At 43.8% G+C, this 144,179-nt stretch overlaps 1 protein-coding gene across 3 annotated transcripts; it reads left to right on the top strand.

Moving 5' to 3' along the window:
- The first annotated feature begins 29,591 nt into the window (after positions 1–29,591).
- Positions 29,592–142,143, top strand: foxn3 (forkhead box N3). Of its 3 annotated transcripts, none has more exons than XM_064927570.1 (6): positions 29,592–29,817; positions 65,679–66,325; positions 86,540–86,676; positions 113,814–113,881; positions 135,719–135,827; positions 137,426–142,143. In XM_064927570.1, the coding sequence occupies exons 2-6, from the start codon at positions 65,699–65,701 to the stop codon at positions 137,964–137,966; spliced, it is 1,482 nt and encodes a 493-aa protein (XP_064783642.1). In that variant the 5' UTR covers positions 29,592–29,817; positions 65,679–65,698; the 3' UTR covers positions 137,967–142,143. The 3 variants fall into 3 exon arrangements, with proteins under 3 accessions (XP_064783642.1, XP_064783644.1, XP_064783643.1); XM_064927572.1 differs by lacking the exon at positions 29,592–29,817 and adding an exon at positions 55,592–57,003; XM_064927571.1 differs by lacking the exon at positions 29,592–29,817 and adding an exon at positions 63,181–63,314.
- Positions 142,144–144,179: the final 2,036 nt, after the last annotated feature.

The following is a 144,179-nucleotide window of genomic DNA, read 5'->3' as shown; positions in this document are numbered from 1 at the left end:
TTTTCTTTATTTTACCTTTATTGTACTAGGCAAGTCAGTTAAGAACAAATTCTTATTTTCAATGACGGCCTAGCAACAGTGGGTTAACTGCCTGTTCAGGGGCAGAACGACAGATTTTGTACCTTGTCAGCTCGGGGATTTGAACTTGGAACCTTCCGGTTACTAGTCCAATGCTCTAACCACTAGGCTACACTGCCGCCCCTCAATGGGGATAGCTGAGCTGACTACACTGACTGTGCTCATGGCAGACTCCACTAAGCTGGCAGGCTGGCTAACGGCCTGCTGCCTGGCCTGCACCCTGTTTCATTGTGGAGCTAGGGGAGTTAGAGCCCTGTCTATGTTCGTAGATACGATGAGAGCACCCCTCCAGCTAGGATGGAGTCCATCACTTCTTAACAGGCCAGGCTTGGTCCTGTTTGTGGGTGAGTCCCAGAAAGAGGGCCAATTATCTACAAATTCTATCTTTTGGGAGGGACAGAAAACAGTTTGCAACCAACGATTGAGTTGTGAGACTTTGCTGTAGAGCTCATCACTCCCCCTAACTGGGAGGAGGCCAGAGACAATTACTCGATGCCGACACATCTTTCTAGCTGATTTTCACGCTGAAGCTATGTTGCGCTTGGTGACCTCTGACTGTTTCATCCTAACATCGTTGGTGCCGACGTGGATAACAATATCTCTATACTCTCTACACTCGCCAGTTTTAGCTTTAGCCAGCACCATCTTCAGATTAGCCTTAACGTCGAGAGCATGGGTGCACCTCAGCCACGCTCAAGGTCCTAAACGATATCATAACCGCCATCGATAAAAGACAGTACTTTGCAGCCATCTTCATCGACCTGGCCAAGGCTTTCAACTCTGTCAATCACCCCATTCTTATCGGCAGACTCATTAGCCTTGGTTTCTCAAATGACTCCCTCGCCTGGTTCACCAACTACTTCTCAGAGGTCAGTGTGTCAAATCGGAAGGCCTGTTGTCCGGACCTCAGGCAGTCTCTTTAGGGGTGCCACACTTTTTTCTTTGTATATATCAATGATGTCAATCTTGCTGCTGGTGATTCTCTGATCCACCTCTATGCAGACAACACCATTCTGTATACATCTGGCCCTTCCTCGGACACTGTGTTAACAAACAAGCCTCAATGCCTCTAAACAAGCCTCAATGCCATACAACACTCCTTACGTGGCCTCTAACTGCTCTTAAATGCTAGTAAAACTAAGTGCATGCTCTTCAACCGATTGCTGCCTGCACCTACCTGCCCGCCTAGCATCACTACTCTGGACGGTTTTGACTTAGAATGTGTGGACAACTACAAATACCTAGGTGTCTGGTTAGACTGTAAACTCTCCTTCCAGACTCACATTAAGCATCTCAAATCCAAAATTAAATATAGAATCAGCTTCCTATTTTGCAACAAAGCCTCATTCACTCATGCTGCCCTCGTAAAACTGACAATCCTACCGATCCTTCGGTAGATGTCATTTACAAAATAGCCTCCAACACTCTACGCAGCGAATTGGATGTAGTCTATCAGTGCTATCTATCAGTGCTATCCATTTTGTCACCAAAGCCCCATATACTACCCAGCACTGTGACCTGTATGCTCTAGTTGGCTGGCCTTCGCTACATATTCGTCGCCAAACACACTGGCTCCAGGTCATCTATAAGTCTTTGCTCAGTAAAGCCCCACCTTATCTCAGCTCACTGGTCACCATAACATCACCCACCAGTAGCACGCGCTCCAGCAGGTACATTTCACTGGTCCTCCCCAAAGCCAACACCGCTTTTGGCTGCCTTTCCTTCCAGTTCTCTGCTGCCAATGACTGGAATGAATTGCAACAATCACTGAAGCTGGAGACTTATATCTCCCTCACTAACTTTAAGCATCAGCTGTCAGAGCAGCTTACCGATCACTGTACCTGTACACAGCCCATCTGTAAATAGCACACCCAACTACCTCTTCCTCATATTGTTATTTATTTATTTTTGCTCTTTTGCACCCCAGTATCTCTACTTGCACATCATCATCTGCACACCTATCACCTCTGTGTTAATGCGAAATTGTAATTATTTTGCCACTATGGCCTATTTATTGCCTTACCTCCCCGACCTTACTACATTTGCACACACTGTGCATATAATTTTCAATTGTGTTTTAGACTGTAGATTTGTTTATCCCATGTGTAACTCTGTGTTGTTGTTTTTATCGCACTGCTTTGCTTTATCTTGGCCAGTTCGCAGTTGTAAATGAGAACTTGTTCTCAACTGGCCTACCTGGTTAAATAAAGATGAAATAAAAAATGTTTTCTTTATTTTTTACTATTTTCTACAATGTAGAATAATAGTGAAGACATCAAAACTATGAACTAACACATATGGAATCATGTAGTAAACCAAAAATTGTTAAACAAAAAATATATCTTACATTTGAGAATCTTCAAATACAGTGCCTTGCGAAAGTATTCGGCCCCCTTGAACTTTGCGACCTTTTGCCACATTTCAGGCTTCAAACATAAAGATATAAAACTGTATTTTTTTGTGAAGAATCAACAACAAGTGGGACACAATCATGAAGTGGAACGACATTTATTGGATATTTCAAACTTTTTTAACAAATCAAAAACTGAAAAATTGGGCGTGCAAAATTATTCAGCCCCTTTACTTTCAGTGCAGCAAACTCTCTCCAGAAGTTCAGTGAGGATCTCTGAATGATCCAATGTTGACCTAAATGACTAATGATGATAAATACAATCCACCTGTGTGTAATCAAGTCTCCGTATAAATGCACCTGCACTGTGATAGTCTCAGAGGTCTGCTAAAAGCGCAGAGAGCATCATGAAGAACAAGGAACACACCAGGCAGGTCCGAGATACTGTTGTGAAGAAGTTTAAAGCCGGATTTGGATACAAAAAGATTTCCCAAGCTTTAAACATCCCAAGGAGCACTGTGCAAGCGATAATATTGAAATGGAAGGAGTATCAGACCACTGCAAATATACCAAGACCTGGCTGTCCCTCTAAACTTTCAGCTCATACAAGGAAAACACTGATCAGAGATGCAGCCAAGAGGCCCATGATCACTCTGGATGAACTGCAGAGATCTACAGCTGAGGTGGGAGACTCTGTCCATAGGACAACAATCAGTCGTATATTGCACAAATCTGGCCTTTATGGAAGTGGCAAGAAGAAAGCCATTTCTTAAAGATATATATATGTCATTTAAAGTTTGCCACAAGCCACCTGGGAGACACCAAACATGTGGAAGAAGGTGCTCTGGTCAGATGAAACCAAAATTGAACTTTTTGGCAACAATGCAAAACGTTATGTTTGGCGTAAAAGCAACACAGCTCATAACCCTGAACACACCATCCCCACTGTCAAACATGGTGGTGGCAGCATCATGGTTTGGGCCTGCTTTTCTTCAGCAGGGACAGGGAAGATGGTTAAAATTGATGGGAAGATGGATGGAGCCAAATACAGGACCATTCTGGAAGAAAACATGATGGAGTCTGCAAAAGACCTGAGACTGGGACAGAGATTTGTCTTCCAACAAGACAATGATCCAAAACATAAAGCAAAATCTACAATGGAATGGTTCAAAAATAAACATATCCAGGTGTTAGAATGGCCAAGTCAAAGTCCAGACCTGAATCCAATCGAGAATCTGTGGAAAGAACTGAAAACTGCTGTTCACAAATGCTCTCCATCCAACCTCACTGAGCATGAGCTGTTTTGCAAGGAGGAATGGGAAAAAATGTCAGTCTCTCGATGTGCAAAACTGATAGAGACATACCCCAAGCGACTTACAGCTGTAATCGCAGCAAAAGGTGGCGCTACAAAGTATTAACTTAAGGGGGCTGAATAATTTTGCACGCCCAATTTTTCAGTTTTTGATTTGTTAAAAAAGTTTGAAATATCCAATAAATGTCGTTCCACTTCATGATTGTGTCCCACTTGTTGTTGATTCTTCACAAAAAATACAGTTTTATATCTTTATGTTTGAAGCCTGAAATGTGGCAAAAGGTCGCAAAGTTCAAGGGGGCCGAATACTTTCGCAAGGCACTGTAGCCACCCTTTGCCTTGATGACAGCTTTGCACACTTGTCATTCTCTCAACCAGCTTCATGAGGTAGTCACCTGGAATGCATTTCAATCAACAGGTGTGCTCTGTTAAAAGTTTATGGAATTTATTTCCTTCTTGATGTGTTTGAGCCAATCAGTTGTGTTGGTACAAGGTGTGTGTGTGTGTGGCGGGGGGGGGGTGTATACAGAAGATAGCCATTATTTGGTTAAAGACCAAGTCCATAATATGGAAAGAACAGCTCAAATAAACAAACAGGAACGAAAGTCCATCATTACTTTTAGACATGAAGGTCAGTCAATTCAGAAAATTCCTCTGAACTTTGAAAGTTTCTTCAAGTGCAGTCGCAAAAACCATAAAACGCTATGATGAAACTGGCTCTCATGAGGACCGCCACCGGAAAGGAAGACCCAGCTGCTGCAGAGGATAAGTTCATAAGAGTTACGAGCCCCCGAATCTGAGTTCAAGTAACAGACACATCTCAACATCAACTGTTCAGAGGAGACTGCGTGAATCAGGCCTTCATGGTCAAATAGCTGCAAAGAAACCACAACAAAAGGACACCAAAAAGAATAACAGATTTCTGGGTGGCGCAGTGGTTAAGGGCGCTGTACTGCAGCGCCAGCTGTGCCACAAGAGACTCTGTGTTCGCGCCCAGGCTCTGTCGTGACCGGGAGGTCCGTGGGGCAACGCACAATTGGCCTAGCGTCGTCCGGGTTAGGGAGTGTTTGGCCAGTAGGGATATCCTTTTCTCATCGCGCACCAGCAACTCCTGTGGCGGGCCGGGCGCAGTGCACGCTAACCAAGGTTGCCATGTGTACGGTGTTTCCTCCGACACATTGGTGCGGCTGGCTTCCGGGTTGGATGCGCGCTGTGTTAAGAAGCAGTGCGGCTTGGTTGGGTTGTGTATCGGAGGACACATGACTTTCAACCTTCGTCTTTCCCGAGCCCGTACGGGAGTTGTAGCGATGAGACAAGATAGCAGCTACTAACAATTGGATACCATGAAATTGGGTAAAAAAAAGCTAGTAGCTTTATTTCTAGGTTGCTTACCAGGTAAGCTGACTTTTCTCAAAACGAACCTCATTGTGGCTAGCTATTTCTTGTCCCTCATGCTAGCCTGCACACAGATAAATATCACTCCAAAAACGTCAAAAAAAGATGGTCCTGTCCTCCTCAATAGCCTCCTTTTGGCGAGGAAGCACAAGTGCATCCTAAAGTGGAAGCGTTTTGATATCTGCCACCTTTGAATTAGATGTTGTATTGCCAGAGTAGTAAAGCTACACATTTAAAAACGATATGCCTTGCACAATTAACTGAATTTGTTTTTATCACATTTATTTGGGGATCCACAACTGTAAACACAATTTGCCTGATGACGCACGAGTGGAGAAGGAGCTTCTCTTTTCATACAAGCACATTTTCGTCGCCGTTCACTCTCCTTGCAGCCTCTCCTCGATTACCTTTTGGTCTTTTTCAAAAGGAGGCGAGAGAGGACGGAGGAGAGAGGAAGTGGGAGTTGAGCAAATCTAATTGAGAAAAGGCCTCTATCATGTTTCAGAGGGGAGGATTTTTCGTGTGCACATGAGTTCCCGCTCGCATTTTAAGCCCTGCCTTCCCACACTTGTGATTTGACGGGAGAGTTGTCTGTTGTCTGTCAATTTTTTTCCCTTGTTGAAATTGCCAAAATAATCTGTCATTGAAACCGGACCTTAATCACTGTTGCCTAGGGTCTGGTTTTCGAGACTATTCATAATGTCCATGTGTTGTTCCGTGCAGTAATTGATATGGAGTAATGGATGATGAAATGTGTTGTTTAATGAATATCTTGCCGGTTGGCGCTTGTAATGATATATTTGATAGGTTGATAATGATATATTGTTGGTAGATATGTGTTACAAAGCGTGAGTACAGAGTCCACAATAAGTGAGAAAAACAAGGTGCAGTGCAGAGCTATCACTGGTTAATCAGGCAGAAAGATATTGTAATAGAGGCAAAGGGAGACACGCACACACACCCAGTGAACTGTCTAATTTTATAACTTAGGCCTAAGGCACTGCATCGCAATGCTTGAGGCGTCACTACAGACCCGAGTTTTATCTCCAGGCTGTGTCACAACCGGCCGTGACCGGGAGTCCCATAGGGCGGTGCACAATTGTCCTAGTGTCTTCGGGTTTGGAGGGGAGGCTTTACTTGGCTCATTGCGCTCTAGCGACTCCTTGTGGCGGGCCAAGCGCCTTCGGTTGTCAGTTGCACAGTGTTTCCTCCATTGGTGCTCCTGGCTTCCGGGTTAAGCGGGCCGCTGTTAAGAAGCGAGGTTTGGCAGGTCATGTTTCGAAGGATGCATGACTTGAACTTCGCCTCTCCAGAGCCTGTTGGGGAGTTGCAGCGATGAGACAAGATCATAATTGGATCACAATTGGATATCACAAAGTTGGGGAGAAAAAGAGGGTAAAATAATGAAAAAATAATAATAAATTAAATAATAATAAATAATAAAATAATGAAAAATTATAATAATAATTACTTTTTTAACGTCTAAACAGAGAGTGACCTGTTGAGCTTTAAATGGCTGTAATTGTTGTGTAGGTGTGTGAGTCTGCTCTGTCTGCTCTGCCTCTCTCTATCTCCAGCTCGGTAATGTATTCCCAAATCCATTCCCATTTCCCTTGGCAGAAAACACACACACATACACAGTCTGTGCTTTCTGGCGGGACACCAGTCAAATGGGTTTGGCTCCCACTATGATTAAGTGATTTATTTTGTACCTATCCTGCAGGATGGAGATGGTTCGGCTGTTGGCAGGATCATGTTTAAATAATGACAGCAACGTTATATTCCTGAGATGAGGATCATTGACACATTGGCAGCCTGGATTTACCTGCTCCATTGCTGTCTAGTTGGTTCATGGCTTTAAGATTAGGGTTGGGATAATAACGGGACTTTATATAATGATAACTCAGTGATGACAATAATATTATGAGGATTGACCTTATCACGATAAATGATGCTGACTTTATTTGATTTTATCAGTAAAAGTGAATATGAGAGGACAATAAATGAGTTGTTTAACTGACTGAGCCTGAATCTAAAGTAATTTCGTCACAGATTTAGAAAACATGCCATTGTACTGCAAGTTGTCTATCCCCTCTAATCATTACATGACCAATCATCCTTCTATATTTAATCCCCAAATATTGAATCTGGAAATCCCTTAGATTGTGTGTGTGTGTGTGTGTGTGTGTGTGTGTGTGTGTGTGTGTGTGAGAGAGAGAGAGTTTGCGTGTGTGTGTGCATGCACACATGGCGTGTGTGTGTGTGGTATTAGTAGGATGTTGAAAAAGCGTGAAAGATGTCATCTTCGTTCTAAGCTGTTAGTGGGTCTCGTGAGAGCGTGTAAGGGGGCCATTGCCAGTCAATCATTTGTCACCAGTGAAAGGTAAGGAGAGATGTAGAGTGAATGGGGGAGGGACTAGAGGCAGGGTGAAACCAGTGATTAATCAAATGGTCAAATCATTCAACTACATCAATCAATGATACATCAATCAATCACATTTTACAAGGGTGTTTTCTGAAAATGCTGACAAAATAAAGGGTGGAGTGTGCACTCCTCTCCTCCTCTGCATGTGTGAGTGTGTGTCCCTTATTTGGCCCACTTCTAAAGGCAGGCTGTCTGTGGCTCGAGGAAGCACTGAATCACAAATATGGAGAAATAAAGAACTGGAGGTTGCTATTGTCATGCCAACGGCTGACTGAGAGAGATGTCTGTTACTCACAGATAGTGCCATAGTAGATGTATATTATTCAAGAAAAACATACCCTGTGTAAATGGTTCATACATAAACTAGACTGCAGCTTATCTTTTCTTCAGCCAGTTCTGGCAGATTTGAGGAAGGTCCGACAATGATCGCTTTTTATTATACAAGCAGAATTGGAGGCTAGCCTGTGTTAACTCTGATCCTCATGCCGGTTGGCTCCAAATGGAAACCATAAAACCAGCGAGAGTGCCAGGGGGTAGAGTGTGGCTCTTTATTTTTTATACATTGTTAAAATAGAAGTAAAAAGGTCTCTTTCTCTTTCTGTTTCTCTCTCTCTCTCTTTGTAAAAGCGTAACAGCATTCAGGAGATGTAGCAGCATGATACACGCAACGAGAGACGGACTCAACGAAAACATCGTCAGTTATGGGGAGATTTTAAAACTGAATAAGACCCTGATACAGAAACAGACACTAAGACATGGGCCGGCGCGCGTGCAGTTTGGTTGCCATAGAGACAGATTCTTCTGGCATCTGCGTTTTTTTTTTTTTTTTTTACACTGTGAAAGAGATCCCAAGGGAGGATCTTTGGAACTCTCACAAAAACACCTCCATCTAATTATAACACACATGGTTACGCTGCCGGCCAAGAGAGAGGCCGAGATTAAATGGGGAATGGAGTGTGTTGGTTTTGTATTGCTTTTCTAGCTTCTCTATGTGTATGTTTTTGGGACCTTTATGGCATACCTGAAACCACGGGGTCAGTGGTTCATGTCCTGTTACAGATGGGCTATTCCACAATCAATCACAACACATATTTTGTGTGTGTGTGTGGGGGGGGGGATTGCATGGTTCTCCTGACTTCCCCTGGTATCTTGACCATGGATGACCTTGTCTTGAACAGTTTTCTGTAAACAGTATGGCTAATCCACTGCGTCCTGTGCAAGTAACCCAGACACCTCCCTACGCTTTCACAACCCCAGAAAATCCACAAACCTTTACAGTGAGCAATCCACATCGTCAGACAGTGTACGGGCGGGCCTACCTCGTTGACCAGAACATACTGGCAGCATGGGCGTTATTATCCGCTTCGTTAGCATCCGTAATATTAATTAAAGAGGAACTCCTCCAGATGTATCGTTCCAGGTTCACTGCTCCTCTCAGCATCATTCAGTGTGTGTGTGTGTGTGTTCAGTGATGAGAGAGCTGAGTTTTAATACGGTGATGTGTTGAATAAGCACAACTACTGGATGAATTGTGTCCAGTACATTTGTGTTGTGTGATCTATGATAAATGTACACAAAGGCATTTTAGTTCAGCATAAATGTATGCATTTTCGACTCCGGAACATCACTACACATGCATGCATTGCTCCAGTTTGCAACTCTGTCTATGTTGTGTTTTCATTTCAGGAGTCTTCCACTTTTCTTGTTTGATTTGATTGGTCCTGCCCACAAGACATTTGGAACTCAATTATTGATTGGCAGATATTGTGCTAATAATTAGTCTATGCCAATGAGGAGTTTGTAATGAACACGCTGCTCACTAATTACCTCAAATATGAACATGGAGCTTTTGAAACTTCTTCAAATCTAATCAGACATTTTTCCACATCGGTAGTCATGTCCACGAGGGACTCAGCTTGTTAGACGTTGAAAGTTTGAGTTGAAAAAGACATGATGCATCTAACTTACCTTTTTTGCTCTACCTTCTTTCTCAGTGGTATGAAGTACAATACAGACAGGACATGTATTTGTAATTATATACTGTGTCGGACTCCACAATATAGACTGTAACAAAGCTTTCCCTTTTTTTGATATTTTCATTTATATAAGCAAATTCATACTTTCTCAACTTTTGGTTGCTAGAGACACCACCCAGTCATTCGTTCGATTAGCTAGATGTTTATGGACGCGACCCAGTCGTTTGTTCCTTATATTCCGTTGCCATGCTCACTGCAACGTTCCTATCCCTTGCTTGCTAGATAACCAGCTAGCTTCGGCTAACACAGCCATGACCTCTGCAGCCAGAATAACAGCAAAGTAGCTGTTTTCTATTGACATTCATTTGGATACACCCATAACAATGAGCTAATGATGTCCAATCTTTCTCGTCAGGACACTCGCCAACACTGACTGTTAATTACCAGGAGATCGCATTGCATATCAAACACTAGGCTAGTGTCACGCCCAATTCTGTTTCACATTCTGTCCTTGTGCTTGTCTTCACCCCCTCCAGGTGTCGCCCATTTTCCCCACTTATCCTCTGGGTATTTATACCTGTGTTTTCTGTCTGCCTGTGCCAGTTCGTGTTGTTTGGCAAGCTTACCAGCGTTTGTCCTGTCAGCTCCTGTCTTTTCCCAGCCTCTCTTTTTTTCTTCCTTCTTGTTTTTGACCCTTGCCTGTCCTGCCCCTGTACCCTCCCGCCTGACCACTCTTCCTCTCCCTGAGCCTGCCTGCCGTCCTGTACCCTTGCTCCTACTCTGGATTATTGACCCCTGCCTGCCTTGACCTGTCGTTTGCCTGTTCCGGGTTGTTACAATAAACATTGTTGCTTCACACAGTCTGCACTTGGGTCTTACCTTGATACCTGATAGGCTAGAAGCTAGCTAAATAGTTTGTTGCTCGCAAACCTGCCAATATGACAACCAAAAAAAAAAACATTGCTGCAAACAGCTGGTAAAACTATAAACATGTGGGATGATTTGACAGTGTCATGACTGCAACACTGGGGACCAGAGAAATCCATGTTCATCACTCACCATGGTAGGTCATGAGATGCTTAAAAAAATATGTCTCTGCAAAAATGAATCATCTAGCAAGCTACGTTTTCCCTCATCGCACCTGAGTTTACAACGTATCCAATTTCAGATTGTGTGGTTATTGGTTTAGTTTTCTGTAACTTTCTGGTAAGTACGGTCTGCATGTGTAGGCACTTATTACGTCATGATTGCAACGTGTCCCGATATGGTTTCCAACTGTCCTGATATCTTTTCCAACTGTCCCATTACCTGGTTTTAATGTTGATTCTAGAATGCCCTTCAAACCAATCAGAAACGGGTATTCAACAATGCTGTGGTATCAGTATTAATATGTTCCTGCTACCAGTCACTTTTCAGCCCTATTTACAGTGCCTTGCGAAAGTATTCGGCCCCCTTGAACTTTGCGACCTTTTGCCACATTTCAGGCTTCAAACATAAAGATATAAAACTGTATTTTTTTGTGAAGAATCAACAACAAGTGGGACACAATCATGAAGTGGAACGACATTTATTGGATATTTCTAACTTTTTTAACAAATCAAAAACTGAAAAATTGGGCGTGCAAAATTATTCAGCCCCCTTAAGTTAATACTTTGTAGCGCCACCTTTTGCTGCGATGTAAGTCACTTGGGGTATGTCTCTATCAGTTTTGCACATCGAGAGACTGAAATTTTTTCCCATTCCTCCTTGCCAAACAGCTCCAGCTCAGTGAGGTTGGATGGAGAGCATTTGTGAACAGCAGTTTTCAGTTCTTTCCACAGATTCTCGATTGGATTCAGGTCTGGACTTTGACTTGGCCATTCTAACACCTGGATATGTTTATTTTTGAACCATTCCATTGTAGATTTTGCTTTATGTGTTGGATCATTGTCTTGTTGGAAGACAAATCTCCGTCCCAGTCTCAGGTCTTTTGCAGACTCCATCAGGTTTTCTTCCAGAATGGTCCTGTATTTGGCTCCATCCATCTTCCCATCAATTTTAACCATCTTCCCTGTCCCTGCTGAAGAAAAGCAGGCCCAAACCATGATGCTGCCACCACCATGTTTGACAGTGGGGATGGTGTGTTCAGGGTTATGAGCTGTGTTGCTTTTACGCCAAACATAACGTTTTGCATTGTTGCCAAAAAGTTAAATTTTGGTTTCATCTGACCAGAGCACCTTCTTCCACATGTTTGGTGTGTCTCCCAGGTGGCTTGTGGCAAACTTTAAACAACACTTTTTATGGATATCTTTAAGAAATGGCTTTCTTCTTGCCACTCTTCCATAAAGGCCAGATTTGTGCAATATACGACTGATTGTTGTCCTACACCTCAGCTGTAGATCTCTGCAGTTCATCCAGAGTGATCATGGGCCTCTTGGCTGCATCTCTGATCAGTCTTCTCCTTGTATGAGCTGAAGGTTTAGAGGGACGGCCAGGTCTTGGTAGATTTGCAGTGGTCTGATACTCCTTCCATTTCAATATTATCGCTTGCACAGTGCTCCTTGGGATGTTTAAAGCTTGGGAAATCTTTTTGTATCCAAATCCGGCTTTAAACTTCTTCACAACAGTATCTCGGACCTGCCAGGTGTGTTCCTTGTTCTTCATGATGCTCTCTGCGCTTTTAACGGACCTCTGAGACTATCACAGTGCAGGTTCATTTATACGGACACTTGATTAACACACAGGTGGATTGTATTTATCATCATTAGTCATTTAGGTCAACATTGGATCATTCAGAGATCCTCACTGAACTTCTGGAGAGAGTTTGCTGCACTGAAAGTAAAGGGGCTGAATAATTTTGCACGCCCCATTTTTCCGTTTTTGATTTGTTAAAAAAGTTTGAAATATCCAATAAATGTCGTTCCACTTCATGATTGTGTCCCACTTGTTGTTGATTCTTCACAAAAAAATACAGTTTTATATCTTTATGTTTGAAGCTTGAAATGTGGCAAAAGGTCACAAAGTTCAAGGGGGCCGAATACTTTCGCAAAGGCACTGTACATGTATATCTGCCTCTCACGCCTAAACTGACACTCACATTAACACCCACACACTTACACTTACAGTACATGCACACACTCACCACCACACACCCACCCACCCACCACTTTTGCTGCTGCCATACTGTTTACTATTGTTGTTATTATTTATCCTGCCACCAGACACTTTCTCTTAATCCCTTTCTACCTCAGATACTCCAGTATCCCTGCACACTGTAAATGTACATAGTTGTATATAGCTTCCTCTCTTATTTCGTATTTCTCGTTTTTTTTTTTTTACAAATGTTCTTATTAGTTATACTTTTATAATATTGAATACTTCATTGTTGGGTAGGGCTTGCAAGTATTTCACTGTACATGTGCAAAAACGTGAAGGCCTGTCTGCTATCTACTGTATATATGGTGTTTCTTCCTTCCCCTCCTGTCTCTTTCCTCTGTTTCTAGTCTACAACGTCTTGGTCACACCTCACAAAGCCTGATGCTTTCCATTCATTAAGTAGCCTAACGTCCTTGTGCTCAGTGTCGCTCACAGGGGGAAGTGACAGTACCGTGTAAAGGCCTGTCGCCTGGGACCATGTAGGACGGATGAAGAGAGAGAGACAGAGAGAAAGAGATTGTGTGTGGCCTGTGTGTGTGTGTGTGTGTGTCTGTGTGTGGCCTGTGTGTGTGTGTGTGTGTGTGTGTGTGTGTGTGTGTGTGTGTGTGTGTGTGTGTGTGTGTGTGTGTGTGTGTGTGTGTGTGTGTGTGTGTGTGTGTGTGTGTGTGTGTGTGGCCTGTGTGTGGCCTGTGTGTGTGTGTGGCCTATGTGCGTGTGTGTGTATGTGTAGAACTGATGAAGAGAGAGAGTAGGAGCATGCCGTATCCTCCTTAGACCTCCAGCATCCCATGATACCTCATTCTAAACGACCCTCCAGGGCCCAGGGCCATTAGTGATGAGAGGAAATGAATGAATGACTCCATCTGTGCCTGCACTTGACCCTGCCACTGCCAGTGTGTGTGTGTGTGAGTGTGTGTGTGTGTGTGTGTGTGTGTGTGTGTGTGTGTGTGTGTGTGTGTGTGTGTGTGTGTGTGTGTGTGTGTGTGTGTGTGTGCGTGCGTGCGTGCGTGCGTGCGTGCGTGTGTGTGTGCATAACTGCATGTGTGTGAATGTGCATGTGCCTGCGTGTGTGTGTATGTGCACATGCGCACCTGAGTGTGTATGTGTGTGTCAATGTGCACATGCCATGGGTGTGTGTGTGTGTCCCACAGCCTCCATGGTTTTGCCACAGCACAATGCTCCATAATAACATGGGTTTATAGTCACTCCAGCGATGTGTGTCATTATCGCAGAGAACGGCTCAATCTATCTGACTGGCTCTAACATACCAGGCTCTCCCTCACGGCTGCTGACCACCACCCTACAGAGAGAGAGAGCGGTAAGGAGGGAGGGAAAGAGAGACAAAGAGAGAAACATGTCAGTTCATGAGATGGTTGGCGAATGAGTAAAGAGAGAGAAAGAGAGGACAATAGAGGAAGAGCGAGAAACAGAAAAAGAGAAAATGATGGTCCATGAGATGGTTGGTGGATCTGATAGTGCTAGACAAAGTGAATGAGAGAGAGCGATATTTCTCACATGAGGGTTGGCATGACTTGCAATTCTCGAGAAAGATAGAGATGGAAAGAGTGTGAAAAGCAGAGAGAGAGAGAGACAGAAGGATACATTGAAATATGGTAATATTACTTCCCTCTACAAGCGGTATTTGTGGTGTGAAAAGTGCCTGCACGCTTTTTTTGAAAGAGAACCACGCTTGCCTTTATTGCCTATTGCATTAAGCCTGCATGAAATCAAATCTAATATTATTGGTCACCTACACATAATTTAGCAGATGTTATTGCGGGTGTAGCTAAATGCTTGTGCTCCAACAGTGCAGGAAGAGCAGGAATATCAAACAATTCACAACGATACACACAAATCTAAAGAAAAATAATGAAGTTGAGAAATATTTGAATATTAGGACGAGCAATGTCAGAGTGGCATTGACTAAAACACAGTCGAATAGAATACAGTATATTCATATGAAGTGACTAAAGCAGTATGTAAACATTAATTGACTGGTGTTCCATTATTGAAGTTATCAGTGATTCCATGTCTATGTCAAATGCGTGCCACTGTCAAATGCTTTTATTTTCAGCAAACTTAACATGTGTAAATATTTGTATGAACATAGCATAACAAAAGCTCTTCACGGGCCTCAGCAGAACTCTTGCAGGAAATCACGCACAGAACGATGGCTTGTGGCATTGTCATGCTGGAGGGTCATGTCAGGATGAGCCTGCAGGAAGGTGTCACGTTCTGACCTTTATTTCCTTTGTTTTGTATAGTGTTTCAGTGTTCAGTGTTTTCTTTATTAAAATTCATGATGAACACATACCACGCCGCATTTTGGTCCTCCGATCCTTCTCGCCTCTCCTCTTCAGATGAAGAGGAGGACGACCGTGACAGAATCACCCACCAACCAAGGACCAAGCGGCGTGGTAAAGGACAGCGACGACAGCAGCAGCGGCAGCAGCAACAACAGCGGTCAGCATCACAGGACTCCTGGACATGGGAGATATTGAACGGAGAGGGACCCTGGGCACAGGCTGGGGAATATCGCCGCCCCAAAGCTGGAGGCAGCCAAAGCTGAGCGGTGGCGATATGAGGAGGCAGCACGGCAGCGCGACAGGTACGAGAGGCAGACGAGGTGTGGGGCTAAGCCAGGTAGCAGACCTGAGCTCACTCCTCGTGCTTATTAGCGCGTTACTGGTCAGGCACTGTGTTATGCGGTTAAGCGCACGGTGTCGCCAGTATGTGTCCATAGCCCGGTGCGCTATAGGGCAGCCCCCCGAAAGTGTCATGCGAGTGTGGGCATCGAGCCAGGGCGTATGGTGCCTGCTCAGTGTGTCTGTGTGTATTGTGTCTCCGGGGCGCTGGGAGGGTGCAGTGCTTGTCCTATGCCTGCGCTCCGCTTGTGCTGGGCAAATGTGGGAGTGGAGCCTAAGGGAGAGGTGCACGTAGTAGGCACTAGATCTCCAGTGCTTACCCACAGCCCGGTTCAACCTGTGCCTGCACTCTGGAGGTTCCGGGCTAGAGTAGTGATCCAGCCTGGGGGAGTGGTGCCAAGGCTGCGCACCAGAGCTCCAGTGCTCCCCCACAGCCCAGTCCTTCAGGTGCCTCCTCCTAACACCAAGCCTCCTGGAGGTCTCCCCAGCCTGGTGGGTCCTGTGGCAGCCCCACGCACCAGGCTGTCTCTCTGTCTCCTCCCTACAAGTGCTCCCGCCTGTCCGGCGCTGCCGGAGTCTCTCACCTGTCCGGCGCTGCCGGAGTCTCCCGCACTGCCGGAGTCTCCCGCCTGTCCGGCGCGGTCGGATACTCCCGCCTGTCCGGCGCTGCTAGAGTCTCGCGCCTGTCTGGCGCTGCCGGAGCCCCTCTGTCCCGAGCTGCCCCTCTGTCCCGAGCTGCCCCTCTGTCCCGAGCGGCCCCTCTGTCCAGTAGGGTCATTTAGAAGGGTTGCCATGGTTAGGAAGCCACGGAGGCGGACAATGAGGCGGCCTAAGACGATGGTGAAGTGGGGTCCGCGTCCCGCGCCAGAGCCGCCACCGCGGACAGATGCCCTCCCAGACCCTCCCCTATAGGTTAAGGTTTTGCGGCCGGAGTCCGCACCTTTGGGGGGGTGGAGGGGTACTGTCACGTTCTGACCTTTATTTCCTTTGTTTTGTATAGTGTTTCAGTGTTCAGTGTTTTCTTTATTAAAATTCATGATGAACACATACCACGCCGCATTTTGGTCCTCCGATCCTTCTCGCCTCTCCTCTTCAGATGAAGAGGAGGACGACCGTGACAGAAGGGTACCACATGCGTTGAGATTGCCTGCAATGACAACAAGCTCAGTCCGATGATGCTGTGACACACCGCCCCAGACCATGACGGACCCTCCACCTCCAAATCAATCCCGCTCCAGAGTACAGGCCTCGGTGTAACGCTCATTCCTTCGATGATAAACGCAAATTCAACGATCACCCCTGGTGAGACAAAACTTTGTGCCCATCAGCGACGTTGTTGCCGGTGATGTCTGTTGAGGACCTGCCTTACAACAGGCCTACAAGTCCTCAGTCCAGCCTCTCTCAGCCTATTTCGGACAGTCTGAGCCCTGATGGAGGGATTGTGCGTTCCTGGTGTAACTCGGGCAGTTGTTGTTGCCGTCCTGTCTGTACCTGTCCTGCAGGGGTGGTGTTTGGATGTACCGATCCTGTGCAGGTGTTGTTACACATGGTCTGCCACTGCGAGGATGATCAGCTGTCCATCCTGTCTCCCTGCAGTGCTGTCTTAGGAGTCTCACAGTACGGACATTGCAATTTATTGCCCTGGCCACATCTGCAGTCCTCATACCTCCTTGCAGCATGCCTAAGGCACGTTCACGCAGATGAGTAGGGACCCTGGGCATCTTTCTTTTGGTCTTTTTCAGAGTCAGTAGATAGGCCTCTTTAGTGTCCTTAATTGCCGATCGTCTATAAGCTGTTAGTGTTTTAACGACCGTTCCACAGCTGCATGTTCATTAATTGTTTATGGTTCATTGAACAAGCATGGGAAACAGTGTTTAAACCCTTTGGAATGAAGATCTGTGAAGTTATTTGGATTTTTAAGTTTTGTCTTTGAAAGACAGGGTCCTGAAAAGGGACTTTTTTTGTTGTTGCTGAGTTTAGATGCCCTCAATCTCACACAAATTATCAAGGAACCTACCAGGTACAACCCTAAATCCGTAAACATGGGCACCCTCTTAGATATCATCCTGACCAACTTGTCCTCTAAATACACCTCTGCTCTCTTCAACCAAAATCTCAGCGATCACTGCTTCATTGCCTGCGTCCGTAATGGGCCTGCGGTGAAATGACCACCCCGCATCACTGCCAAACGCTCCCTTTACAATGAAAATTTGTGAAGTTATTTGGATTTTTACAAATTATCTTTGAAAGACAGGGTCCTGAAAAGGGAAGTTTCTTTTTCTGCTGAGTTTATATAGGGAAGCGGCCTCTAAGGTGCAGGGTTGAGTAACCGGGTGGTAGCCGGCTAGTGATGGCTATTTAACCATCTGTTGGCCTTGAGATAGAAGCTGTTTTCAGTCTCTCTGTCCCAGCTTTGATGCACCTGTACAGCCTCGCCTTCTGGATGGTAGCGGTGTGAACAGGCATTAGCTCGGGTGGTTGATTACCTTGATGATATTTTTGGCCTTCCTGTGACATCAGGTGCTGTAGGTGTCCTGGAGGGCAGGCAGTGTGCCCCTGGTGATGCGTTGGGCAGACCACACCACCTTCTGGAGAGCCCTGCGGTTGCGGGCAGTGCAGTTGCCGTACCAGGCAGTGATACAGCCTGACAGGATGCTCTCAATTGTGCATCTGTAAAAGTTTGTGAGAGTCTTATGGGCCAAGCCAAATTTCTTCAGCCTCCTGAGTATGAAGAGACTCTGTAGCGCCTTCTTCACCACACTGTCTGTGTGGATGGACCATTTCAGATTGTCAGTGATGTGTACGCCGAGGAACTTGAAGCTTTTTACCTTCTCCACTGCTGTCCCGTCGATGCGGATAGGGGCGAGCTCTTTCTGCGGTTTCCTGAAGTCCACAAACAGCTCCTTTGTTTTGTTGACATTGAGGGAGAGGTTATTTTTCTGGCACCTCCCCGCCAGCGCCCTCACCTCCTCCCTGTAGGCTGTCTCGTCATTGTTGGTAATCAGGCCTTCAACTGTTTTGTCATCTGCAAACTTGATGATTGAGTTGGAGACATGCATGGCCACGCAGTCATGGATGAACAGGAGGTACCGGAGGGGGCTGAGCATGCACCCTTGTGTGGCCCCTGGGTTGAGGATCTGCGAAGTGGAGGCGTTTTTTTCCTACCTTCACCACCTGGGGGGCGGCCTGTCAGGAAGTCCAGGATCCAGTTGCACAGGGCAGGGTTCAGACCCAAGGCCCGAGCTTAATGATGAGCTTGGAGGGTACTATGGTGTTGAATGCTGAGCTGTAGTCAATGAAGTGTTCTTACATAGGAATTCCTCTTGTCCAGATGGGATAGGGTAGTGTTCAGTGCGATGGCGATTGCATCGTCTGTGGATCTATTGGGGCGTTAAGCAAATTGAAGTGGGTCTAGGGTGTAGGTAGGGTAGAGGTGATGTGATCCTTAACCAACCTCTCAAGCACTTCATGATGACAGAAGTGAGTGCTACAGAAGTGAGATAGTCATTTAGTTCAGTTACCTTTGCTTTCTTAGGTAAAGGAACAATGGTGGACATCTTGAGGCAAGTGGGGACAGCAGACTGGGATAGAGGGGATTGAATATGTCCGTAAACACTCCAGCCAACTGGTTTGCGAATGCTCTGAGGACGCGGCTAGGGATGCCGTCTGGGCCGGCAGCCTTGCGAGGGTTAACACGTTTAAATGTCTTACTCACGTTGGTCACAGAGAAGGAGAGCCTACAGTCCTTGGGAGCGGGCCACGTCGGTGGCACAATGTTATCCTCAAAGCGGGCGAAGGTGTTCAAGCTTGTTCGGGAGCAAGGCGTCGGTATCTGCCACGTGGCTGGTTTTCCCTTTGTAATCCATGATTAGAACCTGCCACATATGTCTCATGTCTGAGCCCTTGAATTGTGACTCCACTTTGTCTCCGACTTCAACTGTACTCGGTATACTAGAAGTCCACTCCAAATAGCTCTTCTCCACCGGTGGCGTCTTGGAGCAGCCTCTGGGATAAGTTCAATTGCCCTGGTGGGTACGAACAAAGGATCAAATTCGGGAAAGTCGTATTCTTGGTCGTAATGCTGGTGAGTTACTGCCGCTCTGATATTCAAAAGTTATTTACGGTTGTATGTAATAATACGAAAAACTTTCCCGGCTAATAATGTAAGAAATAACACTCACAAAAAACAAATACTGCATAGTTGCTTAGGAGCTAGAAGCAGAGCTGCAATGCCTGTCTCCGCCATCTTGCCAAGCATTACATATTCTGTGTTTTGTGTTCCGGCATTTGGCGTTCCATCAGGGAAGTGGATACGGGAGCCCTGGTTGCTCATTAATATGATTGATTGTAGCCAGGGGGATGAACGACGATGTGAAATCCACCTCCTAGCCTCCGGTCTCTCCTTATTCACTCTCCCTCTTCTCTCTTCCCCCTATTCTTACCAGTCATTCGCCTTCTTCTCCGCTTTACCCACCTCTTCACTTTTGTTGGCTCTCATGTTTGTGAAGGGGATAAAAAGAAGAAAACAACAACAACAACACCATCAACAACAACCACAAAATCATCTCTGTCTCTGCAAACAAACCAGCCCTGTTTCTACCCCTCGCACTCTTCTCTCCAATCTACTTCTCTTCATGCCCCCCTCTCTGAGTCTCAACCCATTCTCTCTCTCCCTCTCCCCTCTCTGTCTCTCTCTTACTCCATCCCTCTCTTTCCCCCCTTTCTATGTAGAAGTGTGAAGCCCACAGGCACTAATAGATAGTAATGAATGTAAAAGGTCCATTTGGCCTCATCACAGGTGTGTATGATCATCACTTACTGTGGGTGTTTGTGTGTGATGATCTGTGGTCAGTCTTACCATGTTTAACCATGACTTGGCCAGAGGTGTGACACTTGTCAAGACAATCCTCAGGAGGACAATCATTGATTTTAAAATGTCCTCCAACTATAGCTTCTTTTCACCCTCTTTTTCTATCCCCCCTGTCTTTCTCTCCTCTCTCCCTTTCATCTCTCACTATCTCATCCTTTCTCTCTCTCTCTCTCTCTCTCTCTCTCTCTCTCTCTCTCTCTCTCCCTCTCTATCTGCCTGTTTGTCTGTTGAGTGTCTTTTAGTATGGTCTGTTGTTTGAGTAATATATAATGTACTACGGAGACAAGATACAGTTGAAGTTGGAAGTTTACATACACTCGTTTTTTAACCACTCCACAAATTTCTTATTAACAAACTATAGTTTTGGCAAGTCGGTTAGGACATCTACTTTCTGCATGACAAAATTAATTTTTCCAACAATTGTTTACAGACAGATTATTTCATTTATCATTCACTGTATCACAATCCCAGTGGGTGAGAAGTTTACATACACTAAGTTGACTGTGCCTTTAAACAGCTTGGAAAATTCCAGAAAATTATGTCATGGCTTTAGAAGCTTCTGATAGGCTAATTGACATTATTTGAGTCAATTGGAGGTGTAGCTGTGGATGTATTTCAATACCTACCTTCAAACTAAGTGCCTCTTTGCTTGACATCATTGGAAAATCAAAAGAAATCAGCCAAGACCTCAGAAAAACAATGTAGACCTCCACAAGTCTGGTTCATCCTTGGGAGCAATTTCCAAATGCCTGAAGGTGCCACATTCATCTGTACAAACAATAGTACGCAAGTATAAACACCAAGGAACCATGCAGCCATCATAGCGCAGAGGAAGGAGACATGTTCTGCCTCCCAGAGATGAACGTACTTTGGTGCGAATCAATCCCAGAACAACAGCAAAGGACCTTGTGAAGATGCTGGAGGAAACAGGTACAAAAGCATTTATATCCACAGTAAAACAAGTCCAATATCGACATAATCTGAAAGGCCGCTCAGCAAGGAGAAAGCCACTGCTCCAAAACCACCATAAAAAAAGCCAGACTACAGTTTGCAACTACACATGGGGACAAAGATTGTACTTTTTGGAGAAATTGCTTGCACATGCTTTTTATGTCCACACATTTTCTATAGGACTGAGATCAGGGCTTTGTGATGGCCACTCCAATACCTTGACATTGTTGTCCTTAAGCCATTTTTCCACAACTTTGGACCTATGCTTGGGGTCATTGTCCATTTGAAGACCCATTTGCGACCAAGCTTTAACTTCCTGACTGTCTTGAGATATTGCTTCGATATATCCATATAATATTGTTCCCTCGTGATGCCATCTATTTTGTGAAGTGCACCAGTCCCTCCTACAGCAAAGCACCCCCACAACATGACGCTGCCACCCCCGGGCTTCACGGTTGGGATGGTGTTCTTCGGCTGGCAAGCGTGCCCCTTTTTTCTCCAAACATAACGATGGTCATTATGGCCGAACAGTTATATTTTTGTTTCATCAGACCAGAGGACATTTCTCCAAAAAGAATGATCTTTGTCCCCATGTGTAGTTGCAAACCGTAGTCTGGCCTTTCAGGTTATGTCGATATTGGACTCGTTTTACTGTGGATATAGATACTTTTGTACCTGTTTCCTCCTGCATCTTTACAGCATCTTTGTTCTGGAATTGATTTGCACTTTTCGCACCAAAGTACGTTCATCTCTGGGAGGCAGAACATGTCTCCTTCCTGAGCGGTATAACGGCTGCGTGGTCCTATGGTGTTTATACTTGCGAACTATTGTTTGTACAAATGAATGTGGCACCTTCAGGCGTTTGGAAATTGTCTTGGCGGATTTCTTTTCATTTCCCCATTTTTTATTTATTTTTTATTTCACCTTTATTTAACCAGGTAGGCTAGTTGAGAACAAGTTCTCATTTACAACTGCGACCTGGCCAAGATAAAGTGTAGCAATTCGACACATACAGCAACACAGAGTTACACATGGAATAAACAAAACATACAGTCAGTAATACAGTAGAACAAAAGAAAACAAAAAGTCTATATACAGTGGGGCAAAAAAGTATGTAGTCAGCCACCAATTGTGCAAGTTCTCCCACTTAAAAAGACGAGAGGCCTGTAATTTTCATCATAGGTACACTTCAACTATGACAGAGAAAATCAGAAAAAAGAATCCAGAAAATCACATTGTAGCATTTTTTATGAATTTCTTTGCAAATTATGGTGGAAAATATGTATTTGGTCACCTACAAACAAGAAAGAATTCTGGCTCTCTTCTTTAAGAGGCTCTGCTGTCCCCCACTCGTTACCTGTATTAATGGCACCTGTTTGAACTTGTTATCAGTATAAAAGACACCTGTCCACAACCTCAAACAGTCACACTCCAAACTCCACTATGGCCAAGACCAAAGAGCTGTCAACTTTTGTTATTGACCAAATACTAACTTTCCACCATAATTTGCAAATCAATTCATTAAAAATCCTACAATGTGATTTTCTGGATTTCTTTTTCTCATTTTGTCTGTCATAGTTGAAGTGTACCTATGATGAAAATGACAGGACTCTCATCTTTTTAAGTGGGAGAAATTGCACAATTGGTGGCTGACTAAATACTTTTTTGCCCCACTGTATATTGACTTCGGATCTGGAATCCCTCAACTGAAGCTAGCCAGCTAACTACCAGCTATCAGTCAGCAAACCATTGCCAGCGGTCAACAGCTAACCTTCAGCTCGGAAAGCTCTCGTCAGCTCGAACAATGTCTGTTATTTTTATCAGTTCGAACAATGACTGTTATTTTTATCCCTGGATTCCTACCGCAAACTGAACATTTTCATCTTCACAACTAGCTAACCGCAATCCCGGATGACTACTCCTGGCTAGCGTTTCCATCCCAGAGCAAGCACCAATTAGCTTGAAGCTAGCCCGGCCAGGGCTCCTGTGCTACCACCGAAGTATACTCCTGGTCTACCACCGAAGTATACCCCTGGGCTACAATATCCGGACCCCTTCTACAGCCGTACGGGGCATGGAACCCCGCAGATCCCCTACGACTGGAATACCGACAATTTGCCCGAGGACTCCTAACAGGCCTCTCAGGCGCGACGCCCGCTGAAGGCCCATTATGCTAACCAGCTAGGCCTGCTAGCTACCTAGAGCTACTTGGAACCCTACTAATCTGGTCTATCGACGTCACTGCACGAAGAGGCAAAAACAGATTTACCCCCATCGCAACGTCCCCCAAAGGCTAACTTTCTAGCCCCTGCTATCTGCTTTGTTGTGCAAGTTCTCCCACTTAAAAAGACGAGAGGCCTGTAATTTTCAACATAGGTACACTTCAACTATGTCAGAGAAAATCAGAAAAAATCCAGAAAATCACATTGTAGGATTTTTAATGAATTTATTTGCAAATTATGGTGGAAAATAAGTATTTGGTCACCTACAAACAAGCAAGATTTCTGGCTCTCAAAGACCTGTAACTTCTTCTTCAAGAGGCTCCTCTGTCCTCCACTCGTTACCTGTATTAATGGCACCTGTTTGAACTTGTTATCAGTATAAAAGACACCTGTCCACAACCTCAAACAGTCAAACTCCAAACTCCACTATGGCCAAGACCAAAGAGCTGTCAAAGGACACCAGAAACAAAATTGTAGACCTGCACCAGGCTGGGAAGACTGAATCTGCAATAGGTAAGCAGCTTGGTTTGAAGAAATCAACTGTGGGAGCAATTATTAGGAAATGGAAGACATACAAGACCACTGATAATCTCCCTCGATCTGGGGCTCCATGCAAGATCTCACCCCGTGGGGTCAAAATTATCACAAGAACGGTGAGCAAAAATCCCAGAACCACATGAGGGGACCTAGTGAATGACCTGCAGAGAGCTGGGACCAAAGTAACAAAGCCTACCATCAGTAACACACTACGCTGCCAGGGACTCAAATCCTGCAGTGCCAGACGTGTCCCCTTGCTTAAGCCAGTACATGTCCAGGCCCGTCTGAAGTTTGCGAGAGAGCATTTGGATGATCCAGAAGAAGATTGGGAGAATGTCATATGGTCAGATGAAACCAAAATATAACTTTTTGGTAAAAACTCAACTTGTCGTGTTTGGAGGACAAAGAATGCTGAGTTGCATCCAAAGAACACCATACCTACTGTGCATGGGGGTGGAAACATCATGCTTTGGGGCTGTTTTTCTGCAAAGGGACCAGGACGACTGATCCGTGTAAAGGAAAGAATGAATGGGACCATGTACGTGAGATTTTTTGGACCCGTATAAATCAGCTGGGCTTGACAATCTGGACCCTCTATTTCTGAAACTATCCGCCGCCATTGTCGCAACCCCTATTACCAGCCTGTTCAACCTCTCTTTCATATCGTCTGAGATCCCCAAGGATTGGAAAGCTGCCGCAGTCATCCCCCTCTTCAAAGGGGGAGACACCCTGGACCCAAACTGTTACAGACCTATATCCATTCTGCCTTGCCTATCTAAGGTCTTTGAAAGCCAAGTCAACAAACAGGTCACTGACCATCTCGAATCCCACCGTACCTTCTCCGCTATGCAATCTGGTTTCCGAGCCGGTCACGGGTGCACCTCAGCCACACTCAAGGTACTAAACGACATCATAACCGCCATCGATAAAAGACAGTACTGTGCAGCCGTCTTCATCGACCTTGCCAAGGCTTTCGACTCTGTCAATCACCAAATTCTTATCGGCAGACTCAGTAGCCTCGGTTTTTCGGATGACTGCCTTGCCTGGTTCACCAATTACTTTGCAGACAGAGTTCAGTGTGTCAAATCGGAGGGCATGCTGTCCGGTCCTCTGGCAGTCTCTATGGGGGTGCCACAGGGTTCAATTCTCGGGCCGACTCTTTTCTCTGTATATATCAATGATGTTGCTCTTGCTGCGGGCGATTCCCTGATCCACCTCTACGCAGACGACACCATTCTATATACTTTCGGCCCGTCATTGGACACTGTGCTATCTAACCTCCAAACGAGCTTCAATGCCAACAACACTCCTTCCGTGGCCTCCAACTGCTCTTAAACGCTAGTAAAACCAAATGCATGCTTTTCAACCGATCGCTGCCTGCACCCGCTTGCCCGACTAGCATCACCACACTGGATGGTTCCGACCTTAAATATGTGGACACCTATAAGTACCTAGGTGTCTGGCTAGACTGCAAACTCTCCTTCCAGACCCATATCAAACATCTCCAATCGAAAATCAAATCAAGAGTCGGCTTTCTATTCCGTAACAAAGCCTCCTTCACTCACGCTGCCAAGCTTACCCTAGTAAAACTGACTATCCTACCGATCCTCGACTTCGGCGATGTCATCTACAAAATTGCTTCCAACACTCTTCTCAGCAAACTGGATGCAGTTTATCACAGTGCCATCCGTTTTGTCACTAAAGCACCTTATACTACCCACCACTGCGACTTGTATGCTCTAGTCGGCTGGCCCTCGCTACATATTCGTCGCAAGACCCACTGGCTCCAGGTCGTCTACAAGGCCATGCTAGGTAAAGCTCCGCCTTATCTCAGTTCACTGGTCACGATGGCAACACCCATCCGTAGCACGCGCTCCAGCAGGTGTATCTCACTGATCATCCCTAAAGCCAACACCTCATTCGGCCGCCTTTCGTTCCAGTACTCTGCTGCCTGTGACTGGAACAAATTGCAAAAATCGCTGAAGTTGGAGACCTTTATCTCCCTCACCAACTTCAAACATCAGCTATCTGAGCAGCTTACCGATCGCTGCAGCTGTACATAATCTATTGGTAAATAGCCCACCCATTTTCACCTACCTCATCCCCACAGTTTTTATTTATTTACTTTTCTGCTCTTTTGCATACCAATATCTCTACCTGTACATGATCATTTATCAATCCAGTGTTAATCTGCAATATTGTAATTATTCGCCTACCTCCTCATGCTTTTTGCACACATTGTATATAGACTCCCCTTTTTTTCTACTGTGTTATTGACTTGTTAATTGTTTACTCCATGTGTAACTCTGTGTTGTCTGTTCACACTGCTATGCTTTATCTTGGCCAGGTCGCAGTTGTAAATGAGAACTTGTTCTCAACTAGCCTACCTGGTAAAATAAAGGTGAAAAAAAAAAAGAAAAAAAAAATGTTTTTGAGTGAAAACCTCCTTCCATCAGCAAGGGCATTGAAGATGAAACGTGGCTGGGTCTTTCAGCATGACAATGATCCCAAACACACCGCCCGGGCAACGAAGGAGTAGCTTCGTAAGAAGCATTTCAAGGTCCTGGAGTGGCCTAGCCAGTCTCCAGATCTCAACCCCATAGAAAATCTTTGGAGGGAGTTGAAAGTCTGTGTTGCCCAGCAACAGCCCCAAAACATCACTGCTCTGGAGGAGATCCGCATGGAGGAATGGGCCAAAATACCAGCAACAGTGTGTGAAAACCTTGTGAAGACTTACAGAAAACGTAGGGTATAAAGGGGTATATAAGGGTATATAAGGTGCCATTAATACAGGTAACGAGTGGGGGACAGAGGAGCCTCTTAAAGAAGACAGCCAGAAATCTTTCTTGTTTGTAGGTGACCAAATACTTATTTTCCACCATAATTTGCAAATAAATTAATTAAAAATCCTACAATGTGATTTTCTGGATATTTTTTTCTGATTTTGTCTTTCATAGTTGAAGTGTACCTGTGATGAAAATTACAGGCCTCTCTCATCTTTTTAAGTGGGAGAACTTGCACAATTGGTGGCTGACTAAATATTTTTTTGCCCCACTGTAAATACTTTAGGAAAAAAAGCAGATCCACGCCACATTGGGTGAGGCGGGTTGCAGGAGAATATTTAGATGTTGAGGTTTAGCAAAATAGTTTAAAGGATATGCAAGAAAAATATGTAAAACGATATATACAAGGGACACGACAGTACAAAGACGTCTGACTGCTACGCCATCATGGATCATGTCAAGCAAAGAGGCACTGAGTTTGAAAGTAGGCCTTGAAATACATCCACAGGCAGTAGGGTAGCCTAGTGGTTAGAGCGTTGGACTAGTAACCGAGAGGTTGCAAGTTCGAATCCCTGAGCTGACAAGGTACAAATCTGTTGTTCTGCCCCTGAACAGGCAGTTAACCCACTGTTCCTAGGCCGTCATTGAAAATAAGAATTTGTTCTTAACTGACTTGCCTAGTAAAATTTAAAAATGGTACACAGGTACACCTCCAATTGACTCAAATAATGTCAATTAGCCTATCAGAAGCTTCTAAAGCCATGACATAATTTTCTGGATTTTTCCAAGCTGTTAAAAGGCACAGTCAACTTGTATGTAAACCTCTGACCCACTGGAATTGAAAAACAAGTTTTAATGACTCCAACCTAAGTGTATGTAAACTTCCAACTTCAACTGTATATACCAGGCGGTGTCAGAGGAAGGCCCAGAAAATTGCCAAGGACTCCAGCCACCATAGTCATAGACTCGCTGCTACCGCACAGCAAGCGGTATCGAAGCGGCAAGTCTAGGTCAAAAAGGCTTCTTAACAGCTTCTACCACCATGCTGTAAGACCCTTGAACAGTTAATCAAATAGCTATTTGCATTGTCCCCACCCCACCCCTAATTTTACGCTGCTGTTGCTCCGCTCTGTTTATTATCCATACATAGTCACTTTACCTCTACCTACATGTACATATTACCTCAATTACCTCGACTAACCGGTACCCCCGCACAGTGACTCTGTACCGGTACGCCCTGTATATAGCCTCGCTACTGTTATTTTGTTGTTGCTCCTTAATGATTTGGTTTATTTTTTTAAACTGCAGTGTTGCTTAAGGGCTTGTAAGTCAGCATTTCACTGTAAAGGCCTACATTTGTTGCATTCGGCTCATGTGACAAATACGTTTTGATTTGATTTAATAGCGAGGATATGGCCCTGTTTATCATTGATGATTAGGCTATTATTTTTTTAATTTAAACAGTAGACCACATAATAATATAGAAACTGTTTTAACTCTGTGGAGCATTCTATTGTGATGTAGAGCCTGGTAAACTGACTGTACATACTGTATGGAATCGACCTCTTACCCTTCCATGGGTATCTATGAGCACTCTACATACTGTATGTGCTGTGTGTGCTATATAGTTAATGAATGCTATGTAGTCAATGCCATTACCTCCCTAGTTCACCCTCCCCTCCCCCTACACACATACATGCCGGCAAACAGACACACACACATACATGCCGGCAAACAGACACACACACACACACACACACACCAAGTCTTCCCATCTATTCCCTGAAAGCTGTAAGGATGTTTTATTCCCTTTTGCGTGAGTGTTTGTCTCCTCTGTGTGTGTGTGTGTGTGTGTGTGTGTGTGTGTGTGTGTGTGTGTGTGTGTGTGTGTGTGTGTGTGTGTGTGTGTGTGTGTGTGTGTGTGTGTGACTCCAGGCGATGCACTGCCTGTGTGTTGTAGCTATAAAGCTTGCTCCACTTCATCACATTATATGGGTCATTGTTCTATTGGTTCTCTCTTTGTTACATCTCCTAACAGACAGTAATGTTGTCTTTTGGATGAAGTGACATTGATGTATCCCTCTCCTCTCTCTCTCTCTCTCTCTCTCTCTCTCTCTCTCTCTCCTCTCTCTCTCTCTCTCTCCTCTCTCCTCTCTCTCTCCCCTCTCTCTCTCTCTCCTCTCCTCTCCTCTCCTCTCTCGCTCTCTCCTCTCTCTCTCTCTCTCTCTCTCTCTCTCTCCTCTCTCTCCCCTCTTTCTGCTTGCACTCAGCCCACATTCAATGCTACAAATTCAGTTGTAACTGATAATCACCAGGTATTATTTGTTAAATCGAGATCAACAAGTTCTCCCCTGAAGTCAGTAAACCAAAAACCCATACCTGGAAATATGATCCATACTATATTGAAGGTAGTATCAGCAAGATGACATTGCCACGAGCAATACCACAGATATTGAGATGAGCATAATGCAAGACTTTGCTTTCAGACAGTCACATGGGCCTTGACAAACACATTTTGAGATTTTTTTCCTTGTTCTAAAATCCTGCACACGTTGAGTCATTATTCTTGTGCTCTTAAGGATTTTCCCTGTAAGGCGTGTCTCTTTCTCTGTCTGGAAACATTACATTTTAATTATGGCTGTCAGATCACTAACTGCTTTTCTAATTGGTGGAGAAAAAATGACCTAGAGACTTAAGCTCACTTTGTTCTGTGTGACGTTGACTAGTGTGTGTGTGTGTGTGTGTGTGTGTGTGTGTGTGTGTGTGTGTGTGTGTGCGCACGCGCGCTTGCGTGCGTGCGTGCAAGCCACCTCGCAAGGCGACAAGGAACAATGACATTCTTTCAGTCAACCCAGGAGACACTAGGACCCAGAGAGTTACTGGCTCCTGAGTCCGACTGCCTCCTCTGTTCCAGCACAGAGAGAGAGAGACCGAGAGAGGAAGAGAGAGAGAGAGAAGCTAGAGGAAGAGAAGTGAGTGTGGTCATCTCAATGGTCTCTGCTGTGGTCTCTGCTGTAACACTGAATCTGAACGGAATGGAGGGATTAAACGGAGGGATCTAAAGCTTTTGGAGGGAGAAGAAGAACGAGTGACAAAAGAAGGAGTATTTCAGGATCGGGAGAGCCGCAGGATTGAAAGGTTACTATACACTTTATCTAATCTGACTTGTTCTTGTCAGGAGTCGTGTGTGTGTGTGTGTGTGTGTGTTTGAACAGGTCACGCTCCTGCCCCTGTGAGGGGTATGTGTGGTAGCTAGCAGTTCACACACACACACTGTGCGACACTATGTGAAGTGTGTCTATGGGTCTTTTCTTCTGAATATTCCATTCTGTCACCCTCCTCTTTTCATTGCTGTCACCCACCTCTATTCTCTCTCCTTCACCCGTTCGAAATCTCTCATTCTCCTTTCTCTCTCCCTCTTTCTCGCCCTCTCTCTCTCCCCCTTTCTCCCCCTCTCTCTCTGTTGCTTTCCCTCGCTCACGTTCATTGTAGCTGGGGAGTGTTGTTAAAAGTGTGTTCAAGGTCAGTGTTTGACTCGCACTGTAGAACAATTTTCCTCGTAGTAAACTACTGGCTCAACTAAACTATACAGCCTGCCAGTGACAGACCAGACTAGAGACAAACTTACACTGAGAGAGGAGAGATGGGGAGAGAGAGAGTGAATGGAGGAGAGAGAGAGAGAGAGCGAGAAAGAGAGAGAGAATGAGTGAGAGTTGGGTGAAAGGAAAATACGCAGCGAGTTTGACTCTAACAATCTTTCAACTGAGACCAGGGGAAGAGTGATAAAAGAGAACGAGAGAAATGGAGAGAGTGACAACCAGGAAGGAGAGCAGCTAAAACGCGGCAGCCAGAGCCATGTGAATCCAGCATAGCAGCCAACAAGCCATTGATAGCCTCTCTGTCTTTATGAATGCAGCCCTCAGTGGTTAACACACATCTATACGGAGCATACTTTCCTAATATTGAGTTGCAACCCCCATTTGCTCTTAGAACAGCCTCAATTCTTTGGGGCATAGACTATACAAGGAGTTGAAAGCAATCCACAGCGATGCTGACCCTTCTTGACTCCAATGCTTCCCACAGTTGTATCAAGTTGGCTTGATGTCCTTTGGGTTGTGGACCATTCTTGATATACACGGAACTGTTGAGCGTGAAAAACCCAGCAGCATTGCAGTTCTTGACACAAACCCGTGCGATTGGCACCTACCACCATACCCCGTTCAAAGGCACTTAAATATTTTGTCTTACCCATTCACCCTCTGAATGGCACACATACACAATTCATGTCGGCAGGTAGCCTAGTGGTTAGAATGTTGGGCCAGTAACCGAAGGTTCGCTGGATTGAATCCCTGAGCTGACAAGGGAAAAATCTGTCATTCTTCCCCTGAACAAGGCAGTTAACCCACTGTTCCCCAGCAGGCAGCCATTGTAAATAAGAATTTGTTCTTAACCGACTTGCCTAGTTAAGTACAGGTAACATTTAAAACAATGTCTCAAGGCTTAAAAATCATTATTTAACCTGTCTCCTATCCTTCATCTACACTGATTGAAGTGTATTTAACAAGTGACATCAAAAAGAGATCATAGCTTTCACCTGGATTCACCTGTCAGTGTATGTCATGGAAAGAGCAGGTTTTCCTTATGTTTTGTATACTCAGTGTAAGCTCGGCTATCTTTGAACACATTGAGACAAGGCTAACTTTCTGTCTGTTAATTTGGGCTTGTTAGTACTGGTACACACCACTTACCATGCTCAACTATACAATAGAGAGATCTACAGAGCCTTCGGAAAGTATTCAGACCCCTTGACTTTTTCCACATTTTGTTACGTTACAGCCTTATTCTAAAATTGATTATAAAAAAAGAAATCCTCAGCAATCTCAACACACAATACCCAATAATGACAAATCGAAAACAGTTTTTTGGAAATGTATTAAAAACAAAAAGCAGAAATACCCTATTTACATAAGTATTCAGACCCTTTGCTATGAGACTCGGAATTGAGCTCAGGTGCATTTTGTTTCTGTTGATCATCCTGGAGTTGTTTCTAAAACTTGATTGGAGTCCATCTGTGGTAAATTCATTTGATTGAACATGATTGTCTATATAAGCTCCCACAGTTGACAGTGCATGTCAGAGCAAAAACCAAGCCATGAGGTTGACTGAATTGTCCATAGAGCTTAGAGTCAGGATTGTGGCGAGGCACAGATCTGGGGAAGGTTACCAAAACATTTCTGCAGCATTGAACGTCCCCAAGAACACAGTGGCCTCCATCATTCTTAAATGGAAGAAGTTTGAACCACCAAGACTCTTCCTAGAGCTGGCAGCCACGACAAACTGAGCAATTGGGGGAGAAGGGCCTTGGTCAGGGAGGTGACCAAGAATCCGACGGTCAGTCTGACAGAGCTCCAGAGTTCCTCTGTGGAGATGGGAGAACCTTCCAAAAGGACAACCATCTCTGCAGCACTCCACCAATTAGACCTTTACGGTAGAGTGGCCAGACAGAAGCCACAACAAACTACTGACTAAAGGGTCTGAATAGTTATATAAATGTGATATTTCAATTTTTTTATATACATTTGCAAAAAAAAAATTCAATTTTTTAAAACGTTTTTGCTTTGCCATTATGGGATATTGTGTTTAGACTGATTACGGAAAAAATACAATTTAATAAATTTTTAGAGTAAGGCTGTAACGTAACAAAATAGAAAAAGTCAAGGGGTCTGAATATTTTCCAAATGCGCTGTAGATGCAGTCGGTCAATGCAAATTAGATGTCCATGTGACTGGGATTCCCAACCCAGCCAGTTCATATAGTATTGGATCTATTCTGATATTTTATGTGGTGTAAGTGGAGGCATTCTTGATCTTAGCAGATTCTCTCCCTAGTAACTACAGAGACAGGAATAGCCTTGCACTGTTCACTGCTTCTGTGAGTGTGTGAGTGTGTGAGTATGTATGTATGTATGTATGTATGTATGTATGTATGTATGTATGTATGTAATGTAATGTTTTGTATGTATGTACGTACAGTGGGGCAAAAACGTATTTAGTCAGCCACCAATTGTGCAGGTTCTCCCACTTAAAAAGATGAGAGAGGCCTGTAGTTTTCATCATAGGTACACTTCAACTATGACAAACAAAACGAGAGAAAAAAAATCCAGAAAATCACATTGTAGGATTTTTTATGAATTTATTTGCAAATTATAGTGGAAAACAAGTATTTGGTCACCTACAAACAAGCAAGATTTCTGGCTCTCACAGACCTGTAACTTCTTCTTTAAGAGGCTGCTCTGTCCTCCACTCGTTACCTGTATTAATGGCACCTGTTTGAACTTGTTATCAGTATAAAAGACACCTGTCCACAACCTCAAACAGTCACACTCCAAACTCCACTATGGCCAAGACCAAAGAGCTGTCAAAGGACACCAGAAACAAAATTGTAGACCTGCACCAGGCTGGGAAGACTGCATCTGCAATAGGTAAGCAGCTTGGTTTGAAGAAATCAACTGTGGGAGCAATTATTAGGAAATGGAAGACATACAAGACCACTGATAATCTCCCTCGATCTGGGGCTCCACGCAAGATCTCACCCCGTGGGGTCAAAATGATCACAAGAACAGTGAGCAAAAATCTCAGGACCACACCGGGGGACCTAGTGAATGACCTGCAGAGAGCTGGGACCAAAGTAACAAAGCCTACCATCAGTAACACACTACGCCACCAGGGACGAAAAGTGTGAAAAGTGCAAATCAATACCAGAGCAACAGCAAAGGACCTTGTGAAGATGCTGGAGGAAACAGGTACAAAAGTATCTGTATCCACAGTAAAACGAGTCCTATATCAACATAACCTGAAAGGCCACTCAGCAAGGAAGAAGCCACCTCTCCAAAACAACCATAAAAAAGCCAAACTACGGTTTGCAACTGCACATGGGAACAAAGATAGTACTTTTTTGAGATATGTCCTCTGGTCTAATGAAACAAAAATAGATATGTTTGGCCATAATGACCATTGCTATGTTTGGAGGAAAAAGGGGGAGGCTTGCAAGCCAAAGAACACCATCCCAACCCTGAAGCACAGCCGTGGCAGAATCATGTTGTGGGGGTGCTTTGCTGTAGGAGGGACTGGTGCACTTCACAAAATAGATGACATCATAAGGAAGCAAAATTATGTGGATATATTGAATTAACATCTCAAGACATCAGTCAGGAAGTTAAAGCTTGGTCGCAAATGGGTCTTCCAAATGGACAATGACCCCAAGCATACTTCCAAAGTTGTGGCAAAATGGCTTAAGGACAACAATGTCAAGGTATTGGAGTGGCCAACACAAAGCCCTGATCTCAATCCTATAGAGAATTTGTGGGAAGAACTGAAAAAGAGTGTGCGAGCATGGAGGTCTACAAACCTGACTCAGTTACACCAGCTCTGTCAGGAGGAATGGGCCAAAACTTATTGTGGGAAGTTTGTGGAAGGCTACCCGAAACGTTTGACCCAAGTTCAACGATTTAAAGGCAATACTACCAAATGCTAATTGAGTGTATGTAAACTTCTGACCCACTGGGAATGTGATGAAAGAAATAAAAGTTTAAATAAATCATTCTCTCTGCTATTATTCTGACTTTTCACATTCTTAAAATAAAGTGGTGATCCTAACTGACCGAAGACAGGGAATTTTTCAAGGATTAAATGTCAGGAATTGTGAAAAATTCAGTTTAAATGTATTTGGCTAAGGTGTATGTAAACTTCCGACTTCAACTGTATGTGACCAGAGGCTCGGTTTGATTTACATTTAAAAAAAATATTGCTTTAGTCCCATTTTCACAAGCATGTGGTAAGCTTTCACAACTCTTAGTACAAAACTCAGAACTGGTCACACATGTAACGCAGCCAGTCTTTCTTTCAGAACCTGTCATTGTGCCATCATGTATGGGTGGCAGTATAGCCTAGTGGTTAGCGCGTTGGACTAGTAACTGAAAGGTTGTAAGTTTGAATCCCCGAGCTGACAAGGTACAAATTTGTCGTTCTACCCCTGAGCAAGGCAGTTAACCCACTGTCATTGAAAATAATAATTTGTTCTTAACTGACTTGCCTGGTAAAAAAAATACAGTTTGGATTGTAAACATCTCTCAAGTTATTTGTAAAATGTAATGAGAACATCGTTTTAATCACAATTAGATCTTGTCAATTTTGTTGTTTAACAACCAGTTAATCCAATAGCAAACAATGCAAGATACACGTTTCAAATCACCCTTAGAAGTGCTGGAAGTAATATGCTACAGTACTACATTACACAGTTCACATTAGGCAATATACTTACTTACATTAACCCAACAAAATTGACAAAATCTATAATTTCTATAATATCTATCAAATGTGTAATCAAAGGTGTGATTAATGAAGACATCCTCTACAATCATTCATGCAACAAACAAAATGTGTACTGTCTAATCAAATGTAAGAAATTAAATTAAACAAATTAAATGAACTCATTCATTTGCGTCAAGCCTGTCTTGAGGATTTGGCCATAAATTCTCATCCATATCACTGTGAATGTCCTCATTGTTCATGCGCCGCAGGAAAAACCTTTAGGCATGGCGAATCCAAGCTTGACCTTGATGTCGTCACATGCCTCATCCATGGCCAGAAGGAGGGTGGCACGTCACAGGATCGCGAACATACACCTTCCACCTCCATGCTGAAAAAGGAGTGTATAAGAGCAGGTATAGGGTCACGAATCAGGGATGGCCCCAAAACCATGCCTGAACCACCTCTGCATGGTTGAACTTGACATTGTCCCACACAATGACATAGGTGACCCCTTCACCTTGACAGGCCTGCTCAATTTCATTGAGAACCACAATGAGGTGTTCAGAGTTGTAGGATCCAAGTAATGGCTTACGTCCTACCACACCATCTTCAGAGATAGCTGCGCACATGGAGATATTTGCCCCACGTTGTCCAGGCACTTGGACGGTCGATGAGTTTCCACCCACAGAGTTCTGGCCAGGTTGCAGCCCACTTCATCAACAAAGATGTACCTGTGCTGGTTTACAGCAACATCAAGCACTATCACCCTTTTGGTTAGTTATTTTTTACAGTATAGTTACAATATGATATTGTGAAGTAACATGTGCATTAATAGTAACAGTAATACAGTATATAGTGCTGTACCTGAACATACTTGGCCCGTAGTTGTTTCACCTGGTCGTTGTTTTCTCTTAAAAGGCAACAGGTACATTTGTTTCATAGATATCTGGTGCCTCTTCAAAAGGCGGGCGATTGTTGGAAGACTGATGGATGCCAAACTGGCAAATGTGTCATCGTTCTCCTCAATGGTCTGCTTTTTTCAGACAGCCGTATGTCATTCCTGGCCCTCACGCTTTCCACCAATGCCCACTCCTGCTGGTCGGTCAGCACACGGCCATGGGGTCTTCTGTCAATTCTGAGGATAGAACAGAGTATACTTCCAATAGATCATACTGGAACGATACTGTAACATTTTGTGAATTGACATGCATTACAATATGCCATTTGCTGTAAATGTAATGGTAAAGCACAGTGCATACCCTGCAGACGTACCGGCCTACCGGACTTCATTAGACACAACAGTACCCTGCCATCTGCCCCCCCCCCCTCTGATGTCCACCCCTCTGATGGGCCCCTTGTCCGCGAGCTCTTTGATTTCTTCCTCTCCCTTGCTGTCTATCCTGCTCCATGTTAAAAGAATTTGCAAGTGTTCACACACCCCCTTTTATATGGTCACCAATTGTGGTTACCACTATCTGAAATCAATTAGCAATAACCAGTAGTCATTATGGTTATCATTTATCATACATGTAGTTTAGATATTTATACTTTACCAACACATTTTATTTCTCTAGTTCTCAAAATCCATATATATTAGACCAACCAGTTTAAATTCTATAGGTTTGCCAAACTGTTAAGTGATTAACCATTAAGCCCAGTTGGATTAAGCGATGGCCAAACATATTTAAACAAATGAGAAGAGAATCACATGAAAAGTATTGTGAGCAATGCATTGTGTAAGGCAATTACAGGCAATTAAAGGTATTTCTAGAAAAAGTTACTGTGTGATTTTGTGTTGTACTTAGTCAATTACAAATGTGCTAAAAGTTTTGAAAAAACAGCCCTTTTTAAAGATTTGTTTTGAGTTCTGTACTAAGAGTTGTGACATTTTACCACATACTTGTGAAAATAGTACCAAAGCGATACAAAAACAGTAATATTTGCATTATGAACTAAGCGTTGGTGTGCTGAAGGACACACACACACATTGGTCCCCCTCCATAAGAACGTTCCATTTGTAGCGAGACAAAGCTTCCTCACTCAGGAATTCTGCTGTTCGTCCGTATGGGTCAAGTCGGAGCAGCAGGAATTCTCTGGTAGTGTTGGGTGTGCTGACTGAGTGGAACTGTGTGTGCCTGTGCACTGTACACTGTACACTTGTGTGTGTGTGTTTGCCAGTCTGCTGTTCTTGCTTTTAAAGGGATCTCAGACGCTGAGCACTGTTTTCCATCACAGTTCCCATCAAATTTAGAGAATCCAAATGCTGCCCAGGAAAATGTGACCACTGAGTCTAGGGTTTGGAAAACCAGTATTCGACAATCACAATCATTATCCAGGGATGTGTCTGGGACAGTTTGGAATTGTTAGCCATCCAGGAAAACAAAATGTACAGGTACAAAATGTGAGGGATCCAAAGGGTTGTGCTGTTACAGCAACAAATAGAATTCAAACCACAACCAAAAACGTAACTCACACTCCAACTGTAGCCAAATCCTAATGCTACAGTAGAACAAGACCCAAAAGCTCATGCACTTGATGGTCATAGATCTGATGTTATCGCCACTCCTGTTCTTTCTAGCATTGCCATTAAGTGGATACCTGACTGTGTAGCAAAGCACAGTGCTAACTAGATAGTCTCTCTCTCTCTCTCTCTCTCTCTCTCGCTCTCGCTCTCTCTCTCTCTCTGGAGTCTGGTTTGTATCCCAAAGGGCACTCTATTCCCTATATAGTGCACTACTTTTGTCCAGAGCCCAATGGGCACCTAGGTGTCTTTTGGAGACTCAGGCGTAGCCAGCTTGCTCCGTAGAGTGGTACTCCTCATGTGTCCCGGTGAGGCTTTATATCTCTGCTTTCTCAATACACTGCTTTACTAAAAGACTTCTCAACATCCTCTTTTACTTCCCTCCCTCTGTTTATTTTGTTCCCCTCACTTTCACTCTTTTTTCCTATTTTCTTTCATCATGTCAATCTCTAACCTCTCTTCTCTTTCTCCTGCCCCTCTTTCGATTTCTTTCTCCTGCTCCCCCTTCTCTCTCTCTCTCTATCTGTGTCCATGGCCCCTTGTGGGGATTGAGCTCCGCCTATATAGGACACACTAACCCCACACCTGAAATCTCTGGCTCCTGATTGGATGCTGCCTCCCGAGCAAACAGGAAGTTCGGGGTTTCTACTAAATACCCAGAGGCTCGGTTACCATAGAGACAAAGATAAGTGGGAGAGTGAACAGTGCTCTCTTTATTTCTGCTTTATGAAGGTCATCTCAGGTTCTCTCTTCTCTCACATCTCTCCTTTATGTTTCTTTTTTGTGTTTCACTGAACCACCTCCGTCCGTCACACATTCTCTAGTCTAGTGCGTGCCTCTGTGTATGAACGTCCTGGACGCCCAAACCAGTATTTCATTTCAGAATGGATAAAAATGTGGTTAAAGTTAATGTTAAGGTAAGGGTTAGGTTAAGGTTAAGGTATGGGTTAGGTCATGGTTAAGGGGTTTGGTTAGGGTTAAGGTAAGGGTTAGGTCATGGTTAAGGGGTTTGGTTAGGGTTAAGGTAAGGGTTAGGTCATGGTTAAGGGGTTGGGTTGGGGTTAGGGTAAGGGTTAGGTCATGGTTAAGGGGTTGGGTTGGGTTGGGGTTAGGGTTAGGTCATGGTTAAGGGGTTGGGTTGGGGTTAGGGTAAGGGTTAGGTCATGGTTAAGGGGTTGGGTTGGGGTTAGGGTAAGGGTAAGGGTTAGGTCATGGTTAAGGGGTTGGGTTGGGGTTTGGTTAAGGGTTAGGTCATGGTTAGGGGGTTTGGTTAGGGTAAAGGGGTTGGGTTGTGGTTAGGGTTAAGGTAAGGGTTAGGTCATGGTTAAGGGATTGGGTTGGGGTTAGGGTAAGGGTTAGGTCATGGTTAAGGGGTTGGGTTGGGGTTAGGGTTAAGGTAAGTGTTAGGTCATGGTTAAGGGGTTTGGTTGGGGTAAGGGTAAGAGTTAGGTCATGGTTAAGGGGTTGGGTTAGGGTTAAGGGGTTGGGTTGGGGTTAGGGTTAAGGTAAGCGTTAGGTCATGGTTAAGGGGTTTGGTTGGGGTTAGGGTTAAGGTAAGGGTTAGGTCATGGTTAAGGGGTTTGGTTGGGGTTAGGGTTAAGGTAAGAGTTAGGTCATGGTTAAGGGGTTTGGTTGGGATTCGGGTTAAGGTAAGAGTTAGGTCATGGTTAAGGGGTTTGGTTGGGGTTCGGGTTAGGGTTAAGGTAAGGGTTAGGTCATGGTTAAAGGGTTTGGTTGGGGTTAGGGTTAAGGGGTTTGGTTAGGGTTAGGGTTAAGGTAAGGGTTACGTCATGGTTAAGGGGTTTGATTGGGGTTGGGGTTAAGGTAAGGGTTAGGTCATGGTTAAGGGGTTTGGTTGGGGTTGGGGTTAGGGTTAAGGTAAGGGTGAAGGTAAGGGTTAGGCCATGGTTATGTTGTTTCCTTGGGGTATGGGTTAGGGTTAAGGTAAGGGTTAGGTCATGGTTAAGGCTTTGGTTAGGGTTAAGGTAAGGGTTAGGTTGAGGTTAAGAGGTTTGGTTGGGGTTGGGGTTGGGGTTAGGGTAAGGGTTAGGTCATGGTTAAGGGTTTGGTTGGGGCTAGGGTTAAGATAAGGGTTAGGTCATGGTTAAGGGGTTTGGTTAGGGTTAAGATAAGGGTTATGTCATGGTTAAGGGATTTGTTTGGGGTTAGGGTTTGGGTAAGGGTTAGGTCATAGTTAAGATGTTTGGTTAGGGTTGAGGTAAGCGTTAGGTCGAGGTTAAGGGGTTTGTTTGGGGTTAGGGTTAGGGTTAGGGTTAAGGTAAGGGTTAGGTCATGGTCAAAGGGTTTGGTTGGGGTTAGGGTTAGGGTTTGGGTAAGGGTTAGGTCATGGTTAAGGGGTTTGGTTAGGGTTAAGGGGTTGGGTTGGGGTTGGTGTTAAGGTAACGGTTTGGTCATGGTTAAGGGGTTTGGTTGGGGCTAGGGTTAAGATAAGGGTTAGGTCATGGTTAAGGGATTGGGTTGGGGTTAGGGTAAGGGTTGGGTCATGGTTAAGGGGTTGGGTTAGGGTTAGGGTTAAGGTAAGGGTTAGGTCATGGTTAAGGGGATTGTCGGGGTTGGGGTTAGGGTTAAGGTAAGGGTTAGGTCATGGTTAAGGGGTTTGGTTGGGGTTAGGGTTATGGTAAGGGTTAGGTCATGGTTAAGGGGTTTGGTCGGGGTTAGGGTTAAGGTAAGAGTTAGGTCATGGTTAAGGGGATTGGTCGGGTTAGGGTTAGGGTTAAGGTAAGGGTTAGGTCATGGTTAAGGGGATTGTCGGGGTTGGGGTTAGGGTTAAGGTAAGGGTTAGGTCATGGTTAAGGGTTTGGTTGGGGTTAGGGTTATGGTAAGGGTTAGGTCATGGTTAAGGGGTTTGGTTGGGGTTAGGGTTAAGGTAAGAGTTAGGTCATGGTTAAGGGGTTTGGTTGGGATTAGGGTTAAGGTAAGGGTTAGGTCATGGTTAAAGGTATTGTCGGGGTTAGGGTTAAGGTAAGGGTTAGGTCATGGTTAAGGGGTTTGGTTGGGTTTAGGGTTAAGGTGAGGGTTAAGGTAAGGATTAGGTCATGGTTAAGGTGTTTGGTTGGGGTAGGGGTTAGGGTTAAGGTAAGGTCATGGTTAAGGGGTTTGGTTGGGGTTATGGTTAAGGTAAGGGTTAGGTCATGGTTAAGGGGTTTGGTTGGGGTTAGGGTTAAGGTAAGGGTTAGGTCATGGTTATAGGGTTTGGTTGGGGTTGGGGTTATGGTAAGGGTTAGGTCATGGTTAAGGGGATTGGTCGGGTTAGGGTTAGGGTTAAGGTAAGGGTTAGGTCATGGTTAAGGGGTTTGGTTGGGGTTGGGGTTAGGGTTAGAGTTAGGGTAAGGGTTAGGTTTTGGCTTGTCGGTTTAAGCATCAGCTGTGTCCTTATTGTCTCTCCCGTTGACCCTGTCCCTGTATGGTTGGTTCACTGACCATGTTCGTGTGTGTGTGTGTGCGTGTGTGTGTGTGTTTGTGTGTGTGTGTTTACTTGCGTATGCGTGTGAATGAATGACATGAATCAATGAATTACATTTTATTTTTGAGTCAATTCGTCAGTTGGCAACCCATCCCTTACGGGATTAATTGACAGATAAAGAAACGTAACAATAGTTCACGGTGATAATTCAGTGATAATTCTTCCGGTGTTATGTGCAGTGCACGCCGCATAGAGAATTAAAAATAAATTAATTCATAATAGTAAATAAGGTTATTCAAACAGTAATAATAACCTTAGAGCAGTAAAAGATAATTCAAATAAATAAACACAGAAAAATGTGTGCGTTCAGTCTATTTCTACGCTGTGATGTCAGGATGGTGTGCGTGTGTGTGTTTTGTGTGTCTAAAACAGTGATACGGCTGGCGGGTCGTTAATTGATTTCATGAGTATTGTGTCCCACAGGCTCTCAAACTGCCTCTCCATTCAATAACGTTTCAAGGTCTCTTTCTCCCTCTCTCTTGCTTCCTCTCTCTTTTTCTCAGTCTTTCTCTCTTTCTAACTACTGGAGTTGGGCAGCATTATCATTGTTACTGCAGTGCTTCCTGTTGACGTTGTGTTAACTGGGAAAGGCTTCTCGGCAGGAAACCTGTCAGGCACTGTTATATGTGCGTGTATGTGTGTGGCACATCTCTTAGTTAGTCAAAGATGGATAGAAATGGAGACAAGCCGTATCTCTCTCTCCTTCTTCCTCTCTATCTTCCCTTTCCCTCTTTCTCTTAACTTCAAGAAATCTCTCCAGTGTTGATGTGGCAATTGTCCCTCTCAGTTGACACACTGTTGTTGCTATGCAGTTTTGTGAGAACAGTTCAGATCTGTCTTCTCTAGAAGTTCTAGTGTCTCTCCCCTGGATGTCATGCCATACTCTCAGACATACTTCTACATTCCCTTCATACTAATACCACACTAGCTCGCTAGCTGAAAAGGGGCCATTATGGCTCTGATATGGTTGTCAGTTGCATCCTGCTCCACTGGGAGAGAATGGGAGGAAATGCAACTGCATGCTCAGAGACACAACACGAGGACCACAGCCTACTGACGCAGCATTTGTTTTTTAACCATCTGACTGTGGTTTGATTTGTTGACTAATTTGACTAGTCCATTCGTTGTTTTTTGTAAAACACACAGATTTAATCAATATGAATAAGAATCCTCTTTGTCTGATGATCTTCATTCTAAAAACAGCCAATAGCTTGTGAACATACCTTGTCGCCACACCCCCTTATGAATAGGAAATAAGGAAAGGAATCTGAGGAAAAGGATGTGTGTGTGTGTGTGCGTGCGTGCATGTGTGGGCGGGTGTGTGTGTGGGCGTGCGGGCCTGAGTGAGTGTGTGTATGCAGGCACACGCTGGGAGGTTCAACCCATCAATGAAAACTCTTCAGACCATTCACTGCTCTCCTCCTCCGTCCCTCCCTGAGTGTGTGTTCATTCACAGTTGCTCCCCGGAGAGACACCACCCTGATTGTCTACGGAAACTGGTAGGCAGACCCTATTATTGACACACTTAAATGGAGATGCACACACACACACACACACACACACACACACACACACACACACACACACACACACACACACACACACACACACACACACACACACACACACACACACACATACACACTCCTTACCTCCGTCTCATCTGAAGGACTCTGGAGGATCAAGTCAATTCCATCCCCAGTGCAGAGAGCATTGCAGAGCAGGCAGCCTATCATCAGTGTCATATTTCACCGGTAGTGCTTTCATTTGGGCTCTGTCACCTAGGAGACAGCTCCACCGAGGAGTGGATAAACAACTCTATTTTACCGCCTGCTCCTCCTCTATCTCACCCAACGCTGAGGGAAGCCGTGAGGGAGGGACTGAGTTAGGGTATATATGATCTCTTCCTAACTGATAAGAAGAATGGCCACATACATGCACGCAGGCACGCAGACACACACACACACACGTCACACACACACACGTCACACACACACACACACACACACACACACACACACACACACACACACACACACACACACACACACACACACACACACACACACACACACACGTCACACACACACACACACACACACACACACACACACACACACACACACACACACACACACACACACACACACACACACACACACACACACACACACACACACACACACACACACACACACACACACACACACACACCCACACACACACACACACACACACTCACACACCTAACACGGCATCCATCACCATATCCACTCATAACACTACATCCTCCCTCCCATTTCTAACCGTTCCCATCGCTCAATCCCTCCTGTTCCTAACCATTCCCATCTCCTCCATACATTCCCGGTGAGACACTCCAGTCTTAACATATCCCATTGTTTCATATCCGGGATGGGAGGTGCATTGATTCAGCGCTCCAGGAGGTGGTTTGGAAGACTAGTGTTTTATCCTGCCGTGCACTAGCTTCCCATCAGGCAGTGTTATTTATTCAGAAAGGAGAATATCTTGCTGTTGGCGTTGTCAAAGCAGCTCTCCCTTCTTTCCTTTTCATGTGCAAATCACCCTGCAACGATACGGTACAGACGCATTCACAGCATTCATGACATACAGAATAGAACACACACCCAGACACTACAAAGCCCTGTGTCTCCAACATTCCTTTACAACATGTGGTTACACTGCCCTCCTCTCCTTCAATTGCTTTCTGTTTGAGACAGTAAACCTGATACTATACTCCCACACTCCTTTTTGTCTCCTTTCCTCTCCTCTCATCCCCTCCATTTTCCTGACCTCTCCTCTCCCCTCATCCCCTCCCTTCTCCCCTCCACTTTCCTGACCTCTCCTTTCCTCTCCCCTCCTCCATTTTCCTGACCTTTCCTTTCCTTTCCTCTCCCCTCCTCCATTTTCCTGACCTCTCCTTTCCTTTCCTTTCCTCTCCTCTCCTCCACTTTCCTGACCTCTCCTTTCCTCTCCTCTCCTCCACTTTCCTGATCTCTCCTTTCCTCTCCTCTCCTTTCCTCTCCTCTAACTTTCCTGACCTCTCATCTCATTTCCTCTCTTCTTCTCCACTTTCCTGACCTCTCCTTTCCTCTCCTCTCCTCCCCTCCACTTTCCTGACCTCTCCTTTCCTCTCCTCCACTTTCCTGACCTCTCCTCTCCTTTCCTCTCCTCTCCTCCACTTTCCTATCCTGTCCTCCACTTTCCTGACCTCTCCTTTCCTCTCCTCTCCTCTCCTCCCCTTTCCTGACCTCTCCTTTCCTCTCCTCTCCTCCACTTTCCTGACCTCTCCTTTCCTCTCCTCTCCTTTCCTCTCTTCTCTTCCACTTTCCTGACCTCTCCTCTCCTTTCCTCTCCTCCTGTAATACCTTTTTCATGTCACAGTCGAGTGTTCACTGCTCCTCTTGACCTGCTCTCAGCTCAATGAGCTCCATTTGGAGAGCAGGGCTGGAGGTTAGGAGGCATTCTTCAAACAGACATGAGCACCCTTGATGGGCTAATCAGATGTCGGAGAGGGCCCTAGGAGTGGTTCTAGACATAAAAGAACCTGCCCAGCTGAGTACAGTATAGTGTAGTGACCTTGGCCCTGTTCAAATAGCTTCCTTTCTTCCTTCCTTCCTTGCCTCTTTCCCTCCTCAGTGATTTTTTTTCAGAACTATTAGGACAGGGCCCAAAGCTATTTTGATCGGAAGGAGATACAGTAGGCTGGCCTTGTTCAGAGTATTGTGTCATTGAAGGACTAGACTGAATCCTAGTCTCATTGAGGGCTATTCTTCACTGTGGCTGAGTGGCCATTGTGCATAGCTTCCGCCTTTCTTCCTTCCGTAGGTAATCGAGAGGCTTTCCTGTCACGATGATTATACTATTCAGATGATCTGAGTGAGTCTGCAGAGACTGAGATGATGGGTGGGAGGGACTGAAGAGGAACTAAAGGGTCTAGAGTGGTGACATGGCTTCCTTGTCAATCCTCTCTACTTATAATAACACGGGATATGTACACAGCGCTTTTCAAGGACCCAAGGTCGCTGTTCAATTGCAGAAACGGCAAGACAAGAAATCAAAAAAATCAAAACAGCAAATCACCAGAATAAACAGGAGGAGTATGGAGTAGGGTTCAAGGAAGGGAAAGAGTATGATATGTCAGTGGATGAGTGAGCGAGCAGGTGTTGTGCGCATGTGTGTGTGTGAAGGTCTTTAGGTGGGACTGAAAGAAGGTGATGGACTCACGGATGACTGAATGGAGGGAGTCCCAGAGCCTCGGCGCAACCCTGGAGAAGCTCTGGAGCTTGGATCTGGGATGACAAGGTGGCCTGCTGTGGTAGAACAGAGGTAGTGTGTGGGTTGGTAGGGGACAAGACGGTCTGAGAGGTAGGGGTGGACAAGGTGGTGAAGAGTTTTTTAATGCTAGAAGGAGGATTTTGTGGTCAAGTTTGTGCACGCGTGTATGTGTGTGTGTGCGTCTGCTCGGATTTCTCTCCTCATCTCTTTTATTCCCACTATCTCTCTTTCTCACCCTCTCTCTCTCTCTCTCTACACCCCTGTCTATCCCTCTATGCCTCTCCTGTCTACCTTTGGGCCTGTACTGTCCACTGCTTCGTATTGCTCTGACTAGGCTGTCCTGTAGCTGGCGTGCTGAGGCTAATGTGATTTGAAATGTAATCATGTTTGCGAGGGAGCTGATTAGTGACTGAATGTTTTCGCAGGCTGCCGGTGACCCACACTGTCTGTCGGTCGTTGGCTGATGGATAAATTGTCATCTGACACAGAGATGAACCGCTGATAGGTGCTCTGTGATTTACAGTGGCTGTAACTGGATGCAGAGAGAGAGAGAGAGCTCTTCACTTATTACGCACTGCTTCATACAGGGATAATTCATAGAAATAGAATGGGATTGCACCTTCAGTGACACACTGTCCAAATCAAATCAAACTTTGTCACATGCGCCGAATACAACAAATGTTATAAAACACACAAAGCGTTGAAAAAAAAAACGAAGGAACGTCAGCAAATTAAGATTTGAAGGAAGGAGTCTGTCATCCCTAAATGTTTTGTAATACGCTTTATTCCAGAACACCTTTCCAAGATGTCCGCTATAGAGTCTATGGTTTCCATTCTATACTGATGAATGAAAAAGCTCTATCTAGTATCTCTATGTGTGATGGGAGGCCTGTAAAGAGTCCTGGCAGATCACCAGGCCAAGGTTACAGCTGAGGGGTAATGTAGAGTGAAGTCCCCTGAACATGGCTTAGTGCTGGCCCAGCAGTAATGTTGAACACACACACACACACACTTGTATGCACACACACTTACACACACTAACTAATGATCAGGTGGAGGGATCTGCAGTTTTCCGGAGCGTGCGTATGACATTAACCTCTGTGGTGATTGGCTGTGTCAGCGAGAGGAGAGAAAGAGAAAGAGGAAGAGGGACAGGGAGAGAAAAGAGAGAGAGAAAGAGAGAGAGGGGAGAGAGTTTTATTAGTCTATGTACAGGATACACATGGTATACATCGTCTAAGGAAGTGCTTACTTAGATGCTTGCTTATTTTAGAGAGAGACAGGGTGCCTTGATAACTCAATACTGCTCTGATGCTGAAATGATCTCACCTGCTGACTCTAAAAACCTCTTTTCTCCCCATCTTCTCTCTCCATCCCTCCCACCGCCCACTCTCTCTTCAAGCTCTCCCTAACTCCCTGGACACCGACACAGAAATACAAACAAGATGCCTGTTCTGCAAGTTTATTTTTGTCCATTCTAAATTATTGTTGATGTTGCTGCTGAGTAATTCCAAGAGAGTGCTTCTCCTGGGGCCTGTGTCATTGCTTTTTGATTAGGTATTGAATGAATGCGCTTTCTAGTTTTCTACACAGAAGGAATATTATATGAAATGTGTTTGATGTGTGTGTGGGTGGATATGTGTGTGTGTGTTTGCACTGTGTGTGTAGATACTGTAATTGCAGGTAGTTAGAGACCTGAGACAGCCAACAGCTGTCAGTCCTCACGGCTCTTCCTGTCTCGTCTCCAATCCTTGTTTATCCGGCACTAGGCGACAGCAGATGTGTGTGTGTGTTTGTGTGTGTCTGGGCAGAGGTGTCGGCGTCGAGTACACACACCTGTCCTCTTCTCCTCTCATCCCTCCTCTCCTACTCTGATTCACCAATCAGAGGATACGATGCACTGTAATTAAAGCCACAATGTCTAATCAATGCTGGGCTAACTCTTGGACTGTCACATCATTACACCATACGCATCATCACCTGGCGCCCTCCTCAAAATCAGCATCATCAACATGTGCCTCTGCCAACCCTCACACTCCAATCAAGATGTGCCACTAATCCCTATTCAGATATTGTTCCCCTGTCCTCGAGTGAACAGCGGGTGGTGAGAGCTGTGTGTGTACACACACACACACAATCTCTCTCTCTCGCTCTCTCTCTCGCTCTACAGTGGGTCCCAGTGGACCCTTTACTTCAAACACACCCAGAGCGTCAAAGACAAAGCAGCTCACTCAGTATCACTGACTGGCTGTGCTCAAATGAAACACACAACCATGAATAAACAGACTGAATGGAAGGAACTTTCTCATCCTCTGGAAGTTATAGGGCTGCTGGGTATTTAAGTAGCCTAGTGGTTAAGAACGTTGGGCCAGTATCCCCGAGCTGACGAAGTAAAACATCTGCCAATGTGCCCTTGAGCAAGGCACTTAACCCTAATTCCTCCTGTCAGTCGATCTGGATAAGAGTGCCTGCTAATAGATTAAAATGTAAGTCCTTTGCTGTAAGTTTTGTGGTTGTGAATTGCCTATATCAGTGTCTTGCAGGTTGGCTGAATAGACTACAGTAGGCTATAAATTGTGTTTTGTACAGCGTCCTGTTTTGAATCTATTGTGTTATGAAGCAGTGTCTTAGGGTTACAGTCAGTGTCTTGGGGTTATAAATTGACTGTATGAGTAGACTACCGTAGATTAGGCTTTTGAATGGAGTGTTGTGTTAAAAGGACAGTGTCTCCAGTATGTTCCTATTCATTAGTGTGTGTCTCTGGGATCTGTGTGTCCATGGATCCTCTCTAACCATGTTTACGTCCCCAGCCGACATTCTGCTACACAGCCTTATTCAATTTACCTTCCTCAGGGCACGCAGCAAGCCCTGTCTGTGTGTGAGTGAGTGTGTGAGTGAGTGTGTGAGTGTGTTGTGAGGGCATGTGTGTGTGCTTATGTGCAACAACATGTTTGATCACAAATCGTTTTTTTCTGTGTGTGTGTGTGGGGGGGGGGGGGTGTTATGCAATAAGGTGTTTTTCCATCATGTTGCCATTGTAAGCACTGACTAAATGACTTGCTGTATTTCAAATGGTACTGTAATTCCATCCCGCAGAATACAGTAATGTACTGTTTATGAAGCTCCAAAAACCTTTTGACCACTAGTGGGTTCCTGGTAATTGTTATTTCTGACTCAGTAACATATTTTGAAGTATTTTGAGGCTATATTTGTCGCACCCATTAGGTGTGAATGCTGTACCAATTTAACTGGGCCTGGTTTCCCAAAATGCTCATCGTTAGAACTTTTGTAGGCGCATCGTTAAATCTCTGAACTGTTTCCCAAAACCATCATTACTAAAGTTGTCCTTGTAGAACAGATAAGTGTATCATTAGATAATTTTTTGCCCCTTCGCTTCACTTTAAACAGAGAAGATCTCTGCTTAATTAACACAGAATCAACATGTTTATCTCGCTCTCTGTGACCGACGATAACTTCAGAATTAAGTTGGCTACAAATACAAAGTTGCCAATGTCTTTGCAATTGTTATAAACCGAGGATAAAGTATGTTTCAAATGAAAACTGAGAAGACTGTAGTTAAATAGTCCTAAGGTATAGGCTACATGCCTATATAGTTCAATCATATTCAAATAATTTCATGTTTATTCAATTGACTTCTATTTCGCCAATTGTAGGCTACTGTCTGTCATTTTTGCCTCAATATATTCCATGTGTAACATGTGCACAATGATGTGGCAAATCTTGATTGAGAGCATTTTTATAGCGTAATTATAGGTTAATGCTTATAAGCATGAGAATAAGCCTGCCTCAATATTTGCGGCCGTAGGTGATATCTCTCTGGAAGTTGATCCGTCATCAGTATTATGGAATAATTCTAATGTTTAAGGTAATACAATATTTGAATGGGGAAAGCTGATCTGAGAGCAACGCTGCGTTTCTTTTGATTGGAGTGGCAGCAAGTCTTAAACCTTTATTGGTTGAGCATTTTGCCATGTCCTTTTCGTCTGTTTTGCCTTGTTGTCACTGACAGTTTGGAAGTCTTTGCTAAGGCCTCGAGAAGTGCAAGTGATATAAAACAACAAATACTCATTGATATGCTGTAATGTGTAAACACATTACCTTCCAACCAACCCGCTTGCACCAATCCCATGTAATTACAGTTAAATACTGTGAAATAAAAACCACATCTCCCCTCAATGAATTGAATGAATCATCCATTCATTCATTACAATTACAGTATTTACTTTTTAAAAATAAATTCTACATTATTATACTGTGTTTCATTAGACAGTACTTGCTTTGATACTGTATTTAGATTACAGTAGTTGTACCGCAATATACAGTAACTTAATTACCACTAGCTGCCTGTAAGTTACTGTTAAACTCACGGCAACCCTTTTACAGTGTAGCTCAGTCTATGAATTTGAAAGTGGTTGCCTTTCTCAAGCCCCATCCCTCAGCGTTTTATCAAAACAGTGGTGGGGTGTGGCTTTGTTATTGTTTGAACTGCTGATTGCCCCTTTAACTAAATCCTCTCATGCCTGGATAGTTATCACTATTAGCGTAGCGAAAGCTGGGCACTGGCATTTACGCATGGATGACGAGTGTGTGAAAATGTGAGTGATTGTGCTTTGGTGAGAGAGAGAGAGAGAGAGAGAGAGAGAGAGAGAGAGAGTGTGTGTGTGTGTGTGTGTGTGTGTGTGTGTGTGTGTGTGTGTGTGTGTGTGTGTGTGTGTGTGTGTGTGTGTGTGTATGAGCCAGAAAGTGTGTGCGCCTGTATGAGCATGTGTGTGTGTGTGTGTGGGTGAGCATGTGTGTGTCTGCATCCGCATGTGTTTCTGTGTGTGTGTGTCTATCCATGTGTGTATATCTGTACGCACATGTGTGCATGTTGTTTGTGTGCACACACATGCGTGTCTGTGTTTGTATGAGGTTGTAACAGTAAAGACCGGCAGCCTTTCCCATCTCATCGTGGTCAGTGACCTTCTGTTGAATGTTACAGCTGCTCCAAGTGTGCCCAAGTCCTATCCATGTTTCCATCCCATAACAACTACATCACTGTCCCCGTACCGCTATCATTCATGTCCCTCTCCTCCCCATTGTGAGACAACACGTTCTGTCACAAATTACACCTATTACACCTACTGTAATATAACTAAGGTGTATATATATGGTAAATACGGTAATGCAAACAGTACAATACTGTAAAATTGACTTTATTAAACTTTTTTTTATGCTACCGTAATCAGAATGAATGAATGGATGGATGAATGAATGAATTTAATTGAGGAGAGGGGTTTATATTTCACAGTATCTCACTGTAATTACATTGGATTGGTGCAAGTAGGTTGGCTGATAGGTAATGTGTTGACACATAACAGCATATTCATTAATATTTGGTGTTTTATATCACTTAACAAAGGCTTCCAAACTGGCATCAACCAGGGCGAAACAGACCAAGAGGACATGGCAAGATGCTCAACCATTTAAACATTTCTGCCAATCCAATCTGTCCCCTATACAATTTAAATTGATGGGGCACTGTAAACACATAGGAGTTAAATTGGTACAGCATTTCCCTCTTAACGGGTGCAACAAATATAGCTTCTTACAAGGTAAGCCTCAAAATATGTTAATCCGCCAGAAACAACAATATAACTAGTGGTCAAAAGGATTTTGGGCACTCAGACTGTGGGATGGAATTACAGTACTATTTGTAATACAGCAATTATTTCCCTGCCCACAACATTGCACCATAATATACAGTATATTGCCGTAAAACATTTTTGAGTATTTCAATGTCGATAATACCCCAAAAAAATTTTTAATTAAAGTTGGCCGTTACAGTGTTTGTAGTGCACTACTTTTGCCCAGGGCCTGGTCAAAAGTATTGTACAATAAAGTGAAAAGCGTGCCATTTGGGACACAACCTACATGTTCGGGTCTGTGTTATTGGGGATATGTACCACTCTGCTGGGCTGTAGGGAGACGTAGGGATCTACATCTGGTCTGGAGAGATGGACATATGGTTGTATAACTAGAGTGGGCTGGAAGTAAAGCGAAAGAACAAGTACATTTTCACCTTTGATCTTACGGAAGTTGGGAGGAAAGGGGGAGGGAGAGAGAGAGAGAGAAAGAGAGGAAGGGATTCAAAACAGCTAATATACTAGCAGCGTAAAGGAAATGTGAAATGTGAATGTACCATTCAAGACTACTAATACAACACACACACACACACCACCACACACACATACACAGACACGCACAGGCAAAGGAGAGAGAGAATGCGTAAAAAAGAGAGCGATGAGTGCATTTATCCAGACAACTGTGGTTAAATGATATAGTTAATGCATTGGCTGTGGCATACAGACAGCGATCTGACGATGTGTGTGTGTGTGTGTATGTGTGCGATGAAGACGAATGCCTGCGGTCCCGTGGGGTTCATGGGTGATGGAATTAACACGGCTTGTCACTCGCTGCCCAGCCGCCTCCCGTTGCCCTGGCAACAGACACATTGGTGTTCTAGAGTAACCATGGTGACACAGTTGCAGAGAGAGGAAGAGGGAAAGAAAGAGAGAGGGACAGCTGAAGAGAGATTCAGAGGCAGAGAGAAAGGAAGACAGAGAAAGAGAGGGGGGCAGCAGGAGAGAGATACAGAGACACCAAGAGAGAGCGAAAGGAATAGGCTGCCTGTTGTCCTGAGGGAGGGAGGGAGGGAGGGAGGGAGAGAGAGAGAGAGAGAGAGAGAGAGAGAGAGAGAGAGAGAGAGAGAGAGAGAGAGAGAGAGAGAGAGAGAGAGAGAGAGAGAGAGAGAGAGAGAGAGAGAGAGAGAGAGAGAGAGAGAGAGAGAGAGAATTAAGGGTAGTGGGGATTTAAATACTGTATCACAAGCAACAACACAGATCATTTAATGATCCCTGTTTGGGAGGGGTGTGCTAGCTGGTTGATGCTAACCCTGTTGGTCAACTCCTGTAAACCTTTCAACAACGTTACGCTGCAGGCGTGATTTTATTAGAGAGAGAGGGAGAGGAGGAAGAAGGAGAGAGTGAGAGGGAGGAGAGAGAGAGAGAATTAAGGGTAGTGGGGATTTAAATACTGTATCACAAGCAACAACACAGATCATTTAATGATCCCTGTTTGGGAGGGGTGTGCTAGCTGGTTGATGCTGACCCTGTTGGTCAACTCCTGTAAACTTTTCAACAACGTTTCGCTGCAGGCGTGATTTTATTAGAGAGAGAGGGAGAGGAGGAAGAAGGAGAGAGTGAGAGGGAGGGAGAGAAAAGTGAGAGATAAATTCTGTGTTGAAAGCAATATTGTTGATGAATGAGAAAGATGCATGAGCCTCCAGGCGAGATGTTTCTGAACAGTTAGAGACAGTAGTGGGAGGGTCCAACTGGGCAGTTGGTTTAACAACCACTTAACTCCCTCACTGGAGCTGGGATCCATGTTATGAGGCACATGCTATCTATCGATATGTGAGTGTGTGCTTGCCTGTCCACATGCAAGCACAGGCAGATCGCTCAAGAGAAATTGGACGTCTATCCATGTCCTGAGGACGTCGGGACCGTACGTACATATCCCAACCAGAAGCCACGGATTACAGGCAACATCCGTACTAAGCTCAAGGCTAGAGCTGCCGCTTTCAAGGAGTGGGACACTAATCCAGATGCTTATATGAAATCATTCTATGCACTCAGACGAACCACCAGACAGGCAAAGCGGCAATACAAGACCAAGAGTGAATCCTACACACCAGCTCTGATGCTCGTCGAATGTGGCAGGGCTTGCAAACTGTAACAGATTACAAAGAGAAAGCCAGCTGCGATCAGTCCAATGATATGAGCCTACCAGATAAGCTAAATAACCTTCTATGCTCGCTTCAAGGCTAGCAACACTGAACCATGCATGAGAACACCAGCTGTTCCGGACGACTGTGTGATCATGCTTTCCGTAGCCGATGTGAGTAAGGTATTTAAACAGGTTAATATTCACAAGGCCGCAGGGCCAGACTGATGAGACAGCCTACAGGGAGGAGGTCAGAGAACTGGCAGTGTGGTGCCAGGACAACAACCTCTCCTTCAATGTCAACAAGACAAAGGAGCTGATGGTGGTCTACAGGAAATGGAGGGCCGAGCACATCCAGATCAACAGGGCTGTAGTGGAGCAGGTCGAGAGCGTCAAATTCCTCGGTGTTCACATTACTAAGAAATGATCATGGTCCACACACACCAACACAGTCATGGAGATGGAACGCTCCCTCAGGAGGCTGAAGAAATTTGGCTTGGCCCCTAAGACCCTCACAAACTTTACAGATGCACCATTGAGAGCATCCTGTCAGGCAGTTTCATTGCCTGGTACGGCAACTGCACTGTCTACAACTGCAAGGCTCTCCAGAGGGTCTGCCCAATACATCACTGGGGGCACACTGCGTAGCCTCCAGGACATCTACCTCACCCGGTGTCACAGGAAGGCCAAAAGAATCCTCAAGCACCTCAGCAGTGTATGCCAACTGCTTGGCATCCGACCGCAAGTCACTACAGAGTGTAGTGTGTACAGCCCAGTACATCACTAAGCCAAAGCTCCCTGCCATCCATAACTTCTACACCAGTTGGTGTCAGAGGAAGACCCTAAAGACTCCAGCCACCGAAGTCAAAGACTCCAGCCACCCAAGTCAAGTGGTACCGTCTGGGACCAAAAGGTTCTCAACAGCTTCTACCCCCAAGCTATAATACTGCTGAACAGTTATAAAAATGGCTACCCGGACTATTTGCATTGACACCCCCCTTTGGTTTTACACTGTTGCTACAAGCTGTTTATTATCTATGCATAGTCACTTTACCCCTACCTACATGTACAAATTACCTACATTAATTCTCGATGGTGCAGCCGTAGAACCCATGCCAAATCTTTTCAGTCTCCCGAGGGTGTTTGGGCATTGATAGTTTGTTGGTGATGTGGACACCAAGTAACTTGAAACTCTCAACCCATTCCACTACAGCCCCATTGATGTGAATGGGTGCGTGTTTGGCACACCTTTTCCTCTAGTCCACGATCATCTCCTTTGTCTTGCTCACGTTGAGGGAGAGGTTGTTGTCCTGGCACCACACGGCCAGGTCTCTGACCTCCTCCCTATAGGCTGTCTCATTGTTGTCGGTGATCTGGCCTAACACCGGTGTGTTGTCAGCAAACTTAATGATGGTGTTGGAGTCATGCTTGGCCACGCAGTCGTGGGTGAACAGGGAGTTCAGGAGGGGACTAGGCTTGCAGCCCAGAGGGGCCCTCGTGTTGAGGATCAGCATGGCAGATGTGTTGTTGCCTACCCTTACCACCTGGGGGGCGGCCCGTTAGGAAGTCCAGGATCCAGTTGTAGAGGGAGGTGTTTAGTCCCAGGGTCCTTAGTTTAGTGATGAGCTTTGTGGGCACAATGGTGTTGAACGCTGAGCTGTAGTCAATGAACAGCATTCTCACATAGGTGTTCCTTTCGTCCAGGTGGGAGAGGGCAGTGTGGAGTGCTATCTGTGGATCTGTTGGGAAGGAATGCAAATTGGAGTGGGTCTAAGGTTTCCGGCATGATGGTGTTGATGTGAGCCATGACCAGCCTTTCAAAGCACTTCATGGCTACCGATGTGTGCAACGGGGCGGTAGTCATTTAGGCATGTTACCTTCGCTTTCTTGAGAACAGGGACTATGGTGGTCTGCTTGAAACATGTAGGTATTACAGACTCAGTCATGGAGAGGTTGAAAATGTCAGTGAAGACACTTGCCAGTTGGTCCACGCATGCTCTGAGTACACGTCCTGGTAATCCGTCTGGCCCGAGGCCTTGTGAATGTTGACCCGTTTAAAGGTCTTGCTCACATCGACTACGAAGAGCGTGATCACACAGTCACCCAGAACAGCTGGTGCTCTCATGCATGCTTCGGTGTTGCTTGCTTCGAAGCGAGCATAAAGAGTCATTTAGCCCATTTGGTAGGCTCGCGTCACTGGGCAGCTCACTGCTGGGTTTCTCTTTGTAGTCTGTAATAGTTTGCAAACCCTGCTACATCCGACGAGCGTCAGAGCCGGTGTAGTAGGATTTAATCTTAGTCCTGTATTGACGCTTTGCCTGTTTGATGGTTCGTCAGAGGGCATAACGTGATTTCTTATGAGTCCGGGTTAGTGTCCCGCTCCTTGAAAGCGGCAGCTCTAGCCTTTAGCTCGGTGCGGATGTTTCCTGTAATCCATGGCTTCTGGTTTGGATATGTACACATGGTCAATGTGGGGATGACATCATTGATGCACTTATTGACTGTAACATATTGCAGTCTGTGCTTGCAAAACAGTCCAGTAGTGTAAAACTTTATCCTTGTAAATTTGGCGTTTTTGAGCAACTTTGATATTTGATGTTTGGAGAAAATGAACAATACTGAGCAGGAGGAGTCAACCCATGGTGTCAAAAACACTTTGGAATTTGGAGTAACGTGGAAAAACATCATATTCTGCAGTGAGACTGTGTTTTTGTTTGTGAATGTGTTTGTGAATGTGTATGTTTGTGAAAGTAGGCAAGTGTGAGTAATGTACGTATGTGTATGTGTATGTGTGTATGTGTTTAAAAGTGGTCATTGCTCTGAGCTATAGCCTATCTCTCTGTCCTGCTCAGATAAGGAGAGTGGATAAAAGACAGCCGTGCATTCAGCAAATTACTACCTCTTCCACTTCAGCTGCACAGCCAATGACCTTCGGCCTCTAGCTCACCCCTCTCCCCTCCGCCCCTCTCCTCCCTCCCCTCCCTTATCTCACTTCTTCCTTCCCTCCCTGCCTTTGTGGAGGACTAGCAAAGCTCTAGTTTGTTGTTGTTGCTCAGACAAAGACACTGCAGCAGCACTTTTGATTCAAACACAGACACAGACGGCGTGAGTGAGTAAATGCAAGGTGTTGAGAGAGAGAGAGAGCGAGAGAGAGAGAGGCAAGAAGAGTGGAAGATCGAAAAGATAAAAACAAAGTGAACTCCTCTCTTTCTCTTCTCTCTTCCCTTCTGTTTGTTTTCCCCGTGTAAACATGTGACGTCATCACAGTGTGCTTTTACGGAGAGTTACTGGTGTGTGTTTGTGTCAGGCCGCTGGCCCTGCGCCAATCAAACGAGCCAAGGGTCGGCACCCGTCCGACAGGTTACTGGGGAAAGACATGTGACACCTGCTCAAGGGTCAGTTACAAAAAAGCACACACACTGGCTCCACGCTCCTCTGTCAGGTAAACATAGGGCAGATGAGTCAAGACTTGTCTGAGGTTGAAGCAGGTTTCACAGTGTGTGTGTGTGCTTTCACTCAGTCACATTGCTTTGAGGTCACAGGGTGTTTTGATGAGGGTGTTGTGGATGTACGCATGAGTGTTGATTTCACATCAGTGGAAAGAAAATCAGGACTTGTTACCAGGACAGGTACTCAGAGCATGCGCTGACTAACTGCCAAGTGTCTTCACTGACATTTTCAACATCTCCCTGGCCAAGTCTGTAATACCTACATTTCAAGCAGACCACCATAGTTCCTGTGCCCAAGAACACCAAGGTAACCTGCCTAAATGACTCGCGTCTGTAGCCATGAAGTGCTTTGAAAGGCTGGTCATGGCTCACATCAACACCATCATCCCAGAAACCCTAGACCTGCTCCAATTTGCATTCCGTCCCAACAGATCCACAGAGTGTATATGCGCAAGGAAAGAAGCCTAAACTCATGTCCAGGTAGGAACTGTTACAGTCTGACTTTACACATGCTTTCTAAATGATGATAATAGGTACTGTAGTCAAGCTCTGGAAGTCTATCTGGTTTATAATGACTGCTGTAAAAGGACATTTACTGTAAGTGTATCTTCAAGTACAGGGTGGCTGTTTTTTCTCTCACTGACCGCAGTGGGTTAGTCATAGGAGTGAACTTGTGTGCCTCTCTCAACAGCTGAAAACAAACACATTTAGACCTGTGTGTGTGTGTGTGTCAGACCAGGGATAACTATAGTTCGATAGAGTTCAGGCATAACTGAATGAACAACAGAGACAGAATGCAATGTGGAATGTTATTAAATAGTTTGGGGTATGGCCTTTGTCTCTGGGGAATGGTCCTCGGCGCCAGATACTGATGACAGGTAGCCCTTTGCTGGGCAGCTGGCATCGAACCCCCCACTGGGGGAAAGGCATTGAGGGGAACGTGCATTATTGTGCCATGCTTATAGGTCAAAGGTAAATAGGTGAATAACATTCCATGCATGGCTAATAGAAAGAAGAGAAGAACGAGACACTATGCTGAGGATGATACATTTGCATTAATTCCCACTATGCCCGTAGTATAGGAAACAGAATGAATTATGTTATTGCTGCTTGATAAAGTTAAATGAGCATTCAGACCAGCCTTCCTGTTTGAACTTTCATAAACAAAAATGTTAACTATGCCTTGTGGAAAGTAACTACTTTGGATGTGATTACAACTATTCCACCCCCCAAAATGTTTTAAAAACTTTTAAAAACTATTTCAATACAAATTTCAGAAAGTGACTACTTTTCAAAACGATTTGAAAACAGATCTCAGAAAGTAACTACATTTGTAAACTATTTGAATACAGATATGAGAAAGCAATTACTTTAAAAAAACATATTTGAATATAGATCTCAGGAAGTGACTACATTTCTGAAACTCTTGAATTTGCTGCCTTCAAGTAATAGCAGGGCTGTATCTGGAACTTTATGTTGCTGTTAGAAATAGAATGAATAGAGCTACTATTCCAATCTATCTGACAGTCATATTTGATCTACACAATACGTTTCTATCTGAACATGTTGTAAATGTCTCTTCTCCTAAATGTATATTGCCACAGGTGTACATAATCAAGACAAATCAATTAACCAATGATATTTTATTGATAAGTATAAATACGTTGTGACGCTCAACTACTGTATGACTCTTTCAACATGCCACTGAAAAGATTGAAAGCTGCAATGAAATTAATGATACCTGAATATACTGTAGAGTAAATCAGAGCCATTTGCAAAGATTGCTAACAGCAAGTTGGATGCTTAGCAAAAACAACTTTGAACCTCTTTGTCCATCTGAGGGTAAGTGTTCTTGTTTCAAACACACACTATACCATCTTTAAAGCGATGGTTCTCTCAGAATACAAACTAACATGATTTTCATCCTACCTTTTCTGTAGGTGATTCAAAGCGGCAGTTTTCGGATATGTAGTTTCCTTTCAACACTTAATAGCCATATTTTGTTAGTGCTTGCATTCTCAGTAACACTGAACATTAAACTGGTCTTGTGCATGTGTAATTAGAGCATCATTTTATTAGCATGTCACATAATACCGTGCTAATTGCATTTTAATTGCATAGCAATGAGCTCAGAGTTTTTGTAACTCTTCCTCGTGTACAGTGGTGACTGTGACTTATTTCACTTAAGTAATAACTTCTTTATCATTGATGGAAAGATCTCATGATGCCAAGAATAGGGGTGTTAACGCCGGTGTCCTGGCTAAATTCCCAGTCTAGCCCTCGTACCATCATTGCCACCTAATCATCCCCAGCTTCCAAATTGGCTAATTTATCCACCTTCATCTCCCCTGTAACTATTTCCCAGGTCGTTGATGTAAATGACAATGTGTTCTCAGTCAATTTACCTGGTAAAATAAGGGTGAAATAAAACATTTTAAATAAATATCATGCAATTATATAGCAATTTCCAAAGTTCTATGTAACAACAATGTTGCTATCATAATAAGCAAACCACATATGTAAAATAACTTGATGTCAAGTCTTACTGTATTACCTTATGTCTTACTCATTATGAAATTATATTTTTTCTCATTTCGAACATGAAAAAGTGCTCAACTCTAATGTTGAGGTGATGTCCCTTGTGTATTTAATTCTTGGCTACAGGCTATATTAAAATTCATATCTAACAGCCCTCCAAAAACCATATGCTTATGATCATATTTTTTGACCAATTCAACTAATTGTTGTAGTTTTTGGTTCTTCGTCAAATACAGTTGAAGTCGGAAGTTTACATACACTTAGGTTGGAATCATTAAAACTCATTTTTCAACCACTCCACAAATTTCTTGTTAACAAACTATAGTTTTGGCAAGTCGGTTAGGACATCTACTTTGTGCATGACACAAGTAATTTTTCCTACAATTGTTTACAAACAGATTATTTCACTTATAATGAACTGTATCACAGTTCCAGTTTGGGAAATTCCAGAAAAGAATGTCATGGCTTTAGAAGCTTCTGATAGGCTAATTGACATCATTTGAGTCAATTGGAGGTGTACCTGTGGATGTATTTCAAGGCCTACCTTCAAACTCAGTGCCTCTTTGCTTGACATCATGGGAAAATCAAAAGAAATCAGCCAAGACCTCAGAAAATAAATTGTAGACCTCCACAAGTCTGGTTCATCCTTGGGAGCAATTTCCAAATGCCTGAAGGTACCACGTTCATCTGTACAGACAATAGTACGCAAGTATAAACACCATGGGATCACGCAGCTGTCATATTGCTCAGAAAGGAGACGCGTTCTGTCTCCTAGAGATGAACCTACTTTGGTGCGAAAAGTGCAAATCAATCCCAGAACAATAGCAAAGGACCTTGTGAAGATGCTGGAGGAAACAGGTATAAAAGTATCTATATCCACAGTAAAACGAGTCCTAAATCAACATAACCTGAAAGGACGCTCAGCAAGGAAGAAGCCACTGCTCCAAAACCGCCATAAAAAACAGACTATGGTTTGAATCTGCACATGGGGACAAAGATCACACTTTTTGGAGAAATGTCCTCTGGTCTGATGAAACAAAAATATAACTGTTTGGCCATATTTACCATTGTTATGTTTGGAGGAAAAAGGGGGAGGCTTGCAAGCAAAAGAACACCAGCCCAACCATGAAGCCCGGGGGTGGCAGCATCATGTTGTGGGGAAAAGAAAATTTGTGGGCAGAACTGAAAAAGTGTGTGCGAGCAAGGAGGCCAACAAACCTGACTCAGTTACACCAGCTCTCTCAGGAGGAATGGGCCAAAATTCACCCAACATATTGTAGGAAGCTTGTGCAAGGCTACCCGAAACATTTGACCCAAGCTAAACAATTTTTAAGACAATGCTACCAAATGCTAATTGAGTGTATGTAAACTTCTGACCCACTGGGAATGTGATGAAAGAAATAAAAGCTGAAATAAATAATTCTCTCTACTATTATTCTAACATTTCACATTCTTAAAATACAGTGGTGATCCTAACTTACATAAGACACAGACATTTTTACTAGGATTAAATGTCAGAAATTGTGATAGACTGAGTTTAAATGTATTTGGCTAAGCTGTATGTAAACTTCAACTGTATTTGGCAGCAATTTATTCTAATTTATTTTCAAATAACTTTTCGGAGATGTAATTCAAAATACTTTCAAATATTATTTGTTTTTCTGAGACCTGTATTTGAATATCAATAGTTGCCTTTTAGTTGAAACTATATAAACTGTATTTTACTACTGTAGCTCTATTTTTTTTAAGTATGTATTTTCCAATAAACTACCAAATACAACTATTTTCTGCCCAGGTCTGGTGTGTAGAGTATGTTTTATGTCAAAGGGGAAACTGAAAAGGTACACACAGTGCTGGTTGTTCTTGTCAATGCAAAACAGACATCACTTGAATACATTAGAAGTAAATATCTTGCTGTTTAAATTAGCTGGAGGACTACTTACTGTTAGTAGTATTTCTGAGTTGTCTTTACTAATTCTCGTAAACAGCTCCAAAGCCTCCAACGAGCTTCAGAAGTTTGCATTGATTGATGTGGTGTTTTATTCATTAGGGGTTAGCAAAATGACGTTGCATGAGCAGCACCGCAGATATTGCGATGAGCAAGATTCAAAGAGTATCTGTGCATGTGCATGGGTTCACTTCACGCTCTTACAATGTGGTCGCCACTGGACCAAAACAGCAGAGAAGTTGAGCCTCGCACTCCAACGCTCTTAGTAGTTGCGGAAATGGACCCACTATGCTGTTTACTTTGAGTACCTATGTTGTATCCTGACTCTATCTTTAAGACAAAATAGAGAATAGAATAATAAGGCATAACAAAAAAACATATCTCCAATGTGGCCCCCACGTGTGCATGTCTGTTTGTGTGTATGCGTATGTTATATACAAACGTGTCCATGTACTTCTGAAGTACTATCAGTAGCTGAGTTGAGTATTTATTTACCACTGGCATGAATAGCCTCCTTACACCCCCCCCCCTCCACACACACACACACACACACACACACATGCACACACTTATAATTAGTCATTTGGTTGAGTGTGTGTGTGTGTTGAGGTGACAGTTTGGCAGTTGGTTGGGGGTATGAGAGGGGCAGGCTTGGTCTATTCAGAGGGGATTGGTCCTTTGTATTTGGCTAGGGGCCCTGGCCTGACCTGCAGGAGAGTGGTCTGCCATACTCAAAGAGACAGAGAACGGAGGGAGAGAGAAAGAGAAAGAGCGAGAGAGAAGGGGAGAGAGGTCATGTACTTTAGGTCATGTACTTTAGTATAGTTTGCTCTCCCTTTAATGTTTTTTTTGGAATGAGTCGAAAATTAGTGACGCAGTTATTTCTTGTGTAAACTGTTGGAGGTGTGTGTGTGCAAATGTTAACAAGTGAGAAGAGGAGTGTGGTTGATTGGGAATGTTCTAATGACTTCCCCCTGTCATGCTTCTTGATTTAATAACAATCACGTGTCACTATTTCAACCTAAATTACCCACAGGTCTAGTATCAGCTAGTCCTTCTCAAATCCTAACCTTCACTTGCAAAAGGTTGCATGTTTGAATCCTGATGATGAAAAGTTGTTTTTGCGATTTTTGTTCTAAGCTTATCCCAAACTTTAACCTTTACCTTAACCATTCTGAGTTCACTTCTGGTGCAAAAGGTTGACTGTTCAAATCCAGTGATAAAGTTGTTTTTGAGAAAAAATGTTTAAGCCTATCCCAAACCTTAAACGTTACCTTAACCATTCGGAGTTAATGCCTACCCTTAAGATTTTGGAATGAATGCCTAAACTTATCCCTAACCTTAATAATTCAGAGCTAATGCCTAAACTTAACCTTAAACACTTCCAAATGTAACGTTTGGAACAACATTGAAATTTGAAGTTTGAGAAACATGGATGAACGACTAATTCTGACGTGAGACTGAGAGCTTGTTGCAGCTCAGGTCCAACTGACCTAAAGTCAGTTTGGAGTTTTACCGCCGAATGCAAGTGAATGGAACAGTGTTCACTGTTGCCCCTAGTGGCCGGGTTTCCACATCATCCCAAAGTCCTCGGACATGGATACAGGTCTAATACTGACTTGTAATCACAGGTGACCTGGCTGCTGAACACATAGACCTACAGCATGAGTGAGGAGGTGGTTATAGCCTACTGGTATGAATGGTGAAAATGTCCGTATTTAATAACCCACTATTATAAAATAAACCCTGTCTTAATTTAAGTCACTTTTAGACTGATTGAAAATGCGAAATGTCGTAACAGAATGAGCCTATAGTTATATTACAGCTTTACATAATGTGTTTTCTTTGGCAAAAACAAATGAAAGGCACCCTCGATTTGCAAAAATGAGTTTATTAAAATGATCCAGGGGGCATGACTCCCAAGGCACATTTTACCATGTTCTCCACCTCTTCTCCAAAACAAATGTTGATGTATTTGTACAGCTGCTATTTGTGCCCTAAAACACACTCGACTTCATTATGTTCACTTCTTTACTTTCACGCTCAACACCACGCTTTGTGTGTATGTGTGTGTGTGTGCACTGCCAGCCCCAAGCTTTGCCACGCGGTCATGTGTGGACTTCTAATTTGCTGACGAGCAACTCTGTTCTCCTCTCTTCACTTGCATGAGCCGACGAAACACACGCTCTCACACACACACCGTATGCATTGGGGACGGGGAAGAGCTCAAATAACCGCCGAGGACTATGATTTCTGACGGGACTTGGTTCGATTTGTCTCTGTAAACCTCGTTGTTTGATTCTGGGTGAGGATTACAATGCAGGATTGTAAAGTAATTTACGCAGAGGCGGTTGTTCCAAAGACGTGTTTTGTCTATGCCTCGCAATTCGTATATCGTCAGGTCGCCGAATGAGAGGAAACAGAGCTTGGAATCATCGTCGGGAATCGGACATTCATTTCGCTGTTACAATGTGTTGTTGGTGGGATCATTGTGGGATGGATGATTCCACTTGACGAGTTAATCTTGTCACTGACCAATTAAATAGGCTCTATATCGCGTAGTTTACGTAGGCTATCAATCACAGTCGTAGGGTACATTTGTCAAAATACCCTGAATATAATCTACCTTCATTAAAAACGAATAGTATAAATGTGCACTATATTGTAGCTTATTTAGTATAGGGATGACAGTAGGCTTGGTCTATCGGTCTCCCAATGCCCCCCCCCCCCCTTATTTTCTATCATTATAGGCTTACTGTTTATAATGGTGCTTTGAACCATTTGTATGACACAAGTTCGCAGCAGGCTATGCTCGGCTCCCACGGTTGGTTTTGAACTTTTAAACTATAGTCTAGCTCTTACGGTCAACGTTTAAATGCCGTAGCGTATTCTCAGTTCAAATGTAAGATTTGCGTACACCAAGACACGCAGTGAATAAACTGCCAAAATATTGACTTCTGTGCGCCTGTCATGTTGGCCAACTGGTTTAGATGGACCATTGACATAGAGGTTCCTACTACCTGTAAGGTTTGCCTGTAAACTACTGTATGGCATCAATGACATGACTTCGCTGCCCACTTTACGCAGTCAAGAGAAAGGCGAGAGTTTTAGAAATGCATTATTATTATTTTTAAATGAGACAGTCTTTGGAAAAGGGTGATGCTATCGCCGGGGTTGTGGTAGATAGACAATTCTGATAATTAGCTGGCCCCAAACCGAGCGCCCTCTTAACAAGGCAACCCCACACAATGACATTACCTCGACTGTCTGTCAGCTGCTGTAACATCATTTATTTTCCGCTTAGAAGAGGCTCCTGGGATTGTTCTTCCAACAGTTCCAAATTGGAAACAAGTTGTTCTCATCACTTGAGTTAGTGAGTTAGCTTTATAGTTTATTTTTATTTTTCACTTCTAAAAGTGATTAAAGAGTGCAATAGGCATAGGCTGCAATCTGTGGGAATGCTACCTGAATAATTACATTGCATTTGTAGTGCAGTGTAGGGCCTATCTGATTATCAATGTTCTTACGTGGGACGTGTCATCCCCAGAAGGGTCGACATTCCCGCAGCGCCTAGGCTAGTTCAATACACGATGAGCGTGGTGTGCAGCTCAACCGCTGTCTTTTGAAGCCATTTCCAATGAAAACGGTATGGCGTTTAACCACTGGAACCGCAAGACGAACGCGTTTGCTTGCGTCTCTTATGTAGCCATTTTTCTTTTAGGAAGAAATAATCAGCTCGCCGTAATTAAAGGGAGCGCGTGGTCCAATCTGGGTGCTGCGTGTTTACCATGGCGTGTAACTGTTAAACCGGGCCAGGTTTCATCTGCCTCTGGTGGAGCATGACTCGTTTTATAACAGGGGGAATGAGTGTTTTATTTTTTCAGAGACTGCTGTGGTAAAACAAATCCTCAGATACCGGCGGATTAAACCATATAAACATGACTGTTACCTCAATTAAATACGCAGTGATGAGAACGAGAGAGATTGAGAGAGAGGGACAGATATTATAGGGAATTTGAGAAAGGGAGAACGAAAGGAGGGGAGAAAGATAGACAGAGAAAGAGTGAGGGAAAAGAGATAATGTGAGTGGGGAGAGAGTCACTCACTCACTTGATGTACAGTGTTTAGTGACAGCAGTGGGTAAATCAATCATAGAGACACAGGATTTGAAAGGTTGTCTGGTTATTTGAAGGTTAGGGCTACAACGGCCTGGTTATGTGAAGGTTGCAGATTAGTTATATGATGGTTATGACCTGTGTGTGTGTCATAGAGAAAGGCATCTGCAGTACTTGACTGTATGGTGGGTGTCTGTTTTCCACAGACCTCACTGCCTGAAATACTCTACATAACTCCACTGACAGAGACAGAGAGATGGGGTTGGGGAACAGAGAGCGGTCGTGGACTTAAGTATAGTTTTCAGTATAGTACGGTAGTGTGTAAAGTATGTCAGTGTGAGTGTGTGGGATAAATGTGGAGTGTTTAGAAGAGTCAGGTTACATGAGGTATGTGAGTGTAAAGTTGTGTTTTCCAGCTAGTTCTGTGCTGTTATGATAGAATGATAACAACAACGATTATATAGTAACAATAGTAACACAAAGAATAAGTCTCTCTCTTTCTCCCTCCATTACCTGACTGTCTAACACTAACACCCCCTCTCTCTGTCCTCCAGGATTCTAGGTGGTGGTGTCCATGGGTCCCGTCATGCCCCCCAGTAAGAAGCCTGAGGTGTCTGGCATTAGTGTAGCCAGCGCCAGCATGTCCCACCTCTACCAGACCGGCTCGCTGTCCCGCGCCCTGCAGGAGGCTGAGGAACTTGACCTGGTCCTCCCCGTCCACCTGGCCCTCCCCTTGGCACCCCTCCCCGGTGGGGCCGCCAAACCAGAGAAAGGCACCGCCACCCCGGGTATGGAGGACGAGGAGTTGACCAACCTCAACTGGCTCCACGAGAGCAAGAACCTGCTCAACAGCTTCGGAGACCCCGTGCTGCGCAGCGTCAGCCCTGTGGGCGGCGAGGGGGGCGGTACCCGCGACGGGGACCCTGACGACACCCCTCCGTCGCCGTCGATGGTGGGCGGGGACCTTCCATACGATGCCCAGCGCAACCCCAACTGTAAGCCGCCCTATTCATTCAGCTGTCTGATTTTCATGGCGATTGAGGACGCTGCGTCCAAGAGGCTGCCCGTGAAGGAGATATACAACTGGATCCTGGAACACTTCCCCTACTTCGCTAACGCTCCCACAGGCTGGAAGAACTCTGTCAGGCACAACCTGTCCCTCAATAAGTGCTTCAAGAAGGTGGACAAGGACAGGAGCCAGGTAAGAAGTAGGAGGAGGAGGAGCACACACAGATATTCATGTAGCACGCGCGCATGCACATTCACATGATTCATGCACATACAGTTGAAGTCGGAAGTTTACATGCACCTTAGGCAAATACATTTGAACTCAGTTTTTCACAATTCCTGACATTTAATCCTAGTAAAAATTCCCTGTTTTAGGTCAGTTAGGATCACCACTTTATTTGAAGAATGTGATATGTCAGAGTAATAGTACAGAGAATGATTTTTTTTCAGATTTTATTTCTTTCATCACATTCCCAGTGGGTCAGAAGTTTACACACACTCAATTAGTATTTGGTAGCATTGCCTTTACATTGTTTAACTTGGGTCAAACGTTTCGGGTAGCCTTCCACAAGCTTCCCACAATATGTTGGGTGAATTTTGGCCCATTCCTCTGATAGAGCTGGTGTAACTGAATCAGGTTTGTAGGCCTCCTTGCTCGCACACGCTTTTTCAGTTCTGCCCACACATTTTCTATAGGATTGAGGTCAGGGCTTTGTGATGGACACTCCAATACCTTGGCATTGGCATTGTTGTCCTTAAGCCATTTTGCCACAACTTTGGAAGTATGGGGTCGTTGTCCATTTGGAAGACCCATTTGCGACCAAGCTTTAACTTCCTGACTGATGTCTTGAGATGTTACCTCAATTTTTCCATATAATTTTGCTTCCTCATGAAGCCATCTATTTTGTGAAGTGTACCAGTCCCTCCTGCAGCAAAGCATCCCCACAACATGATGCTTCCAACCCCGTGCTTCCCCGTTGGAATGGTGTTCTTCGGCTTTTTCCTCCACACATAACGATGGTCAATATGGCCAAACAGTTATATTTTTGTTTCATCAGACCAGAGGACATTTCTCCAAAAAATACGATCTTTGTCCTCATGTGCAAACCAGACAGAACGTGTCTCCTTACTAAGAGGTACGACGGCTGCGTGGTCCCATGGTGTTTATACTTGTGTACTATTGTTTGTACAGATGAACGTGGTACCTTCAGGCATTTGGAAATTGCTCCCAAGGATGAACCAGACTTGTGGAGGTCCACCATTTTTTTTCTGAGGTCTTGGCTGATTTCTTGTGATTTTCCCATGATGTCAAGCAAAGAGGCATTGAGTTTGAAGGTAGGCCTTGAAATACATCCACAGGTACACCTCCAATTGACTCAAATTATGTCAATTAGCCTATCAGAAGCTTTTAAAGCCATGACATATTTTCTGGAATTTAAAGGCACAGTCAACATAGTGTATGTAAACTTCTGACCCACTGGAATTGTGATACAGTGAATTATAAGTGAAATAATCTGTCTGTAAACAATTGTTGGAAAAATTACTTGTGTCATACACAAAGTAGATGTCCTAACCGACTTGCCAAAACTATAGTTTGTTAACAAGAAATTTGTGGAGTGGTTGAAAAAGGAGTTTTATTGACTCCAACCTAAGTGTATGTAAACTTCCGAATTCAACTATATGCACTAGAGTTTGACAGGGGAACAGGACTCCCACGGGATTCTGGCAGGAATGGGAGTGAAGTTTTAGAGTCAAGTTCGGGACAGGATCAACAGTTCACAGGAAGGCAGTACAGGAATAGTTATAAACAGAGTTTTTTTGGGCGGAAATATGTAATGCGTGAAGCATTTAATAAAATAAATCCACTGTAGGCTAGGCCTAATATTGTTTAATAAAATGAAATAAGGGTCATTTCCCCCCTCCCTCCAGCAGCTCACTATTGCGCCTCGCTCCAGTTGTAGCCAGTCACTATAGGCTACCTCAGACGCCAATCTACTGTCAGTAGGCTAAATGATGAAGCCTTCAATAGAGCAATTGCCACGTCTTGTTTCAACCAAGGACCCATCACTAACGTTGACATTAGAGCCAAGGAAAGAGTGATGTTTTTTCTTTAACAATGACGGAACAGAGTACAGGCTTGTCATTTTTTTTTATGCTGCTGTTTAATCAAATACGCTACCAATCGGATAGTGGGACAGGCGGCCGGAAGTGGCATAGCTGCTCTACTCCCAACAACTGTACCATCAAGCCCAATTGTTTGTATATTTAACTAAACCTGTGCCATCTGAGGTGAAGAGTGAAATAAAAATAGATTGACTTATACAGTACTACCGCTTAGTAAAAAAAATACATAGCAAAATGTTAATTTTGTTCATGTGTTGTACACGTTCATACAGTTTGTGCACAGTGACTCGGCTGCAGACTCCAGCTTTATGCTGGCACTGTGCTGAGCAGACCATCCTGCTGGGGTCTAGGTCCTCATCCTCCAGCTTCATCTATCTACATTTAGGTCATTTAGAATACGCTCTTGTCCTTAGCGACTTGTTCTCCAGTCAGTGCTTTTAACTAAGACAGGTCAGACAACCACGTCAGTCGCATATTGCATTGCTGAAATAATCATGTTCAATACTTCCTAAACAAACACAATAACTTGCATATTTCTGTGTGCAGAAATGAGCGCAGGACGGGAAGGGAGTGATTTGTCATCAGAAAGGGACAGGAAGTTCCGATGTAGAACTGTTGCGGGATCCGGACAGTACAGGAAAGTAATTGACAGGACAAGACAGGACAGGAATTCATTTTCGCTCCTCAACCTCTAATACGCACCTGCATGCGAGTACAAACACACACATGCGCACACACACACACAGACACACACACACACACACACACACACACACACACACACACACACACACACACACACACACACACACACACACACACACACACACACACACACACACACACACACACACACACACACACACACACACACACACACACACTTGCCAGAGTCAAGTACAGACAAAACCCTATCCTGGTATCGCTGTGACATGTCATTGATGTTTTGTTTGAATTGTAAATTCCTGCACTGCAGCCAAACCTTTCTTGAAAAATGTGTTTTCAGATAATTGCTTGATAAATTCATTGCTAATCACTTGCAGAGAGTAAAGTCCCATCAACGTGTCTTTGTTCTCCGAGAGAGATAAATCTGGTACATTGAAAACAAAGGATACATTCTGTATGATGCAATCCTGCTCTGAGTGCATGCATGCATGTGTGTGAACAGTGGCTGACATATTAAGTTACTATGCTTCTGTGAAGTATCAGATATTCTTATGCTAACGGTAAATTCCACTACTTTTACCAATTTCCACAGAACATTTTCCAAAACACATTTAGTTGAAGAACACTGCAGATGCAAAGTTTCGTAACACAATGATGTTGTTTGTGCCGTCATTCGGTTACCAAACTTTGCAGTGGTACTGTTCTTCAACTAAATGTGTTTTTGTAACATTTTCAGTGGATGTTGTTAAAAGTTGTCCTTGTGCATAGTGTTTTATGGTTTGTGTAACTTTGCAATCATTCGTTTTTGTTTGAAATACGTTTTAACTTCTTGAAACTCCCCATCCCGGATCCGGGATCGTGACTAAAGCCTCAGGCTCATTAGCATAACGCAACGTTAACGATTTCTGAAAATCGCAAATAAAATTAAAATAATGCGTTTGCTCTCAAGCTTAGCCTTTTCTTAACAACACTGTCATCTCAGATTTTCAAAATATGCTTTTGAACCATAGAAATTGACTAATTTGTGTAAGAGTATGCAAAGCTAGCATAGCATTTTGTGTAGCATGTAGCACGCAACATTTTCACAAAAGCCAGATAACCAAATAAATAAAATCATTAACTTTGAAGAGCTTCGGATGTTTTCAATGAGGAGACTCTCAGTTACATAGCAAATGTGCAGTTTTTCAAAAAAATATTATTTGTGTAGGAAAAATCGCTCCGTTTTGTTCACGTTTGGCTATGAAAAAACCCTGTATACAGTTATAGCCTGAAGCTCATTAGCATAATGTAACGTTAACGATTTCTGAAAATCGCAAATAAAATGAAAATAATGCATCTGCTCTCAAGCTTAGCCTTTTCTTAACAACACTGTCATCTCAGATTTTCAAAATATGCTTTTGAACCATAGAAATTGACTAATTTGTGTAAGAGTATGCAAAGCTAGCAATGCATTTTGAATAACATGTAGCACGCAACATTTTCACAAAAACCAGATAACCAAATAAATAAAATCATTTACCTTTGAAGAGCTTCTGATGTTTTCAATGAGGAGACTCTCAGTTACACACCAAATGCGCAGTGTTTCCTGAAAGCGTCTGTGTGTAGGAGAAATCGTTCCGTTTTCTACATTGCGCCTGGCTACTGAAACGAACCGAAAATGCAGTCACCTACAACGTATAACTTTTTCCGGATTAACTACATAATATCGACCGAAACATGGCAAACGTTGTTTGGAATCAGTCCTCAAGGTGTTTTTTCACATATCTCTTCATTGACATGCAGTTCGTGGAAGCTTGCTTTACTCTCTGTATTGTTTGGAAAAATACTGGCAGGTGACTTTTGCGCACCAATTTCGGCGCAGGACACCGGGCGGACACGTGGTAAATGTGGTCTCTTATGGTCAATCTTCCAATGATCTGCCTACAAATACGTCACAATGCTGCAGACACCTTGGGGAAACGACAGAAAGGGCAGACTCATTCCTCTTGCGTTCACAGCCATATAAGGAGATCATGACAAACAGAGCCTCAAAAATCCTTGTCATTTCCTGGATGCCATCTCATCTTGGTTTTGCCTGAAGCTCACGTTAAAGGGCACGCACAGAGAAGATCTTTGTATTTCTGGACACGTCAGAGTGTTTTCTTTCGAACAGTAGCAATTATATGCATAGTCGAGCATCTTTTTGTGACAAAATATCTTGTTTAAAACGGGAACGTTTTTCATCCAAAAATGAAATTGCGCCCCTAGAGTTCCAACAGGTTAAAGTGAGACATCTGAGTCTCAGCATCATTCTGTTAACGTGGAATTGCCCCATATACAGATATTTACTCTGACGCCACAATCATCAGTCACTGACTGGGACTGGTTTAATAGATTTACTTGAGTACATTACATGTGTGTGTGTGTGTAGGCATGTGCTTACATACATGCACGTGATCTTGCGTGCTTGTGATTTCTTGTATGTTGGTTTCTGTCTGTGTGTGTGTGTGTGTGTGTGTGTGTGTGTGTGTGTGTGTGTGTGTGTGTGTGTGTGTGGAACAGTAAAGCCCTTCCATGTGACTCACAGTTCGCTGCCATCTGCTTAGGGCTGTATACCTGTCTCCATGGCAATGCCACTGCCATTGTCACGGAAAGCCAGCAGTTGCTGTAGCAACAGAAAAACTTATATGTGTGTGTGTGTGCAATACTTGTTCTTTTGTTCAGGCATGTTTTTATAAAGTTCATATTTTATGAATAATATTACATGGATCTGTGTGTTTTGATTTGTTTTGTGTGTCTGTGCACTTGTGCGTGCTTGTGTGCATACTAGACATGCATTCACGCACGCACACAGGTGTAGCACGCATAATGCATTCCCTTATCACGCAAGACTGGAAAAATCTGGAAACAAAACTTTGAAATTGGATGTTGAAACCACTATCGACCCATCAGTTTCAATGCTAAAAATCCTGTAAGATTTTACCGCATATCGTTGTTCCAATCTTTGTTAAGGAGTTATTAACGATGCTAACGGGACTTGTGTGTGTCAGTAGGCCACTTTTCAGAGTGGAGTGTTTGAATTGTCATGTCATTCGCAGAGCCATTCCATCCATACTATTCCGTTTTTCTGTTTAATGAATGGTGTTTGTAAAAGTTTTCCATGTTTGTGTGTGTGTGTGTGTGTGTGTGTTAAACTGTTTAATGAATGAGTGGGATGATTGTGTCTGTTTTCATTAGGCATTCAGTGAAAATGCATGAATCTATTACCTACGGTATGGAGAGGAGGACAGGAAAGGACAGGGGAGGAAGATAAGAGAGGTGGGGAGGAGGAGAAGAGAATACAGGAGAAGAGGAAAGGGGAAGTGTGGATTGGATGAAGATGTGAGGTTTTGTCACTGGTTAAGTGGTAGTGTGATTGTGGTATGTTGAGGATGTGGTATGTAGAGGTCTTTATGTTGCCTATTGTAAGGGATGTCCTTGTATGGAGTGATGTGATGGTTCAAACTGTGTGTGTTAGCAAGATTCCTGCAGATGCCTGCTGTGTGCGCGTGTTTGTGTTCGCAGGCGCGTTGGTGTGTATGTGGCAGTCAAAGTGTCCTTGGTTTCCATGACGCTGTTTATGAACACAATGTTTCAGTTTGACACCTCATGACCGTGTACACACACACACTCACACACACAGAGTTTTGTATTGCTATCCTTGTGGGAACCAAAGAATTTATTCCCATCCAAAATCGTATTTTCCCTAACCCTAAATCTAACCCTAACTTAACCATAGCCGTAAGCCTAACCTTAATCCCAAACCGTTAACCCTAAAGCTGTACCGAACTCTTGACCCTAAACCTAACCGTAACCCCTAACCCTAACCTTAATTCTAACTAACTGTAAACCTAACCCCTAAGCCTAAAATGGGGACAAGCTCGTGGGCCCAGCTAAATGTCCCCACTTGTCCAAATGTTCATTGTTTTAATATCCTTATGGGGACTTCTGGTACCCACAAGGATAGTTAAACAAAATCACACCCCACACACACACACACACACAAGTTTAATGTTTTTTAGTTATATGTACGGGATACACATGGTATACACCGTCCAAATGCTTACTTGCAAGTTCCTACTCGGCAATGCGACAACAATAATAATAATACGAATATGAACATAAAGTAAATGGCTCAATATAATAGAATAAACGTTTTAGCATAAATATAATACAGGAAGGCACAACTTATAGTCCAATATTTACACGTGTATTGGGGAAGGGGCAAGTGTTTAAATTGTGCAGTATTTAGCAATCATAACAAGAGCCTGGTAGCAGCATTTGTGATGTGTGTAGCATGAATGTATATGTGTGTGTGTGTGTATATGTGGGCTAAGGTGCAGGTGGTTAGTTCAGTTCTGGGGCGGCAGGCCTCATACGCAGACCTCATGCGCCGATACCTTCTGCCCGACACAAACACACACAGACACACACAGTCCTATAACTAAGTGCAAATGCCACTTTAGTGCTCTCTCGCTATCTCGTGGTAAACATTGATTTAAACCTTGATTAATGCCACTGTTTTTTCCTCGTGTTTCTGTGGTGACCATGGCAAATGCAGATTGAATGCCCTGAGTGCCAGGCCGTAAAGATCAAGCCAGATAAGATTGTCAAAACCAAAACCAACATTTCATCTACATCGAAATAGACCATGTCATTTACAAATAGAAGAGTTGCTCTATATTGACCAGTATTTAGAGGTTACCTTGACAATCTCTGTGTTATTGCAGAGTGAGTGCATGTAAATCTCTCTCTGTGTGTTTCTTGTGATTGTGTGTGTCTGTGTGTGTCATTGAGATTAATGTGTGTAATGCTTGCTAATGGCTTTATTACTGTTGTAAAAAGGTGTGGCCTTTTAGCTCTGTCAGTCTGTGAGGTTCAGCTGTGTGTGTGTTTGCGTCCTGTTAGTTGTTCGGTTCAGCAGTTTAATTATTTACACAGGGAAACATGGTCGACACAGAGGGATGAGACACCAAGAGCATCTGCAATCTCTCTCTCTCTCTTGCTCTCTCTCTCTATCTCAATTAATTACATTGAAAGGGCTTTATTGGCATGGGAAACATGTTTACATTGCCAAAGCAAGTTAAATAAACAATAGATAAAAGTGAAATAAACAATCAAAAATGAACAGTAAACATTACACTCACAAAAGTTTCAAAGGAATAGAGACATTTAAAATGTCATATTATGGCTATGTACACTGTTGTAATGATGTAGAAATAGTTCAAGCACAAAGGGAAAATAAATAAATATAAATATTCACTGGTTGCCCTTTTCTTGTGGCAACAGGCCACACATCTTGCTGTAGTGATGGCACACTGAGGATTTCACCTAATAGATATGAAAGTTTACCAACATTTGATTTGTTTTCGAATTCTTTGTGAGTCTGTGTGATTTGAGGGAAATATGTGTCTCTAACATGGTCATACCTTTGGCAGGAGGTTAGAAAGTGCAGCTCAGTTTCTAACACATTTTGTGGGCAGTGTGCACATAGCCTGTCTTCTCTTGAGAGCCAGGTCTGCCTCTGTCCCTCTCTCAATAGCAAGGCTATTCTCACTGAGTATATACATAGTCAAATCTTTCCTTAAGTTTGGGTCAGTCACAGTGGTCAGGTATTCTGCCACTTTGTACTCTCTGTTCAGAGCCAAATAGCATTCTAGTCTGCTCAGTTTTTTTGTTAATTCTTTCCAGTGTGTCAAGTAATTATATTTTTGTTTTCTCATGATTTGGTTGGGCCTAATTGTGTTGCTGGTCCTGGGGCTCTGTGTGTTCTGTTTGTGTTCGTGAACAGAGACCCAGGACCAGCTCGCTTAGGGGACGCTTCTCAAGGTTAATCGCTCTGTAGGTGATTTCTCTCTCTCTCCCTCGCATAGTGGGTGTATTACCAGTGGAAGTCATTGAGGTTATGCTGATGCTACTAACAGACATGGACTGCAGCTGTGAACTCTGCTTAATAACACAGCAGCAGGTCAGGACCGATCCTGTGGTCGCTCTGCCCCTAGTCCTCACCCCACCAGGGATCCTCTGCCCCTAGTCCTCACCCCACCAAGGATCCTCTGCCCCTAGTCCTCACCCCACCAGGGATCTTCTGCCCCTAGTCCTCACCCCACCAGGGATCCTCTGCCCCTAGTCCTCACCCCACCAGGGATCCTCTGCCACTATCCTTGGCCTGCCCTGCCCTCTCACTGATCCCCTGAGCTACCTGTCCCTCTGCCTCCAGTCCCCTGTCCTCCAGCCTCACACTCTGCCCATCTGTGAACTCTTGGGCTAGGTGCCTGTTGATGTGTGCCAGGTCCCTATACCCCCTGTCTCCTACCCTTAGCCCCCTATTCCCAGTCCCCAGTTCATGGTCTCTCGCTACCACCTGCCCACTTGGCAACCCCCCCGCCTGATGATGTGTGCCCTGGCCAGATGTTATCCTCTGTGTGGACAGATGTTAGCCTGCCAGGGTTAGCTGGTGTTAGCACGCACATCCTCTGCTACGCACCCAACCTCTCTCATTCTTGCTCTCTCTCTCTCGCTCTCCAGTGGACATAGATCTGTTATAATATTTTCTCGGATCTTCAAACACTGAGGGGGCAGAAAACTCTTCCATTGTTGTGTAGATATTGTTGGTGGAAGGAGGGGTAATGTGATGTGGGTTTTCATTGCCAAAAATACCCTGCAATCAGTCCGTCTGCTCATCACACACATACACACAGATAGTGACTAATTCAATTGGGATGTTTTTAATGGGTCAATGTGAAGGATGAGCCTGTAAAATAACTGTAGTTCAGAGATCCCCCTCTGTTCTCTATGTGTTGTGACTCATAGGCCAGGGGAGCTCATGTTAGACTAGACAAGACCTTCAGTCTGCTGGTTTATAGACCTCCTTTTATAGAGAGAGAGGGGGGGAGGGTAGAGTGAGAGAGGGCGTAGAGAGGGAGGGCAGAAAGAGGGAGAGAAGGGGGCGGAGAAGACGGAGAGGGATTTTTAAATTTAAAAACGTTTATTGACCCAATAGTTACATCATTAGAAGCACAAACTTGACTACATTTTAACGGACCTAGAAAGTTAGAACCAAGCCCCCTCCCGTCTAGGAGAGAGAGAGAGAGAAAGGGAGAGGGATACCCCTGGCAAACACCGTTATTTGTTTTCTGTTCATCGGCTGATGAGTCAAATTGTTGCATTCATCCGACCAGCCTTTAACTAACTCTCTCTCTCTCAGGAGGAGAGGAGGAGGAGAATGTTGTTGTGACAAGTAAAGATAACTGTGGTGGAATGTCGTAGCAGACAATGACAGGGGATGAGAACACCATGCTCTCTCTCTGTGTGTGTGTGTGTGTGTGTGTGTGTGTGTGTGTGTGTGCGTGCGCATACACTCCTATGCTAGGGGAGCCCGTGGTGTGAAGCATCTTCTAGCATGGTAACACTGAGTGAGCACTAGTCTGGACAGACTGAGAGAGAGGGAGAGAGGGAGGGAAGACTGGAGAGACGTTCTAACAGTTGAATTTCTGTTAACGAGAGGGGAGATCTCAGTGAAATGTTCACTGTTAATCCTGGCAGCGTGTGTTCAAAGGGGAAAAACCTGAGGTGATGTCACGCTGGAGTGAATCTTAACGCTTCATGCTTTCTTCACTCTGAGTGGATTTACTTTCTGCAAAGACAAGGGAATTGATCCCACAGTACCTTAATACAGCAGAGATTTTAGTGGCTGTGCCAGTGTGACAAAATGGAGAATGTATTCCTAGAAATCAACCGTGTTTGTATGTGTGTGTGTCGGTCCTCTGTGATCTATTCTCCGCACACTACCACTCTTTGAAAGGTGATCTTCACTAATTAGGATGATATAGCTAATTAAATGCAGCTAATAATCCTTAATAATCCCCAATCTCTCTCCATATCTTTCCCTCTCCTCATTTTCCCATCTCTTGCTTTCTCTCTTTCAATCTCTCTTCCTGTGATCCGATTGCCCTCTCGCTCACTTGCTCGCTCTCTCTCCCTCTCTCTCTCTCCTAGCCCTCCACCCGGTTCTAATAGAGGGTGGAAGTCAGACTGGATTCAGGATAGGGTTGGTGTTTCAGTATTCTTTGGCCTGTAGCTTGCTTTAGGTTTGTTTAGTTTGACCTTCACTTGTACAGTTCAAAGTACCCTGTTAGTTGCCAGATTGCTAGTTCACATGGAAAAGTGTTAGACTGTTTTTTTTTTAGGTTGGGGAAGCAGTGACTCTATAATAACATTGTAGAAGGACACAAGACAATAATTAAAGGGATGCACCAGTAAAGGTGACGTAAAAAATATCTAATAAATAAATAAAAGTAGGGTCATGAGCCAAAACGGGTCCTTGAAAATTGTGCACAGTTGTGTACTATGTCATTCATTTCGTATTATACAGTATGTTACGTCCTGCACAAAGTTAAATCGTACAATATGTGACGAATTTGTAAGTGGTAAGATCCCGGACCGCTTCTTTAACTTAATGACACTTTTGGAAAGTGCACTGCGTGACTAACGCTGTAAGAAGCACGAACCATGTACAATTTGATAGAGGCTTGGAGAGATGCTGTTTGGGGCGGGCTATTTGTGCAGATTATTCTGGATGGGGTGTGAAGTTAGTTGAGCTGTCTCTGCATTTTTTTTCTCCATTGATGTTCTCACTCACTCACTCACTCACTCACTCACTCACTCACTCACTCACTCACTCACTCACTCACTCACTCACACACTTTTGTTTCACTGTGTGAAATGGAGGAAAATAAAGGCTGTAATTAGTGAATTTAAATATAGGAAGTTGTCGGTGCTCCATAAATGTATTTCACCTTTATTTAATTAGGCAAGTCAGTTAAAGAACAAATTCTTATTTTCAATGACAGCCTAGGAACAGTGGGTTAACTGCCTTGTTCAGAGGCAGAACGACAGATTTTTACTGTGTCAGCTCGTGGATTCGAACGAGCAACCTTTCGGTTACTGGCCCAACGCTCTAACCCAGGGGTTCTTAAACATTTTTCAGCCTGAGACCCAAATGAGAAATTATATGTTTTCCTGGAACCCAACCTTAGAAAAACTATACGGAATTTCATTGCCCTTGTGCCATTAAAAAACAAAATGCAATATAGACAAATTCAAATAATAAATACCCATAAATATATTTTCATGTTTATTTTTCCCCATTAAAAACACTCTTACACACCTGTCTAGGTTGGAACCGTTGCTGTTAAAATACACATTTTTTAAATTCTGAACTGGAATAAACTGATTGATCACCGAACACAGAACACAAACATACACACAGTCCTTTTTATTGTTTGATAAATTTCACCTTTATTTAACCAGGTAGTCCTAATGAGAGGTGTGTGGCTGGTTGAAGTTTTCAACAAGCATGTCTATTCTGTCAGAAGCCTGAGTTGCATAGGTATGTGGTGCCAAACTGGACCAGAACATCTACTGCTTTCTCAGTCAGGCAGGAGACCGCTTCCTGCTGCAGATGAGCAACCCAGAACTGTGTGTTTGTCTCAAACAGCATATTGCTTCAATCAGTTTCTTCCAGTTCAGAATAAAAATGATTACTTGTAACAGCAACAGTTCCAACCTAGACTTGTTTTCAACAATAATTTCTACAGTAAAAGGTACAGTAGGCCTGATCATTTTTCATCTTCATCTGAACTGTTTCTTAGGTTTGCTAATTAGCTTGCTTTGGCTAACGTTAGCTATTAGCTGTGTAACGTTACAAGGCCAGGGGATTGTTTGAAAGAGAAACTCACACCTACTACTATGTGAGGTAGTACTCCCTTATTTCTGCTTATCATTGCCTGTTATAAAATGACAACAATGCCTTGCTAGTTGACTTACTTTTCCACTTTCAAAACACTGTTTCCTGAAGCACTATTTCCTGAAACACTGTTTCCTGAAACACTGTTTCCTGAAGCATTCTGCCTTGTTCTGAAAGAACAGGACGTGTCAGGATGTGTCGTTTTATTAATTTGTTAGTTTTGAGAGACTCATTACTAAGCACTTCCCCGCACAAAACACATTGTGGGCGCTCTTCGTTATTTCTCGAAGTTTGTATGAAAGAGACAAGAAGTCATCACTGTATTTGCATTTCATGACGATTGAGCTCAGTCAGAACTTGTGGCTAGCAGGAGTCCATTTTGTGACCGCGGTGAGTGATGGCGAGCGGGAATAACAGGTCAGTGGCGTGAACGACAGTGCTGCAGCTTGTGGGTCGCGGAGTGATCTTCAACAACAACAAAAAATCCAGTAAACAGCGAAGCACATGGGCATCTCCCACTACCTCTACCTCTACCTCTCCCTCTCGCGCTGCTGCCAAACTGAGCAGAGACCGCTGATAAGCTGAGACCGCAGTTGTACTTGGCCAAATCAATTCCAGTAATTTGTGAAATAATTAGACAGTTACGTCGCAACCCACATTAACAGGGTCGCGACCCATATTTCAGGAAACGCTGCTCTAACCACTAGGCTACCTAAATCCCTTGGTCCAGGTCAGGGTGAGGACAGTGTTGTTCCCAATGATGTTCCTCACAGATCCACCATTCACAATGAAGGACAGAGAGATGACGAGATGGCAGGTGGAGGGATGAATTGATTTTTTAATTTTACCTTTATTTAACCAGGCAAGTCAGTTAGGAACAAATTCTTATTTTCAATGACGGCCTGGGAACAGTGGGTTAACAGAACGACAGATTTGTACCTTGTCAGCTCGGGGGTTTGAACTCACAACCTTCCGGTTACTAGCCCAACGCTCTAACCACTAGGCTACTCTGCCGCCCCTAATGATGATGGAGGGAAGGATGAGGGTGAGGAGAGGATCAGGACTGTGTTTTTTAAGTGTGAGAACGGAATAAATGGAATCGAGGAGGGAGGAGGAGAGGAGAGAGGGATGGAGAAGCAGGAGTAAGAGAGGAGGGTGAAAGGAATAGAGTAAGAGAGGAGGAAAATGATAGTGAGCTGTGCTTTTTTTGAGTGAGAAAAGAAGGAATTCAGGGGTAGGAGGGAGGAGGAGGAGGATGATAATAGAGGGCTGTGTTATTTAGCGCGGGGGGCTGATAGGATTAACTGGATGGGCTGTGAGATGGAGGGATGAATCATCAGAGCGAGAGAGGGAGGGAAAGAGAGGGAGAGAGGGCGCAAGAGCCTTCTGCCAGAGCCATCAAACACCCGCTTTCACACACACACACACAGGCACACACACAAACGCCACACACTCCGCGCAGCACGCCTGTTGCCTAGGATACCACTGTAATCCAACCTCTTCCCCCTCCTCCCTACATCCTCCATTCATTTCTCTGTCTCTCAGTCTCCCTCCTTTCTTTCTCTCTCAGAAGGGGACGACCACTGTAATGCAACCAAGCCCCACTTCGTCTTTCTCCACTCTACCTCACACTTCTCTCTCATTTGCTCTCCCTCTTTCTCTTTCTCTCTCCTCTCCCTTTCCCCACTCCCCCCTCAACTGTCTCTCTACCTCTTTCTTTTTCTCTCCTCTCTCTCTCTCTCTCTGTCTCTCTCTCTCGTTTTTTTCCCTCTGATGGGGGTTGTATTGAGTGTACTGTCTCAGAGCAGAGAGTTGTGCAAGGGAAAGAAATGCGAGGGAAAGTGCTCCAAAGCCCATCGATTCTTTCCTGATTACTGAACGTTTGGAATTCCAGCTGGCACAGCCCCTTTTCTCTCTGAGAGACGGATAGAAATAATCCCACAACTCAAGAGGAAACACACAGACACACACACACACACGTTTGTGCCTTTATGTCTTGTGCATAACTTCCTGGTAGACCTGATTGATATTACATTGTGGTAGCTTTTCATTTAAGCATCAGACAATAAACATATTTCCACCTCAAGCTGTCACTAAATTAATGACCCTGTGTGAAATAGGCATTAAAACCTGCCATCACACTAGCTTTCTCTCAATGCCCCACCTCTCCTGCGATTAATTACTGGCTGGTAATTAGAGTCGATTATCTTTGTTTAAAGGTAGCACAATAACTTATTTCACATTCAGACACAAACCTGGGCTTTCTGATAATTACAGTAGGGTAGAAAATATGTTGGTTTGAAATGAGAAATGTTTTGTGTTTGTTTGGCTTTGTTTGTATGGTTTATGCTCTGATGTACACTTACTTACCAAAAGTATGTGGACACCTACTCATCAAACATCTCATTCCAAAATCATGGACATTAATATGGAGTCGGTCCCCACTTTACTGCTATAACAGCCTCCAGTCTTCTGGGAAGGCTTTCCACTAGATGTTGAAACATTGCTGCGGGGACTTGCTTCCATTCAGCCACAAAAGCATTAGTGAGGTCAGGCACTAATGTTGGGCGATTAGGCCTGGCTCGCAGTTGGTGTTCCAATTCATCCCAAAGGTCAGGGCTCTGGCCAGTCATGTTTTTCCACCCCCGATCGTAACAAATAATTTCTGTATGGACCTCACTTTGTGCACGTGGGCATTGTCATGCTGAAACAGGAAAGGGCCTGCCCCAAACTGTTGTCACAAAGTTGGAGGCACATAAATGTCTAGAATGTCATTATATGCTGTAGCGTTAAGATTTCCCCTGTAACTAAGAGGCCTAGCCCGAAACATGGAAAGACAGCCCCAGACTATTAATCCTCCTCCACCAAACTTTACAGTTGGCACTATGCATTCGGGCAGGTATCGTTCTCCTGGCATCCGCAAAACCCAGATTTGTCCGTTGGACTGCCAGATGGTGAAGTGTGATGCATCAATCCAGAGAAAGCGTTTCCACTGCTCCAAAGTCCAATGGCGGCAAGCTCTACACCACTCCAGCTGACGCTTGGCATTGCGCATGGTGATTGTAGGCTTGCATGTGGCTGCTCGGCCATGAAAACCCACTTAATGAAGCCCCCGATGAAACGTTATTGTGCTGATGTTGCTTCCAGAGGCAGTTTGGAACTTGGTAGTGAGTGTTTCAACTGAGCATAGATGATTTTTAAGTGCTACGCGCTTCAGCACTCGGCTGTCCCGTTCTGAGAGCTCGTGTGGCCTAACACTTCGCAGCTGAACCGTTGCCCTCAACGTTTCCACTTCACAATAGAAGCACTTACAGTTGACCAGGGCAGCTCTAGAAGGGCAGATTTTGACAAACTGACTAGTTGGAATCCTAGGATGGTGCCACGTTGAAAGTCACTGAGCTCTTCAGTAAGGCCATTCTACTGCCAATGTTTGTCTATGGAGATTGCATGGCTGTGTGCTCGATTGTATACACCTGTCAGCAATGGGTGTGGCTGAAATAGCCTAATTGTCACGTCTACGGCTGCTCCTCCCCTCCGGCACACGACGTCGCCGAAATACTAACCTCCTGTCCTAGGTTTCATCATAACGCACACCTGGCATCCTTCATTACGCACGTGCAGATCATCATGATTCACACCTGGACTCCATTACCTCCCCTTTACATGTTCATTCCGCGGTCGGTATTGTTTCCTGTTCACAAGTTATCTTGTCACTGTTACACTGTCTTGTTTCATGTTTGTTGTTTTAGTAAACGTTTCACCTTCTTCTCGACTCACAGCGTAATCGTTACAGAATACCGACTCAAACCATGGAAGCAGCAGAAAATTTGAATCTCTCTCAGACGGTCAATGAACAGGGTAATCTTTTACATCAACACCCTGACCAGCTGGCACAACTGGGATTGGCTATGGAGGAGGTTTTTCGCAGTGTGCAACATCTCAAACACACCCGGGAGGCATTGCCTTCATCTAGCGGAGGATACTCTACAACCAGTCGACCCAGTGAGCCAGTCCATCAGCCCATTCATCAACCCGCTCAAGTCACCGATACCCATTTATCCCTCCCAGATAAATATAACGGTACACCATCCAAATGCCGTAAGCTTCCTACTTCAGTGCTCCCTCTATTTTTCACATCAGAGGGGAGCTCCCACCACTAGAGGTTACCCCGGTAATTTCTCTGCTGACGAGGCGAGCGTTGGAATGGGCTACGGCCGTCTGGGAGAGAGGAGGAGCTGGATTCTTATGAGGGGTTCATGGATCTGTTTGTTGAAATGTATTTTGATAAATCCCCCAGCGGGCAGAGAGGGCAGGGGAGCCAGGCGGCTGCTGAGTATGCACTCACCTTTCGGACTATAGCAGCATCCAGTGGATATAATGAGCCGGCGCTTCGCACGCTATTTAGAAGAGGTTTGTGTGAAGGGGTCCAGATGGAACTGGCCTGTCGAGACGAAAACCTCACCTTGGATGCACTCATTGCGATGGCTATCTGTCTGGATAACCTACTTCGGGAGCGCCGGTACCCTCATCATTTCTCTCCCTCCCTCAGTGAACACTTGGGAACTCATGGAGGTAGGGGTCACTCGTCTCTCCGCGGCGGAGCGTCAGACGGATAGAGCTGGGCAAGGAGGGCATGAACTCCAGAGGTGTCTGGTATGTACAAATCTGGGACCCACAGGAGCAAAGGGACGGTCACGTGAGACTCCAGCGCCTAGGGCAGGTATGAGTATTCCATCTTCATCACTGTCTACTAGGCCCTTGTTGGTGTCCATTACACTAGCTGACTGTCCCTCATGTTCTGTGTCAACAGTGTTAGTGGATCCCGGTGTCGCTGGGAACTTTATTGACCAGACCCTTGCCTCCTCTCTTAACATCAACTCATACCTGCTCTCATCTCCTTTCCTGATTCAAGCCCTGGATAGTTGTCCTCTAGGATCCGGGACCGTCACCCACATCACTCAACAACTCACCCTCACTGTGGAGTCCATTCATCAGGAAAAGATCCCCTTCTTCATCACCAGTTCACAAGATCATCCTCGGCCTCCCTTGGCTTCAACGCCAAAACCCTATAATTTCATGGTCAAGTATGAGAATCACAGACTGGTCACCTGAATGCCGGAGGACCTGCTTCCCTGTCCCCTGTGGTTCCATGTCGGTTGAGATTCCTGTGGTTTCCCTTCAGCCCAACATCCCAGAGGTATACCAGGACCTCCAGGAAGTATTCTCCAAGACCCCGCGCTACCTGTCTCCCTCCTCGTCGCCCCTGGGACTGTGCCATCGAACTGCTTGCCGGTGCAATACCTCCGTGCAGACGCATCTACCCTCTGTCTGTGGCTGAGACCCAGGCCATGGAGGAGCCAAGAGGCGCTCCAACAAGGTTTCATCTGCACGTCCACTGCCCATTGTTTTATTTTACCTTTATTTTTTCCAGGTAGGCTAGTTGAGAACAAGTTCTCATTTACAACCGCGACCTGGCCAAGATAAAGCAAAGCAGTGCGACACAAACAACATCACAGAGTTGCACATGGACTAAACAAGCGTACAGTCAATATACAGTGTGTGCAAATGGCGTGCCATGAAAACAGGATGCACCTGAGTTCAAATTTGAGTCTCATAGCAAAGGGTCTGATTTCTTATGTAAGTAAGTTATTTCTGCTTGTTATTGTTTTATACATTTGCAAAAAAAAAATCTAAATGTCCTGTTTTCACTTTGTCATTATGGGGTATTGTGTGTTGATTGCTGAGGAAAATGTTTTATTTAATACATTTTAGGAAAAGGCTGTAACGTAACAAACTGTGTAAAAAGTCAAGGGGTCTGAATTACTTTCCGATGGCATTATGGCTGAAATGGAATCAAACACATCAAACACATGGTTTCCATGTAGTTGATACCATTCCATTGACTCCATTCCAGCCATTATTATGAGCCGTCCTCCCCTCAGCTGCCGCCACTGAAGTGGATACACACACTTACAGTAGCTGTCAGTAGGATGGTAGCGTCATCAGGCTGTCTCTACTGCAGCATTTATAAGTATTGCATTTCATGGCCTGATAGAGTGTGTGACAATCTGAGTCATGGCCTTAAAGAAGCAGCCCCACTGATGGAAAGCTGACAGAATAATTAGGTGTGTGTGTGTGTGTGTGTGTGTGTGTCTGAACCTAAAATTACCGCCTGCATTGCTTCTGGCGAAATTGGATCTTTACTCTAAACTTCCTTTAAAAAATGGTGAAAAGACTGTTTACCAGTAGAGGCTGCTGAGGGGAGGATGGCTTATAATAGTGGCTGGAACAGACCGAATGGAATGGCATTATGGTATTTCATACCCTTCCACATATTCTGCTCCAGCCATTACCATCAGCTTGTCCTCCCCAATTCAGGTGCCACCAACCTCCTATGATGTTTACATACTGTTGCTGTGATTCTAAGCATATAGCCCTGCTAGCTGTTACTGCATAATGTCCATAAGTTAGCATGTCTATAACGACCGATAACAAGTTCAGGTGGTTGCCATGAGATGTTAGGAAAGAACCTTCAACAGAAATGTGAGTGTGTGCTGCAGGCGTGTGGATGTGTGCATGTGCGCACATGCATAATAGCCATTTCTGGCCAGGGAAGGGACATCATATCCCATAATCCCAGTGTTTACCTAGCTAGCGCTGGAACAAATCATTTAGCTTTAGCTTAGCACCCTGGAGCCCTGGAGCCTAGAGAGAAGGGTAAATATTAGCGGTTATCCGCCTAGCCTAGCACTGTCTTTAAGATCAATAGGGTAGATTTCTGTATTTAGCACCTGATATCACCTGTCCCTCTGTGCAGACTAGTCGCTCCAGTAGACAAGGGCAGAGGCAGTCAGTCACAAGCTCACATACACCCGAGTACACATACTTTCACAATCTCTCTTTCAGTTGCCCTCGCACACACACGGCTGTCTGATATCAAGTCACTGAGCCCAAGGTCATGACTATTGATCTAACTAGAACACAGAGCAGTGCACATTCTGACACACACACAGACAGACAGACAGACAGACAGACAGACAGACAGATAGACAGACAGACAGACAGACAGACAGACAGACAGAGGTTTGGACGACTATGTCATCTGTTGAAATGACAGACTTTTGACATTGTGAATTTTTCCTCCAACTGGTGTGGTTGCTTTGAGATGACCTGTCCCTCTCATTGGGTATTCTTCACTATATGTTTACTGGAAATTAGAAATCCTCAACGCATCCCTTCCTCTCCCTGTAGCAAAGTGCTGATGCTGTCATATGGGGACCATTAAAAAAAAACACACACATTTGTCCGGGTTCTTTATTTCTTTCTGGCCTGGTTTTTACAAGAGGCAGGTTTATCGCTTTACTTATTTCTCATAATCAAATCCTGCTGGAGGCGAGGTACACACACACACACACACACACACACACAAAGGCGAAGCACCTCTCCCAGAGGTATATAGAGCTTAGAGCGAAATAGAGTAGAATCGGTCTTATCTGACCTCCGTGCACCTCATTAACCAACCCTAGAACAAAAGGAAAGAGAGATGGCTCGAAAGAGGGAAAAAGGAGAGACTGGTTTCTTCACCTGGTGCTAATGCTGTGACAAACACATACAGGTGGCTATCAGGGAAAGAGGATAAGAAGGGGAGGCGAGGGGAAGGAAGGGGGTGTGTGTTGTGTCTGTGGGACTCAGTTATCTCTTGTGGATATGTACTGTACAATAATGCGCTATGAAAGTAAATACATCATTTATTGACCTCACGTCACCAATGGAGAGTCTTGTTATTGTGAATCTGTAAAAACAACTGTTCATTCCAACAATTTTCTCCCCCCCCCCCATCTCTCTCTACAGAGCATTGGGAAGGGGTCCTTGTGGTGTGTAGACCCTGAGTACAGGCAGAATTTGATTCAGGCGTTGAAGAAGACACCTTACCACCCTCACGCCCAGGTCTTCTCTACTCCCCCCACCTCTCCTCAGGCATATCAGAGGTAAGACACGCATGCACACACACCCACCCACACAACTCCCCAGGCATATCAGAAGTAGAGTATAAAAAGGCAGACGGACATGGTAACTAGTGATCCACCCCCCAGTGTCAACCTCCTGCCTGGTCTCTCCCTCCCCTCACATGACACCCTGCCGTGGACTGCTTAGCAAACGCTGCCTCAGGACACACCAGGCCGGACCAGAGAGAGAGGAGGGAGGAGTGTTCATGTCAAACAGTCAGGGGAGAGATAGGAGGGATAATGTCAAACAGTAGAGAGAGAGATCAGTGTTATACGCCCTGCCGTCGCTCTCCTCTGATCAGTGGTGTGTCCACTGATGTGTGTGTCCAGTCCACTGTAGAACAGAGCAGAGTGGTGTTGGGCCAGCGCCCAGGGTAGCGGAGTCAGCCGAGTGTGCAGGACACAGTAATGGCTTCACTGTAAAAACCCATCATCCTTAACAGGATGTGGAACAAATGGGTGGTCAAGGAGGGATACGGGGGGGGGGAGAAGGAGAAGAAGGGATGAGAATAGAAGAGATGTTCTCCCAAATGCTTCAACGCTTGAGGCCACCTTATCAAGGTTATAAGCTCTACTCTGCCAAAGACAGAGGAAATGGAATAACATGGCCATTGTTATGCACGGTGGGAAATTCCTTCTGTAGCAGTTTAAACTGGAATACATGTACTGCAATAATTGCTTGAACATCTGTCGCAATTGTTTACTTTGTAGAGAGAGTGAGAGAGAGAGAGCGAGAGAGAGTTTTACTCGTGGATGTTTATGTGTGGAAGAGTAAGCTTGTTTGTTTGACTCTTGCATGATGAATGGGATCTTGTCTCTCTCTCTGTCTCTCTCTCTTATCGCATCTCTTTTTACCCAACTCTTTCCTTCCCTCCTTCCATGAGCGGGTTCATTTATCTGGCCCGGGTTACCCTGGCGGGAGCAGTTTGAACCGGGTGTCAGACAGGTGAGCCGCTCTGGCCGACGGCGAAGTCGCCTCAAAACAAAAGTGACGTAATTAAGCACGTGGAGTGACGAGTCGGATTCCCTGTCTTCACCGGCAAACGCCATTGTTTTTGTCATAAACGCTTCCTCTGCCGTCCCAATGAAAACGGGTTTGAACATCTATTTTATGGAAAAGAAGAGATGTATGTTTCTGGATGATGCACCATGCTGCCTTGTTTATAACAGGACCGAGCGGCACAGATTACTGTTTGATTTGAGAAGGGCGCTCATCCTTCTCCACTTTTGTGTAAATGAACTCCCTCCCTCCCTCCTCTCTCTCTCTCTCTCTCTCTATCCCCCCGCTCAGAACAGAATGCTGCATTTTGTAACTGCTCTGTACTCAGCAGGGTTACACACACTGATACAAACAAACACACAATTGCATGCACACATGCATCCACGCTCACACACACAAAACAGTTTGCGTTTGTTTACGTATGTGTGTATCAAGAAGAGTTAGTACAGCAGCTTAGAGCCTGCCAGCAATGACTGAAAGGGAGAGCAGAAGAGAGTCCCTTCTGTACTGCTACTCCACACGGGCCCTGACCAGGCTTCGATTTTGGATGTTCGAAAAGGTCCCCAGAATGTCTACATATGCCTTACTCGGCTCTGACCCCCAAAATTATTGCTCAGCACTGGCGCGAACTCATGATGCTCAGAGGCGAAGCGTGCTGCTCAGCCCAAATTGTGCTGATCTGACCACTGCACCATGGCAGTTCACAAAGCTCTAGCAAACTGGGAGAATAATTGATGGTTATTTAGTTTTTTAAGCCTCCCCCAAACCATAGCCCTAACCTTAACCACTCGGAAATACTACCTAAACTTAAACCTTTGAGTTGTTTCTGTTTTAACCCTGTAACCACGTGGAATGAACCCTGTAACCACGTGAAATGAACCCTGTAACCACGTGGAATGAATGCGTCAAAAATAGACATTAATCCATAATACGTCTAATTTCAAAGTGAAATTATGAGCTCTTGTTGGCCTTGACAGAGCTGCATTCCTCCACTCTTTCTCTCTCCCTCTCTCTCTCTCACTCACTCTTTCTCCGTACTGAACAGCTGGTCTGGCCGAGGCTCTCTGCTGAGTGTTTGCCCTTGCCGGGTGATTATAGCTGCCGTTGCTGCGGCAACAGCGACACCTCCATGGCAACGCGTAACCGAGGGAGAGGCAGGTGCGGTTGCATCACCGTGGCAATTTGTTGCCTGGCAAAAAGGACAGGCCATTAGCGTGCAAAATAAGCCATCGTCAAGGCAACACATGGGGCTCACCATGGCAACAGCAGATGGCTTTGAGCCTATTCTGTGTGTGTGTGTGTGTGTGTGTGTGTGTGTGTCTGTCTGTATCAGTTGTTAGCTACCTACTTTTGTACATGTTCATGAGGAGCTATAAAAGCGTGAATTATGGGAGATGACAAGTGGAGGGCGAATCGCTGGAGGAGATACATTTTAGATGGAGAGAAAGAGGGAGGAGAGGAGAGCTATACGCAAGCACGCAGGCCCGTACGCATGCGCGCACACACACACACACACACACACAGACACACACACACACACACACACACACACACACACACACACACACACACACACACACACACACACACACACACACACACACACACACACACACACACACACACACACACACACACACACACACACACACACACACACACACACACAGCCGAGAGCTAACAGTTAACCAGACCTTCTGCTTCTGGGAAGAAGGTGTGTTCAGCCCTGAGATGGGAAAAACAAAGCACACAAACAAGGAGAGAGGAGGACCAAGGCTGTGTGTGGTGTTGTTTTGCTTGTTTTCTCTGGTTACTGTGGTTTGTGTATGTTGAAAATCTTCATTCATTCTACAACTACTGTTTTCTGGACAAGTATGGATGGATAAAAATCAATTTTTTAAAATTGTTTTATCTTTTTATGTTTCATGGTTTTCTATCTCTGCTCAGGTCTTTCATTGTCATAGGAGAGGAACTCTCGCATTTGCAATGTTTTTTTAGTGTCATGTGAAGGTTAGTGACAGTCATGTCTGGTGTGGATGCTTGTGTGACATGTTGTTTTGGTCTTGATTTCTGGTTTGGTTCTAATGTATCAGACTCCCCTGTTGGTAGCCTGACAACACTACATCTTAGTGTTAGGTAATAGTAGGTGACAGCTCAATGGAAAATATTCTCTGGAGTTTCCCCAATGTGTCATTCCTCCCTGTGTGTGGTGGGTGCGCGTGAGCGTGTCTGAAATGAATCAAGTCAGAGACGACGGTTCACTGTCTATCAAAATAGGCACTTCACTATATGACTATATGGAGTTTCTCCTCACTCTCTCTGGCAACCCCCCCCCCCCCCCCCTCTGAAATTAATTTCTCTGATTGTCCATAAGAAATAAGAATGTCTCCATTGTGACCAGAGCGGTGAGGCTGGAGGTGTGGGCATCCTTGCTAGTTTGCCAGAGTAAAGGAGTAAACGTGAGTAAAGGAGTGTTGCAGGAGTCCCTGGCACCAGCGGGTCCTTAGATTAGCTAAAGAGGATTGTGTCTGCTGCCCGTAGGGCGCGGGGCAGCGAGGGAAAGTGGTGGGCAATAGGATTGGAAATTAGATTATGGGAATTAAGAAAAAGGCCTGTTGCCTTCATCGTGGAGCGAGTGAAGTGGAGTGGAGCACTTACAGTCAAGATGAGGACACAATCTGTTCTCCTCAGTGTGTGTGTGTGTGTGTGTGTGTGTGTGTGTGTGTGTGTGTGTGTGTGTGTGTGTGTGTGTGTGTGTGTGTGTGTGTGTGCGTGTGGAGAGAAGGAGAAAGAGAAAAGAGTAGAGAAGGACATACATGGGGAGAAGGAAGAGTTACAGAGAGAGGTAATTGAGAAGAGAGAGTTAGAGACAGTGGTGTAAAGTACATAAGTAAAAATACTTTAAAGTACTACTTAAGTCGTTTTTTGGTGTATCTGTACTTTACTTTACTATTAATATTTTTTGGCAATGTTTACTTTTACTTCACTACATTCCTAATGAAATAATGTACTTTTTACTCCATACATTGTCCCTGACACCCAAAAGCACACATTACATTTTGAATGCTTAGAAAGACAGGAAAATGGTCTAATTCACACACTTATCAATAGAACATCCCTGGTCACCCCCACTGCCTCTGATCTGGCGGACTCACTAAACTCGTTTGTAAATGATGTCCGAGTGTTGGAGATAGCCCCGCTATCCGTATATTTAAAATGTAAGTATACTTTAGCAATTACATTTACTTTTGATACTAAAGTATATTTACGATCACAATACTTTTAAACTTCATTTTTTACTTGAGTCATTTTCTATTAAGGTACCTTTTACTTTTACTCAAGAATGACAATTGGGTACTTTTTCCACCACTGGTTAGAGAGGAGGACAGAAAACAATGGATGGAGAGAGAGAGAGAGAGAGAGAGAGAGAGAGAGAGAGAGAGAGAGAGAGAGAGAGAGAGAGAATGAAGGAGAGGATTGTGCCAGAAGCCCATGTGTTTCTCATAAGAACACAAACAAAGAGTGCTGTGCTTGCTGGCCTCCTGTGGCGTACACAAATGTTAGCGCTGCGCTCTCTAGTTCCACTCTGCTCTGCTCGACTTCATCCGAACACCCCCACCCCCTCTCCTCATCCCAGACCAAGTACTTACTGACGCACACAACAACACACTCGTTGTATCAAATCACATTTTATTTGTCACAATGCGACGAATACAACCGGTGTAGACCCTTTCCCAACAATGCACAGTTAAAAAAATTATGAAAATGTGCAAATAAAAATAGAAAATAGTAATACAATAAATAACAGACCACTTTTTCTTACATTACAGCTTTATATTCAAATGGATTAAATCTGGGGGGGTTTTCTCGTCAATCTACACATAATACCCCATAATGACAAAGTAAAAACAGGTTTTTAGAAATGTTTGCAAATGTATTACAATTAATTAACACAAGTATTCAGACCCTTTACTCAGTACTTTGTTGAAGCATCTTTGGCAGCAATTACAGCCTTGAGTCATCTTGGCACACCTGTATTTGGGAGGTTTCTCACATTCTTCGCTGCAGATCATCTCAATCTCTGTCAGGTTGGATGGGGAGTGTCGCTGCACAGCCATTTTCAGGTCTCTTCAGAGATGTTCGATCGTGTTCAAGTCCAGGCTCTGGCTGGGCCACTCAAGGACATTCAGAGACTTGTCCCGAAGCCACTCCTGCATTGTCTTGGCTGTGTGCTTCGGGTTGTTGTCCTGTTGGAAGGTGAACCTTCGCTCCAATCTGAGGTCCTGAGCACTCTGGAGCAGGTTTTCAACAAGGATCTCTCTGTACTTTGCTCTGTTTATCTTTCCCTCGATCCTGACTAGTCTCCCTGCCGCTGAAAAACATCCCCACAGCATGATGTTGCCACCACCATGATTCACCGTAGGGATGGTGCCCGGTTTCCTTCAGACGTGACGCTTGGCATTCAGGCCAAAGAGTTCAATCTTGGTTTCATCAGACCAGAGAATCTTGCTTCTTTGAGAGTCCTTTAGGTGCCTTTTGGCAAACTCCAAGCTGACTATCATATGCCCTTTACTGAGGAGTGGCTTCCGTCTGGCCACTCTAACATAAAGGCCTGATAGGTGGAGTGCTGCAGAGATGGTTGTCCTTCTGGAAAGTTCTCCGATCTCCACAGAGGAACTCTGGAGCTCTGTCAAAGTGACAATCGGGTTCTTGGTCACCTCCCTGGCGGCCAGCTCTAGGAAGGGTCTTGGTGGGTCCAAACTTCTTCTATTTAAGAATGATGGAGGCCACTGGGTTGTTGGGGACCTTCAATGCTGCATATTTCTTTAGTAGCCTTCTCCAGATCTGTGCCTCGACACAATCCTATCTCAGAACTCTACAGACAATTCCTTCAACCTCATGGCTTGGTTTTTGCTCTGACATGCACAGTCAACTCTGGGACCTTATATAGACAGGTGTGTGCCTTTCCAAATTATGTCAATTGAATTTACTACAGGTGAACTCTAATCAAGTTGTAGAAACATCTCAAGGATGATCAATGGAAACAGGTCTGAATACATGTAAATAAGGTATTTCTGTTTTTTGTTTGAAATAAATGTGCTAAAATGTATAAAAATATGTTTTCGCTTTGTCATTTTGGGGTATTGTGTGTAAATTGATGAGAGAAAATGTTTTATTTCATCAATTTTAGAACAAGGCTGCAATGTAACACAATTTTGAAAAGTCAAGGGGTCTGAATACTTTCCGAATGCACTGTATATACAAGGAGTACCGGTACTGTGTAAATGTTTAGGGGTATGAGGTAGTTAAGGTAGTATGTACATGTAGGTTGTGGTAAAAGTGACTGGCAATCAGGATAGATATTTAACAGAGTAGGAGTAGTGTAAGTGGAGAGTGTGAAAGTGTGTACGTGTGTGCGTGTCTGACATCAATATTCATGTTTTGTGTGTGTGTGTGTGTGTGTGTGTCTGTGTGTGTGTGTGTGTGTGTGTGTGTGTGTGTGTGTGTGTCAGTGTAAGTATGTGTGAGTCTGTGGGTAGAGTCCAGTGAGTGTGCAGAGTCAGTGCAAAAAAGGGTCAATGCAATAGTCCGGTTAGCCATCTGATTAACTGTTCAGCAGTCTTATGGCGTGGGGGGATAAGCTGTTCAGGTGGTCCCAGACTTGGAGATCCGGTACCGCTTGCCGTGCAGATGCAGAGTTAACAGTCTGTGGCTTGGGTCTGAACATTTTCCAGATCTTCCTCTGACACCGCCTGGTATAGAGGTCCTGTATGGCAGAGAGCTCGGCCCCAGTGATGTTCTGGGGCGTCCGCACCATTCTCAGCAACTCATTGCGATTGAGGGGAGTCCAGTTGCCATACCAAGAGTCTTGATGCAGTCAAGATGCTCTCAGTGGTACAGCTGTAGAACGTTTTGAGGATCTGAGGGGCCATGACAAATCTTTTCAACCTTTTTCTCGACTATGCTGATGTGAGAGAACCATGTTAAATCCTTAGTGATGTGGACATCAAGGAACTTGAAGCTCCTTACCTGCTCCACTACAGCCCCGTCGATGTGGATGGGGGCATGCTCGACCATCCGTTTTCTGTATGGATGGTACAGCTCCTTTGAGGGAGCTGACGTTGCGGGAGAGGTTGTGGCCCTGGCATCCCACTGCCAGGTCTCTGACCTCGTCCGTCTTTGCTGTCTCACCGGCATCTCACCGTCGTCTGTCTCCTTAATGTTATCGGATGAATCCCTGAACATATTCCAGTCCGTGTTAGCGAAGCAGTCTTGTAGCTTAGTGTCCGCTTTGTCGGACCACTTCCGTACTGGGCTTCCTGTTTGAGTTTTTGCTTGGAAACAGGAAGCAGGAGGATGGAGTCATGGTCTGATTTGTCAAAGGGATGGCGAGGGAGGGCCATGTGTGCGTTTCTGTGGTTAGAGTAAAAGTGTGTCTGCCAGTTTCACTTCTCTACAACAGTATGTCTGTAGACTTAAGGATGGATCCTGAGTTGTGGCACGAAGCTCCATCTTTTGTGTGAATCGGGCATTCTTGTCACAGGGAGATTTGGAAGGAATCAAATCAAATGTATTTGGCACATGCTTCGTAAACAACAGGAGAGAGATGATAGAAAAATAATAACACAAGGAATAAATACACAATGAGCAACAGTAACTTTGCCATATACACAGGGAATCTGTACTTTTAATATTATTTATCCTTTATTTAATTAGGCAAGTCAGTTAAGAACAAATTTTTATTTACAATGACAGCGGGTTAGCTGCCTTGTTCAGGGGCAGAATGACAGATTTGTACCTTGTCAGCTCGGGGATTTGATCTAGCGACCTTTCAGTTACTGGCCCAACGCTCTAACCAACCTGCCGCCCCAATACTGAGTTGACGTGCTGGGGTACAAAGTAGTTGAGGAAGATATGTACATATCGGTAGGGGTAAAGTAACTAGGCAACAGGATAGATAATAAACAGTAGCAGCAGCGTATTTGATGAGTCCAAAAAAGGTAGTGCAGAGGGTCAGTTGTGAGTTCCACCTACATGTTTCAAGTTAGGATTCTGCCTTTAGTGAACACATGCGTGTGTGTGCACGCACACACAAGCACACACAGATCCACTTCTTAGAGGGGCTTCAAATCTGTATCAGGTCACTTCCGTCAAAACAGTAACAACTGTTTCCATGATACTGGTTCAAGCTCCTGGTTCAAGACTATCTCATGTCACTTTTTACCTTTGAAACTCCAAACTTCAGAGCCTGAACCCAGATGTGTTTGTGCTGTCTTGTCAACTCCTATGGTCATTGTCACTCCAAACAATGCAAAGCTATTTTTATTTGACCTTTATTTAACTCGGCAAGTCAGATCAAATTCTTATTTACAATAACAGCCTACCCTGGCCAAATCGGAACGATGCTGGGCCAATTGTGCACCGCCCTATGGGACTCTCAATCACAGCCGGATGTGCTGCAGCCTGGCTTCGAACCAGGGACTGCAGTGACGCCTCTTGCACTGAGATGCCGTGCCTAAAACCGCTGCGCCACTTGGGAGCAGGCTACAAGCTTTAGCCGAGATGTTAATGCTACCAACATCTTTTTTTTGGTTTGCAATTCAGTTCCTCTGCTGAAATACAGCTATTGATAAAGCTACGGCCGTAGTTCTCACACAAGTCATTTCTTTGTTCTAAATGACCCTCTGACCTAACCTGCAACCAAACCAAACTCTTTCTTAAAGGTGTGGTCAACTCAAGGCTTATTTCTTTATGTGTACAGGAAATATAAATTACAGACCACAGACACTATTTCTGTCTATCTTCTTGATGCTAACTGCAGTATGAGTTTATATAGCGAGTGAGGAAAAAGAGAGCTGATTGAAAAGGGAGATGTCAAAAGCCCGTCCATGTTTGCATTATTATGTCCGTACAGCTGAATTGAACAAAACGCTGGGCTCGACTGACACCACCAGTCATGATGTTACCATGGCAACACATACCTGGGTGGTAACCCAACGCCAAGCATATGTGGACTGGGACTATGAACACTGGGCTGGCCCCTGGTGAACTAACCTAAGAACAAAGCTGAACCACCGCTATTGTATCCCTCCACCTACTGTACTCTACACTGGGTCCAATTGATATTGTGACTTTAATTACAGTCTCAAAGAAGGTTTATAACTTGCAACTTAATAATAAGTCTATAGATTTTGTGGCGCAATGGTTAAGTCAGTGCAAACTATAGGTCACATACCCACATACACACACACAAATACATTTTTCAATAGAGCCCTCTCTATTTCAGGCGCAGGCGAAAGTAGGGCGCTGTGACTGTGAGAGAGACGTGGCTCAGTGGGAAAACAAAGAGTCTTTTTAAACTTGTGGCAAAGCGGTTGGACCTAGTACAGTCATGTACTAATGGCTCTGTATATTTGCAGGCTTACACTACACTATGTCACTGTATAATGTAGGCTTATGCTACACTATGTCACTGTATAATGCAGGCTTATACTACACTATGTCACTGCATAATGTAGGCTTATACTACACTATGTCACTGTATAATGCAGGTTTATACTACACTATGTCACTGTATAATGTAGGCTTATACTACACTATGTCACTGTATAATGCAGGCTTATACTACACTATGTCATGTCACTGTATAATGCAGGCTTATACTACACGATGTCACTGTATAATGTAGGCTTATACTATACTATGTCACTGTATAATGTAGGCCTATACTACACTATGTCACTGTATAATGCAGGCTTATACTACACTATGTCACTGTATAATGTAGGCTTATGCTACACTATGTCACTGTATAATGAAGGCTTATACTACACTATGTCACTGTATAATGTAGGCTTATACTACCCTATGTCACTGTATAATGTTAACTTATACTACACTATGTCACTGTATAATGTAGGCTTATACTACACTATGTCACTGTATAATGTAGGTTTATACTACACTAGGTCACTGTATAATGTAGGCTTATACTACACAATGTCACTGTATAATGTAGGCTTATGCTTCACTATGTCACTGTATAATGTAGATGTATAATACACTGTCACTGTATAATGCAGGCTTATACTACACTATGTCACTGTATAATGCAGGCTTATACTACATGATGTCACTGTATAATGTAGGCTTATACTACACAATGTCACTGTATAATGTAGGCTTATGCTTCACTATGTCACTGTATAATGCAGGCTTATACTACACTATGTCAATGTATAATGTAGGCGCATACTACACTATGTCACTGTATAATATAGGCTTATACTACACTATGTCACTTTATAATGCAGGCTTATACTACACTATGTCATGTCACTGTATAATGCAGGCTTATACTACACAATGTCACTGTATAATATAGGTTTAGACTACACTATGTCACTGTATAATGTAGGCCTATACTACACTATGTCACTGTATAATGCAGGCTTATACTACACGATGTCACTGTAAAATGTAGGCTTATACTACACTATGTCACTGTATAATGTAGGCCTATACTACACTATGTCACTGTATAATGCAGGCTTATACTACACTATGTCATGTCACTGTATAATGCAGGCTTATACTACACGATGTCACTGTAAAATGTAGGCTTATACTACACTATGTCACTGTAAAATGTAGGCTTATACTACACTATGTCACTGTATAATGCAGGCTTATACTACACTATGTCAGTGTATAATGTAGGCTTATGCTACACTATGTCACTGTATAATGTAGGCGTATGCTACACTATGTCACTGTATAATGTAGGCTTATACTACACTGTCACTGTATAATGTAGGCTTATGCTACACAATGTCAATGTATAATGCAGGCTTACACTACACTATGCCACTGTATAATGTAGGCTTATGCTACACTATGCCACTGTATAATGTAGGCTTATGCTACACTATGTCACTGTATAATGTAGGCTTATACTACACTATGTCACTGTATAATGTAGGCTTATGCTACACTGTGTCACTGTATAATGTAGGCTTATGCTACACTATGTCACTGTATAATGTAGGCTTATACTACACTATGTCACTGTATAATGTAGGCTTATGCTACACTATGCCACTGTGTAATGTAGGCTTATACTACACTGTCACTGTATAATGTAGGCTTATGCTACACAGTCACTGTATAATGTAGGCTTATACTACACTATGTCACTGTATAATGTAGGCTTATGCTACACGGTGTCACTGTATAATGTAGACTTATGCTACATTATGTCACTGTATAATGTAGACTTAAACTACACTGTCACTGTATAATGTAGGCTTATGCTACACTATGTCACTGTATAATGCAGGCTTATACTACACTATGTCACTGTATAATGCAGGCTTATACTACACTATGTCATGTCACTGTATAATGCAGGCTTATACTACACAATGTCACTGTATAATATAGGTTTAGACTACACTATGTCACTGTATAATGTAGGCCTATACTACACTATGTCACTGTATAATGCAGGCTTATACTACACTATGTCATGTCACTGTATAATGCAGGCTTATACTACACGATGTCACTGTAAAATGTAGGCTTATACTACACTATGTCACTGTAAAATGTAGGCTTATAATACACTATGTCACTGTATAATGCAGGCTTATACTACTATGTCAGTGTATAATGTAGGCTTATGCTACACTATGTCACTGTATAATGTAGGCGTATGCTACACTATGTCACTGTATAATGTAGGCTTATACTACACTGTCACTGTATAATGTAGGCTTATGCTACACAATGTCAATGTATAATGCAGGCTTACACTACACTATGCCACTGTATAATGTAGGCTTATGCTACACTATGCCACTGTATAATGTAGGCTTATGCTACACTATGTCACTGTATAATGTAGGCTTATACTACACTATGCCACTGTATAATGTAGGCTTATGCTACACTGTGTCACTGTATAATGTAGGCGTATGCTACACTATGTCACTGTATAATGTAGGCTTATACTACACTGTCACTGTATAATGTAGGCTTATGCTACACAATGTCAATGTATAATGCAGGCTTACACTACACTATGCCACTGTATAATGTAGGCTTATGCTACACTATGCCACTGTATAATGTAGGCTTATGCTACACTATGTCACTGTATAATGTAGGCTTATACTACACTATGTCACTGTATAATGTAGGCTTATGCTACACTGTGTCACTGTATAATGTAGGCTTATGCTACACTATGTCACTGTATAATGTAGGCTTATACTACACTATGTCACTGTATAATGTAGGCTTATGCTACACTATGCCACTGTGTAATGTAGGCTTATACTACACTGTCACTGTATAATGTAGGCTTATGCTACACAGTCACTGTATAATGTAGGCTTATACTACACTATGTCACTGTATAATGTAGGCTTATGCTACACGGTGTCACTGTATAATGTAGACTTATGCTACATTATGTCACTGTATAATGTAGACTTAAACTACACTGTCACTGTATAATGTAGGCTTATGCTACACTATGTCACTGTATAATGCAGGCTTATACTACACTATGTCACTGTATAATGCAGGCTTATACTACACTATGTCATGTCACTGTATAATGCAGGCTTATACTACACAATGTCACTGTATAATATAGGTTTAGACTACACTATGTCACTGTATAATGTAGGCCTATACTACACTATGTCACTGTATAATGCAGGCTTATACTACACGATGTCACTGTAAAATGTAGGCTTATACTACACTATGTCACTGTAAAATGTAGGCTTATAATACACTATGTCACTGTATAATGCAGGCTTATACTACACTATGTCAGTGTATAATGTAGGCTTATGCTACACTATGTCACTGTATAATGTAGGCGTATGCTACACTATGTCACTGTATAATGTAGGCTTATACTACACTGTCACTGTATAATGTAGGCTTATGCTACACAATGTCAATGTATAATGCAGGCTTACACTACACTATGCCACTGTATAATGTAGGCTTATGCTACACTATGCCACTGTATAATGTAGGCTTATGCTACACTATGTCACTGTATAATGTAGGCTTATACTACACTATGCCACTGTATAATGTAGGCTTATGCTACACTGTGTCACTGTATAATGTAGGCTTATGCTACACTATGCCACTGTGTAATGTAGGCTTATACTACACTGTCACTGTATAATGTAGGCTTATGCTACACAGTCACTGTATAATGTAGGCTTATACTACACTATGTCACTGTATAATGTAGGCTTATGCTACACGGTGTCACTGTATAATGTAGACTTATGCTACATTATGTCACTGTATAATGTAGGCTTAAACTACACTGTCACTGTATAATGTAGGCTTATGCTACACTATGTCACTGTATAATGCAGGCTTATACTACACTATGTCAATGTATAATGTAGGCTTATACTACACTATGTCACTGTATAATGCAGGCTTATACTACACTATGTCATGTCACTGTATAATGCAGGCTTATACTACACGATGTCACTGTATAATGTAGGCTTATACTACACTATGTCACTGTATAATATAGGCTTATACTACACTATGTCACTGTATAATGCAGGCTTATACTACACTATGTCACTGCATAATGTAGGCTTATACTACACTATGTCACTGTATAATGTAGGCTTATAATACACTATGTCACTGTATAATGCAAGCTTATACTACACGATGTCACTGTAAAATGTAGGCTTATACTACACTATGCCACTGTATAATGCAGGCTTATACTACACTATGTCACTGTATAATGTAGGCTTATGCTACACAGTCACTGTATAATGTAGGCTTATACTACACTATGTCACTGTATAATGTAGGCTTATGCTACACGGTGTCACTGTATAATGTAGACTTATGCTACATTATGTCACTGTATAATGTAGACTTAAACTACACTGTCACTGTATAATGTAGGCTTATGCTACACTATGTCACTGTATAATGCAGGCTTATACTACACTATGTCACTGTATAATGCAGGCTTATACTACACTATGTCATGTCACTGTATAATGCAGGCTTATACTACACAATGTCACTGTATAATATAGGTTTAGACTACACTATGTCACTGTATAATGTAGGCCTATACTACACTATGTCACTGTATAATGCAGGCTTATACTACACGATGTCACTGTAAAATGTAGGCTTATACTACACTATGTCACTGTAAAATGTAGGCTTATAATACACTATGTCACTGTATAATGCAGGCTTATACTACACTATGTCAGTGTATAATGTAGGCTTATGCTACACTATGTCACTGTATAATGTAGGCGTATGCTACACTATGTCACTGTATAATGTAGGCTTATACTACACTGTCACTGTATAATGTAGGCTTATGCTACACAATGTCAATGTATAATGCAGGCTTACACTACACTATGCCACTGTATAATGTAGGCTTATGCTACACTATGCCACTGTATAATGTAGGCTTATGCTACACTATGTCACTGTATAATGTAGGCTTATACTACACTATGCCACTGTATAATGTAGGCTTATGCTACACTGTGTCACTGTATAATGTAGGCTTATGCTACACTATGCCACTGTGTAATGTAGGCTTATACTACACTGTCACTGTATAATGTAGGCTTATGCTACACAGTCACTGTATAATGTAGGCTTATACTACACTATGTCACTGTATAATGTAGGCTTATGCTACACGGTGTCACTGTATAATGTAGACTTATGCTACATTATGTCACTGTATAATGTAGGCTTAAACTACACTGTCACTGTATAATGTAGGCTTATGCTACACTATGTCACTGTATAATGCAGGCTTATACTACACTATGTCAATGTATAATGTAGGCGCATACTACACTATGTCACTGTATAATATAGGCTTATACGACACTATGTCACTGTATAATGTAGGCTTATACTACACTATGTCACTGTATAATGCAGGCTTATACTACACTATGTCATGTCACTGTATAATGCAGGCTTATACTACACTATGTCACTGTATAATGTAGGCTTATACTACACTATGTCACTGTATAATATAGGCTTATACTACACTATGTCACTGTATAATGCAGGCTTATACTACACTATGTCACTGCATAATGTAGGCTTATACTACACTATGTCACTGTATAATGTAGGCTTATAATACACTATGTCACTGTATAATGCAAGCTTATACTACACGATGTCACTGTAAAATGTAGGCTTATACTACACTATGCCACTGTATAATGCAGGCTTATACTACACTATGTCACTGTATAATGTAGCCTTATACTACACTATGTCACTGTATAATGTAGGCTTATACTACACTATGTCACTGTATAATGTAGGCTTATGCTACACAATGTCACTGTATAATGCAGGCTTATACTACACTATGTCACTGAATAATGTAGGCTTATACTACACAATGTCACTGTATAATGTAGGCTTATGCTACACAATGTCACTGTATAATGTAGGCTTATACTATACTATGTCACTGTATAATGTAGGCTTATGCTACACTGTGTCACTGTATAATGTAGGCTTATGCTACACTATGTCACTGTATAATGTAGGCTTATGCTACACTATGTCACTGTATAATGCAGGCATATACTACACTATGTCAATGTATAATGTAGGCGCATACTACACTATGTCACTGTATAATATAGGCTTATACGACACTATGTCACTGTATAATGTAGGCTTATACTTCACTATCACTGTATAATGCAGGCTTATACTACACTATGTCATGTCACTGTATAATGCAGCCGTATACTACACTATGTCACTGTATAATGTAGGCTTATACTACACTATGTCACTGTATAATGTAGGCTTATACTACACTATGTCACTGTATAATGCAGGCTTATACTACACTATGTCACTGTATAATGTAGGCTTATACGACACTATGTCACTGTATAATGCAGGCTTATACTACACAATGTCACTGTATAATGTAGGCTTATACTACACTATGTCACTGTATAATGCAGGCTTATACTACACTATGTCATGTCACTGTATAATGCAGGCTTATACTACACTATGTCACTGTATAATGCAGGCTTATACTACACAATGTGACTGTATAATGTAGGCTTATACTACACTATGTCACTGTATAATGTAGGCTTATACTACACAATGTCACTGTATAATGTAAGCCTATGCTTCACTATGTCACTGTATAATGCAGGCTTATACTACACTATGTCACTGTATAATGTAGGCTTATACTACACAATGTTACTGTATAATGTAGGCTTATGCTTCACTATGTCACTGTATAATGCAAGCTTATACTACACTATGTCACTGTATAATGTAGGCTTATACTACACTATGTCACTGTATAATGTAGGCTTATACTACACTATGTCACTGTATAATGCAGGCTTATGCTACACTATGTCACTGTATAATGTAGACGTATAATACACTGTGTCACTGTATAATGCAGGCTTATACTACACTATGTCACTGTATAATGTAGGCTTATACTACACTATGTCACTGTATAATGCAGGCTTATGCTACACTATGTCACTGTATAATGTAGACGTATAATACACTGTGTCACTGTATAATGCAAGCTTATACTACACTATGTCACTGTATAATGCAGGCTTATACTACACTATGTCACTGTATAATGTAGGCTTATACTACACAATGTCACTGTATAATTTAGGCTTATACTACACTATGTCTCTGTATAATGCAAGCTTATACTACACTATGTCATGTCACTGTATAATGCAGGCTTATACTACACTATGTCACTGTATAATGTAGGCTTATACTACACAATGTCACTGTATAATTTAGGCTTATACTACACTATGTCTCTGTATAATGCAAGCTTATACTACACTATGTCATGTCACTGTATAATGCAGGCTTATACTACACAATGTCACTGTATAATGTAGGCTTATACTACACTATGTCACTGTATAATGCAGGCTTATACTACACTATGTCACTGTATAATATATGCTTATACTACACTATATCACTGTAGAATGCAGGCTTATACTACACTATGTCACTGTATAATGTAGGCTTATACGACACTATGTCACTGTATAATATAGGCTTATACGACACTATGTCACTGTATAATGTAGGCGTATACTTCACTATCACTGTATAATGCAGGCTTATACTACACTATGTCATGTCACTGTATAATGTAGGCTTATACTACACTATGTCACTGTATAATGCAGGCTTATACTACACTATGTCACTGTATAATATATGCTTATACTACACTATGTCACTGTATAATGTAGGCTTATACTACACAATGTCACTGTATAATGTAGGCCTATGCTTCACTATGTCACTGTATAATGCAGGCTTATACTACACTATGTCACTGTATAATGTAGGCTTATACTACACAATGTCACTGTATAATGCAGGCTTATTCTACACTATGTCACTGTATAATGTAGGCTTATGCTTCACTATGTCACTGTATAATGCAGGCTTATACTACACTATGTCACTGTATAATGTAGGCTTATACTACACAATGTCACTGTATAATGTAGGCTTATGCTTCACTATGTCACTGTATAATGCAAGCTTATACTACACTATGCCACTGTATAATGTAGGCTTATACTACACTATGTCACTGTATAATGTAGGCTTATACTACACTATGTCACTGTATAATGCAGGCTTATGCTACACTATGTCACTGTATAATGTAGACGTATAATACACTGTGTCACTGTATAATGCAGGCTTATACTACACTATGTCACTGTATAATGCAGGCTTATGCTACACTATGTCACTGTATAATGTAGACGTATAATACACTGTGTCACTGTATAATGCAAGCTTATACTACTCTATGTCACTGTATAATGCAGGCTTATACTACACTATGTCACTGTATAATGTAGGCTTATACTACACAATGTCACTGTATAATTTAGGCTTATACTACACTATGTCTCTGTATAATGCAAGCTTATACTACACTATGTCATGTCACTGTATAATGCAGGCTTATACTACACAATGTCACTGTATAATGTAGGCTTATACTACACTATGTCACTGTATAATGCAGGCTTATACTACACTATGTCACTGTATAATATATGCTTATACTACACTATGTCACTGTATATTGTAGGCTTATACTACACTATGTCACTGTATAATGCAGGCTTATACTACACTATGTCACTGTATAATGCAGGCTTATACTACACTATGTCACTGTATAATGTAGGCTTATACGACACTATGTCACTGTATAATGCAGGCTTATACTACACAATGTCACTGTATAATGTAGGCTTATACTACACTATGTCACTGTATTTTGTAGGCTTATACTACACTATGTCACTGTATAATGCAGGCTTAAGCTACACAATGTCACTGTATAATGTAGACGTATAATACACTGTGTCACTGTATAATGTAGGTTAATACTACAGTATGCACATACATTAATGGCATTAATGTCCCTACTCCAGATAGCGAAGGAATCAATGCCCTAATTATTTCAACTTAATGACAAATTGCGCTTGTCTGCTTCCCTACAACTGTCTGCTATCACTGCTATGTATTTAATATTTTCTTGCATGTAGAGTTGGTTATATACTGTATATTTTTCGAGTCAAAAGAAACTTGGAATATCTCAATAAATTACTCAGTGAGCTCTCATCCCTTTAAATGGTAAACATGACATCACATACAAGACTGTTGGCTGGTGTTGATTTGACCTGAATGGACATTAGACCGGTGGAAGTCTGTCTTTTTGGTACCTTACAGTTGAAGTCGGAAGTTCATACACCTTAGCCAAATACATTTAAACTCCGTTTTTAGTCCTAGTAAAAATTCCCTGTTTTAGGTCAGTTAGGATCACCACTATATTTTAAGAATGTGAAATGTCAGAATAATAATAGAGAGAATGATTAATTTCAGCTTTTATTTCTTTCATCACATTCCCAGTGGGTCAGAAGTTTCTATACACTCAATTAGTATTTGGTAGCATTGCCTTTAAATTGTTGAACTTGGGTCAAATGCTTCGGGTAGCCTTCCACAAGCTTCCCACAATAAGTTGGGTGAATTTTGGCCCATTCGTCCTGACAGAGTGTCACGTTCTGACCTTAGTTCTTTTGTTATGTCTTTGTTTTAGTATGGTCAGGGCGTGAGTCGGGTGGGTTGTCTATGTTCCTTTTTCTATGTTGTGTTTTGCGTTTGGCCTGGTATTCTTCTCAATCAGAGGCAGGTGTCGTTAGTTGTCTCTGATTGAGAATCATACTTAGGTAGCCTTTTAACACTTGTGTTTTGTGGGTGATTATTTTCTGTTATGTGTATGTCACCTTTCAGAACTGTTTCGTTTCTCCTTTGTTGTTTTGTTTAGTGTTCTCGGTTTAATAAATATATGATGAACACTTACCACGCTGCGCTTTGGTCCTCACCTCATTCCAACGACAAGCGTCACAGAATCACCCACCAACCAAGGACCAAGCAGCGTGTTAACGGGCAGCGGCCGAAATCGCAAGACTCCTGGACATGGGAGGAGATTTTGGACGGCAAGGGACCCTGGGCACAGGCTGTGGAATCGCCGCCCCAAGGCAGAGCTGGAGGCAGCTAAAGCTGAGCGGCAGTGGTATGAGGAGGCAGCACGGCAGCGCGGCTGGGGCGAGAGGCAGCCCCAAAAATGTATTGGGGGGGGCTAAGTCAGGTAGGAGACCTGCACCAACTCCCCGTGCTTACCGTGGAGAGAGGTGGCCCAGGCAGGCACCGTGTTATGCTGTGAGGAGCACGGTGTCCCCAGTGCGCAGGCATAGCCCGTTGCGCTACATAGCAGCGCCTCGTATCGGCCGGGCTAGAGTGGGCATCGAGCCAGGTGCCATGAAGCCGGCTCTGTGCATTTGGTCTCCAGTGCGTCTCCTCGGGCCGGGGTACATGGCATCAGCCCTGCGCATGGTGTCCCTGGTTCGCCAGCACAGCCCAGTGCGGTCTATTCCACCTCGCCGCACTGGCCTGGCTACGGGGAGCATCCAGCCAGGTAGGGTTGTACAGGCTCGGTGCTCAAGGCCTCCAGTGCGCCTCCACGGTTCGGTCTATCCGGTGCCTCCTCCATGCACCAGGCCTCCGGTGGCAGCCCCCGCACCAGGCTGTCTCTCCGTCTCCTCCCTACAGGTGCTCCCGCCTGCTCAGCGTGCCAGACTCTCCCGTCTGTCCTGAGCTGCCAGAGTCTCCCGTCTGTCCTGAGTTGCCAGGGTCTTCTGTCTGTCCTGAGCTGCCAGAGCCGCCTGTTTGTCAGGAGCTGCCAGAGCCGTCCGTCTGTCAGGAGCTGCCAGAGCCGCCCATCAGTCAGGAGCTGCCGGAGCAGCCCGTCAATCAGGTGCTGCCGGGGCCGTTCGTTACTCCGGCACTGCCGGACTCGCCCTTCGCTCCGGAGCTGCCGGAGTCTCCCGCCTGTCCGGTGCTGCCGAAATCTTCCGTCCATTCGGGACCCGTGGCTAGGTTCCCCAGTCCGAGTTCGGCAGCGAAGGTCGCCGCTCTAAAGAGGCCACGGAGGCAGGTTAGGAGGTGGACAAAGACTATGGTGGAGTGGGGTCCATGTCCTGCACCAAAGCCGCCACCGCGGACAGACACCCACCCAGACCCTCCCCAATAGGTTCAGGTTTTGCGGCCGGAGTCCGCACCTTTGGGGGGGAGTGGGTACTGTCACGTTCTGACCTTATTTCTTTTGTTATGTCTTTGTTTTAGTATGGTCAGGGTTGGGTTGTCTATGTTCCTTTTTCTATGTTGTGTTTTGCGTTTGGCCTGGTATGGTTCTCAATCAGAGGCAGGTGTCGTTAGTTGTCTCTGATTGAGAATCGTACTTAGGTAGCCTTTTCCCACTTGTGTTTTGTGGGTGATTTATTTTCTGTTATGTGTATGTCACCTTTCAGAACGGTTTCGTTTCTCCTTTGTTGTTTTGTTTAGTGTTCTCGGTTTAATAAATATATGATGAACACTTACCACGCTGCGCTTTGGTCCTCACCTCATTCCAACGACGAGCGTCACACAGAGCTGGTGTAACTGTGTCAGGTTTGTAGGCCTCCTTGCTCGTACACGCCTTTTCAGTTCTGCCCACACATTTTCTATACAATTGAGGTCAGGGCTTTGTGATGGCCACTTCAATACCTTGACATTGTTGTCCTTCAGCCATTTTGCCACAACTTTGGAAGTATGCTTGGGGTCATTGTCCATTTGGAAGACCCATTTACGACCAAGCTTTAACTTGAGATGTTGCTTCAATATAGGCACATAATTTTCCTTTCTCATGATGCCATCTATTTTGTGAAGTGCACCAGTCCCTCCTGCTGCAAAGCACCCCCACAACATGATGATGCCAACCCCATGCTTCACGGTTGGAATAGTGTTCTTTGGCTTGCAAGCCTCCCCCTTTTTCCTCCAAACATAATGATGGTCATTATGGCCAAACAGTTCTATTTTTGTTTCATCAGACCAGAGGACATTTCTCCAAAAAGTGTGATCTTTGTCCCCATGTGCAGTTGCAAACTGTAGTCTGGCTTTTTTATGGGGGTTTTGGAGCAGTGGCTTCTTCCTTGCTGTGCAGCCTTTCAGGTTATGTTGATAATGGACTCGTTTTACTGTGGATGTAGATACTTTTGTAACTGTTTCCTCCAGCATCTTCACAAGGGCCTTTGCTGTTGTTCTGGGATTGATTTGCACTTTTCACACCAAAGTACATTCATCTCTAGGAGACAGAATGAGTCTCCTTCCTGTGTGTATGATGGCTGCGTGGTCCCATGGTGTTTATACTTGCGTACTATTGTTAGTACAGATGAACGTGGTACCTTCAGACGTTTGGAAATTGCTCCCAAGGATGAACTATTTCTTGGGATTTTCCCATGATGTCAAGCAAAGAGGCATTGAGTTTGAAGGTAGGCCTCGAAATACATCCACAGGTACACCTTCAATTGACTCAAATGATGTCAATTAGCCTATCAGAAGCTTCTAAAGCCATGACATCATTTTCTGGAATTTTTCAAGATGTTTAAAGGCACAGTCAACTTAGTGTATGTAAACTTCTGACCCACTGGAATTGTGATACAGTGAATTATAAGTGAAATAATCTGTCTGTAAACAATTGTTGGAAAAATGACTTGTGTCATGCAGAAAGTAGATGTCCTCATCGACTTGCCAAAACTATAGTTTTTAACTATAAATATTTGGATTGGTTGAAAAACTAGTTTTAATGACTCCAACCGAAGTGTATGTAAACTTCGACTTCAACTTTATATAGCTAACTGTAAAGTAATGAGTGGGACATATAGTGTTTAGTTGCATGCTATTTCATGTCAATCATATTGCTGCTTGTAGCCTGTAAGTGATGCTTCATGGTCTTATGCTTCAAATCAAATCAAATTTTAGTGGTCACATTCTCATGGTTAGCAGATGTTATTGCCAGTGTACTGAAATGTTTATGCTTCTAGATCTGACAGTGCAGCAGTATCTAACAGGTAATATCTAAAAATTTCACAACAAAACCTAATACACACACTCCAGCAAAGGATGATCAGTGACAGAGCGGCTAAGATGCAATAGATAGTACATAATAGATAGTGTAGTGTGCTATACATATGAGATAAGTAACGTGAGATATGTAAACATTCTTAAAATGGCATTATTAAAGTGACTAGTGTTCCATTTATTAAAGTGGCCAATGATATCAAGTCTGTAGGTAAGCAGCCGCCTCTCTTTGCTCGTTGCCTTGAGAAGGTGGCCTTGACACAATCTGATGGCCTTGAGAAAGCATATATTTTTCAATCTCTCTGTCCCAGCTTTGATGCACTTGTACTGACCTCGCCTTCTGAATGGAAGCGGGGTGAACAGGCAGTGGCTTGAGTGGTTATTGTCCTTGATGATCTTTTTGGCCTTCCTGTGACATCGGGTGTTGTAGGTGTCCTGACCGGCAGGTAGTTCGCCCCCAGTGATGCGTTGTGCAGACCACATCACCCTCTGGAGAGCCCTTTGGTTGTGTGCGGTGCAGTTGCCTTACCAGGCAGTCATACAGCCTGACAGGATGCTCTCGATTATGCAGTGACAAGCCACATTTTTTCAGCCTCCTGAGTTTGAAGAGGTGCTGATGTAAGTGGACCATTTCAGTTTGTCCATGATATGTACACCGGGGAATTTAAAACTTTCCACCTTCTCCACTGCTGTCCCGTCGATGTGGATAGGGGAGTGCTCCCTCTGAAGTCCACAATAATTTCCTTTGTTTTATTGACATTGAGTGAGAGGTGCCCTCACCTCCTCCCTGTAGGCTGCCTCGTCATTGTTGGTAATCAAGCCCACTACTGTTGTGTCATCTGCAAACTTGATGATTGAGTTGGATGCGTGCTTGGCCTGGCAGTCGTGGGTGAACAGGGAGTACAGGAGGGGGCTGAGAACGCACCCTTGTGGGGCCCCTGTGTTGAGGATCAGCAGAGTGGAGATGCTGTTTCCTACCTTCACCACCTAGGGACAGCCCGTCAGGAAGTCCAGGACCCAGTTCCACAGGGTGGGGTCGAGACCCAGGGTCTCAACCTTCATGATGAGTTTGGAGGGTACTATGGTGTTGAATGCTGAGCTGTAGTCAATGAACAGCATTCTTACATAGGTATTCCTCTTGTCCAGGTGGGATAGGGTAGTGTGCAGTGTGATGACGATTGCATCGTCCGTGGATCTATTGGGGCGGTAAAGCAAATTGAAGTGGGTCTAGGGTGACAGGTGATATGATCCTTGACTAGTCTCTCAAAGCACTTCATGATGAGAGGAGTGCTACGGGGCGATAGTCATTTAGTTCAGTTACCTTGGTTTCTTGGGAACAGGAACAATCGTGGCCATCTTGAAGCATGTGGGGACAGCAGACTGGGATAGGTATCGATTGAATATGTTCGTAAACACACCAGCCAGCTGGTCTGCACATGCTCTGAGGACGCGGCTAGGGATGCCATCTGGGCTGGCCGCCATGCAAAGGTTAACACGTTTAAATGTTTTACTCACGTCGGCCACGGAGAAGGAGAGCCCACAGTCTTTGGTAGTGGTTCGCGTCGGTGGCACTGTATTCTCCTCAAAACGCACAAAGAAGTTGTTTAATTTGTCTGGAAGCAAGACGTCGATGTCCACGACTGGGCTTGTTTCCTTTTTGTAATCCGTAATTGTCTGTAGAATGTGGCTTGTTTATCAAGTGTTCTGCCTTGCAATAAGAAATACCATAAATTAAGAAATAATTGGGGGAAAAAACAGCAAATACTTAGAGGTTTTGACTTTATAAAAAAAATGAAAATGCTATTTAGTTCTGTGATGGTATTAATTAACATAATATTATTACGTAAAAACTTTGTAAAAATGTTCTAGGCTACCCTACCATTTGGGTGTGGCGAGGGTTACTATCTGTTCAGGGTTAGGGTTATTGCTTAAATAGTTTATACCTAGGGTTAGGGTTAGGGTTTTTAAGGCAAAAGACCAAATGTGTTTATAGCTCACTTTTTCCTCCCCGTGGCCATCTGCGGGTACTACATACCTCGCTGGGCTCATAATCTGAGGTAGCAACTGTGTCAGATCTACAAATCAACGAGGTCGACCCATCCATTTGGTTGCACCTCAGTGAACCAGCTCAGCATATACTCAATTCGATGCCTACTAAAGAACAGATTTCGAAGCAAATTACCCAGCAGCCAACAAAATTGATCCAATAATCATTTAGTTTTTTAATTCAAATTTTTCTGGTGGTTTAAATTGGCAAAATCTAGAAAAAGAGAACACAGACACGTGTTTTGTTTTAGGTTTTACACCTTTTTCTGGAAAGAATTTGGTAAACCATGAACAGAATTGTTTTTTTAAATTAATCGCTAGGTGTCAGCCATCTCTTCACCGTGGGTCACCGCAACGTGTACTCGGCCAAACAGTGAGATCGCACATCAAGTAGCCGTTACCTGAGGTAAACCTTCAAGGTTTACGTGGGATAATCACATTGCTAACAATTGCGAAGCTGCCATTTTGATGGAGAACAGTAGGCTGGGAATAGAAAGTTTGGAAGGTGAATTGGTGCCACGTGCTCAGTAGAACTAATTGGAGCTGGCAGGGTGAGAAATGCCCTAAAATAAGGCCTATTTTTTCGCGATTACTTCAAAACCATGCCAAACAGCTGGGACATACGGTAAAATTATGAAACTGAGCTCCATGGCGGATGCAATTAACTCGTTTTTATCAGAACATTTCAGTGACTGGCTCAGCTATTGCCGGACATATCTATGCTAGCTGTCGTGCCCATAGTCAAACTTCAGAAACACTGCTCATTGAAGGACAATAATCTTTAGCTCGATGTAAAATGGGCTGACTAAGACTTCCTCACCAATAAAACATCAACATTATTGACATTTGTTGTTCTAGCTTAGATTAATTCAGACATTTTTGAAGCAGAAATGGGGTTCAGCAGACAATGTCTCCTAGGTAATATTTTCAAATGTTGTGGCAGCACATTGTAGCCGAACTACTTCTGATCAATCCCATGATCCTTTGCGAGGTATGAGACAGATCAGTGCAGGTGGAATCAACGCACTAGCTGATGTAAGACACATGGGTAGAAGAACCCTTTTGAGTTCCACCAAAAAGGGTTCTCCTATGGGAACAGCCGAAGAACCCCTTTTTCTAAGAGTGTAGTGGTGTTTAGTAGCTGGATGTCTCCAAACAAACACATGAATACCAATACAGGAAAAAGGAAGTTGACGATGTTGTTTCGTTGCCAGGCAACTGATATGCTAATGAGGCTGTTAGTCAGTCAGAAGGCTTCTGTGTGTGTTTGCCTGTGTGTTTGTATGCGTGTGGCTCAGTGAGTGTGTGTTTGCTTGTGTGTGTGTGCGCACATCTCAGCATTCAGTGTCTCAGCATTCCGACACAGCTATAATTGAAAGTATCCGTTCTCTGTATGAAGAGTGGAGATGTGATGGCCCTCTCCTCTCCACAGCTAAATTATCCCAAATTGTCAGGTCAGACCTAGCCATCTGTCATCGGCGTAGTGCCCTGCTTATCAGGAGATGGAGATGGAGAAACGGGTCGCTCTGTGCTTGATTAAGGTGCCTGTTGAACACGTTTTTTCTCTTCTCCTTTGCTCTCCATCGTTTAAACGAGATGAGTCTCTCTTTCTGAGGCAACTCATCAAGTGTGTGACTTAAGCTGGTGGCACACACACACACACACACACACACACACACACACACACAAACCATTTTGGGGCTATAATGCGCTGTGCCTCCCTGCTCCACTGTTTGTTCTACAGCTCAATTAGTTAATATGGAGTAAGCAGATTAGCATGGAGCATAGCAGTAGACGGCCTGGCTGTGGCTCTGCTATCTGCTGTGTTACAGGGGGTGTGTGTCTGTGTGTGCGCGCGTGTGTGTGTGTGTGTGTGCCTCCCTATCTATGTGAGAGGATGGAGGACTCAGATGGAGCTCAGTGGAAGATCAGACTACCATCTGATTAGATCTGGGATTGCTCTGTCTGGCCTGAGAGAGAGGTAGAGGGAGGGAGAGCCAAAGAGAGACAACGGGGAGAGAGGATTAAGAGAGAAAGGGGAGAGAGTGACAGACAAGACAAAGAGAGAAAAGTGATAAAGGGAGTAGGAGAGAGAGAGAGAGTTGTGTCCTGTCCTTATCCCCTCGACTGCAGAGATAAAAGGTATTAGGAGTCTGTTAACCCTTTGAACTCTTATCATACACACACATCGACCACACACACTCAACCTCTCAGAGCAAAGTGGTGTGTGTTAGCGTGCGTACGTGTGCGTGCGTGTTTCGATGACTGCTCATGTGGTTACAACTGAAAGACCATGGTCTGTTTCTAGTGTGTAAGGCACTGGTTGAAACTACCTTGCTGTGTTTTGCATAGAGATTGAAGAAGGGCTGCTCCAGTGGAATATTCTACAGGGCTGTCATTTGAGCGAATTCAGTCCGAGGCTCTTCCTTACTCATGCTCTCCCTTTTTCTCTCTCTCTCTCCTTTTTCTGCAGCATGTCCAGTCCTCCTATATGGCCAGGGAGTCCCTTCTTCCGAAAAAATGGAGGGGTCCTCCTGCAAGGTACCGTCATATAGACTTTAATATCGTGCCTTCTCTTCTTACTCCCTCTCTCTCCCGTATCTCCTCCTCGCCCCCACGGTGCACGGTAGGATGGACTGAAACCCCCATCCTTCACTTTCTGATACACTTCAAAGCTGCCGAAGTGAAGTTGGTTCATTTGCATATGCTCTTTAGATATCATTAACCCAGTCTAACGCCCTCTCTCTCTCTCTCTTTCTCTCTCTCTTTCTCTCTCTCTGTGTGTGTGTCGATCACCCTCCCTCCATGCAGGCACCTGGCTAGATCACCATAGCCTTAACTCACACTGTATAGATTCGGCATTGGTTCTGCTCTTATAAAAAGGAGCGTCTCTAAGTCTCGAGGTGGCTGCCTTTTTGTGTCTGCTCCCCTCCTCTTTCTCTCATTCAGACATAATTTTTTTGGCAGGGGGGGGGGGTATATAGAGATTCTGGCAGCATCTCTTCAGCTGCTTCTTCCCCTCTCTTGTTTTTCCTGCTGTACTGTAATCCGATGGAATGTCTTCTTCTCCTTTCTTTCTCCTTCTCCCCCTGCGGCGCTGGGCATTGAGAAGGGGTTTGGTGTATAAGTCGCCATTGTTCCTTTGTCTCTTGACCAGTTGATCAGTATTCCAAGCTCCTGCTAATGTGATACTGCACATGGTAATGGTGATGCACAGAGAACAGACCTTAATGTGGCTATTGTGGAGCAACAGAAAAAGAGAGGGAGGGAGATCCCTTTTCCTGAGGACAATGCTGCAGTTTAGGAAACAGGGGAAGGAGGAAGAGGAGTTCTTCTAACGTATTGCTTTATCCCGAAGAGGATAAATATATCTATCTTTCCAGGAGTTTGAGGAAGCGAAGGAAAAAAAGTGTTACAAAGAATAGGCAAATGATTCTACTGAAGTGGTCCATTGTTGCATTGAGTGTGTGGCTATTGTACAGTGATGTAGAATATCAGAAGAAAGGACACATCTGAAATTGGACCCTATTCCCTATAGGGCTCTGGCCAAAAGCAGTGCACTACATAGGGAACAGGGTGCCATTCTCGATGAACCCCGTTGTCTTTGTGTTGAACTTTATTGTCAGTTAACTGGACTCAATCCCCTAGTCGGTTAGGAAGACATGGAGATTCACCTTCTGAAAGTTGCCATGGTAATGGTTAGAGCTGGCCACCTAAAGTATTGTTGCCATGGCTGCGATATGTCGGTAGACATCTTCCCCAAGCTTTTGTGTCTGTGGGAGAGGGCGATGAGACTGTCAGGGTTTTTACTATGGGGAGTTTCATCTTCTAGATCAGACAATGAATTGAGGAGATGAGAACGTAAAGGTATATCGAAGATATAATTGCCTGTTTTGTGTCTTCCCTCTTTCTCCTTTTATTTTGGTCAATTGTATTCCTCTCTCTCAATTATTCTGCCCCTCATACTTCCTCTAATCCCTCTCCATCTATTTATCCCCCCCCCCTCTCTCTGCCCCCGCATCTCTCGGATTCTCTCGCATTTAAATGCGGAAGATACATTCAGTTGATACATTTCATGAAATAAGATTAGAAAAAGAAATAAACAACAAAATGCACATGGATGATGGTTACACTATGTATCGCTTGTAAGTGATGTACAATGTATATACTTCAGGGAACTAAAGGTCATTGGGATGTCCCTCAGGTTATGGAAATCACCCAGAATAATTCCCAGCTTTATGTCATTATCAAAAGCACAGAAGTTGGGAATTGATTGATCTTATTTGGGAGTATTTCTTACAGTAGAGGAGAAAGTGCATCTCTGTCTCTACCTCCCCTGTAGTGCAGTGACCACATAGCGTTCCTCTTTGGGAAGCCATGTCTTTTTGCATGGCCTTTCTCGATAGCCTACTGGTGGTCGCTGAGCCTGTGTTTGGTCAGGATCTGTTTCTGTTTTGTATCTCTGACAGAGTAGAGATATTCTGACAATTTGTATTCTCTTTTGAGGGCCAAACAGCAGTTTAGTTTATTCTTTGTTTTTGTTAAGGAGGTTTTGATTTCTGTAACAATTGGATTGATTTCCTTGTGTGTTTTGGGTAATAGGGTTGTTTTAGTGTTTTTAATAGCTGACATAGGGGACTCTTCTCGGGGTTCCGCTGTTGGGTTTCTAGTGCTTTGAATAGTAAGGATTTTGGGGCTTCATTTCAAATGGTGCCAAAATGTTTGTGTCCTTTTCTTTATATTTACAATTAAAGGGAATCTTCAGAGTCCAGCTCTGCATACATACTCTGCGTACATACATTATTTGGTATTTAAAAAATATATATATTTAGGATAATTCTGCAGAATTCTGTATGTTGATTTTCCATTGAGTTTGTAGCCCAATGCTTATGATCGTAATTACAGATTGGACTCCAAACCTCGCTTCCATTTAGTGAAATTGGTCAAATTACACTGTTGACTATTTTGTACCATATTTGGAGAGGAATATTTATTTTTGAGAATTTACTTTTTAAGGAGTAAAATGCTTTACAGGCTTTTTATTTGAGTGGATTCACTGCCAGACCAAAACCTACCAGAGGCACATATTTTTAGTCCTAGGTAGTTGTACCATTGGGCATGTTCAGCCATGGTATTTTCAAATTTGAACGAGTGTCTGCTGCTTTGATTCCTGGCATTGTTCTGGAAAATCACAACTTTGGATTTCCGAAACTTGTGTGTTTTGTCAAATTTTTTATAGTATTTTTTATTTTTAGTCCCAGCCTCCATCCCCACAGGAGGCCTTTTGGTAGGCCATCATTGTAAATAAGAATTTGTTCTTAACTGACTTGCCTAGTTAAATAAAGGTAAAAAAAGGGAGAAATTATGCTTTATTCCCAAATAATGTTAAGTTGTTCCTGTAGTTGCTCTGTTGGTTACAGTAGGCCAAGGTCATCTGCGTAGAGCAGGAATCAGACTTCATCTTTGATGGTGAGTCCATGGGCTGCAGATGTAGACGTTGAACAGAGTTGAACTTAAACTGCACCCTTGTCTCACCCCTCGCCCTTATGCAAAAAAAAATGTTATTTTATTGTTCAGTTTAATACTGCTTGTGTCGTTAGAGTAAATAGATTTAATGATGATGTATACTTTACCCCCTCTCTCTCTCAACCCCGCACCTCTCTGATTCAGAGGGGTTGGGTTAAATTCGGAAGACACATTTTGGTTGAATGCATTCCGTTTTGCAGCTGACTTTCCTCTCTCTCTCTCTCCCACCTCGTCTCAGTTATATATAGCAGGACTATTACAGACAGAGGTACCAAAGGTACCCTGCCCCTGCAAGTTACTGGATGTTCATAGAACACTCCTTAGATATATGGAGACCTACTCTACTGTGTCCCTCGTCTGTCTCCCAGCTGACAGACCGACACACCACTGATACTGGCAGTTAGAGGGAGGAGTGTTTAGTATCAACTCTGCTGCTGTGGAGCCTGGTATTACCTGGAGCGTGAGGGAGGGAGGGATGGATGGATGGATGAAGGGGGAGGGGGGTAGTGTGTGTGGGAGGAACATCTGTTGAGAGCAGTGACCGAAACACGATCTGAACTGCTAGCTAACACATACACTCACACAGATAAGTAGAAAGGTGTGCTTCCAGTGTGTGTGTGTGTGTGATTGTGTATGTATGTGTGTCTCGCAGCCCCTTGCGCAGGCCTTGAGAGAGTTGTTGAGAGGCTGGAGATTTCCTCTGGAGCAGCTGAAGGAGAGGCAGACAAACTAGAGCTATATTATTGAGCCACTAGTACCATGACACACACACACACACACACACACAAACTCAGGTACCCCCCCCCCCCCCCCACACACACACACACACACACACACAGGCTCCTCCCTCAGCTGTGTGATCCAGCTCCGTTCTGAAGCCTCTCACACCTGTCCCAGTCTCATGCACAGGTCACTATTGATTTATGGATTTAGGAGCTTCCCCTGACACCGTGCCAAAAGCCCTCCAAATACACCCTCTCTTTCTTCTCCCTCCCTCCCTCCCTCTGTCTCTCTCTCTCTCTATCCCCCCTCCTCTCCTCTCTCCTGCTCTTCTTGTTGAGTTGTGCCTCTTCAGTTCAAAGTTCTGTGGTGAGGCGTGTCTAGCTTAGGAATGGCTCAGAGAGCTGGAGTCTAGCGCTATACCCATCACTTTCAAACTGAAGAGGGGATAGAGGGATAGAGGGAGGAGAGGGGATAGAGGGAGGACAGGAGAGGGGATAGAGGGAGGACAAGAGAGGGGATAGAGGGAGGACAAGAGAGGGGATAGAGGGAGGACAAGAGAGGGGATAGAGGGAGGACAGGAGAGGGGATAGAGGGAGGAGAGATAATATAGAGGAGGGAGGACAGGAGAGGGGATAGAGGGAGGACAGGAGAGGGGATAGAGGGAGGACAGGAGAGGGGATAGAGGGAGGACAGGAGAGGGGATAAAGGGAGGACAGGAGAGAGGATAGAGGGAGGACAGGAGAGGGGATAGAGGGAGGACAGGAGAGGGGATAGAGGGAGGAGAGATAATATAGAGCAGAGAGGAGAGGAGATATAAGGAGGCGAGAGACTATAGAGCAGAGAGAAGGGATAGCGGGAGGAGAGAGAATATAGAGCAGAGAGAAGGGATTGGGGTCCAGTAATCCAGACTAGTAATATGACAGCTGTGATACCTAATAGTACAGATTTTATAGTACTAACTAAAATTGTATAGTCCCATTATCTCATCATCATTGAACTGTATTATTCCCTGTAGTACTCCTGGGTATGATGTCATGCATGCCTCTGTGTGTGTGTGTGTGTGTAACACAAGAAGGGTTTCCAGCTGACCATTGATTGACATGTGACACCAATGTATGTGCGCGTGACGTCATAGCTGTGTGTCATGTGACCACATTACAATTTTTGTTCACGAGTGTCCAATTTCTATTGGTGCGTGTGTGTGTGAGACAGCGCCTCTAAGCCCCTGAACCTATATCCCATTTAGGTGGTCTTCTGTATGTTTTTACATCTATTGAATGATGCAGGACCAGTTAGAGCAGAAGGCGACAGAGCAGGACGTATGGCGCAGTGTGTGTCGGTGTGTGTCGGTGTGTCGCGTGCCTCTGCTGTCTCACAAGTCAGGAGTGAGTCAGAGGAAAAGTCTTTGAAGTATTCCGCCCACCACTCTGCTCTCAGCAATGAATACATACAATGGACGGACACACACACACACACACACGCACACATATTTCAGCTCTGAGCAATGGCAGAATAAGCCGGGGGATATTTAACTTGCTGATATCGGAGAGAAAAGAATGAAGAGAGAGCGAGGGAAGAGAGGAGTACCGGAGTACCGATGAATAGTTGGAGGAATGGCAGTGGACTGAAGACACAGAATATCACAGTGGAACCACTTTCCGCACTGCACCCTCTCCGATGGGGACACAGACGATGTGGTGAACCCATTTCCATACCACACCCCTCTCCATAGCTCCCTCTGCATGAAACTCACCGCTACCGTTATGGAGGAACGTAGACCGCTGTCGCCTGTTTCAAGACATTCTGGCAGAACCCGTTTTTTCATCACACTTCATTGTTTTTTTGTTGTTGTTGTTTTCTTATGCAGACAGTTGGACAAGTGAGAGGAGAGAGTGTTTAAGGTGCTTGCTGGTGTAGTTCTAAATAGATGTCATATTTTATACGTAAAGCTTTGTTAAAGGTCTGTGTAATATGTGTAATACCGACGTTTCACACGTGAATGCCGCCTGTCCCTAAACAGAGTAAACAGAGAGCGCGAGCGGAAAGAGATATCTTTATATTTGTGAAACCTTTATGATTGCAATGTTTACTGTTCATTTTCAATAATTTTTTTTTGTTGCTGTTGTTGTTGTTTTTGGTTCCTTCTTGTTGGTCTATTTCACTTGCTTTGGCTTGCTTTTCCCATGCCAATAAAGCCCCTTTTCCCATGCCAATAAAGCCCCTTTTCCCATGCCAATAAAGCCCCTTTGCCCATGCCAATAAAGCCCCTTTTCCCATGCCAATAAAGCCCCTTTCCCATGCCAATAAAGCCCCTTTGCCCATGCCAATAAAGCCCCTTTGCCCATGCCAATAAAGCCCCTTTTCCCATGCCAATAAAGCCCCTTTTCCCATGCCAATAAAGCCCCTTTGACATTTGCCTCTTCCGTTTCTCTCTCCGTTGTCCTTCTTTTCCTCCTCTCCCCTTAACTTCTAAGAGTTAGTCACTCGTTCTTCTCTTCGTTCTTCTTCCACAATTAGATATTCAGGAGATGACGGAGGAGGGGGGGGGGGGAGTGAAAGAGAGACAGAGAGAACAGAGTTTGTAGAAGTGTGTGTGTGTGTAACACTTTTTACTCATTATTCTCCCAGGCACCCAGTGTGTGCTCTGAACGGGGGAACGCCTCCTCTCCTCCCTCCTTTTCCCCTCTCATATTCTCATCCTCCTCTCACTCACTCACTCCTTTTATCTCCTCTTTGTTCCACGAGAGTTGTGTCAAAGACTATGGGACTGAAGACACCCCCCCCCCCCCCAATACCTTGTCTTGTTGTTCTGCTCCTTGCTCTCCTCCTATTATTATCTCCTATCTCCTAGTGTGAATGGATTAGGTGGTGTAGTGTGTCCGGTCCAGTTTTAGCAGATCTGATTGTCTAGAAGTGGCCGTTGTCACGTTAGCTACACACACACACACACACACACACACACACACACACACACACACACACACACACACACACCACTCTGTTATGTCAGAATACCCTGGGGGTAAAAGGAAGTGCGATAGAGGCTGTGGTCATAGCGATCAGTTGGTTACATCATCTCTCCTGTCTCTCTCTCTCTGTGGGTGGTGCTGTCAGGTATCGTATTTCCTGCTTCAAAGCATCTCACTCCCTCTTCCTTTTCTCTCATCCTTTTCCCTCTTTTTACCTTCGGAGTGTCACAGTGACTCAGAGGTGTGTGTGTGTGTGTTTCCACTAACAGCCTTGACCATGTCTCCTGGGTCTGTCTGTCTGTCTGGGGGATGAAAAGGTGTCCTCACGTCTAGGGGAAATTACACGGTACCGGCAACCCATGTGACAGATCCAGCTGATGGGAGGGAAAGGGGTTGACTGGTTGTCTGGTGTCCTCACACTTATACACCCAGTCAGCATGTCCACAATGAGTACAATTCCACCGCTGCCACCAATGAACCACTGAAAGGCTCTCTGATGCTGCAGGATCTTTATGTAAAGTGGGATGTCATCACACTCGTCTGATGTACTGGGCTTTCCTATTTCAGACTATGGAATTCTATGCAGTCCTTGGTTCACCTCGAAGTGTGGGGAGGTCTACATTCTGGTTTTAGTTGACTTCAGTCCATGTTCTGCCCACAGCTGGCCTGGATTCTGTTATTGGTCACTCCCATTTGGAAGCCAGTCTGCTATTGGTCACTCCCACTTAGAACACCTTCTGCTATTGGTCACTCCCACTTACAACACCAGTCTGCTATTGGTCACACCCACTTAGAACACCAGTCTGTTATTGGTCACTCTCACTTAGAACAGCAGTCTGCTATTGATCACTCCCACTTAGAACAGCAGTCTGCTATTGGTCACTTCCACTTAGAACACCAGTCTGCTATTGGTCACTCCCACTTAGAACACCAGTCTGCTATTGAACACTCCCACTTAGAACAGCAGTTTGCTATTGGTCACTCCCACTTAGAAAAGCAGTCTGCTATTGGTCTCTCCAACTTAGAACAGCAGTCTGCTATTGGTCACTCCCACTTAGAACAGCAGTCTGCTATTGGTCACTCCCACTTAGAAAAGCAGTCTGCTATTGGTCTCTCCCACTTAGAACAGCAGTCTGCTATTGGTCACTCCCACTTAGAACACCAGTCTGCTATTGGTCACTCCCACTTAGAACAGCAGTCTGCTATTGGTCACTCCAACTTAGAACAGCAGTCTGCTATTGGTCACTCCCACTTAGAACACCAGTCTGCTATTGATCACTCCCACTTAGAACCGCAGTCTGCTATTGGTCACTCCCACTTAGAACACCAGTCTGCTATTGATCACTCCCACTTAGAACAGCAGTCTGCTATTGGTCACTCCCACTTAGAACACCAGTCTGCTATTCTTCACTGCTACTTGTGTTCTATATTCAGATCTATGGAGGAACATCTGCTATCTTTATTGATCGTTTTTCCTCTCTCTCTCTCTCTCTTTCTCTCGTTCGTTATCGGGGGGATTTATTATGTGGGTGTAGCGTCTGCTTTTATGACTGAACAGATATGATCCATAGCTGTTGTGTCTCTTTCTTTTTCTGTCATCAAGTGTGAATTGATGAGAGGGCTGAGTGTTGCATCATCTCGTTGAGTTTGTGATCTGAGTGAACAGATATGGGTTGTGCCTGGTAAATGTGGAGCTCATTTCCTGGGTGTCATAGTTAGGCCTGTCGCATGCATGATCATATGAAGTTTGTGGGTGCTTTGACTTGTGATGATGATGATGCCTCTTTCCCTATCCCCCCCCCTCCTGCTCTCCCTCTCCTTCCCTCTCTCTTCCTCTTTCTTACCCAGTTACTTCTATAAATAGGTTTTGAAGTCAGGGGCTGTGCATTGTAACACTACACTGCCTTCCTTTACACAGAGGGAGAGAGAGAGAGAGGGAGAAAGGATGAGAGCGGGAGTGAGAGAGAGAGAGAGAGAGAGGGACGGAGATAAAAGGGGGGGTGGAGGGTAAAGTGGAACGCATAGCAGCGTTGAAAGATATATAGAGTAAGAATGACTTTGCTTATAGTCACCACTCGACTGGTTTCAATTATGGGCTGTAAACATTGATTATGTCTCCCTCTCTATTTCCCCCTATCCTTCTTTCTCTCTTTCTTCCCTACTCCCTCTCTGCATGTCTGTCTCCTCATTTTCTGCTCTCTCTCTCTCTCTCTCTCTCTCCCTCTCTCTGGTATTTCCTGTTCTTGGTCATGTGGTGTGTGTGATCCACCCGGGCTCTGTAGTGAAGTATGTGAAATGTGATCGGTTGCCTTGGCGACAGCAATGCCCTAGTCAGAGAGAGTGGCAGTAAGGAAGCAGCAACCCACAGGAAAAATCACTACAGTACATACTACAGTATACTACAATGCACAAAACACTACATTATGTACTATAGTATATACTACAGTTTTATTTGACTGCAGTATTTATACTATAGTTAACTGTATTCTACACTATACACTAAAGTCTAAGTCTGCAAAAACACTAGATACTGTAGTCAAATGAAACAAGTGTTTTTGCAGACTTTACTGTAGTATTTCCTATGTTTTTTTGTTTTATTATTCTCCTTCAGGAAACCTACTGGATAAATACTGAAAGAACACATTTTCCATAACCTGTAAGTAGGTTGGTTGGTGTTCTGAAGGGATAGTTCACAGCTTCTGCTCTTTTTCTATAACCTGTAGGGAACACAATATATGGTCTATACTTGGCATGTAGGTTTCTCACTTATGGGTGGCACAAATTTGGAATATGGGGGAGGGGAATGGGCAGGGTATATGTAAATTCAATGCTCTAGTATTTACTATAGTTAAAAAAGTGTCGTGTTTTTGCGGACTTTACTGTAGTGTTCACCACAGTATTTTAAAAAGAAAAGGTTAATACTGTAGTATTTGCTATAATATTCCACAGTATGCTACATACTAAAGCCTTCTATAATAAGTACTACACATGCTTGAGTGATACTACAGTGTGTATTATAGTATTCTACAGTATACTACAGTTTACTTTAGAATGCTATGTAAGGACTGTGGTATTCTATAGTAAACTGTCATATTTGTTCATATGGGAAGCCACACAGACATTCCTTTAGAGGAGGGGGAGAGAAAAAGATGGAGAGAGAAGGAGATAAAAGGGAAACAATGAAATCATTGAAGGATTCTGCCCTTTTTTAAGAACCCTTGAATAATTCAGCCACTCTACTTGAAGTAAAACTCCTTGTTTAGAACCTCTCCTCTTTCTAAAAAAGGACTTTCTTATTTCTGACAGCTTGTTTCCCAGACCTCTGCTCCTCCATTTCTGTTACAGAAGCCTGACAGCTCCCTGTGTGTCTGTTGCTTTGCACGACAGAGGTTGTGGACACATTTCTGCTTTAAATGGATAGTGCGGTCTAAAATCTGAGTTGATCAGTTACCTCAAGATCCTGTCCATATTCTGTACACTGTCGACAGAGTCCTAGGAATTCATCTCGGGAGATTTGTACAGCAAGATGCCACATTTGAGTGAGTGAGTGAGTGAGTGAGAGAGACTCGTGTGTGTGAAATATATGTTAACATTTCCAAAGCACGTGAAGTAGATAATAAACAACAAAAATGAACAGTAAACATTACCCTCAAATGTCATATTATGGCTATGTACAGTGTTGTGCAAATAGTTAAAGTACAAAAGGGAAAATAAATCAACATAAATATCGGTTGCATTTACAATGGTGTTTGTTCTTCACTTGTTGCCCTTTTCTCGTGGCACAAGGTCACAAATCACGCTGCTGTGATGGCACACTGTGGTATTTCACCCAGTAGACATGGGAGTTTATCAAAATTAGGTTTGTTTTCAGTTTGTGGATCTGTGTAATCTGAGGGAAATATGTGTCTCTAATATGGTCTTACATTTGGCAGGAGGTTAGGAAGTGCAACTAGTTTCCAACACATTTTGTGGGCAGTGTGCACATAGCCTGTCTTCTCTGGAGAGCCAGGTCTGCCTACGGCGTTCTTTCTCAATAGCAAGGCTATGCTCACTGAGTCTGTACATTAGTCAAAGCTTTCCTTAAGTTTAGGTCAGTCACAGTGGTCAGGTATTCTGCCACTTTGTACTCTCTGTTTAGGGCCAAATAGCATTCTAGTTTGCTCGTTTTTTTTGTTAATTCTTTCCAGTGTGTCAAGTAATTATCTTTTTGTTTTCTCATGATTTGGTTGGGTCTAATTGTGTTGCTGTCCATCTTGCTTAGGGGACTCTTCTCCAGGTTAATCTCTCTGTAGGTGATGGCTTTCTTATGGAAGGTTTGGTAATCGCTTCATTTTAGGTGGTTGTAGAATTGAATGTCTCTTTTCTGGATTTTGATCATTAGCCGGTATCGGCCTAATTCTGCTCTGCGTGCATTATTTGGTGTTTTATGTTGTACACAGGATATTTTTGCAGAATTCTGCATGCAGTCTCAAATTGGTGTTTGTCCCATTTTGCAAATTCTTGGTTATTTGCACAACACTGTACATAGCCAACCATAAAGGGCAATGGGTTCTATAACTGATTCAAGTATTTTTTGCCAGATCCTAATTGGTATGTTGAATTTTATGTTCCTTTTGATAGCATAGAAGGCCTTTCTTGCCTTGTCTCTCAGCTCGTTCGCAGCTTTTACTGTCAGGGCCCAGGTCTGACAGAATCTGTGCAGAAGATCTAGGTGCTGCTGTAGGCCCTCCTTGGTTGGGGACAGAAGAACCAGATCATCAGCAAACAGTAGACAGTTGACTTCAGATTCTAGTAGGGTTAGTGCTGCAGACTGTTTTAGTGCCCTCGCCAATTCCTTGATATATATGTTGAAGAGGGTGGGGCTTAAGCTGCATCCCTGTCTCACCCCACGGCCCTGTGGAATAAATGTGTGTTTTTAACAGCACACTTCCATGTTTGTGTACATGGATTTTATAATGTTGTAGGTTTTTCCCCCCTAACACCACTTTCCATCAATTTGCATAGCAGACCCTTATGCCACATTTAGTAAAATTATTTTGGGAAATCAACAAAGCATGAAGACTTTGCCTTTGATTTGGATTGTTTGTTTATCAATTAGGGTGTGCAGGGTGAATACGTGGTCTGTCGTATGGTGATTTGGTAAAAAGCCAATTTGACATTTGCTCAGTACATTGTTTTCATTGTTTTTTTTTTGAGGAAATGAACGAGTTTGCTGTTAATGATAATGCAGAGGATTTTTCCCAAGATTGCTGTTGACGCATATCACATGGTAGTTATTGGGGTCACATTTGTCTCTACTTTTGTGGATTAGGGTGATCAGTCCTTGCTTCCAAATATAGGGGAAGATGCCAGAGCTAAGGATGATGTTAAAGAGTTTAAGTATAGCCAATGTTTTATCATTTGATCATGTATATGTTTTTGCTGTTTGTTCTTTGTTATAGGGCCAAAACGATTGGATAGATTGGAGAAGTGGTTTACCCATACATATGTCTCTCTCTCTCTCTCAATTCAAAGGGCTTTACTGGCATGGGAAACACATGTTTCGTCTGTCTGTTTGTGTCTCTGTCTGTGTCTCTATCTATCTCCCTCTCTGTGTGTGTGTGTGTGTGTGTGTGTGTGTGTGTGTGTGTGTGTGTGTGTGTGTGTGTGTGTGTGTGTGTGTGTGTGTGTGTGTGTGTGTGTGTGTGTGTGTGTGTGTGTGTGTGTCAGTGACTGTAGTAGTTCTGAGTGACTGTGTGTGTGTTTACTCTGTTGAATACGTGTGGTGTTCCTGAATGTAGCTCTTAGAAGGCTGCCTGTGTGGAGAGCTGTTGGTGTGCCTTTAATGTGAAGTGTTGCTAATTTTATTCTCTTGAACACAGCGCTAAAAGGCAGCTTCAGTCAGATGTCGCCTTGTTAGCTGGAAGCCGGGTTGTAACACTTAGTGAATAATAGAACAACTCAAACAGTTTATCATCACTTGGGGGGGAGGGGGAGAAGAAAGAGAAATTGGAGAGAGAGGAGAGGTGTCTGCACCTCAAGTCAGTCTGGATGGAGTATTTGGGATGCTTCTGTAATCAGGAGGGGGAAGGGAGGAGGGGAGAGGAGGGAGAGGAGAGAAGAGAGCAGAGCAGAGGAGAGCCAGGTCATGTGTATCAACCACAACGTCCTCTACAACCTCTTCACTCTGACCCCAAACACCCTGATTCCTGACCACAATGTCTCTGAGCACACTGTGGTTGACCATATAATTTGTGAACACACACACACACACACACACACACACACACACACACACACACACACACACACACACACACACACACACACACACACACACACACACACACACACACACACACACACACACACATCCCTGCTCTGACCCAGGAGAAGCCATTCCATTAGTGATAAACACACTCTGTTACCTGGCAACAACATGGATGGCCTATTTTGAACGCTTCAAGATCTACATGTCTGAATCTGTCTGCTGCTCCCACAAATATATTCTCATTTTTCCTGGATGAGAGAGGTGTGTGTGTGTGTGTGTGTGTGTGTGTGTGTGTGTGTGTGTGTGTGTGTGTGTGTGTGTGTGTGTGTGTGTGTGTGTGTGTGTGTGTGCCTCTACATGGCTACAATCGCTTTGGTATAGAAAGATTGCAGGTTCGAATCCCACTTTGACCGTCCCCCAAATTCACCATGTGTTGGTTAGGAAAAATAGCTTGAGCACTCCTCTTCAGAAGCCTTACCTAAAGTAAGGATCAGGGGAATTGGAGAAGGAATGATACATTTAGTCAAACCTCCAATGAATTAAAGACTATTCTGTTAATTTTGTACTTGTGATGTTCACTCGGTAACCATTAAAGAATCATCATGTTTCTCCTCCTAATCGGCCCGAGCAGTGAAATGTGATATTAAAGCTGTTTGTTTGTTTGTGTGTGTGTGTGTGTGTGCTCCAGAGAGTCGCTGTGTTCTTCAAGGAAGTGCTTTTGTGTGATGTGCTAAGATGAAATAACTTAACAGGCTTCCAGACAACATCTTTCTTTATTCATGTCTATTCTTTCACTCTATACATGGCCACAATCAGTGATCCTGTATATAGAAATTCTATTGCATTACAGTGGGCTAAATACTTGCAGTTACTGCAGTGGGTTAAATCAGGGTCTTAGGTAGTCTTAAACAAATCTACTTTGAAACAAAAGTATACACCTCACACACATGGTTATGTGCTTTAAAAAGAGGACACCTGTACCATGTCAGATATAGAGTTGAAATGTATTACATTTTGAGTTTGCATCCAAATATTACACTTTACATATATCACAGAAGACCGAAATATAAGAAAACCGGTTGACATGGAAACCCTGGGGCGCAGTGGTCTAAGGCAGTGCCACTAGAGATTCTGGGTTCGAGTCCAGGCTCTGTCGCATGCCGGCCGCGATTGGGAGACCCATGGGCCGGTGCACAATTGGCTCAGCGCCATCCTGGTTACGGGAGGGTTTGGATGTCCTTGTCCCATCGCGCACCAGCGACTCCAGTGGCGGGCTGGGCGCAGTGCACGCCGGCATGGTCGCCAGGTGTATGGTGTTTCCTCTGACACATTGGTGCGGCTGGCTTCTGGGTTTAGTGGGCATTGTGTCTTGAAGCAGCGTGGGCTTGGCTGGGTTGAGTTTCAGAGGACAGAGGCTCTTGGCCTTCGCCTTTCCTGAGTCCGTACGGGAGTTACAGTGAAATTGGGGTAAAAAAAACGTGTTTATTAATTGTGAATTGTGAACAATCCACCAATGAGGCCTCTAGAGGGAGATTTGGTCATTTGACTGCAGGAAATGGTTCTAATGGTTAATGTGTCTGTCTATGCATTCTGTGCACGTGAGCGTTTGTTTGCTTTACCTAGGAAGTCAATTCTCTTCCTATGAAAGTGCCTGACTGCCTGTCTGTCTGTCTGTCTGCTCTGTCTGTGTTTGCCACTGCTTGTCTTTGTGAGTAAAAAAAACAAACATCCTCCCTTCCTTGATGTAAAGACCAACTGGAGCGTAGCATAGACCGCAGTTTACAAAGTCCTCCAGCCCTCTATCTCTCCCTCCACCCCTCTGTCCCTCTCTCTGTATTTACTCTCTCACTCCATCCAGGTTATTGTCTTGACACAAAGACCCACAGCACTCCCCTGCCTGGACCAGCTCCTCTCCTTTTTCCTCTCCTTGTCTCTCTCTCCTCCATACCAATAGATAGAGACATTCTAAAGGACAGAGACAGGGCTTTTCAATACAAGGCCAGTCAGCAGTTTGTTTCTATGAATAATCTGCGATTACTGGGTGTAAGGCACTAGGCGAGTCTGTATTGACTGTATTGTGTTAGGTACTAGGGAAGGTGCCTCCTCTACTGCCTACCCTAAAGGTCTGTGAAAGAGTGTGGGACGCTGCCGGACTCTGTTGTTGTACTGGTCATTGTCGGGGTATTCTTGACGTGAATGAGGCCCAGGTCCTCACGATGACGGTCTATAGGTCAGTGCATTGACATTACTGTACCCAGACAACAGTCAAATGTACAATTATGAATATTCTGTTCCTCTCACCTGCAACTCTTCCCCTTCATCTCCATTCTTTTCTTGTAAATATAATGTGTTCACTTGGTCAAAATAGGAATACAAAGGTTAGATAAAATAGAGAATTCCCGTGCTGGTGGAAGCTCCAGTCTTGTATAGAGGATGGACGCAAAAGCTGAAGGTCAATGTATGTTACATTGAAGTCTATGGTGTGAACTGAGGGTTGTCGGGTGTAACCACAGTAACCAGTCATATAAAGCATCTCACACCATATCTCAATAGCACTGAAGGTGAAATTACCCTCCATCACAGATCGAGGCTCAGATTACCCTATAATCAGGCTCTCCCCCTAGTGGTAAGAGTCCGTAACATATGTTAGTCAGTCAGTTAGACCTGTCAGGATTGTCCAGTCTACCAGCTCTATTTCTACACTCCTCTGTCTGTCATGGAGGGGAAGCATCAAGTGCGCTGCATTGATCGTGAGGTCAAAGTTCAGAGCAGTATTCCATTCCAGTGAGTGTGTATGGATCTGGTTAGAAGCTGTCTGCCAATGTCCCTGGGTCTCAGATTGGCCTTTGACATCTGGCCTCACTGAGAGCTTCAGTGTTTACCCACATAAGGAATGGAAGTAGAGAGCCGACAGCAGGCATAACACAAAGTCGGTCTCCCAAATCGCAACCGATTCCCTATTTGGCATATGACTTTTGACGAGGGCCCATGGATCTTTGGTCAAAAGTAGTGCACTATATAGGGAATAGGGTGCCAGTTGGGACACAGAGAGAGATGATTAGAGATGGAGTGAGAAATTGAGATGGGTTGAACGAGAGTGTTGGATGTAGGAGATGTAGAAACAGATTGAGTTGTTGAGAGGTTAAGTTCTAGAAGCCTAGACAATGTATGCACACAGACACTCAGTAATATCCATAACACAGGTCTGATACTCTTTGAAACTATACGACTTGATACTACTCTCTACCATTCGATTTGATGCTACTTTACAGCACCATTTCCTATCAACTGTGGCATTCCAGTCATTCTTGTATCCGAGCTTAGATGCTCTCGAGCTTAGATACTTTCTCTATAAAGGTCTTTGGCCCATCAGTGTGTGAATGGACTGCCCCATTGTGTAACATGGACCCAGCTACAATGGAACTACAAAGGAGATCTCCCACTAGCCTTTCACCCTGCTAGCCCAACCACACTAATGCCCTTCCCTCTCCGCGTCTCTCTGTCACTTCACATCCTATCACGACGATAGATGGGCAGTGTGTGTGTGTGTGTGTGTGTGTGTGTGTGTGTGTGTGTGTGTGTGTTGAGGGTTGAGGTCAGGGTACCCCCTGTCTTTTCGAGTGGTGGGAGATAAAAGAGAAAAGAGGGCATTTTCAACCCAGCTGTTCTATTTAGCCTTCTTCTGATTAGTTAGCTAGCTTAGCAATGGTCACTATAGCAACCGTAGTTGTATACGGTTGTCATGGCAGTTTGGGGAGAGGGGGTTGCCAAGACAACAATTCTGACTTGCTTGCTTAATGGGCAGGAAGGTGAGCATGATTCTAAACTGATAATATTCCCCCCCCCCCTCTTTTCTTCCCCCTCTCTCGTGCTTTAATTTTGTTTCTCTCTCTCTACAGTCTGCCATCTGCTTTAGATTAGTTCATCCCTCCATCTTTCTTTTTCCCCATTGCGGGGAGGTTGTGTCTCACGTACACCAACGCTGTCGTGTCGCTGGCCAACCGTCCGTCAGAGACTGGCAGGTGTGCCTGTCAATGCCCTAGCTGTCCCCAATTTCGCCGTCTCCCTCGTCATCACTGTGCCCTCTCTATTGTACTCAAATATCATTCAAAACAAAAGATAATAATCCAAAGATTATAATCTCATCTAATCCATAAAGTGTCTGGTTCATAGAGGAATACCCGCAGAGGTCTGGATCTGTTGACCAACATGGCCCTTAAATGTAACGTGTTACGACAGAGGTGAATGGAGTCCAAATACCCAGACATTGAGGACTGTGATTTGCTGAGACGCGATTGACCCGACCCGGTCATGATGGTTTAACTGTCAATTGAACCCCCTCCTTTCATCTTTCAATAGCATTCTGTCAGGCTCTGTGTGCGCATGTGTGTTTTGAGGAGTCTTGACAGGGGTCTTACTCAGGACTAACTAATTGAAGCAGTGTGTGAGGGAATGTGCTAGATAGCCACTCTCTGATCATGTTCAGCCGTCCTTCCTTCCTCTTTTTCTCTCTTTTAGTTTGTTGTCCAGTCATATCTTTCCACTGGGTTGACTATGTGGTTATTGGAAAGTGCCTGGGAAAGAAAGAAACGCACTGTCCCACATCCTTCTGCTCTCTGTTTACAATCTGTCTCTCTCTTTATCCCGCCTCTCTCTCTCTCTCTCCATGGTGTTCTGTGTGTTTACAAGCCGTCTCCGTCTCTGACCAAACTTAATAAAGCCTTCTATAGATGGAGGGAGGGCCTGGGCCAAGGAGAATCGAGTGTGCATGTTTCCCTGTACCTTTCACTCTGAGCTACAGTACAATGTGTAGTAGAGTTGTCCTCCTTTGGATGGTCTCTTTTATTTAGACACTATCGACGGTAGGTAGATACAGGGGTGTCGATGTAGTTGGGAGAAAGTCAGAAAATGTCTTGGGTGGGATTCGATTCGATCTCGTGTCGCTGCTGGCCAATATGTGCTTGGCAGCTCTGCCAAGCTGCTGCACGGCCATGGTCATGCTGCACGGTCATGGTCATGCTGCACGGTCATGGTATAGCATTGTCTGGGCCTGGATTGTCTGGATCTCTGAGTTGGCTGCTGTGCAGTGAGGCATTTTCCTTCCTCCCTCTCTTTTCTATCATCCATATGCCTCCTTCCCTCTGTTGATGATGACATTTTGTTTCTTTTCGTTCACATGATCTGCAATCTGTTTGGTTTATTTGTCATTTGGAGTTTCTACGTGTGAACTGTGTCATAAAATAAGAGTACTTTATTGATCCAACAGAGGGGACATTTGTATTGCACCAGCCAATACATACATTACCTATAAATACACCATAAGAAATCACAACAAGGACACACAGACACGAAAAGCAGCATCATCATCTAAAAAAATGGTTACCCCAGGAAATCTTAAGTCTTATTATATACAGCCGGGAATAACTATTGGATATAAGAGCGACGTCAACGTACCAACATTACAACCAGGAATACGACTTTCCCGAAGCGGATCCTCTGTTTAAACCACCACCCAGGGCAATGGATCTCAGAAGCCGACTCAAAACAACGACGCTGCAGAAGGAGTGGCGTCCTGGTCAGGCTCCGTAGACGTGCACATCGCCCACCGCTCCCGAGTATACTACTCGCCAATGTCCAGTCTCTTGACAACAAGGTAGACGAATTTCGAGCAAGGGTTGCTTTCCAGAGAGACATCAGAGATTGTAACATTCTCTGTTTCACGGAAACATGGCTCTCTTGGGATATGTTGTCGGGATCGGTTCAGCCACCGGGCTTCTCCATGCATTGCGTTGACAGGGATAAACACCTCTCTGGGAAGAGGAAGGGCGGGTGTGTATGCTTTATGATTAACGACTCATGGAGTAATCATAACAACAGACAGGAACTCAAGTCCTTCTGCTCACCCGACCTAGAATTCCTTGTTATCGTCACAGCTATGTACATTCCCTCTCAAGTAGACACCACGGTGGCCCTCGAGGAACTCCACTGGACTCTGGAAACTGGAAACCATATATCCCTACGCTGCATTTATTGTAGCTGGGGATTTTATCAAAGCATATTTGATAACAAGGCTACCTAAACCTAAAAATGCTGTTAATTGACTACAGCTCAGCATCCAACACCATAGTACACTCCAAGCTCATCATCAAGCTGGAGGCCCTGGGTCTTAACCTTGCCCTGTGCACTTGGGTCCTGGACTTTCTGACGAGCCGTCCCCAGGTGGTGAAGGTAGGAAACAACATCATCACTTCACTGACCCTCAACACTGGGGCCCCATAAGGGTGTGTGCTCAGACCCTCCTGTACTCCCTTTTCACCCATGACTGCGTGGCCATGCAAGCCTCCAACTCAATTATCAAGTTTGCAGATGACACAACAGTAGTGGGCTTGATTACCAACAACGACGAGACAGCCTACAGGGAGGAGGTGAGTCAACTCGGAGTGTGGTGTCAGGAAAACAACCTCTCACTCAACGTCAACAAAACAAAGGAGATGATTGTGGACTTCAGGAAACAGCAGAGGGAGCAACCCCCTATCCACATCGAAGGGACAGCAGTGGAGAAGGTGGAAAGTTTTTTAAGTTCCACTGCGTACACATCACAGACAAACTGAAATGGTCCACCCACACAGACAGTGTGGAGAAGAAGGAGCAACAGCGCCTCAGGAGGTTGAAGAAATTTGGCTTGTCACCCAAAATTCTAACATACTTTTACAGATGCACAATTGAGAGCATCCTGTTGGGCTGTATCACAGCCTGGTATGGCAACTGCACCGACCTCAACCAGAAGGCTCTCCATGACCTCCATGACACCTACAGCACCTGATGTCATAGGAAGGCCAAAAAGATCATCAAAGACAACAACCACCCGAGCCACTGCCTGTTCACACCTCTACCATCCAGAAGGTGAGGTCAGTACAGGTGAATTTAAAGCTGGGACTGAGAGACTGAAAAACAGCTTCCATCTCAAGGCCATCATCAGACTGCTAATCAGCAATCACTAACTCAGAGAGACTGCTGCCTACACTGAGACCCAATCACTGGCCACTTTAATAAATGGAACAATGACACTTTAAATAATTCCACTTCAAAAATGTTTACATGTCTTACATTACTCATACCCTATGTATATACTGCATTTTATACCATCTATTACACCTTGCCTATGCTGCTCGGGCCATCCCTCATCCATATATTTATATGTACATATTCTCATTCACCCCTTTAGATTTGTGTGTATTAGGTAGTTGTCGGGGAATTGTTAGATTACTTGTTAGATATTACTGCACTGTCGGAAACTAGAAGCACAAGCTTTTCTCTACACTCGTGTTAACATCTGCTAGCCATGTATATGTTACCAATAACATTTGATTTGATAAAAAAAAACGAAGTGTTCGTGTTTAAAAGCCTCATAGCACATGGTAAAAAGGATCTGCATAAACGTTCTGTTTTGGATCTGGGTAAAATAAATCTGTCTGCCATCGCACTGCGATGTTCCAGGCTGATACTGTGGAGGGGTTGGCTAGTGTTGGCCTCTATACTCCCGAGGTCCGCTTATCCAGGACAGGGTCTAGTTTGTCCTGCTGGGTGCCGATGGGAGATCCAGCCTTCTTGTTGATTTAGTTTAGCCTGTTTGCATCCACCTCAGTGATGTTACCCGTTGGAGCATTTTTTCAGCAGACATCAAAGGAGATCTGAGCTTCCTTAAAAGGAGTAGCTTTTGATGAGCCTTTTTTTTTAAACCACAGAGGTGTTCTCCTTCCACTGCAGCTTATCGTCAATCACCACCCCCAGGTATTTGGTACATGACGTCTTTAACCAGCTCATACGTACACTGCATTTGGAAAGTATTCAGACCCCTTGACTTTTTCTGCATCTTGTATCGTTACAGCCTTAATCTAAAATGTATTAAATCGTTTTTTTCCCACTCATCAATCTACACACAATACCCCATAATGACAAAGCAAAAACAGGTTTTTAGAATTTTTTGCAAAAAAAAATAAAAAATAAACAACTGAAATATTATATTTACTTAAGTATTCACACACTTTACTCAATACTTTGTTGAAGCACCTTTGGCAGCCATTACAGCCTCAAGTATTCTTGGGTATAACACTACAAGCTTGGCACACCTGTATTTGGGGACTTTTTCCCCTTCCTCTTTGCAGATCGTCTCGAGCTCTGTCAAGTTGGATGGGGAGCGTCACTGCACAACTATTTTCAGGTCGCTCCAGAGATGTTCGATTGAGTTCAATTCGGGGCTCTGGCTGGGCCACTCAAGGACATTCAGAGCCTTGTCCTGAAGCCACTCCTGCGTTATCTTGGCTGTGTGCCCCAGTCTGAGGTCCTGAGCGCTCTCTGGAGCAGGTTTTCATCAAGGATCTCTCTGTACTTTGCTCCATTCATCTTTCCCCTTAATCCTGACTACTCTCAGAGTCTCTGCAGATGAAAAACATCCCCACGGCATGATGTTGCCACCACCATGATTCATTGTAGGGATGGTGCCAGGTTTCCTCCAGACGTGACGCTTGGCATTCAGGCCAAATATTTACATTTTGGTTTCATCAGACCAGAGAGTCTTTTTTCCAAGCGGGCTGTCATGTGCCTGTTACTAAGGAGTGGCTTCCGTCTGGCCACTCTACCATTAAGGCCCGATCGGTGGAAAGCTGCAGAGATGGTTGTCCTTTATTTATTTGTCAAAAAACCTGTTTTCGCTTCATCATTATAGGGTATTGTGTGTAGATTTTAGAATAAGGCTGTAACATAACAAAATGTAAAAAAAGTCAAATTCTTTCCGAATGCACTGCATGTGTGTGTGTGTGTGTGTGTGTGTGTGTGTGTGTGTGTGTGTGTGTGTGTGTGTGTGTGTGTGTTACTGACCCTCTCTCTCCTCTCTCTCCCCTTTATCTTTAGTCCCTCAGGGAGTGATCCGGAACGGAGCCAGGATGATGAGTCAGGGCCTTTACCCAGGAATACGACCACTGCCCATCAACCCCTTAGAGAGCAGGACAGCAGCAGTCAGGTTGGTATACCTGCCATAGAGAGAGACACACAGAGAGAGGCACACACACTCACACAGGTCTGTGCACACAGTCACACACACACACAGTCATGCAAGGGATGGCGTGGAAGCGTTAGGGACAGACATTTAGGAGGGGTGAAAGCTGCATGTTCAGACAGGACACACACATGCTCGTATGCTATTATACACTCTCACACACGGAATGTTCTGGCCTGAGGCGGTGACAGCCTCACGTGGAAACACAGTGATTCCAGCTGAGCTCTGTCTCGCTCGGTGTTATAGATCAAACTGTATTCTGGGATAAGTGGTAGGTAGGGACACAACTGACAGCTGCACACAAACGATAACATTATAGCTCAGCATTTCGCTACACCCGCAAAAGCATCTGTTAAATATGTGTATGTGACCGATACAATTTGATTTGAAAAACTGTAGTTTGATGTCGTATAAACACACAGAGAGGCAGAATCCACACATAAACAGGTGCCTTTCACCCATCCGTTCTTTGTGTCTCTCACACAGGCACACAGACGAACACACTCAGTCAGAGCAGAGAGAGAGGGGGTGAGTGAGTGACTGACATGAATAATAGGTAGGGTTTGTCTTAGACTGCTGTGCTCCTCCTATAATTCATGAGGTTTAAATGCACAGTGCAGCCAGGCTGGACGGAGACACTCCGAGCTGGGCTTTTAACGACAGAGTTAGTTGGGAAGCTGCATGACATGATGCAGAGTGACGGGGGGAACATCTTTGACTTAACTTAGCTGGTTGGGCTGTAATAGCTATAGGAGGATGGAAAAGCTTCAAGGGATCGTTCACTTTTGTTGAAGTTTTAGTTCATTTACAACATACCTATTCCTTTTATAGGAAAGAACGGAATAGCCTAAATAAAAAAAATAGTATGATAACTTTTATAATAACTAATGACACCCCTTCCCTGTTAACCCCCCTCGGCGCACTAGCACACAGTACTCATACAATAGTTATAACACTTCATAAAGTTGTTATGACACCAACAAGGTGACATGACATTATGATGATCACCAATGTAGGATATGTAGTGCTATCAGCCAGCTACACCACTGAATTGAATTGAATTAAAGTGAATCGACTCAAATCGAATGTTACTTCATTAATCCCGAGACGGTGATTGATTTGTAGAGTGACTTTGCATTACACGATTCCCACATCTACCTGATGGCAGAGTGTAGGGTTAAATCCATTAGAATAATCATCCACGTAGCGTTAGCTCTTTAGCTCTGTACTCCGGTCTCTGAAGTGGCCACTCGGAGATGAGCCCAGTCTAATTGAATTAGCTGATGACTCGCTGATTAGCGGTCACAGCTAGCATTGCTCTGTGTGTCTGATGTACTCACTGAAGCGTGTGTGTGTGTGTGTGTGTGTGTGTGTGTGTGTGTGTGTGTGTGTGTGTATAAACATGCTACCAACATAAGTCAAACACAGGGAGCTGTGAAGTGTGTCTAATGTTGACATCAGTGTGTCACTGTCATGTCTACGGTCGGCTTCAGTGTATGTGTGTGTAAATACTGTATGCATGTATTTATGTGCATTTCATCTCTTTCTCTGTCTCTCTCCAGATCTGTGCTGTCCGGAGGCTGTCGGAAGCATAGCATCAGCCATCCCGCCTGCGACTCCCCGTTGGTCAGCAACGACCCCAAGGAGGACCACACTTACAGCACCAACCAATCGGATGACGGCAGTGACTACACTAGCGACTCCAGTCTCCGCAGCAATGGCCCCGTCGCCCGGGATGTCGCCAACGATTCAGACTTCGACGACGAGGATGATGAAGATGACAAGAGCAAGATTCAGCTGGAGATCAAGAAGGAAGAGCCACGCGATTGGCCCATAGACACGATAGACTCCGCCCTTTCCAGCCAGCAGCACAACAAGAAGCGGCATCACTTCCTGAAAGCCAAGCAGCGGATGGGTGTGGCTAGTGATACGCTCCCGCTGAAAAAGCGGCGCACGGAAAAGCCGCCGGAGAGCGACGACGAGGAGATGAAGGAGGCAGCGGGTTCGCTTCTCCACCTGGCGGGCGTCCGCGCCTGCTTGAACAATATCACTAACAGAACCGCCAAGGGCCAGAAAGAGCAGAAAGAACCCACGAAAAACTGACCCATGAGACTTGAAAGAGAGACTTAGCTGAGAGAGTAAAGATTTTCAAAGAAAAAAAAGGAGAGCGAGAGAGAACGGAAATACAAAACATCACTTTTAATATAGAAATGTATGCTTTCTTTTTTTCAGGATATCAGGTGAATTCTGAATGATTTGTGGCAATATAAAAAAACAATCACTTTGTTTTCCTGTATTTAAAGTTACTGTTTATAGGGTTGATTTTCTTTCCTTTACATTTTTTTTAATTATTTTTTATTTGTTTAAAGGAGATTAAAGCCATAGATGATCCTTTTTCTGATATTCAGCTAAGTTCGCAGGTTTCCGTTGGCTGAAAGTAAAGTGAGCGAGAGAAAAAAAATTAGCTTTTTGAAAAACTGCCCCATCATGGATTGGCTTGGATGTGTGAATAGGAGATCAACTTGTTAATGTCAAAATGTGCCCAATCTGCAGCTATTGCCCTTTACAGTCTCATCAGATGCAGCTAACACTAAGTACATTTCTACAGGCTCATAACTTGTTACTTCAGTAGAATTTACAGGTAAAACGTTATTATGAGGTGCATATCACGGACTATTTTGTTTTTACAGTGATGTACATCATTCAAATGAAATAAAGTTAGTATTCAGGGTCAGATCTTAACCATTGATGTCTATGGGCTACATATTTCAGTTAGGATGTGACCATATACATAAACGTCACAATAACCAAGCACAAATCCACATGCTATACTGGCTAAAGCAATGTTTATATTCGTTAACTATTCCACTGAAGTAACACAGGTATATGCTGACATGGATAGGAGTGCCACAGATAAATATTGCTTGGCAAACTATCCCCTGTGTTGGGTACAAAACTTTCAAAAACAATGGCATTCTAATTTGCCTTGGAACTTCCGGTGCTAAAAAGGCGGCTATAAAATATATATATATATATATATAAAACCAAGTTTGCCAGCTCTGTCTTGTCTGTGTGCAAGGAAGCTGCCACAGAAAAAATGTTCCATGAAATTCTGGGAAATTGTTAGCTTTAGTGACTATTAGCCTAGCCAACCCCATAGAAGAGACACTCATCAGTAGCGTAGCCAAGCTCATAGAAGTAACACTAGGTAGTCAGTTTATGTGTGTCAGTGTTGGGACAGTGCCAAAGAGAATCTCTTGGTCAGCCCAGTGATGATGGTAGCACTTCCTTAGCTAACTGTCCTTCTGACTGCTAATCACATTTAGCCACCAGCGCTAGCTAGCGTGCCAATGCGGAGGGGACAGTTATGTTTTCACCTTAATGGTTGACTGTAGGACTGTAGTGGGATGAAGGACACTGGTACAAGTTAGATGTAGGAAAAGCTTCGTTTTTTGACAGGGTGTTCTCTAAATGTAAACTCATTCAGTTCGCTAAAAGCCATAAGCTAATAGTCTAGCAAGCGCTTATCGGAGAGGGAAATAACTGACAATATGTCAAGATAACCTCAAAACTGCCTGTGTCCTTTTATGAAAGCAATCAACGTGAATCATTGAGTTATAATCCAGTGACATGATGTAGTGATATTTTTCCTGTGGCACAAACACCTGAATACCTTCATTGGTTGGAAAGGAAATGATGCTATGGAACCTGCCAATTATATTTTGTGTGAGAAGAATAATGATATGACTGTGGAGTTGTTAATTTTTGTGTTTGTTTTTTTTGTGTGTGTTTACTTACCCACTCTCATGACGTAATAAAGCAATTTCATCCAGTCAGGATAACACTGTATAAAAAGTTAAACTAGATTTTGATTTTCTTTTGAAGCAATGTAGCCAGCAGGATTTTTCCAAATCGTGTTGCATGGGTTCTGTAAAGAAAAAGAGAAAAAACTGTTTTCTATTCAGACAAAGTTCATGTTAGGTAAATAATGTATTTAGCATGAAGCATGAATTATTTTCATATAAGTATCCTAGCGAACAAAAAGGTTCTGCCTCGAGGTTCTGCGCCCATAGGTGTGGAATCCTTCTCTGTTGTTTTGTCTTTTTCTTTTTGACTTGATTTGTTTCCTGTCGTCCTTTTACTCATCTTTGTTTTAACAGTGGGCTTTGAAAAAATACAGTAATAACATCTTGTTCAGGGACAAAAAGACGGTCTGTGGGGCAAATCTCTTTCTGCAATATGAGGATAACTCGCTCCACCCGTGGATACAGGGCTAGATAGCAACTCCCTTCATCCATAGTTGACAAAACCAGAATGTCCCAGTGTTTGTATGTAGTCGCTAGATGGCCATGCTAGAAAAGACAACATTTTAAAAACTTCTTGGCATGAAGATCAGTTATTTGTGGACTGAAAGCACCAAACTTTCAGCGTACCTCTGTCCTCTCCAGCAGGGCCGTATAGTGACCACTGTGTCTGATGGGTTCTCCCTGTTGGCTGAATGTTGGAGCCCATGTGATAAAAGAGAGGTTAGGTAGTGAGTGTCAGTCTTCTGTTCCCCATACCCCCCCCCCCTTCTCTGTGCCTGTTCTTCCATCACCTCTTTTAGTCGTCTTTGATATTTCAGGGTCTTCCATTTTTCAATGACACACGAGTTTAACCGAGTAAGTGTTTTTATGTTTTTGTTGTTTTGGGTTTATTTTGTGTCCCTCGCTGTGTTTTTGCCATTTCTACTCTAGCAACTCTTCAGGTCTTGTTGTCAGTATTATTAGGCAGGCTACCATAGACTCGTTGCACATGAAAGTAACACAAAGTAAGTGGCACAGTACGATGGCAAGATAAATACAAACTCTATAGTGCATATTTTCACATTATCTCGCCAGATTGCACTAAGATATTAAAATAAAGATATTGTCTAAGTTCAGTGCCAAAGCCTGTAATAATTCCTTATCTACCTGAAATAGAGGACACACATATTTGATCTGTATGTCAAGACAAAAAAATGACCAGTGAGCTGTAGCATTTCTATCGGATAACCTTTCTGCGTTATGTGCTACTGATTTTTGTTGAAACTTACCACGTTATTGTTTTTTGTGCTACTGATCATTGCTCATTGGGATGATTTTCATTTATTAGTTGAATATAACACCCAATATCTCATAGTGCACGACTCTTGACCAGAGCTAACTAACCCAATGTGGCTCTGGTCAAAAGTAGAGCGCTATATGGGAAATAAGGTATCATTTGAAGGAGCCCTTATTTGCCCTGGATTAAGATGAAGTGATGAGCTTCTGTCGACGAGACTGCTTTCGTGTGTCAATCAATGTATCTTCAACTGATAAATATATGATATGATTTATTCCCATTGTTTGTTACGTTATCCTTTGAGGAATACTGCCTTCCTTGGACGGTAACAGTCACTCGATAACTCGTCCTCCAATCACAATCCTTCAGGTGCCACAATGTCGGAGGAGGACGACGTGTTCTCAAAATATTGAATATGAATTATTATTAATGAACTGTCAAAATTAGCCTGGCAAATAATGATATATTGATGAGTCAAAAAAAAGTGTTTATTTGTTTCATTGTGTTTTTTGTTGATATTTTGTTTGGTTTCTGTCTGTTCAACTGCCATTTTTCAGTTTATTGTTTTGGAGGGGTTTTCTGAGGAGGAGGAGGAGGAGGAGGAGGAGGAGAAGAGAGAGCAGTGGATCGTCAGTTTCAAGTTATTTGTAGTACACTTCACCTTGTAATCATGGAAACTGCATGGTACCTTATGGCACTTATGGCACAAATTCCAATAGAATCGGCTACTATATGGTCTCGAAGGATCCGTAGTTGTGCTAATCTCTGAAACGACTGCCAGCAATTTCGTTATACCACTATTATTGGTAACAAAGAAACAAAATACCAAAAAGTCACCATGTAGTTTCTATGTAAATAACAGGCAGGTGGTGTTCTGTAAAAACATGCTACCGATCATTTCTGTGTCCTGTTTTTGAACCATGTAGTCTTGATGGCATGACCTTACAGCTGATCTGTTAATATGGAGACCGACCTCCGTAGGTGCGCTCTGTATTTCCTTGACGTGTATTCACATTGCCAAAGACCAACTACTTCATCAATTCATGTAAATATCACCTTGTCCATTACTATGACGAAAGTATGTTTGTTTAAAAAAAAATGGTTTTGTTTTTCCGAAGAAAACAAAAAGCTAACATAAAGTTTCTGTGTTGTATTGTCTTCCAGTTGCAATAAAAGAAAACCGCATTGCAAAAAGTTACTCCTGTGATCATGTTTCTTCACTGTTCCAGTGTCTATGCGGCTTCACACTTTTCAGTGTTAAATTGACATTGTAAAGCATGATTATTTGCATAATTCCCAGTGTGCTTTGCCTTTTGATTGAATTGTAGATGCCACCCATGACTGTATTTGTTAGTGACATATGTTCATACAAATCTTTACACATGTTAGGTTTGCTGAAAATAAACGCAGTTGACAATGAGAGGACATTTCTTTTTTTGCTAAGTTTACATGGATGTTGCATGTATTCATTTCCAGTCCTATGGCGTTCACCAAGTGCGAGCCTACGTGAATATGATATCATTAAGATACATTACTTAAGACGATGCAAAAAATACAGTCAGTGGCGGTCAGGACAGGTGGGGCAGAGCAATTTATATATAAACTCAGCAACAACAACAAAAAAGTCCTGTCACTGTCAACTGTGTTTATTTCCAGCAAAATTAACATGTGTAAATATTTGTATGAACATAACAAAATTCAACAACTGAGACATAAACTGAAGAAGTTCCACAGACATGTGACTAACAGAAATGGAATAATGTGTCCCTGAACAATGGGGGGTCAAAATCAAAACTAAAAGTCAGTATCTGGTGTGGCCACCAGCTGCACTAAATACTGCAGTGCATCTCCACCTCATGGACTGCACCAGATCTGCCAGTTCTTGCTGTGAGATGTTACCGCACTCTTCCACCAAGGCACCTGCAATTTTCCGGACATTTCTGGGGGGAATGGCCCTAGCCCTCACCCTCCGATCCAACAGGTGCCAGACGTGCTCAATAGGATTGAGATCCGGGCTTTTCGCTGGCCATGGCAGAACACTGACATTCCTGTCTTGCAGGAAACCACACATGTAACGAGCAGTATGGCTGGTGGCATTGTCATGCTGGAGGGTCATGTCAGGATGAGCCTGCAGGAAGGGTACCACATGAGGGAGGAGGATGTCTTCCCTGCAATGCACAGCGTTGAGATTGCCTGCAATGACAACAAGCTCAGTCCGATGATGCTGTGACACACCGCCCCAGACCATGACGGACCCTCCAACTCCATATTGATCCCGCTCCAGAGTACAGGCCTCAGTGTAACGCACATTCCTTTGACGATAAACGCAAATCCGACCATGACCCCTGGTGAGACAAAACCTCGACTTTTTGCCAGTCCTGGCTGGTCCAGCGACAGTGATGTCTGGTGAGGACCTGCCATACAACAGGCCAACAAGCCCTCAGTTCAGCCTCTCTCAGCTTATTGCGGACATTCTGAGCACTGATGGGGGTATTGTGCGTTCCTGGTGTAACACGGGCAGTTGTTGTTGCCATCCTGTACCTGTCCCGCAGTTGTGATGTTCGGCTGTACCGATCCTGTGCAGGTGTTGTTACATGTGGTCTGCCACTGCGAGGACGATCAGCTGTCCGTCCCGTCTCCCTGTAGCACTGTCTTAGGCATCTCACAGTACAGACATTGCAAATTATTGCCCTGGACACATTTACAGTCCTCATGCCTCCTTACAGCACGACTAAGGCATGTTCATGCAGATGAGCGGGGACCCTGGGCATCTTTCTTTAGTTTTTTTTCAGAGTCAGTAGAAAGGCCTCTTTAGTGTCCTAAGTCTTCATAACTGTGACCTTAATTGCCTACCGTCTGTAAGCTGTTAGTGCCTTAACGACCGTTCCACTGGTGCATGTTCATGAATTGTTTATGGTTCATTGAACAAACATGAGAAATAGTGTTTAAACCCTTTACAATGAAGATCTGTGAAGTTATTTAGATTTTTACAAATTATCTTTGAAAGACAGGGTCCTGAAAATGTGATGTTTCTTTTTTTGCTGAGTTTATATAATTGTTTGGCTGCGTGCTTATGGTCATTGTCCTGTTGGAAGGTGAACCTTCGGCCCAATCTGAGGTCCTGAGCGCTCTGGAGCAGGTTTTTATCAAGCATCTCTCTGTACTTTGCTCTGTTACTCTTTCCCTCGATCCTGATTAGTCCCCCTGTCTCTGCCGCTGAAAAACATCCCCACA

The sequence above is a fragment of the Oncorhynchus masou genome, chromosome 21 (assembly GCF_036934945.1).
Source record: "Oncorhynchus masou masou isolate Uvic2021 chromosome 21, UVic_Omas_1.1, whole genome shotgun sequence".
NCBI lineage: Eukaryota > Metazoa > Chordata > Actinopteri > Salmoniformes > Salmonidae > Oncorhynchus > Oncorhynchus masou.
This window is presented reverse-complemented; position numbering and strand designations above follow the sequence as displayed.

Bases quoted from the DNA above. Each gene is read 5' to 3' on its own strand.
- foxn3 (XM_064927570.1), top strand. From the start codon at position 65,699: ATGGGTCCCGTCATGCCCCCCAGTAAGAAGCCTGAGGTGTCTGGCATT. The intron at 66,326-86,539 runs GTAAGAAGTAGG...CTCTCTCTACAG, and splicing joins TGGACAAGGACAGGAGCCAG to AGCATTGGGAAGGGGTCCTT. The intron at 135,828-137,425 runs GTTGGTATACCT...GTCTCTCTCCAG, and splicing joins AGCAGGACAGCAGCAGTCAG to ATCTGTGCTGTCCGGAGGCT.